General features: G+C 43.7%; 3 protein-coding genes, 2 long non-coding RNA genes and 1 pseudogene across 7 annotated transcripts; 3 read left to right on the top strand and 3 right to left on the bottom strand.

Moving 5' to 3' along the window:
• Positions 1–316: 316 nt before the first annotated feature.
• S100A10 (S100 calcium binding protein A10) lies at positions 317–12,106 on the bottom strand. 2 transcript variants are annotated; one of them, XM_033200415.1, is made up of 3 exons: positions 11,507–11,855; positions 3,537–3,689; positions 317–727 (listed from the first exon to the last, which is right to left on the bottom strand). In XM_033200415.1, the coding sequence occupies exons 2-3, from the start codon at positions 3,666–3,668 to the stop codon at positions 566–568; spliced, it is 294 nt and encodes a 97-aa protein (XP_033056306.1). In that variant the 5' UTR covers positions 3,669–3,689; positions 11,507–11,855; the 3' UTR covers positions 317–565. The 2 variants fall into 2 exon arrangements, with proteins under 2 accessions (XP_033056306.1, XP_033056307.1); XM_033200416.1 differs by lacking the exon at positions 11,507–11,855 and adding an exon at positions 11,971–12,106 and having other exon boundaries at positions 320–727.
• Positions 10,883–30,188, top strand: LOC117076654. Its single transcript, XR_004434436.1, has 5 exons — positions 10,883–10,996; positions 16,371–16,488; positions 25,310–25,373; positions 28,586–28,695; positions 30,021–30,188. It is a non-coding gene; the product is annotated as an uncharacterized LOC117076654 (long non-coding RNA).
• Positions 27,559–39,333, bottom strand: LOC117076653. The gene is made up of 3 exons (XR_004434435.1): positions 39,059–39,333; positions 36,919–37,107; positions 27,559–27,569 (listed from the first exon to the last, which is right to left on the bottom strand). It is a non-coding gene; the product is annotated as an uncharacterized LOC117076653 (long non-coding RNA).
• On the top strand, positions 33,559–53,334 carry LOC117076650 (putative neuroblastoma breakpoint family member 7). 2 transcript variants are annotated; one of them, XM_033200413.1, is made up of 12 exons: positions 33,559–33,809; positions 34,690–34,719; positions 35,195–35,322; positions 37,022–37,231; positions 38,631–38,733; positions 39,557–39,771; positions 40,836–40,908; positions 42,338–42,549; positions 43,778–43,829; positions 44,590–44,762; positions 49,591–49,827; positions 51,777–51,994. In XM_033200413.1, exons 3-12 carry the CDS (start codon positions 35,229–35,231, stop codon positions 51,977–51,979), a joined length of 1,572 nt encoding a protein of 523 aa, XP_033056304.1. In that variant the 5' UTR covers positions 33,559–33,809; positions 34,690–34,719; positions 35,195–35,228; the 3' UTR covers positions 51,980–51,994. The 2 variants fall into 2 exon arrangements, with proteins under 2 accessions (XP_033056304.1, XP_033056305.1); XM_033200414.1 differs by lacking the exons at positions 33,559–33,809; positions 34,690–34,719; positions 35,195–35,322 and adding an exon at positions 53,215–53,334 and having other exon boundaries at positions 36,948–37,231; positions 51,777–51,988.
• A 1,496-nt stretch (positions 53,335–54,830) lies between these two features.
• On the top strand, positions 54,831–55,273 carry LOC117076651 (annotated as a pseudogene).
• A 30,080-nt stretch (positions 55,274–85,353) lies between these two features.
• S100A11 (S100 calcium binding protein A11) lies at positions 85,354–89,935 on the bottom strand. Its single transcript, XM_033195851.1, has 3 exons — positions 89,774–89,935; positions 86,501–86,653; positions 85,354–85,676 (listed from the first exon to the last, which is right to left on the bottom strand). Exons 1-3 carry the CDS (start codon positions 89,774–89,776, stop codon positions 85,515–85,517), a joined length of 318 nt encoding a protein of 105 aa, XP_033051742.1. The 5' UTR covers positions 89,777–89,935; the 3' UTR covers positions 85,354–85,514.
• Between the last annotated feature and the right edge of the window lie 31,961 nt (positions 89,936–121,896).

The raw sequence follows: 121,896 nt of genomic DNA, 5'->3' as shown, positions 1-121,896 counted from the left end.
TGCTGACACTCTGCTATGAAAAATGGATTCAGACATTGCAGGCATGCAAAGCCCTGGCTAGAAAAGCACTGATTTAACTGGGCAAAACTGTGCCCAGTAATTATAAACTTAGAATATATTCCTGTAGAGCCTTCTCCCAATCCTTCAAATAGACACAGCTACAAGGGCAGAACAATTAGAGAAGCCAGACTCCAAGCCTGAATGAAGAGTGTTTTCTCATTTTGCCAGTTCTGTGAGGAAAGCTCTGCTGTGTGCTGGCAAGCTGCCTCTTGGGGAACAAGCATTTCTGAGGGAGCAACAAACATTCTGTCTCAAATTCGGAACTAAAAAAGAACTTTATTTATTGAGGGCAAGGGGATGCAAACAATACAAAAATCAAAAGCTTATCTGGTATTTAACTTTCCTTTCTCAGCTTGTCAAATGGGAGTTTAGATTTTATTTTTACATTTGCTAAGGGTCCTGATCTGCTCATGAAATCCTTCTATGGGGGAAGCTGTGGGGCAGATTCCTTAAGCGACCCTTTGGGACAACTCTTATCAGGGAGGAGGGAATTGCTCGTTTCTGCCTACTTCTTTCCCTTCTGCTTCATGTGTACTACAAAATAGTCATTGCATGCAATGGTGAGGCCCGCAATTAGGGAAAAGAAACTCTGGAAGCCCACTTTGCCATCTCTGCACTGGTCCAGGTCCTTCATTATTTTGTCCACGGCCAGAGGGTCTTTTTGATTCTGAAAAACAAAGAACAAAGGCAAGAAATATGGAAGGTTGCAATGATGGGCTTATTTGATTTGTACTGCTGAGAACTGTGTACATACCTCCCAATTACTTGAGCTCTTGTTTTAGGTCATAAGCAACCTTTGGAGGTCATCTAAATGTATTTTGCTTTTTTTGCCTTGAGGAAGCATTTCAGAAATTTCATATTTAGATTCTGCCTAAGAACCACCCTAAGTTCCTCATTTTGTGGTTTAAACTTACATTCTCTTATTAAAATTTTATTCCCAATAGCATGGTCAAATCCCTTACAAAGGAAACTCCCTATGAAAAGATATTTTGGATTTAGGGAATAAGTTTTAGATCACTGTCCTATGGATTTTAAAGAAGTGCTACTGATGCCATGGATTGTTTTAGGTTTGGAGAAGACAGCTCTCATTCTTCTTGGCACAGCTGAGGCCAAGCTAGTGTGGCTTCATATTGTATTAGCCACGTGATGCTGAGTGAACCACTTGGTGGGCCTTTGTGTATCAACGATGAATTGAGGAGGTTGGACTATGATGTTTCTAGAATCCTTCCATTCTTTGAGTTGGTAAGTCTATGCCATCCTATACTCTTCACTGGATGTTGTACATTGGACCAGTTTCAAAAGGAGTATGTGTGATGGAGTCTCAAACTCCCCACGACTCTCAGTGCCTGGTAAGAATGTGTGGGACAGAGATGGGAAGGCAAGATCCCCTTTGATTTTATCTTGCTTCCATGGTGATTGGCTTCATCACTCGTTTTTGTAGTGATGCTGGTCAGAAGTGGTAAGCTGTGGTTTTTCCTGTAGGGTCCATGCCATCAACCAGAGAGAGAAATATGGCCTGTTTAGGTTGTTAAAGGGCTCAGGTAAAGTATTTATGAATTCTGATGACTATATTCATGAGTGAGGAAAATGATACACAGTGTTTCAAGAGTGCACTAGATGCTTCTAAATAGCACTCAGAAATTCCTAGAAGTATAGCAGCAGCATTTCCCACATAAGCACTGCAAACTCCTACTCTAGCTAAACCTGTTCTATGCAGCTCTTGGTGGGTTTCAGCTAATTCTGGCCTCACCCTCAGCTTCCTGGCTGTGGTCAGAATGAGTGCAATCTGGATGACAGAAGGGGTCTACTTTAGAAACAAAATGCTCTGTTAATGCAGTGAGTGTAGGTGTTTCCGGAATTATGACTGTGTGCCTGGAATAAATTACCCTGCCATGTTTAGTGCTCCACACTACATATACCCTTTATGTGTCTCATGCCACAAAACCTTTAGGAAGAAAGGGTCTGTGTCTTATGTGATACTCACTTGGGCTTCTAACAACACTCTTAACAAATGTTTAGTATACTGAGAATGCCTTTGTCCATAGGACGGGCATTCAATGAGCACATTTTGTCCTTACAATGAGCACAATGAGGCTTACAATGAGCACATTTTGTCCTTGCATCTTAATGCTTGTCTTGAATGGTCACAGAAAGTGAAAGTGACCTTGCAGATAATTATGTCCAGCCCTCTCCAATTTTACAGGGGAGGAAACTGAAGACTAGAGAGATGAAGCAACCTGCCCGTTGTTAGTTAAGGCAGAGCCATATCTTCTAACTCCTGGTCTGGGGCTACATCACAGGACTCTACAAAAGCAGAGGACCTGCATATTCCAGCTCATTCTGGGATCGCATTAGGTAATAACTCTCTGAGAGAGTAGTTAGGCTATTTATGTCTGCTTATTTAACTGATATTGATGATATGTGAATTATAGTAAACTGAAAAGTCTCATATTTATTGATTGCAGGAGTTAGGGGCTTGACTAATGTGCTATTTACGAGGCAGATGACAAGAGGCAGGACCCAACCTTTTACCGTATCTCCTCTCACCCTTTAGAGGTTAATGCATTACTCAACACCAAGCACAGAAACAATCTTTTCAGATGACTACAATTTTGGTAGGGAAAGAAGGGCTTGCATTTCAGCCTACTGTTTTGTCATGCAGTGTTTCACCTTTAATTGAATTCAACAGCCATCTCTCAAGAACCTGGAACATAAAAGGACAACTGTGCCTTGTGGCCCCATGTCCTGAGTCATGTATCTGAGCTAATGGCAGAGTCCTCTTCTCGGTCTTCATGCATCTCTCAGTCTGTCAAAGGTGAGACATAAACTCAAACTGCTCCTGTGCTGTCAGGGCATTATTACGTGAAAAGCAGTTATTTCTGGAGTGATATGTGCCTCTTATTCAGTAGATGACTGACACTGCTCCTTTCAGTATTAGAAAAAGAAAAAACAATCCCTTTATCTGAAGAGATTTAAGAAGGGAGATTCGAGTTGCTCAAAATGGAATGTGACCAGGATGTGGCATCTCCACCACCAGGTTTTTGGACCTGAAGATAGCCATTTTCTGGTTGACTACTCTTTTGTGAAAAGCTTCCTTTCTCCCAACTCTGTCCCCAACATCGTCACAACAGACACAGATAACCAGATGGGATTTTCCAACAAACAGCTCACATTGTAGTTATTTGTATGTAGTCTTATTTCACCTGCAGACTGTAAGCTCCTTGAAGGTTGGTGCTGTGTCTTCGTTACTTTCTGTTTCCTCAATAGTATCTTACAAATAGCAGGTACTCAATATTATTTAATAAATGAATGAATGACCTCATTCCTTCCTTCCTTCCTTCAGGTGACTACATTCATTCATTCATTCACTAGTGGTGACCTCCACCGGGAAGGGATGGAAACAAGAAGGAAAAGGAACTAAGGCCTAGAAGCACTGACTTTTATGTCTGGTTCTTTGTAAGCCTTTCAACACTTACTTCCAAAAATCCAGGGAACTCCTTTTCCATGAGTACTCTCAGGTCCTCCTTTGTTAAGTAGCCTTTATCCCCTGCGAATTTGTGAAATGTAAACATCATGGTTTCCATGGCGTGCTCCATTTGAGACGGCATTTTGGTGTGGTCTGTTGAAGCCTATTAAAGGATGTAAAGAAACAGGGTCTACATTAACTTCTTTTGGCAGACTTTACGAATGAATTTTTTTTTTTTAATTGAAAGATAAAATTGTATGTATTTAACGTGTACAACATGATGTTTTGAGGTATATATACATTGTGGGATGACTGAATCTAGCTAATTAACATATGCATTACCTCACATAGTTAGCACTTTTGTGGTGAGAACACTTAGCCACTCTTAACTATTTGTCAATAATACAATACATTGTTATTAACTACAGTCACATTGTTGTACAGTAGATCTCTTAAACTTATTCCTCCTAACTGAAATTTTGTATCTTTTGACTAACATTGCCTCAACATCACTCCAGTGCAATCACCCCAGCCCATTCTATTCTTCAGTTCTGTGAAATTCAGTGTTTACGATTCCACATGAGTGAGATCATCTGGTAACTGTCTTTCTGTGCTTGGCTTATTTCACTAAACATAATGTCCTCCAGGTTCATCTAGGTGGGTTTACATTAACTTTTAAGCCATATGTATTGCCAGCCTTTTTAGGATAATTGGAATGATGGAGATGAGATCATTCATCTGATCCTCTCCAGCTTTAAAATTCAGTGAATGAATCTAAGAACCAGACCACCCCAGTTTGGGTCTCTTGTTGGTAGAAATAGACACCTCAGGTACTGGTGCTGTAAATAAAGGGGTTTATCTAACTCCAGCTAATTTGCATAAATAACCTAATAAAGAACAGAAACTCTAATCATTTAGAAAAGCAAGATCAGTGTTCCTCTTTTTTTTTTTTTTTTTGAGATGGAGTTTCGCTCTTGTTCCCAGGCTGGAGTGCAGTGGTGTGATCTCGGCTCACTGCAACCTCCGCCTCCCAGGTTCAAGCGATTCTCCTGCCTCAGCCTCCCAGGTAGCTGGGATTACAGGTGCTGCCACTACGCCGGGCTAATTTTTTGTATTTTTGGTAGAGATGGGGTTTTGCCATGTTGGGCAGGCTGGTCTCAAACTCTGACCTCAGGTGATCCGCCCACCTCAGCCTCCCAAAGTGCTGGGATTACAGGCGTGAGCCACTGCGCCCAGCCCAGTGTTCCTCTTTTTAATTGACAAAGCACCTACTGAAAGAACAGATAGTTTATAATTTCTCTTGGCACTAGTAAATGAGATTCTTAGATATGGCTGATACTAACAATACACACAGTCAAGCCTGGTGAATATGAAAACTTCAACCTTCTAAGCTTAACGTGGTAACTTGGTTCAGTCTGATTCTAGGGTATAGAAATCTGCTTACAAATGAATTTATCTGCTGGGTATATGTGTATTCTTTACTAAAGTTCTGAACTTGTTATTTATTGCAGTAAAGACAGTTGCATCTCTGGCAGTAAAATGCAGTTGCTCTACCCAAATAAAAAACTACTCAAAGTCCATTGTCTAGTTCACTTGAGAAGCAACAAGTAATACTATAACCTAACTCATTTGAGGGTCTTCTATATTTTTAGTGACACTATACAGATGAGCTGCTCTCACAGTCTGGGGTACACTGGGAGAGCAAGAGCTTTCATCAGGAAGCATTTATAAGAAAGGAAACATGTCAGATCATTACATTCAGGTATAATGAACTAGGGGTATATGTCTCATCAAGACCCAGTATGTGGTACTTAATAGAATCTCAGTGAATTTTGGCTTAATTGGAAGGAATCATTTGGCCAGAACAGATAAGCTTTGGCTAATATCATCTAAAATCACTACTGGATAGGAAACAGGTGAACACAAATGGAGACTGTAATACAGCACTAAAAAATAAAAACAAATAAATCACAAGAATATGCTTTGAGTTTAGATTGAAGGGCTGGCAGATTCCTCTGCTGAAGAGCTCTAACAGGAACCTGAGACATAATTTGGTCTGGTTCCTGTCTCTGAGAGATGCCTATTCAACACTGATTCTCAAATGCTTTCTTTTACAGAGGAGAAGGTGGAGTTGGTAAACATGAGGATTGAGCAATTAACACTTAAGAATTGTAAATTCTACCCATTAATCTCCAGAAAAGTATGGGAACCAGCAGGCCAAAGAATGCTATAAATCAGAATCTGGCATGAGTCATCTGAAAGGCAGTTAGTTATCTTGGAGAGAGCTGCAAATTAATGCTTCAAGGTCTGTTGTGAGATGAATTCCAGGGGAACCACACCCTTTTCCTTCTCTTCTGACACAGCTCAGATCTGGCTCATCCCCCATCCCTCATATGGGTTTCAGATGGCAGTGGGCTTACAGAGAGTCTGCCTTGCCTGTATTGGTACTGCAAGTCCAGCAATTTAAGAGAACTGAACTGGGCGAGTCACCTCTGGGAGAAGGACATGGGATCTCACCCCAGTTCTTAAATAACTCAGGAAGGAGTCAGACACCACAGAGGTTTAAAAATAACTGTGCTCAAGTTCAGAGCAGCAGAGCACTTCAGGATCAATTCCCAAAGATCCCAGAAATTGGATCTGGGTGGGGTACCTAGTTTACCTTTTTCAGATGACAGGGCAGAAGGAAACTGCAGAATTAAGAAAGGGAATGCAGCAGGGTAAGGACCTCTAAATTTTAAAAAGGCGAATTTAGGAGCTCCTAAGAAATATAAGTTGTCAGTTGAGGCAATCCTGGCCACCCTTGAGTATCTTCTTCAAGAGAGCAAGTGAGTGCTCAGGTCTGAAGTCACTCAGTCCCATGTCTCTCTTGCCCACAGCCATTACGAAGTGATGGAGCTTCCCTCTCTGAAGTTACATCCTTCTTCCACTGGGTCCTCCCCTCCCCTCCTCCCCCAGCAGTTTTATTCAGTGGATGGATTGTGAATACTGCAGCCAGCTGACTCCCTATGTGTCCAGTAGACCTTCTGCAATAAGGATGCAGAGCAGGGTCTAGCCAGGAGGTGAAAATAGCATTGAAAATTAGGGGAGAAGCCTTTGTCTCCTCAGTAACCAGTGCCCCAAAGGGCACTGACCAGGGCCACAGCAAGGAACTCTGTTTTGAAGGAGCTGCACACTGGCTTTAAAATAAGACAAAGGAAAGGGGGAAATGTTGTGAATAAAACTGTTCTCTTGGCTAGAGGATGAATCATGACTGCAGCCAACAGTTACCCGATTGAGTCAGCCCTGCCTAGCCCTCCGTTCTTGGGTAGGGCTTGCCTGGGCAGGGCTGTCTGCAACACTGACTGTTAGCCGCTAAAACTGAAGCTCTTCAGGGACTTCAATCTGGCATTTCCACCCTCGCCTAGCCACCCTGCAAGCTCTTTTCCTGGGTAGATGTGGGCTTCCTGCATCCTGATTAGACACACTTTGACAGGAGGGCTCCGGGCTGGGGTTGAGAGGCAGCAGTGTCCTTTCTATTCCCAATAACTTACTCTTGTACCTGAAACATTCAATTCCATTTAATTGTTTACTCGTCTGAGATTTAAGCTTCTCTTGATCAAGAACTACAAATTATTCTGCTTTTATTCATGGAGCACTACATAACATGGTTTATTATGCATAAATGAACCACACAATCCCTTGGGCAGTAGCTGAGGTACAGGTGTCATGACCCAGGACTAGGCTGAAAGCCTTGTAGCTCAGAGCTCAGAAGGACAAGGTGAGAGCTGGGAAGGGCCAGGGAAAGGGGCCCCAAAAGTGTTCAACTATGAACGGAACAGCAGAGTACACAGGAGTGCACATTCCATATGCAAAAGGAAAAATACGTGTCCTGCTAAACAGGTCTAGTCAGAATGACATGACTGTGCCCCTTCTCTTCTAACACTTGCTGTTTTCTCATGTTTCATTCATCCTGTCTTCTACTTTATGCTTTTCTAGTGCTGGTATCTCTCACTGCTGAGCTCCACAGGATATAATAGCCTTGCTGTCCACTCACCTTTTATTGAATTATTCTATTCTGATGCCTATACATGCCCTCTACGCATTTGCCTGAGCAACAAGTCTTAAGAAGGGAGGCTGAGACATCTTTCTCTGCATAGTTTTCTCTACAGAAAACAATTCTGGACTCCACAAATGTAGTTACCATAGGAGGAATTCAATTTTCCATTTTTGGTTCTCCTACCCTGAGCACCTACTTTGAATGTCCCAGACATGGTGTTAGGCATGAGGGTGTTCACACACACATGCACCCACGCACACACACAAAGCTCTCCATGGTGCTTGCCTTTGAGGAGTTCACCAGCTAACGGAATACTATTAAAGCATTTGGCCTGAATTCTAGTTATCTATGTTTCTGTTTCTTTCCTCACTAGGTTGCAGGTTTTCTGAGCAGGGTCCGAGTAGCCAGTGCCCCAGCCCTCATAGAGCCTGCTCAATGAATTGTTAAGAAATTGATAATAATGTATTTTGGTTTTCCTGGGAGTAGCAGGGAAGCAGGAGTCCTCCTCAGAAAAGTATCTGCTCCTGACTCAAATGTTTGCTTTGGACCTATGCCCAGATCCTGGCTGCAGTTTCAAAGAGGACACTTCTGAAGAGTGAGTGGGACTCACTCTTTGCTCCTCTGTATCTTGTCCATCCCCTAGTTTTCTTACAGCCCACCCAGAAAATAAACAGCAGGGCATCAGTAAAAACAAACATCTGTTATTTAAAGTGTTTGAGGTTTCTTTCCTTTTGCTTTAGAAATTTTGGATTTTTAAAAATTGAACCCAGAAGGCATTCCCGAATTTGATCTCTGAAGGAAATTCAGAAAAAATGAGTTGAAGCAATGAATCTGGATCCAATCTATCTCTCTCACCTCTCACCAAATAAAACTTGCCCACTAAAGAATTGGGCAGCAAAGGAAAGTGTCAGATGCAATTCAATAGGAAGAAAGATCTTGGAAGAAACCTCCTCCAATCTAACTGAGTACATCAATTTTTCCTTAAAGAATGCTTAGGCATCTGCCAGGCACGGTGGCTCAAGCCTGTAATCCCAGCACTTTGGGAGGCCGAGGCGGGTGGATCACGAGGTCAGGAGATCGAGACCATCCTGGCTAACACCGTGAAACCCCGTCTCTACTAAAAAATACAAAAAACTAGCAGGGCGAGGTGGCGGGTGCCTGTAGTCCCAGCTACTCGGGAGGCTGAGGCAGGAGAATGGTGTAAACCCGGGAGGCGGAGCTTGCAGTGAGCTGAGATCCGGTCACTGCACTGCAGCCTGGGCCACAGAGCGAGACTCCGTCTCAAAAAAAAAAAAAAAAAAAAAAAAAAAAAAGAATGCTTAGGCAAGGCATCATCTTCATCAGCCAACATAGCTATTGTCACAACTGCTGTTAAATCCTTTGGTAGGATGGGTGGTACATATTTAGCAAAGGGATAGAAAGTGCTGAAAATTGTGTAAAAGAAGTAAATTCTCTTCTTGCTTTTGATGTGAGATTCCTAAATTTGTTGAGTCCCCAGAAAAATGAGAAACTTTTTTTTTTTTTGAGAGGGAGTCTTGCTCTGTCGCCAGGGCTGGAGTGCAGTGGCCGGATCTCAGCTCACTGCAAGCTCCGCCTCCCGGGTTCACGCCATTCTCCTGCCTCAGCCTCCCGAGTAGCTGGGACTACAGACGCCCGCCACCTCGCCCGGCTAGTTTTTTGTATTTTTTAGTAGAGACGGGGTTTCACAGTGTTCGCCAGGATGGTCTCGATCTCCTGACCTCGTGATCCGCCCGTCTCGGCCTCCCAAAGTGCTGGGATTACAGGCTTGAGCCACCGCGCCCGGCCGAGAAACTTAAGATGTTAAAATTTTAGTCCAGCACTTTGAGTGCTAATTTATACATTATAACCCTGAAAGAATTCCATTGTTTCTCTCAACTTTACGCTTTAAAAGACTGGACTGTGTCCAAGGGTATACCAAGTGGGTTGTGCTCTACAAAAGTCACATTTTTTGAACTGTCAGTAGAAAGCAGGGAGGCACGCAGTCTCAGCTCCACCCAGCTCAGGCCTAACCTCACTGGAGTGGCTGCTTAGGAGGCTGGCCAGAGGCCAGCACACTAGAGGAAAGGGGCCTTTCTGATATGTCTGAGAAAAGCTAGGAAGAGCATCACCTAGAAAGCAGAGTGAGACCCAAAAATTGCTTCATACCCAGTAGACCAAAAAAACCGGAAGAACCGAAATAAGAAACTCTAAATGGTGGATCAAGGGCCACAGTGAAGAAACTACCCTCTGGCCGTGAAGGAACAAATACACCATTTGCACGGGATGATTAAACAGAAACTGGATAGGAATCTGTGGGGGCAGGGCCGATTAAGAAACTTCCAATAAGTTATATCAACTCATTCCCATTCCAACCCCTGGCATTATCTTTTGCAATTTGCTGCAACATGTTGGAGGCAAAGATCACTGACTGGGTGTTTCCATGAGCCTGGCCTCACCTAAAACACACAACATAAAACTCCACTCCTGGAGACTGAAACTCAAGCTTCTGGGGAAAAATATCCGCAACAACTGCAAACCTCTTAACGGGAAAGGCTACCTTCCAAGTAAGGCTGAGGCAGGCTGCCAGGCGCATACTGGCCGATAACGAAAAGCGGTCTCGCCAAGGCCCTACAGATCTAATTATCTGCCCTCACCCGAAATTCAGTCAAGAAACCTCTCCTGCAGACTGGCGGCCAGTCCAGGTGTGACTCACTTCCTCTTGGAAAATGCCCTCTGAGATGGCACAGTTCTCCTTTTCCTTCAGGGAGTGTTCTGTCCAAATCATCCACCGAGAGTATCTGCAACCGGCCACACCCACATGGTCTCACAGCTGAGTCACAGGCCTCAGACCACTAGGAGAATCCTGGAGCCCTTTGTGCTAACCACGCCCTGCAGAAGCTCTCGCAGGGACAGAACCGGGTGGGGGCGGAAGGCGGGGTGGGCTTAATGCATCCCAGAATCTGGCTTAGGGCTCCCCTGTGCTGGCCTGGCTTGGAGCGCTCTGCATTCCACCCCCAGCCAACAAGGCAGAACTCCTGGTTTCACTTAGGCAGAGCTGGACTAAGGCTGGACAGGGCAGCAGTGTCCACGGCTAGGGGCAGCGCCATTCCTTCGGCCAAAGCACAGGTGGTGAACCAAGTACCAATGGCACGTCTGTCTGTCTCACTGCGCCGGGCCAAATTAATCTATGATTGGAAGATCCTTCATCAAGCCTGCTCTTCCACCATCTCTTTCTGGTTCCACTTATTAAGATAGCAGGGGAACCCTTTCAGTAGAGAAACCACGTCACACAGGGCCCTCTCCCACACATCCCAGCCAAACTGCTTTAGAAAGAAAACAAGTGGACCTCCCTCCCTCGGCAGGAAGACCCTTCCTGTCGAGCAGACAACAGGAAGCCCCAACCTGAAACGCCTGTTTGGCCGAGGGACTAAGGGGTACGGAAGGGACGCCCCCAGCTGCCTACTTTTCCTACCCGCGCCTGGTTGGGCCGTCCAGCTGGGACGAGGTACTAACATGCAGACCCAGCCTGCGGGCGGAACCCACCAAGAAACACACCAGCCAGGGCAGGGGCGTGCAGGAGGGGTTCGGTAACCCGAGAGACAAATGGGAAAGCAGGAAAGGTGGGAGTAAAGCAAGGCAAACATAAAGGGAGGAGGGAAGAGGTTCAGGGGCTCCAACACCACGGTCCCCTCCTAAAGAGCAAGTGTCCCCTCCTCCGGTACGCGCGGGTCTGGGGGTGGCCGCGCCCGGGCCGGGAAGGGGCGCTGCTGGCCTCGTCTGGGTGTGGCCCAAAGCACTAAGCAGTGGATTCCCCACCAGCCGCTCCCCACCCAGCCCCGCGGTGCCCGGGACGCCCCGTGAAGCCGGATGCGGGGGTTTCCCCGGGCAGCAGGTCCGGGGCTGGGGACTACTCAGGAGGGGCGTGTGGGCCACGCGGAACTCACCTTGGCCGAGGCGCGGCGGACGCTGGGCGAGCTGTACGCGGGGCGGCGAGGCGAGCGCGGCGGGCTGTGCGCCTTCCTTAGTACGTGCGGCGGGTGGGGAGAGGGAGGTGGCGCGGAGCGGGTGGAGCCTGGCGGGCGCTCGACAGGGCGCTCCCCAGCCCTGTCTCCTCCCCCTCTTCCTGCCCCCTACTCCCCCAACCCTGGGCGCGCGGCCCACGCCCTGCCCTCGCTACCGGACCAGCCTAGCTGAGGCCTCGCCCGCCCCAGACAGAGCGTTCTTGTAAACTTCTCTTCAGTAGGAACGGTCCTGCTCTCGAATATTTCAGGGCATCCCCACCCTGCGCCTGCCCTTCCTCTCGGGTTTGGTTTTAGAAAGTGTAGAAATCAAAGAACCCGGCCGTCCTGCGGGTGGGGCACGCTGGCGCAGAACCAAAGGTAACCGGCTCTGTGAGTCTAGGACTTACTTGCTGGATGACCCTGCAGGGAGTGGCACGTGGAGACCTATCAACCTCAGAGGCATTATCAGATTAGCCCTAGGAGGTCCGTCCGGGGGTCTCGGCGGCCTGCACCCGTGGAGGGGCGGCACCTCCCCAAAAGCCGGGCTCCCCGCCGGCCCGCGAGGTGCCGCAGGGAGGGTGCGGTTTGGCTTGTCAGCACCCAGAGCGTCACAAACCCTTTGTTGAACAGGGGATTTTCCCCTCTTTATGTGGCTTCACTTGATCAATAGTTCAGTTTCAGTGTGGCTAATAGTGTTAAAAACTGGCCGGGCGCGGTGGCTCATGCCTGTAATCCCAGCACTTTGGGAGGCCGAGGCGGGCGGATCACCTCAGGTCGGGAGTTCAAGACCAGCCTGGCCAACATGGTGAAACCTTGTCTCTACTGATAAAAAAATTAGCCGAGAGTGGTGGTGCGCGCCACCAGGAGACTGAGGCATGAGAATCGCTTGAACCCGTGAGGCAGAGGTTGCTGTGAGCCGAGATCGCACCACTGCACTCCAGCTTGGGTGACAGAGTGAGACTCTGTCTCAAAAAAAAAGTTAAAAACTAAGTTTCCAAGTCATTATGCTGTGGTCCTTAAAAGTCCTTTAGAATAATTTTCTGGAATAAATTTAGAGAAAACCTAAGTGTTTCCTAGGGGATGCTTACCAACTGCTCGCCCCTCTCCCTCGCCCCCTTTTATTTTAATTGTGACTTAGGGTTAAATACAAACTACTAGCAGCTGTTGGTGGAAAGGAGCCCAATGCCAAACTCTGGGGTTTTCCTTTGTTCCCACGGGAGGCCTTGGGAGGAATGAGTGATCCCAAAGGAATGAGCAGACTTGGGGAATCCTCCAAGTGCCACCTCTGACTAATCTTGGCTGTTGCCAGGAAAACCCAACTTGGATTTCAGCTATTACTTTCCCTGCGATCCTGGTGCTGACTATTCAAGGGGACAGCTCTTCGAGATTTTCCTGTATACAGTACTTCCCAGTCCCCAGGTCACAGTCACCAGTGGAGGAAATCTTGAATCCCTTTTGTTGCAGGGATTGCAGTGCGACTGGGTTTAGAACGTGAATGCATGGGTTTGCATTTCTTCATCTGGTCCACAGACCTTAGGAGTGCTTTAGTGTATGTGGTAGGCCTGGGAATTCAGGGATCTCTTCCTTTGAAGAGTTCCAAGTATTGGGACTTAGATAAGCAAACAATTAAAATCCAGTGTGCTCAGTGAATGGTAGAGGATACTATGGATACTAGGAGAACACTGAGGAGGGGCTTCCAAGTCCTCTTGGAGTGGTCACAGGATAATTTCTGCAGGAAGCAACATTGGGTAGAAATTTGAAAACAACAATAACACTTATTGTAACTTTTTAATCTGTACAAAGATTTCATTCTTAGAAGGCTTGGAAAATATATAATGTATAAAAAATGATTTATAAATACATGAGCCAAAGATAAACATTTTCATATTTCTTTCTAGTCTTTTTATGCATACGTAACAAATATTTGCATAATTGTGATCATACTGATTATAAAATTAAGTACAGTCATTCACTGCATAACAATGTTTGAGCCAGTGATGGATCATGCATTCAACAGTGGTCCCATAAGATTATAATAGAGCTAAAAAATTCCATTTGCCTAGTGACCTTGTAGCTGTCTAGCGCAATACTTTACTCATGTGTTGTGGTGATGCTGGTGTAAACAAACTACTGTGCTGCCAGTTGTATAAAAATATATAGCACATACCAATTATATGTAGTATGCAATACTTGATAATGGTAATAAATGACTATGTTACTGCTTTATGTATTCACTACATTATACTTTTCATCATTATTTTAGAGTGTACTCCTGCTACTTATTAAAAAACAGTAAAACTTCAAAAAAAAAGTTTTAAAAAGAGCCTCAGGCAGGTCTTTCAGGAGGTATTCCAGAAGAAGGCGTTGTTATCATAGCAGATGTGTGTTGCCCTGAAGACCTTTCAGGGGACAAGATGTGGAAGTGAAAGACAGTGATATTGATGATCCTGACCCTGTGCAGGCATAGGCTAATACATGTGTTTGTGTCTTAGTTTTGTGTGTGTGTGTGTGTGTGTGTGTGTGTCTTAGTTTTTAACAAAAAACTTAAAAAATAAAAAAATAAAAATTTTAAAAATAGAAAAAACTTACAGAAGAAGGATATAAAGAAAGAAAACATTTTCTACAGCTGTACAATGTGTGCTTTAAACTAAGTGTTATTACAAAAGAGTCAAATATTTAAAGAATTTACAGGTTAGGCTGGGTGCGGTGGCTCACACCTGTGATCTCAGCACTTTGGGAGGCCCAGGCGGGCGGATCATGAGGTCAAGAGGTCAAGACGATTCTGGCCAACATGGGGAAACCCCGTTTCTACGGAGAAAGAACTAGCCGGGCGTGGTGGCACGTGCCTGTAGTCCCAGCTACTTGGGAGGCTGAGGCAAGAGAATTGCTTGAACCCAGGAGGAGGAGGTTGCAGTGAGCCGAGGTTGCGCCAGTGCACTCCAGCCTGGAGACACAGTGAGACTCCATCTCAAAAAAAAAAAAAAGCAGAAAAAAGAATTTCCAAGTTTTTAACGTAAATTTATAGTAATCTAAAGTTAATTTATTATTATTATTATTTTGGTTTTTTGAGACAGGGGCTGCCTCTGTCGCCCAGGCTAGAGTGCAGCAGTATAATCTCGGTTCACTGCAACCTCCGCCTCCCTGGTTCAAGTGCTTCTTGTCCCTCAGCCACTCGAGTAGCTGGGATTACAGGCATATTCCACAGCACCTGGCTAATTTCTGTTTTTTTAGTAGAGATGGGGTTTCACCAAGTTGGCCGGGCTGGTCTCAAACTCTTGGCCTCATGTGATTCACCCATCTTGGCCTCCCAAAGTGCTGGGATTATAGGCATTAGCCACTGCATCTGACCAGGTTAATTTATTATTGATAAAAGAAAAACTGTTTTAAACATAGTGTAACCTTAAGTGTACAGTGTTTCTAAAGTCTACAGTAATGTACAGTAGTGTCCTAGGCCCTTACATTCACTCACTACTCACTCACTGACTCACCCAGAGCAACTTCCAGTCCTGCAAGTTCCATTCATGGTACGTGTCCTATCTGTACAGCATTTTAAATCTTTTATACCATATTTTTACTACACTTTTTCCATGTTTAGGTACACACATACTTACCATTGTGTTATAATTGCCTACAGTATGCTATTTAGGGTTGTAGTGTAGGAGCCCTCAACTGTACCATACAGCCTAGGTGTGTAGTAGACTACACCATCTAGGTTTGTACAAGTACATTCTGTGATGATTGCAGGATGCAATCGTGTAAGGGCACATTTCTCAGAATGTATCCTCATCATTAAGTGACATCTGACTGTTTCTATTTTTGTCCCATACTCTTTCCTTTTGTTCTTACTCTTTCCTATGTTACTAAGTATTTATCAAGAACATGTGTTTATTCATTTCCTGATTCTTTTCACCTTTTTATTTGACAAGTAACTGTTCAACTGTACTGTACTGTGGCTTCTCTTTTCTCTCTTCTCCAATCTGCCAGCAGGGCTCTGAGGCCTGAGTCATCTCCAGGAGGATGCTGCAGGGTTTCTAAGACATTGTGCTAAGTACTGGGAGTACAGTGGTAAAAATGGTCAGCACATCTTGCTCTTCCTGTCCTCATATGGTTTCTTAATGACTCTATGTACTGGCAGGTCCATAAAGCTTCAAGTATCAGCCATGCTTATAGTCTTTCTAGGAAAAGGGATCCTAGGCAGTTCTTTCTCCAGGAAGTAGTTATACCTTGTCAACCACATGCATACAGTGAAGCCAGCTCTGCTTCCCTAGTGACAGCTGATGGCACCAGGGACCAGTGCCTAAGCCCGAGCTGCCCAGCAAGGATAGTGTCCTAGCAGGAGGGTAGCCAACTGAATGGCCATTGGAGGAATGAGAGCAGAGGCCCCATCCATGTGATCTCTGAAATGATGAGAAGGCAATGTTCAAATCTTCTGCCAGGGCTGAGGTAGGTTCCAATGTACAAAATGCTGGGAGGTGGAGAGATTGATCCACTGGTTAGGCAGTATTGGGTATTTTACCACTTCTCCATGTGGCACAGCCACAAAATCCTGTTACCCTGTGGTTCTCAACTTTTTTGGGTTTGTGGCTATGGCACAGAAGGTGGGCTATCTACCAGAAATGTGTGTTCCTCTTTTCATGGTGTAGAGTTTTGGCCGCTCAGCTGGGGATTGTATTCCTACCACCTCATGCCCCTAGGTAGAACTATGTGACTAGCCACCAACACAATGGGACTGGAAGTGATATGTGTCACTTGCAGGCCAAGGCAGTAAAGAGGTGACTTTTCTGTATTCTTTCTCTCCACCTGCCAGAACTCCAAGGTTCTAAGGATGGAAGAGTCATAGTTGGAAAGAGCCTGGGTACCTGAATCACTGCATGGAGGAAAATCACTTGCTGAACAGGAACATCCTCATTGGACTAGCTATGTGGGTGAGAAAGAACCTTGCAATTTGAGTGTTTATTTGCTACAGCATAACCTTAACAAAGTGCTAGTATTGAGTGCTAGTATTTTTGGCAGCACATTTGAAAGGATTAATATGCATGTGTAGTAATTACACTATTAAACTGACGACACCTCAGCATAGTGTCATTGTTTGAGTAGAACTACTTGCTGCCCTGGTCACTCTCTTAGATACTCATGAAGCAAAGTTCTCACAGGTCTTAGCAAATGCATAGTGTTGTTGTTTCTTGATGTGTATCAGGCTGTGCCCTGTATCACATGGAAGCCTGTGAAAACCCCGCTCAACGTTCTGTCTGCCCAGATACCATGTCAACAGCATGAATCATAGTTGTAAAAACTTTACCTACCAATTGCAATGCCTTGGGAAGGAGTCTCAGCACTTCTTCCTGCCTCCTCAGTTGAGAATCACTGATTTGCAGTGATCTGGTCAAGACATTTTGCTGGCAATCCAAAAAGGAAGACAAATCAACCAACCCAGGTGTGGCTGTATTAGTAGCCCCCAAATAGGGAAATACTATAATTTGTTAAACGTTTCCCATATTTTTTGAACATTTAGGTTGTTTCTAACTTTTTACTGTCAAAACTAACTATATGTCAAAGACTACTTTTGAATAAATATATCTGCCCACATGTTTGTTTCCTTATGATGTGTTTCTATCAGGAGCTATCTTTATTCATTTATTTATGTGGATTTTAAGGGACAAGTAGGAATAAGCCCCATTCTGTGGGGGCAGACAGGAGGGAAAGGCATGTGCCCAATGGAGTTGTGAGGTACTACGTCTGTGCCAGGAACTGCCCACAATTCTGCATGAGGAGAGTGCAGCGTCCTTTAGAGCCTTGGATGAGGATGAGTCTTGAGAGAAGGTGTCTTTCCTGGGGTGCCTGAGATATTCTGCTAAGGAGTTTCCTAAGGTAATAGGAGCCGCTGAAGAATGTGAAAAAGGGCATTATTAGCGGCATGGCTCTGGGCAATTGATTTCACCACTATGAACCTGGGTCTCCACCTATCTTCTGGGATGGTGGAAAAGACTGAACCATCTAATGAACATGAAGCCATCCAGCTCAGCAAGCAGCAGTTTCTGGAAGGCAGATTCCCGCCTCCTCTGTGTGATCTCCCACTCTGTGGAGGGGCAGTTGTAAGGAAGCCAAGCAGGGCTCTTCTGTCACCCAGGGTTTCTAGTGTGTGTGATTCGTGAACGTCTTTGAGCAGACTTCCGTCTAGGGGACAGGGAGGACTCCACCGAGGCTGTGTTCGCTGTGCTCACATATCTCTTGGAGCTGCGGAAGCTGAAGGAGTGTAGCTTTTTTATTTTTTTTTAAAACATAGGAGAGCTCTTAGATTGGAGTTGAAAACCACCTGTCTTCTTCTACAGGTGAGCTGCAAATTCTCACAATTATAATCTATCAAATATTTACTGCATACCTGCTAATTTCTGGCATGTTATGGGTCCTGGAAATATGTCAATGACGAAGACAAATTTCTGCACTCACAGGCCTTACATTATAGTGGGAAATGATGCAGGCAACCCCCAAAGGGGAGCTTAGCCCACTGGGTTCCTGGCTTTGTCCAGGAAATTCAAGGGCAAGCCAGAGGTAGAAGAAAACAGCTTTAGTGAAGAGGCAGTGTTACAGCTCCATGACTACTCCTACAGAGCAGGGCTACCCAGTAGGCAGAGAGCAGCAGCTTAGGGCAGTTTTGCAGTCATATTTATATAACCCACTTTTAATTGCATGCAGATTAAGGGGTGGTTTATGCAGAAATTTCTAGGGAAGAGGTAGTAGCTTTTGGGTCATTGGGTCATTGCCATGAAAAGGGGTGGTAACTGCCTGGGTATTGCCATGGCACACTAATGGGCGTGTCTGATTGAAAGCTGCTTTTGCCCAAGCCCTGTTTTAGCTAGTCCTCAATCTGGTCTGGTGTCTGAGCTCCGCCTCTGGCGTCAAGTCCCACCTCCTACCTCAGGAAGGCGAATAAAATAGAAAGAGGGGGAAATGAAACTAATACAAAAAATTGGTAAGTTTGTAACAAGTGGCATCATGGGAAATCAAGAGTCTGAGTGAGAGAATTGAAGGGACCCATTTTAGGTAGGAAATCAGGAAAGGCTTCTCTGAGCAGGGGATACATACACCCAGACTTAGAGATGGAAGAGAAACTAGGATTGCAAATAAAGGAGGGATGAGAGGAAGTGTCCCAAAGGGAGGGAAAAGCCCATGCAAAGGCCCAGAGTTGAGGAGAAGCTGGGTCTGTTAGAGGAATTGAAAAACCACCAGTGTGTCTGAAGCAAGGTGGGTGTGACATGGGATGAGGCCGAGAGGGAGTACAGCTGAGCTGCAGGGATCTGGTCAACACTTTTTGTTGGTAATGGAAAAAATAAAACAACTATGTCATATAGTGGTTATAAGTGCAGGCTCTGGAGTTTCAGACAGGCTTGGGAGGAAATCACATTTTCTCTGCCCGTTAGCTGTGTGATCTTGGACATGTCATTTTCCAAGGAGGAGACGACTTACTCTGCACCTTCAGTGAAGTGATCTGGCACTGGGGGAGAACTCTGTAAGACATGACCTGCCCATCATGGGCTGTGGTCTGCCAGACTGATAAGGTGTATTTCTCCTTTCTTCATTAAAACTTGAGAGCAAGTGGTGTTCCAGGAAACTATTCAGATGCTGTGTCAAAGGGAAACAGTTACTGAAGCCACAGATACTCTTTGTTCATTGATGATACTGGAATGTGGCTGGGGAGGGCTCAGACCCACAGAAATTGGACTCTGTGGGGCCCGAGGGACTCAAACCCCTTGTGAAATGCTGGCTGCTTGGTATGAACTGATGCCTCAACAATGTTAGCAGCACCTAGCTCTGGGGTTTCTGGGCAGTCCTATTGGCTAGAAGCTGGGGAGGCTGCTGTGAGGCTTTCTGGAAATATTTAAAATGGACAATTTACTGGGAAAGGGTGTGTTCTTGCTTTGTAGCTAATGCTGTGGGACCCTCTAGTGGCCACAGTGGGAGTAGCTTGGCAGTGGGGTTTGCTTTCTCTTAAGTGGCCCAGTCAGGAAACCTTGGCTAGAAACCAGAGGATTGAATATGGGACTGGAAAGATTACCCAGTTGGCTTGAGATGGAGGCTGTGATTTAGGTTGACATCCTACCCCATTTTCTCTTGCTTTTGGCAGCATTTCTCTGGGCTTCAGCAGTGAGAAAAGTAATGCTCTGTGTACAATATATCCAAAAAAAAAAAAAAATAGGTGAAAATAAGATGTTAAGTTGAACTAGTGTCTGGTACCATATGGACCAAAACCTCAGTTTGGGCATGGGATTCCACCAGTTTTATTGGTTGACTTTTAAGTGAATTCATTCTAACAGCTTTGAGCACAGATATTCTGAAAGTCAAAGTGCTTAGCTGTTGGAGGATGTACTGGCTGGTAATTAGTGGGGCATCTGTGAGGTCTTATATCATGTGACCAATGTATGGTCATATGACCAACATGTGGTCATATGATATAAGAACACGAATGGGCCAGACACGGTGGCTCATGCCTGTAATCTCAGCACTTTTGGAGGCCAAGGCACGTGGATCACCTGAGGTCAGGAGTTCAAGACCAGCCCGACCAACATAGTGAAACCCTGTCTCTACTAAATATACAAGATTAGCTTAGTGTGGTGGTGCATGCCTATAGTCCCAGCTACTTGGGAGGCTGAGGCAGGAGAATCACTTGAACCCAGGAGGTGGAGGTTGCAGTGAGCCGAGATCACACCACTGCACTCCAACCTGGGTGACAGAGTGAGACTCCATCAAAAACAAAAAACAAAAAACAAAGAAAACAAATGTACTCCAAGTCTTCTAGTTAAAAATTAACACAGTAATTTTATATTCTACAAAGTTCTGTCTCATATGTTATCTTATTTGTTTCTTATTATCACTCTAAGAAATGTTTTAGGTGGATTAGTGCTATGATTATAGTAATAATTTATTGTGGTTGACGTATATTATCTGCAAAGCTGACAAAAGCCCTGTAAAATAGATACCCAGTCTGTTTTCAGATGTGGAAAGGAAGCTCAGAGAGGCTACATAACTTCCCTAAGGGCATTGATATAGTCCTATTGGAAACCAGACAAGCTTAGCCCCAAAGCCTCCCCTCTTGCCACCACCCCACTCTGCCTTACTCTTGGTAAAACCACAGCGATGACAGCTGCTTGGGAACATAACCACAATCTGGGCAGGAACATGAGAAGTGTTCACAGCCAGTGCTGAGGGGAGGTAGAGTGTGTGGCCAGTGCTGCACGGGGGACTTCAGAACAGCAGGCTCCCTCTTGCTGGACCCTTAAGAATAACTTCATGGGTGACATAGGATTTGAAGTGAGCTTTGCAGGTTGGGTCAGATTTAATAGGCTTGACTGAGCATATGGGACAGGAGCTGAGAGAAGAGCAGTCCTGAGGGAGGAGTAACACGAGGGAAGATGCCGCAGGGAGTATGCACAGGACACACTAGAGGAACAGCAAGAGTGGCTAGAAAGGGGGATTGGGTGAGGAATGAGGGCTAGATTATTGATGCTTTTGAATTCCAGGCTAAAAACTTAAATGGTAGACACAGTGAAATCATAGAGGGAGGAACCACAGCCAGCTGTGGAGGAGGGAGCAGCTGTGATGTGAGAATGGGGTGGAGCTGGGAGAAAATGAGGGCCAGGAGATGAAGGAGGCCTGCCCTGGAATGATGGTGGCAAGGGTGGATGAGAAGGTACAGATTTGAGAGAAAGAACAGGGAGAATCTGCAGGCTGCTGCTACTGAGCTCTCGGCCATAGGGAGAGGAAGGAGCAGAACTGCCTAGCAGTTTCTAGACCTGGACACCTTGTGCTCTGATGCCTGCCAAATGCAGGGAGGAGCACTGGTTTGGGAAGGAAGGTGCAGACTAAGCTGCCAAGCTGCCAAGCTGCCAAGCTGCTGGTGGGGTTTCTTAGGTGAAAACAACCTGCTTTGTGATTGGTCTTAAATTGTTTGCCCCACTCCTGACACGGTGACCTGCAAGGAAGAGTGTGTAGACACTGGTTCTCTCAGTTGTCAGTTCATAGACAACTCTTTCCTGGGCAACAATCTATGGCTCCCTGCACAACTTACAGTCAGGCTGGAACTCTGGCAGGATGCCTGGCTCCAGTGTAGTTTTCCCCAGCCAGGCTCAGCCATCTAGTGGTGGGGGCATTAGACTGGGAGTCTGTCATTTGGCTGTAGCTGCTGGGCTGAGTGCTGTGGGGAATGCACAGATGAAGGCAGCACGGTCTTTGTGTTTGAGGAATTCACACTCTAGGTGAGGAGGCAAGTAGTGATGGAAGGCAGTAAAAGGAGGCCAGAAGGTAGACGTACCGGCTGGGGACAGACTGTAGAACCAGACAGCTGCTAGGTTTTGGCCAGATGTGATTTCCACCATGAAGCTTCCCCAGCCTCACCTACACTGGGGTTGGGTGTTGCTCCCTTAGCCTCTTGTGGCCTTATCATAGAGTAGGGAAATTGCCTATCTGCTCATTTGTCTCCCTTGATGCCTGTTGGTTCCTTGGGGAGAGATTTCTCTTGGTGTGTTGTGTGTTCTGAGCAGAGTATGCTCTCAGTGGATTTTGGCAGGAACCATAAATCAGTAATCAACACAGGATGATAAGAGTGGTCCTGAGGCATCTGAGGAAGGGAAGAGTGCAATGATGGAAATATCCCTATAGCCCACGTCAGCTTGAGCATGCTCAGTTTCTCTTTTTTGAAAAACATAACTTAAAATTTATCATCTGCTCCAGCAAAGAAATGAGTTAAAATGTTTTAAAACACATTCAAATTTTTAGCTTAATCTGTTCTTCTTTTTTTTTTTTTTTTGAGACGAAGTTTCGCTCTGTGGCCCAGGCTGGAGTGCAGTGGCCGGATCTCAGCTCACTGCAAGCTCCGCCTCCCGGGTTTTTTACGCCATTCTCCTGCCTCAGTCTCCCGAGTAGCTGGGACTACAGGCGCCCGCCACCTCGCCCGGCTAGTTTTCTGTATTTTTTGGTAGAGACGGGGTTTCACCGTGTTAGCCAGGATGGTCTCGATCTCCTGACCTCGTGATCCGCCCGTCTCGGCCTCCCAAAGTGCTGGGATTACAGGCTTGAGCCACCGCGCCCGGCCGCTTAATCTGTTCTTAAACCATAACAGTAAATACATTATCCGTGCCGGTCGTAAAGGTCTATTCCTGATAGAAAAGCTTCCTGGTATGAGACGCCTGTCCATATTTTTTCTTGTTACTATTTCATGGTGGTAGCTATGGTGAAGTGGAAAGCAGATTAGAGAATTGATTTGAGCTCTGGTTCTGCCATTCATTAGCTTTGTGACCTAAGGCAAATCACCTAACCTCACTGCACCTATTTCTTCATATTCAAAGTGAATATGAATATATATATATATAAAATAACAACTATTTGAGAAACCCATTATATTTTACAAATCCATTTTTTTGTATGCAGATGTTCCACAGCTTATGATGGGGTTATGTCCAGGTAAACTCATCATAATTTCAAAGTATCGTAAATTGAAAATTCAGCCCAGAGACTTTTTGGTAAAAGAATCACCAATACTTAAAGTCTGAAACTTTGTGGTTGTGTATTGCTTTTGCAACATCAGAAAGTCAAAAAATCTTCATTAAGTTGAACCATTGTAGGTTAGGGATTGTCTGTATTTATTCAGGTACTTGCTGAGTGCCAACTGTATGCCTGGCACTACCTAAACACTGTGGATACAGAAATAAAGATACAGTCCCTGCCTTTGGGAATCTCAGTCTAACAGGGCAGGCAGACAAATAAAGCAACACTTACTTCTTATTATCATGGCCGGGACGACTCTGATTGTTGCTGGAGTGCAGAACAGAAAGCAGAGATATCTGGACCTGAGGGGGTGTTAGGGAGGCTTCCTGGATGAGGAGGTACTTAAAGATAATCTTGACGGATAAGTAAGAGCCAGTCAAGGAAGGTGAGGAAAATTAAGTAAGGGAAAAGCCCCTGGGGCAATATAGATGATTTGGAGGTTTGTAAGTGCATGGAGTGTGTGTTCGGAGGCTGCTGGAGATCAGGACATGGAAATCACAGAGGGCCAGATCACTAAGAGCCTCCGATGCCGAGTAAAGACATTTGAGCCTTTTTTTGAGTATGGTGAGGAGACGTCGAAAGTTTAACACTTATATATTTATATTTCTGATTATGAAGTTAATGAGTGCCCACTGAGAGAAAAGTGAAAAATACAGAAACATATAAAGAAAAAAAGGATATCCAGAGACAACCATTGTGCATATTTTGGTAAATACACTTGGTGACATATCTATAGCCCTGTAACTCCATAGCTATAGATATGGCTATATGTCTAGATCACCAAATATCTATCTATCTGTATATAGATGTAACTAGACATCCTGGCTACTTAAGGCGTAGTCTGAAGTGACATGGTTCACCTGCCAGTATAATGATTTAAAAGACTGGCCGCTTTTGAAAGCCCTTCAGGTCTCTCATTCCCATATCTTCTAGGATTAAAAATTTATAGGCCACAGTTGAATCATTCTTGGTTACCCAGGACCTTGTGGTGGATGCCTTCTTTCACTGAGCATCCATGGGGTGCCTAGAAGGTGCCAGGCCCTACTCTGTGATAGGGATCCCATTGTAAGCAAATTTCAGGTCACTGCCCCATGGAGCCCACCTCTGTAGGGATCGAAAGTGGGCAGAGAGATAGGGGCGCGGCCAGTTTGTGTCCTTCCCAGGTGCGTGCCTACTGCATCCTGGGAAACTGGAAGCGAGTGCAAGCAGTGAAATACTGTGAAGCGAGGCATTAGCTGGGCATGGTGGCACATGCCTGTGGCCCCAGCTCCTCGGGAGGCTGAGGTGGGAGGATCACCTGAGCTTGGGAAGTTGAGGCTGCAGTGAGCCAAGATAGTGCCACTGCACTCCAGCATGGGTGATATGGTGAGACCTTGTCTTAAAAAAAAAAAAAAAGGCAAATAGATGACTCCAGACCCAGGGCTGAGGCCCCCACCTGCAGCGGGGCAGCTTCTGAGGCAGATGAGGAGCAGCAGGGAAAGTCGTGGCCTGGTGTTCCCTGTCACAGTGCCCCAGCTCATTCCTGTGGATGTCCAAACTTGCCCAAAGGCAAAACTCAATGTCTCTGGCTCCAGCCGATTTTGAATGTGTTTCAGAGGAGTATAGCGGGGTTGGGGAGCCCCCTCTCAACCTATAGTAACAGTATATGGTTTAACATTATTGTGTCTCTGTACTATAATTGGTTAGCACGTGGTTATTTATGGAAAATTCTGGTGGTTTAATCCCACCCACAATGTTCTAGCCTTCACTCACGTTTGTTTTCCTTCCCTCCCTTCCCTTTATTCCCTTCCTTCCTTTCCTTTCTTTCCCTCCGTCTGTCCCTTCCTCTTTTCCCTAACCCTTCCTTTCTTCCCTACCTCCTTTTCTTTCCTTCCCCTTCCCCTTTTCCTTTCTTGACCACTCTGTAATGAAACCTAAGTTTTTTTTTTTTTTTTTTTCTGGCTTCTGATTCTCTCTCAAAATTTACCAGTCTCTGGAGCTGCTTGTGTCTTCAGGCAGGCAGGGAGCTCATCCTATAGCCCTCAGCTCCTCCCAGCCTCCTTCTTCTTTGATCTCTGGGCATCACTGGGGCAGCTGCTGAGTCTCAGGGGTTCCTAGTCTTCACCGAGTTCTGCCCTGAGATGGTTTATCCCTGTCCTTACCAGAAACCTGTGCTGTCTGGAGCACTGAGGCTGTCTCGAGCTAACTGATCTGCTCTCTGGATTCCAGGGACACCCACGGGGCCAGAGGTTGAAGGCACAGGCGTTGATATCTCCAACTGTTCTGACTCCAGGTGGGTACACTTCAACACTCAGTATTAACCACGCAATAACAGGATGCCACCAAAATTTCGATTTGGGGCTGTTGCATCCTAACTTTAATAAAATTTAATAGATATTATTTTTTAGAGTAGTTCTAGGTTTACAGATAAATTAAGCAGATAGTATAGGGAATTCCCCTATTCTCCCTTGTCCCCTAGCACACAATTTCCTCTATCATCAGCATCGTGCATTAGTGTGATACATTTTTACAATGACTAATCAATAGTGATACATTATTATTAACTAAACTCCATAGTTTATGTTAGGGTTCATTCTTTGAGTTTTACAGTTCTATGGGTTTTGACAATTACCTAATGTCATGAATCCCCAGTACAGTATCACACAGAGTAGTTTCACTGCTGAAAACCTCCTTGTATTGAACTCAATTCATCCCTCCTCCACGCTTGGCAATCACTAATCATTTTACTATCTCTACCATTTTGACTTTCCTGGAATGTCCTAGTGTTGGAATCATACAGTGTATAGAGTTTTTAGACTAGTTTCTTCCTAGCATTATGTATTTAAAGTTCCTCCATATTTTTCAAGGCTTGATAGTTCATTTCTTTTTATCACTGAATAATATTCTATTGTATAGATATACAACAGTTTGTTTAGTCATTCACTTAGTGAAGGACATTTTGGTTACTTCCAGTTTTTGACAAGTATGAGTAAAACTGTTGTAAATACTTGGATGCGAGTTTTTGAGTAAACAAACATGTTTTCACATGACTTTGGTAAACACCTAAAACTGCCCTTGCTGGATTGTATGGCAAGACTGTTTAGCTTTGTAAAAAAAAAAACCTGCCAAACTGTTTTCCAAAGTGACTACCATTTTGCATTTCCACTAGCAATGAATGAGAGTTCCTGTTGCTCTGCATCTTTGACAGCCTTTGGTATGGTCCCTTCTTTGGATTTTAGCCATTCTATTAGGTGTATATTAGTATCTCTGTTTTAATACTTAATATCCTAGTAACAAATGATTTTGAGCATCTTTTTCATATGCTTATTTGCCATTCATTTATCTTTTCCGGTGAAGTATCCAGATCTCTTGCCTATTTTTAAATTGGGTTGTTTACTTTTTTATTATTGAGTTTTAAGAGCTCTTTATCTATTTTGGACACCAGTCTTTCATCAAATCTGTATTTTGCAAATATTTTTCCCAGACGATAACTTGTTTATTCGTTCTCCTAACAGTGTCTTTCACAAAGCAGAAGCTTTTAATTTTAATGAAGTTCAACTTATCAATTTTTTGTTTCCCAGAGTGTGCTTTTGGCATTGTATCTAAGAAGTCATCACCAAACCCAAAGTCACCTAGATTTTCCCCTATGCTGTTGTCTAGGAGTTTTACAGTTTTTTTTCTTTTTTTTTTTGAGAAAGAGTCTTGCTCTGTCACCCAGGCTGGAGTGCATTGGTGAGATCTCGGCTCACTGCAACCTCTGCCTCCTGGGTTCAAGCAGTTTTCCTGCCTCAGCCTCCTGAGTAGCTAGGATTAACAGGCATGCACCAACATGCCCAGCTAATTTTTGTATTTTTAGTAGAGACGGGATTTCACCATGTTGGCCAGGCTAATCTTGAACTCCTGATCTCGTGATCTGCCCGCCTTGGACCCCCAAAGTGCTGGGATTACAGGCATTAGCCACCATGCCTGGCCAGAGTCTTACAGTTTTGCACCTTACATTCAGGTGTAAGATCCATTTTGTGAAAGGTGTAAAATCTGTGCCTAGATTTATTTATTTTTCGCATGTGGATGTCTAGTCATTCTAGCACCATTTGTTGAAAAGACTATCCCTGCCCTGTTAAATGGAGTTTGTGCCTTTCTCAAAGATCAGTTGACTATTTATATAGGTCTATTTCTGAACTTTGTATTCTTTTCCAGTGACCTATTTGTCTGTTTTTTCTTTCTTCACCAATTCCACACAGTTGTGGTTACTCTAGCTTTATAATTAGTACTGAAGTTGGCAGTGTCAGTTCTCTGGGGATTTTTCTGATCTTTACTATGAGAACCTGCTTGGGCTCCTGGTGGTAAAACTTAGAAAAGTGAAGTGTGAGATCCCCCTAAGTCTAGGACCCAAGGAGTTTTTAATGCTCAAGCCAGGCCACCCTCAGCTTCTAGTAATCTGTTAGTACCATTTATGTGCTCTTCCCAGTTGCTGGCTTCAGCATCTTCTCTTCCTGCTAACCTCTGATTCCCTGTATTTGCCTGTCTTTTTAGTTTTCAGGGTGGCAATTTGCCCTGTGACCTCTCCTCTAGTCCCTCTAGGAAGGGTTGATAATTTTCAGTTTGTTCAGCTTTTTTCTTATTGTGAGGACAAGTGGTGACTTCCTAACTCTTTACATGTTGAAGTAGAAACCGGAAATTTCATTTTAAAAAGTAACTTGTAATAAAAGTCACTAATTGTAAATGTAGAATTTAATCATTTAAGTAGATATATAGAATTTTGCAGCCATCACCTCAATCCCCTCTTAGAATACATTTCTTACCTTCCCAAATTCCCCAGAGCCTCTTCGCAGTCATTTTCTAATCCCTGGTCACCATGACTGAGCTTGAACAAAATAAAAATTTGGAAAACAGACAACATTAAATTTAAACTTTTATTAGATTGGAATTTTATATAATGGACCATTGTCTTACTTTGTGGCAACTAGAAGAGATACTATACTCTAAGGACTTTCTTTGGGGGAACTTAATAGTAGTCCTGTTTATTGCTCTCCTTGAATGGTTTCATTCGTGCTGGTGACTGATAGTTGCTATCATACCTTATCTGGTGAGCACAAGTGAAAGAGCTAAAAAAAAAATCTTCTATTAGAAATGTAGATGATGAATTTACAGATAATGTTATGTGGAGGTAAGTTTTTTTTTTTTTTTTGAGACAGAGTTTTGCTCTTGTTGCCCAGGCTAGAGTGCCATGGCATGATCTTGGCTCACCGCAACCTCCACCTCCCGGATTCAAGCAATTCTCCTGCTTCAGCCTCCAGAATAGCTGGGATTACAGGCATGCGCCACCATGACCTGCTAATTTTGTATTTTTAGTAGAGATGGGGTTTCTCCATGTTGGTCCGGCTGGTCTTGAACTCCCAACCTCAAGTGATTCACCTACCTCAGCCTTCCAAAGTGCTGGGATTACAGGCATAAGCCACCATGCCCGGCCAGGAATTAAGTATTTTACCATCTTTTTTCTTTCAGGAATTTGGTTGGTAACATTGAAGAGACACTACTCACCTGCTTGAAATGCCCTTCATTATCTTTTCAGGTTGCAAGGGCTCTGGAACAGCCCTTACAGTACTCACATAAAGGTGAGTATAACATTTCACTGTAGTCCTGTGCTTTTTTACCTTTTTGTGCTTACAGGGATTAGCATACGTGTATGTGAAAATATAAAATCAAGAGTAGAAGCCAGGCATGGTGGCTCACACCTGTAATCCCAGCACTTTGGGAGGCCGAAGCAGGTGGATCACGAGGTCAGGAGTTCAAGACCAGCCTGGCCAAGATGATAAAACCCCATCTCTACTAAAAATACAAAAAATTAGATGGGTGTGGTGGTAGATGCCTGTAATCTCAGCTACTCAGGAGAATGAGGCAGAGAATTGCTTGAGCCAGGGAGGCAGAGGTTGCAGTGAGCTGGGTTTGTGCCATTGCACTCCAGCCTGGGTGACAGAGTGATACTCTGTCTCAAAGAAAAAAGAATAGAGATATGCATCTGTAACTAGTTTTCTGTTGCTGCCTATTAACACATTATACAAGTTAGTGGTTTAAAACCACAGAAATCAGGAATGAAATGACTGGGTTCTCTGATCAGGGTCTTAGGAGACTGAAATCCAGTTATGGGCTGACTGTGCTGTCATCTAGAGCTCAGGCTACTCTTCCAAGTTCACTACAGATGTATTGGTAGAATTCATCTTCTTGTGGGTGGAGGACTGAGATCCCTTTTTCTGTGCTGGCTCTCAGCCAGGAGACACGGTGACTCCAGAGGCCACCTGCATTCTTTCTCACTTGGTCTTTCCCACCTTCCAACCAACAACAGCTCGTGGAATTCTTCTCAAGCTCCCGTCCTCTGACTTTATCTTCTCTTACCCACTAGAGAAAGCTCTGGCACTTATGGAGTGATGGGATTAGATCTGGCCTACTCAGGAAAGCTCAGTCTTTGTATTAGTATGTTCTTGCAATGCTATAATTAACTACCTGAGACTGGGTAATTTATAAAGAAAAGAGGTTTAATTGGCTCATGGTTCTCTGGACTGTACAGGCTTCTGCTTCTGGGGAGGCCTCAGGAAACTTACAGTTGTGGCGGAAGGGGAAGCAGGCACAGTCTTCACATGGCTGGCAGGAGAGAAAGAGAGAGAAGGAGGAAGTGCTACACACTTCAACAACCAGAACTCATGGAAACTCTATCATGAGACACCACTTGGGGGGTGGTGCTAAACCATTAGAAACCACCCTCATGATCCAGTAACCTCCTGCCAGGCCCCACCTCTAACAGTCAGGATCAAAATTCAACATGAGATTTGGGTGGGTACACGGAGTGGGTGGGTACACAGAGCCAAACCATATCACTCTTTAAAGTCATATCACTGCCATGTAACAACATACTCACAGGAATGATGTCTCATCACTGTAACAGGTTCCAGAGATAAGGGTACAGCATGTTTGGAGACCATTTCAGAAATTCTGCCTATCACAGTTCAACTTCTCGTCCCCAGACATTCACGTTTCTCCCAGATGCAAAATACGTTTACCCTCTCACCTAAGGTTCCCAAGTCTCATGTCATTAATGCATTAGTTCAAAGTGAGAAATGTCATGTAGATCTAATCTGATCAAAAGTTTAAAATCTCATCTAAGTCATCTACACTAAGCGTGAATGAGGCTTCTGTCCATTAAGTACATATTTTTTTTTTTTTTTGAGGGAGTTGTTGCCCATGCTGTGCAGCACTCTGTTGCCCATGCTGTGCGGTGGCACAGCCTTGGCTTACTGCAACCTCCACTTCCTGGGTTCAAGCAATTCTCCTGCTTTCGCCTCCCGAGAAGCTCGGATTACAGGCATGTGCCACCACACCCAGCTAATGTTTTTTTGTATTTTTATCAGACATGGGGTTTTGCCCTGTTGGCCAGGATGGTCTCGAACTCCTGACCTCAGGGGATCTGTCCGCCTTGGCCTTCCAAAGTGCTAGGATTACAGGTGTGAGCCACTGCACCTGGCCCAAGTACAAATCCTTGACATAATTCCCTTACCTCTGCTGACCTGTGAAACTGAACAAAGCTTATCTGCCCTCAACGTGCAATGGTGAGACAGTCATAGAATAACAATTCTAGTGATTCTTGTTCAAAAAGAGGGAAAGTGGAAGGAACAGTCACTAATCCAAAACCATTTTGAAATGGGGCTGAGCAAAATTCAGCAGGAATTTGTTGATTAGGATCCACAGCCTGGAACTAACCCTCTGTGTGACATGGGGCTTTGCATCTGGGCTCTGCATTTCTATCTTTATTCAAATCATTTTATTTTCCTTCTTCTGGCACTCCTTTGGTTATTCACCTTTCTCCTTATGGCAGCATCCTCCCCTTAATCCCTGGCACATCCTCCCTAGCAGAATTGGTCAGATATTGCCCATGTCATGGTCCTGACCATCTCCATGAGGGGCTGTCCTTGTGACCCCTTGCTCCTTTGGGACTCTCTTCGCTGACCTGACCTCTCTCAGTCACGATTGCTTTCAGCTGATCTGGCTGGCTTAGAAGAAAACCTAGGACTGTAGAGTCCCAGAACCAATCTCTGCCCTTCAAGAGAGGAAGAAAGTAACAGGGGTCTTCATCGAGAAATGACCCACATGAGGGCCTGGACTCTCCAGCAGTTACAGCAGAGGAAAGTCTCTGAAAAAGAATGGAGGGGCTGAGATCCAGGCTGGGAAAGCAGGTTGTGTCAAGCACTATTTAATCCTTATGTGCTCCCTGCCCCAGTCTACCAGCCAGCGAATGACAACTGACCGAGTGTAAGTACTAGGACTACAGAATCGTGATAAAGGGTTTGTCCAAGGAAATGCCCTTTTACTATTTTGTTTTCACAGTGGAAATTGCTATTTTTGATCCAAAGTTTTCTGAAACGCAGCAGTGAGTTCCTGGAGGGTGAGTTAGGTGCTTTGGACAGGGAGGCTGAGGCCAAGGCTTGTGTGGTCGATCTGCTGCCACCATGTGGTGAGGGAGCCTGGGAGAGGCTTAGTCTTTCTTGGCTTCACTTTCCTTGTCAGTAAGGTAGGGGCTTATTGTTCCTCTCTGAGGTCCCTTCCTGCTGTGTTTTCTCTGAGTTTCTGAGGAGCAGAGATGGTTTTTAATGCTGCCCAGGACCTGAAGCTGAGACCTGATTCTGTGTGTCTCCTGCAGGAGCCTGAGCTGAGTCCACACCCTGGAAGCCCAGAACTGAGGGAACAGATGCAAGAAAGAAAGTCAGCAGGTTTAGGGGAAGAGAATAACCACAAGCCATTGGTAAATGAAAACCAAAGAAGGGGAGAATAAGGACAAATTGGGTCAGAGGCTTCAGGGGAAATGGGCAATGCGCACCATCATCCAGGCTCTCAGGGAGCAGCGTGAGCTGAGCAGTGGGGACTGAGAGAGAAACTTACTCTCTTGACTCAGAGCTGGTTTGTAGTGAGAAGCAGCAACTTCAAGACGGGATGCCACTGTGAGCCCCCGCCCCAGACCCAGGAGCCTTGAGCCTGGGGCTGCCGTAGCAGTGGATGCGCTTCAGGTCAGTGTGGGTTAGAGGGAATAACCATGCTGGGAGAAGGGTTGGAGACATCCATTCTTACATTAAACAGCTCTGCCCTGGGTCAAGTGCCAGAGTAAGTGTCCTTTGCTTTTATATGAAGCAGTGATACTAATAATATTCTTCTGTCCTTACAGCTGAGGGAGGTTTCTCATAAATATTTACTGGGTATTTAATTTTCTTTGTACTGTGCTAGGTACTTGGGAGTCAGATATTTAAGATCTCTCCAAAGGAACTCAAGTCAGTGAGTGGGAAAACACAAGCAGATCATTTCAACAAAATATGGTAGTTCTACCAAACTGAGGTGTTGTAGCAGCCCAGAGGATGGGAGGGTATGCCAAAGGGCGTTGCTCCTAATGACAGGGGGAACCATAAGAGAAAATTTTCAGGACAGACCAGTCTTCCTCTAAGCTTCCACAGGGGATGATCCTGGGGCATGGATGGTGTAAAGCAGGTGCCTCTCCAGGGAAGGGGATTTGCAGCATCCTGAGAGAAAGAGCATCCCTTACAAGACATTTGGGACAGAAAATGTAGGTGAGAGGATTGGAGGTTTGCAATCACTTTTATTCAATCATTGATGAACACTGCTGAGAGGCCCCTCCATGCTGGGCCCTTAGCTAAGAACCATGAATATAGAGATGAGTAAAATAGGATCCCAGCTTTCATAGAATTCTCAGTCTAGTGACCGGTGAGTCACGAGAAGTGTAGTGATGGTGGGTTCATTGGAACCAGTGGCCCATGCCACATGAGATGACCTCAGTGGATGGCCTGGTTCCCCTTCTGGTTGTTTCCAACAGCTGGATGACCTGTCCTGGGCCAGTGAGCCTGGACTTCAGCCATATTTCAGCATCTCAAGGTATAGTATGCCAACACCTCAGCTGCATGTTGAGTCAAAGCAGTTAACACAGCCAAGGTATTCAGAGGACACTAATGATATCAGTAGCTACTGACTATTTCCTGGCCAGGTGGGGAAATAAAGAAGTAAGTTTAATAAGTCTTCTAAATTTGTCCTTGCCATTATGATAAACAACTGTATCTTGATAATTAATTATATTATGGCAATTAATTATAACTTGCCATAATGATAAATAACTTTATCCTGAGTACAGCAGAGACACAAGCCCTTCAGGACACATGCCTGAGGCAGTGACAGTCTGACTTTGAAACAGTGGAAGACCTAGTTTCAAATTCAAGTATGCTTTGAGTAGAAATTAACTTTACCTCCTTCTGCATGGCAATGGGGCCAATCTTCCTTAAGCTGATCCTTACAAGAAAAGGAATCATACTGCTAAGAATTCAGACTTCAGCAGACATGGGTAAGTAAGGAAGTCTTATAAATCTATTCTAGCCTCCTAGCAAGAAACCAGAAATTTAGCAAGTTCATTCATGTTCAGGACAGTTGTGTTCACTAGATGAGAGGCACTGAGACATGAAGAACAGACTGCCTATTAAAAGAGAAAGCATTCCTTCCTGTCCTAGGACATCACTGCCAACTTCAGGAAGTGGGAACACAGCTGCTTGCTCTACAGTATGGGTTGCGTTTGTGTCTGGAATGTGTCTGACGTCCTGATCCCTGTGTCCATTTCAGGGAGCCTTGGGAGGAGCCTGAGTCACTGATGGAATTGGACAGTGCATGGAGATGCTTCAGCAGGACAAGGGTAAGTGCAGGGGCAAGTCCAGGTCATACTGAGAGAGAATGAGTGGCACTGATGAGGACAAACAAAGATAAAATCAAAAGTTTGTGCTTCGACTTCAAAAACTCAAACCAATAACTAATTTGCTCTTATAAATAATAACAAGTATTTTTCTATTTACATGAGAATTTAATCTCAAAACAGAAATCACAAAAATATTAAGTCCAGGGCATAAAACCTAAACCATTGCTCATATTTATTCTTTCTAAATAGAGCAAAGTGTAAAATCATCTCCATAAAACATACACTGTGGTTATAAAAAGGCAAAAGTCTTAGTGAGAATCATTGGTATTCCATAGAAGAGTGAATTAAACACAGCCAAGGGAAGACCCAAGTCTCATACTTCTCTTGTATATTCCAAAGTTTCAGGGAAATTCCAGGTGATAGAGGTTATTTCCCATAATGTTAAAGCAAGGTTTCAGACACTTGAGAATTTTGGTCCCAGTACTCTAGGAGGGCACATCTCTGACCTGGAAAATAATACAGGAATGTATATTCTTCCCGTGACTCATTCTGGTCATTCTTCCAGCATCACAAAAACCAAAAAAATGGAAATATGGCCAAATACATGATTTGCTATCCCTCTTCTTCAGGCTTCTTGGCTGATTCTTATGGATAATAGCATTACCTTAAGGATTATGATGAAGATGTGATGTCCAAATATGTGCAGTTTTGAGCAAAATGCCTGGTACGAATTGGTCAATGAATAATTACTGAATAATTATATGAATATTTACTGAATTTATGTATCCCATGAATAATTACTGAATGCTTATATGAATATTTACTGAATTTATGTATCCCATGAATAATTACTGAATGCTGTGATTGCTTTTATTGGCAGTGCTCAAAATTCATCCCTGTGTGACGTCAAGTAAGCCATGTAACTTTGTGAACCTGCAGTTTCATTGTTTTTTTTTTTTTTTTTTTTTTTTTGAGACAGAGTCTTGCTCTGTCACCCAGGCTGGAGTGCAGTGGCACAATCTCGGCTCACTGCAAGCTCCGCCTCCCGGGTTCCCGCCATTCTCCTGCCTCAGCCTCCGAGTAGCTGGGACTACAGGCGCCCGCAACCACGCCCGGCTAGTTTTTCGTATTTTTAGTAGAGACGGGGTTTCACCGTGTTAGCCAGGAGGGTCTCTATCTCCTGACCTCGTGATCCACCCGCCTCGGCCTCCCAAAGTGCTGGGATTACAGGCTTGAGCCACCGCGCCCGGCCTCAGTTTCATTGTTTTTTAAATGAAAAAACTTGACAGATTTTCATTCTGCCACAGAATGTCAGGTCTCCCAGACACCAGAAAATACATTGACTTAAAGCCTTTGATAGATCTCAAAGCAGTATCCTTACACAGTGTAGTTGGAGGATGGTGGGGGCTGCAGAGAGGGATGCTTTCAAATGGGATTGATCCAGTCCTCCTTCCTTCACTTCCACATGAATGCTGGGCAGCCCAGGGTCACACCCACTGCACCCTCAACTCAGGCTAGTCCAGCAGCCAAACTGAGGGAGACCCAGGCTACAGAACAGTCTCCCCAGTTCCAGGGTCACAAAACCTAGGTGGGGATGAAAGCTGAGAAAGTGGTTCAGGGGACCACTCTTTCCTACTCGTTCCTCTCACCTCAAACTCACCTACTGCACAGCAACACTGAGGATCATCAACTACCAACTACTATCACCAAGTCCATGACCTTGATGTTGCCATGTTCTGTTAGTGGAATGCAACCACACATCAGTGGTGTTAGTCCAACTCAGAAAAATATACATCAAGCAGTATTCCATAAGAACTGCTCATGGCCCTGTTCTTTTCAATATATGGGAAAACTGAATGAAAACAACAAAATAGCATCAGGTTTATAAGACTTCCCAAGATAGATGGTCACATGTGTTTTCAGGAGATCCCTATATAAATGATTTTGATCACTTGATACCTTGAAAAGAGCTCTCATGGGCCCAGAATGGCATCCATAAGTGACAAGTATGAAATGTAGTGTTCAGTCACATTAAAAAACACATCATCCCACACAGAGGAAGAGCTTTGGACATAGGAATGTCAAACTGGTCTTAAATGTAATGAAAAGCCAAGATGGTGCCCCAGTAAGGAAAAAGAAATCAACAATGGGATGCAGCAAGAAGAATACTGAGAGAGGAAATAAAACATTTTTTTTTTTTTTTTTTTTTTTTTTGAGACGGAGTCTCGCTCTGTCACCCAGGCTGGAGTGCAGTGGCCAGATCTGGCTCACTGCAAGCTCCGCCTCCCGGGTTCACGCCATTCTCCTGCCTCAGCCTCCCGAGTAGCTGGACTACAGGCGCCGCCACTCGCCCGGCTAGTGTTTTGTATTTTTTAGTAGAGACGGGGTTTCACCGTGTTAGCCGGATGGTCTCGATCTCCTGACCTTGTGATCCGCCCGTCTCGGCCTCCCAAAGTGCTGGGATTACAGGCTTGAGCCACCGCGCCCGGCCGGAAATAAAACATTTTTAAAAAATGAATTATTCATTCACTTTCTAGTGGATACAGAAAAAACTGCAGAAGACCCACAGGATATCACGGCAGTCTAAAAGTTTGATATCTTACACTGTGGAAAAGCCTTAAATTCTATTTTAACATAAGAGAAGGTGGTGTGACTGACTTCATGACTACCATGTAGAAAACATAACCTGTTGGGAAACTATTTCTGCCTTGATGATTTTATACACGCAAGAGATGAACAATGAGGAATATGCTTAGATGTATCGGGAAAGAGATGGGTCTGTGGCATTGTCACAAGGGTACACATATACTTAGAGTGAATGCTGAAGGATTGATCCCCATCGGTGGTGACCTCAGGTGAGACCATGGCGCTGGTGTTTCAGCAAAGCCTGAGCAATTGGAACACAGGGCTCCTAAGATTCCATGACACCCCCACGTTCTAATTCTGTTATTGCAACTGCAGACCGTTACCTGGCACGCTGGCTGCTACCTACCTCGCTCTTGTCAGAGTCTGAGCTACAGGCAGTACCTTCAATTCTGAGCTCTTCAAACCTTGTTTTTGCAGTTAAGGACTGTAAAGTGCTGTGGGGAGTGATCACGTTTTTCTCAACAGTAAGTTAAGAAGTTCAGTTACTGACATCCCTCAGTCCTGATTATACCTATTGGATTTCACCAGTTTTTAACCCATCATGTGTTTGGGTTTCTTCTCCCCAGTCCCTGGCTCCACCTCTTCTGCCACAAACGTCAGCATGGTGGTATCTGCTGGCCCTTGGTCCAGTGAGAAGGCAGAGATGAACATTCTAGAAATCAACAAGAAATTGTGCCCCCAGCTGGCAGAGAAGAAACAGCAGTTCAGAAACAGCAAAGAGAGATTTCTTGTAACTCAAGTGGCCTGCTTCCTGGCCAGCCGGCAGAACAAATACAGTAAGATCTATAGGCTCACCATCGTGAAAGTGATGAATGACGTCCTGTCTTCTCTCTGAGAAACTAAATGCTCTCTCCATCAAAAATAATTTCTTCCTTCCCATACTTCTAGGAAAACAGAAATGGGTATTTTAACATTTTGTTAAGGTTGGAAGACAGAGGTACCAAAGTATTTAGCAACTTTCCATGTTTGCAGTCAGGTGGCGGTGAGACTAGAGTTCAAATCCCAGTTATTGATTTCTGACACAGGTACAGCACCACCTGTTTTCTCAGCAAGAGGCTAAATCATGTTACTAGAATCCTCTCTGTACCATAAAAGATTATGCAGACAAGTAGCATCTAGTCTGTTGGTCTAAATGTCTGGGACTCATGAACTTCCATTCAGTTCAAGTCTCTGTTGAGGCCCAATAGGCAAAGCTCTGTTCTGGGGACCCTGGGGGAAACGTGGTGTTAGTACACAGTACCCCTGCTGAGGAGCTTAAAGAGAACTCTGCTCCTAATAGAACCTGTAGTATCTATAAGTGACAGCATCAAGAGCAGGGAGTACGCTGGTGAGAGGGAAGTCCTGCTTCCTGGGGCACTGGCTCTTGCTCCTAAAGAGGAAGAAAGATGGCACCCAAGACTTTGTGAAGGTAGCAGTGTGTAGAGCAGGGACCCTGGGCCAGTGTCCTGGGCTCCATCCAAGTTGCTTGTCTTCTCTGTTCCTCAGCTTCTTCATCCATCCATAGGGTACTATAATAATACCTACCTCTATAAGTTGCTGCAATGAATTACATGACCTATTTCTTGTAAACCTCCTGGAACAGTTGTTGGCACAGAGTAAGCACTATTAGTTCTTCATTCTACTGTTTCTAACTTAACAGAAACTTGATTAGTATTTGGGCATATTTCCTTCATGGCTTTATGGTCTTATGCCTTATATTTTATGCAATTTATCCAGATAGTATTTTTAAAATCTTTGACATAGTTGTGCTTGAAATTCCCAGTAAAAGGGAAACCATCAGTCCCATAGTCCTAGGGGCCTTCCCGACTCTACGGAAAATCACTTCATGGCCCAGTGCAGTGTTTACAGGAGAGGCTGCAAGGCTTGGGAAAGTGGCCCAGGATTCAGAGTCAGACCTCAGGGGCTGTGAATTCTGACTCCACTTCATTGTGGTTGAATCATCTTGTCAACTTGGTTGGTTTGCCCTTGAGTTTCTCTTTCTTCATCTCTAAATTTTGGAGGATCAGATGCCAGAAAGTTGGGAGACCGAAGAGTAAAGATGTGGAAATCCCTGCCTAGAGCCTGGTACTGGGGACAGTTATGTCCTTGGGATGGACCTGGCTCCTGCCCTGTAGGCAGTGACCACCGCTGTGTGTCCAGCTTTTCACTGAGGCCGGTGTGTCTGTCTTTTCTCAGACTATGAAGAATGCAAAGACCTCCTAAAATCTATGCTGCGGGATGAGCTTCAGTTCAAGGAGGAGAAGCTTGCAGAGCAGCTCGGGCAAGCTGAGGAGCTCAGGTGAGGGGGCCCTATGCAGGCAGGTGGGCAGGTGTGTAAATCTCTGAAGTACAGCAGCTCGGCGGGGCGAAGTAAGAGCTAAGCTGGGTCTGGGGAAGGGCAGGAATTGCCATGGCAGGCTCACGACACACAAATATTTATGAAACAGAGAACAGGATAATAATAAGTTATGGGTTGCAGTTTTTTCTCAGAACCTTGTTTTCTCTTTTTCAAACAAGTAACTGTTGAAGTGAAACTTGCATAACACGAAATTAACCAAAGAAGTGGGAACAACCCAGCAGCATTCAGTGTACTCAAAATGGTGCGCCATCACCACCCCACTTACCCTTAGTCAGAATCACCTCCTGACTGACTGCGGCTTCTCATCCTTTCACTCAATCAATGTTGCCTTCTGGAGCCTGTCATTCTTTTCTTCTTTCGTCTTTTCAATTGGCCCCATCTGCACCTGGCCTCATTTCTGTCCATGGCTTTGTATCTAGTGACTGCAAGATGCACTATGTGTATTTTCACATGGAAATGTCCATGGCCAGAGTGAGGAACTGAAAGGATGTCTTTTTGAAACTGATTTAGAAAGACCTACTTTTGTTTACAAAAGAGAAAGATGAATGCAACATTGTCGAGGATCTTTCAGTTGCACTCTCTGATATAGAGGAAGCCTGTAAAAAATTTTTTTTCTCTTGGCCACAGGCATTTCCCCAAACATGTGTTGACCTTCTGCTTGGAGGTCTCCTTGAGGACATTGTCTCAGAAATCTCTGTTGCAGTATTAGAACTGATCACTCATCTCTTTCCACTACTAAATTTTCTCTACTGTGTCACCTTAGGCAATATAAAGTCCTGGTTCACTCTCAGTCACGAGAGCTGGCCCGGTTAAGGGAGAAGTTACGGGAAGGGAGAGATGCCTCCCGCTCATTGAATCAGCATCTCCAGGCCCTCCTCCCTCCGGATGAGCCTGACAACTCCCAGGGGCAGTATCTCCGACAGCAGCTGGCTGAGGGCTGCAGGCTAACAGAGAACCTCATCCACAAACTCAGCCCAGGTAAGGTGGTCACAGGCCCTGATGACCCAAAACCCCAGGCTTATTAGAGACTCCAGACCTCCATACCTCCGCAATGACAGTTGTATCGGTGGTGTTTTTTTCCACTAAACATATGTGGCCATGACATGACCAGGACTTCCTGGGTGAGAACAGAGATGGGAAACCCTGCAACCCATGGGGTTGGAGGTCACAGTATTGCGAATGTCCCTCCTTCCTTGATGGAAGATGGTATTTGGAGCCAGAGGCAACATCTCTCTAGTTGTAAAGGAGAGGAAGGAGGCTGTGACAGGAGGGTGCTTGTTAGAGTGAAAAGAGCTCTGGACTAAGAATGAAGGTTCCCAGGCTGTGTCTTTGGCAATGTTCTTAGTAACTGTCGGTGACTGAGTGATTTTTCCCTCGTGAGATTCTCTCTCTCCATCTGCAAAGGCAGGCAAATTGTCTCTTGCAAGGGTCTGAAGCATCCAAATGTGGGAACACTTACGACTGCTTTTGAAAATGAGATAAAGCCCCTCGCCGTGTGGTGTTGGAGAAGGCACTTGACGTGGGGGCATTTGGTGGTAGGAAGTGCTTCAGACTGGAGCACTCCCCATGCAGAGGATGTCCCTGAATAACACAGCAGAAGCCACTTGGAGGGCCTGTGAAGTCCCCTGATGTATAGAAGATTGTGGGACAAGTTTGTTTGTCCTCTCCTAAGAGAAAGAATTAGGTTCGAAATGTGAACTGTGACAGGACACCAAGCCTGTGCCTGGGAATCAGATCTGTGGTGGGATGAGGGAGACAGCTGCCAAAGTCCAGAGAGAGGCTGCACAAGTCCCCAGTGATATGGGGAGCAAAAGGTCTTTTCAATATTTGGCCACATCTTGATGGTGGCCCTCCAGATCAGAAATGCATTGCCTGATGGATCAGGAAACCATGCCAGGGCATTTTGTTAAAGATAAAACATGAGAGCTTTCAGTTGAATGGTGACCCATGCCTAGATGTCCATGTCTCTGTGCACATTGGGCTGACTGTGCTTGCAGAGTGTGAAGTGGGAAATATCTGAACGAACACTTCTGTATTTACAGAAAATGATGAAGATGAGGATGAAGATGTTAACGTTGAGGAGGCTGAGAAAGTACAGGAATCATGTGCCCCCAGGTAACACTGAATAATCAGGAGCAATAATTGTTGCGGGAAGTCAGGGACCCTGGACGGAGGGACTGGCTGAAGCCGCGGCAGAAGAACATAAATTGTGACAATTTCATGGACGTTATCCCTTCCCCAGTCAATACTCTTGTGATTTCCTATGCCTGTCTTTACTTTAATCTCTTAATCCCACCATCTTCGTAAGCTCAGGACCCTGTGATGATTGCATTAACTGCACAGATTGTTTGTAGACCATATGTATTTGAACAATATGAAATCTGGACACCTTAAGAACAGGATAACAGCGATTTTTAGGGAACAAGGGAGATAACTTCAAAGTTTGACTGTCTGTGGGCCAGGTGGAACAGAGCCATATTTCTCTTATTACCAAAAACAGGTAAGATAAATATTGCTGAATTCTTTCCCCAGTAAGGAATATTAATAATTAACAGCCCTGGGAAAAGAATGCATTCCCAGAGGAGGCCTCTGAATGGCTGCTCTGCGAGTGTCTGCCTTTATGCAGATGTAGATAGGGATGAAACACGCCCTAGTCTCCTGCAGTGCCCTCAGGCTTGCTAGGATTAGGAAATTCCAGCCCGGCAAATTCCAGTCAGACAGGTTCTCTGCTCTTGAACCTTGTTTATCGATGACAATGCATGCACGGCTGGACATGGAAGTTCATTAGTGATTCTAGTTTCGCCCTGACCTTGTGATCTCGCCCTGACCTCCTGCCTTGTGATCTTTTGTCACCCTTGAAGCATGTGATCTCTGTGACCCACACCCTATTAATCACTCCGTCCCTTTTGAAAATTGCAAATAAAAACTTGCTGGTTTTACAGCTCTTGGGGCATCACGGAACCTGCCGACATCTGATGTCTCCCTCGGACACCCAGCTTTAAAATTTCTCTCTTTTGTACTCTTTCCTTTTATTTCTCAGACCAGCCTATGCTTAGGGAAATAGAAAAGAACCCACGTTGACTATCGGGGGTGGGTTCCCCCGATAAATAATGGATGGTAAAATATGAAAAAGGTCTAGGAGGCACACCCTCTCTGGCATCTACAATGGGCCAAAAGCCTGCATTCCCTTGGCCACAGTATGTGAAATTCAACCCAACTTAGACACAGGGTGTGGCAGCTGTTGTGTTTCTCTGTGTGTGGTGAGTGTCATGTCTGTACCGTACAGGGATAATTGAGTCTTCATCCTCCTCAGCTCCTATCTGCCCAGTACAATGAACACCAACTGCTCTTCCTCTTTGGCTCCCATAGCAGCCATGCTCTGTTGCAGAGAGAAGAGGATTGCCTGTTCCCTCTTAAAGGGAACCTCCTGTTTGCTTTCTGTGACCACTCTCTTATGCCTCCTGTCAAAACTGGCTAGGACTCCCTGGGGTCCAATCCCTCTGTGTTTAATCTTCTGTCATGTCTCTGTCACCTGGCTCATCAGGGAGGTGCAGAAGGCTGAAGAGAAGGAATTCCCGGAGGACTTACTGGAGGAATGTGCTCTCGCTTGTTCAGATAGCCACGGTCCTTCTGACTCCAGCCAGCCTCACAGGAAAACCAAAATCACATTTGAGGAAGACCAAGTTGACTCTGCGCTGGTTGTAGACAGTGAACTTTCTCATGATGAAGGGGAGGAAGCTCTAAACATTCTCCCAGGTAGCCTCTATATTCTTTGTCCCTGGTACCTCTGTCTAGGCTGAGGAAGATCAACTCTGAAAATAGGCTCTATACACACAAATTGGTTTGAATCAAAAACTAGGATGGGATACTAAACACATTTATCAGGGAGTTTTCCTCTCCTCCTCCACCCATGTCATGCCTCTGTCTCCCTGGGCCCAGTATCAAGTTACTGGACCCCAGGCAAGTGTGACAAACTCATACTCACCTGAGTGCAGGAGGTGTAAAGGAAGTACCTGTCAGGCCTCCCAGTTTTGGTTCAGTATCTCTCATCACGTGTAATTATTCATCTGTCCCTAAACAATGTCCATGGAGTTTCTATGCCTTTTGAAGGAGACTGGCAGCCTTGCCTTTGTATTTGGATATATTGTTCCCCAGGCTTCACTACTCTCAGCTTTAATCTTGATCTCTTTTAAGTCAACTTGCTTAGCTGCTTAGTCGCTTTGAAACCTGGACGGAGGTTTCAAAGGTTTCTTTACCTTGCTGATATGTTTCCATAAAGTAAGGCTGGGCCCTGGTTCTCCACCCCATCAATGGCTGATGTGATGTTTCTTTGTAGCATCGCAGATTCTTGTTTTTTCTTTTTCTTTGAGACGGAGTCTCACTGTGTCACCCAGCCTGGAGCAGAGTGGCATGATCTTGGCTTACTGCAACCTCAGCCTGCTGCATTCAAGTGATTCTCCTGCCTCAGCCTCCTGAGTAGCTGGGACCACAGGTGTTCACCACCACACCTGTGCGCACTCTCAAGACATTGGACCCAGGCAGATGTGACAAATTCACAGAACTATGATTTTGACTCAAGGGTTTGTAGATTTCCTCCTTCATTCTAATTTCAGTGTCTAAAATCCTTGCGACCATGAACAAGCTGGGTATTTGATGAGACAGGGCTGAATACTGCAGTTTTTCTCCTAGAAATCGTTTGGGGCATTTGCTTTAAATTGATTGGAAAAATAAGGCATAACCATTTGCACAAACTTGGGACACGTGATGTTGGGATAATGATGTACCAGAATAGGAATACTTCACCCATAGGCTCAGGGATGAAAACAAAGGAATCTCTATCATGGCAGACCCTCAGGCCTCATAAAGTATATCTGTCACAGTGTCCTGTTCTCATGCCAAGGAGACTGATATTCCTGTTTTAGGATTGGGCAGTGGATTGTTACGTGAATAGGGGAATCATCTTAATGTGTCTGACTAATTGCAGAAATTGAAAAGGAGCAAGAAGAGGAAGAAGATCAAGACTCACCGTGCCCCAGGTAACTTTGAGTAATTGTGGACATTTAACTTATTGTTGACATCTGGAGATGCCAGATGCAGGGAAAACAGAACATACCTGTTCATTCATTCAGCCAATCATGAAATAGCCATATTAGCAATGTTAAGATTATCAATGTGAAATAATTATTAAGCAGGATTATTAGTTAATATTAATATTACTGGTCAACATTAATGAAGTTGCCTCTTTTCATTTTACACCTATATTTGTTTCTCTTGTTAATTCCTTCAAAATTGTACTAATCTTTATTCGGTTGACTTGGTTGAACCAATCAATCACATTTTCTGCAGTTTCCTTTTCACTTTAAGTCTTTTTGGCTTAAAGTGAACTTGAGATGCTCATCTGATATCTGCCTCTTTCCCTTTATATTTGCAAATATTTGGGAGCAGGAATGTAAATACAAGTAATTTATATCATGCTAAAAATTTGAGAACAAGAGATGTTGAGGTCACGGTAACTCCATCAGTCTATGAAGACACAGGGGCCTGTTGCGTGTGCCATGTCACAGCTCTTTGGTACAGGAATCGTTCCGTCTCCTTCCTTTCCAGCTCACTGTCTACCCAGGACACTGAGCACCTGCTGCTCTCTCTCCTGCTGGAGATAGAGAAGGATTGTTCTCTCTCTGAGGGGACTATCCTTTGCTTCCTCTGGCCCCTCCTGTTGGCCTCTCTGTAGAACTAGCTGGGCACTGTGGTTTCTGTTCCCTCTGGTGTTTATCTTCTGTATTCTTCACCCACCAGGCTGAGCCCGGAGCTGCCAGAGGTGGAGGAGCAGGACGTCCCGCAGGACTCTCTGGATGAAGTTTACTTGACTCCTTCACTTCCCCATGACCTGTCTGACTGCCAGCAGCCTTACAGCAGCACGTTGTGCTCATTGGAGGATCAGCTCGCCTGCTCTGCTCTCGATGTAGCCTGTGAGTACTCCAGCCTGAAGGTCACAAAGCTCCACTGTTCTCCCAGGCAGCCTCTATATATTGTTTCCTGTAACTTGTGCAGGTGAGATGGATCATCTCTGCAACCAGGCCCTGTAAATTCAGAGTGTTTTGAATCTGGTTCTTGGATCCAGTTTTAAGCTCAGACATTCATGGGTAGAACCCCTTCTCTTGTGCCAGGTGATTCCTCTGTCACCCGACCCCTTCTCACAAGAGCAGGGGGTAGGTATCAAAATAGACCAGAGAGGGGAATGATGAGGGATCACTGCATACTCTCGGCCACAACAGCTCACCTGGAGAATTTTATGTAACAGACTTCATTCCTTAAGATAGGGCATCTCTCTTTTCAGACATTATGTTGAACAGTGCCCTTCTCATCACATATCCCGAACAGCGCCCTTCACTATTCTCTGGTCATCCACTTGTGCTGGCAGTTTTGCCCAATTATTTTGGAGGTCTGTTTTCATGATTCCTATGTCCCAGGCCAGATTCTCAACTTCTTCTGAGGTGGCTTCCCTCCAGCTGAAGCAGTTAGCGTCCCTTCCCCCATGCATGGCCATGGCTTGCATCCTCTGTAGGGCCCCGTGGTTTCTTTCATGTGTGGGTTTGTGGTTTCAATCATGTGTTGTCTCAGTGCTATGTTCTCATGTAAACCATCAACAACTAGTGTCCCTGGTCAGGTGCTGGCCTAGCTGATGAGCAAAGCGCAGTGGTTCTCATCCCCATGATCTCCGGCAAACTCCTCCTGTGAGCAAGTGCCCCTTGAGGTTGCAGTTTCATAGGGTGTGTAAGGAAAAAAACAATTTTCTTTTCTTCTCATTCATTCTGTTTTTTTTTTTTTTTTGTACCATTATTCTGGGAATTTCATGTGGATTGTTAGTTTTACCCATCAAAACTCTTGTAGAAAGAGCAAGTAAAGGCTGGGCGCGGTGGCTCAAGCCTGTAATCCCAGCACTTTGGGAGGCCGAGGCAGGCGGATCACGAGGTCAGGAGATTAAGACCATCCTGGTGAACACGGTGAAACCCCATCTCTACTAAAATACAAAAAAATTAGCTGGGCATGGTGGCGGGTGCCTGTAGTCCCAGCTTCTAGGGAGGCTGAGGCAGGAGAATCGCTTGAACCCGGGAGGCGGAGCTTGCAGTGAGCCAAGATCACACCACTGCACTCCAGCCTGGGTGACAGAGCGAGACTCTGTCTCAAAAAAAAAAAAAAAAAAAAAAAAAAAGAAAGAGCATGTAACTCTGTAGTGTCCCCCCTCTGAATATTTTGTCATGAGAGTAGTGACTGAAACTTTTGTCCTCCATTCTATTTTGGTCAGTAAACACCTTTCCTGCTGGAACCATCCTCTTTCCTGTTTTTCATTTCTCCTTGAGTTTCAAATAAGCAAAGGCTTTTGTAGGATCGCAGCAATTTATTTATTTATTTGAGATGGGGTTTCACTTTTTTTTTTAATTATGCTTTAAGTTTTAGGGTACATGTGCACAATGTGTGGGTTTGTTACATATGTATACATGTGCCATGTTGGAGTGCTGTACCTGTTAATTCATCATTTACATTAGGTATATCTCCTAATGCTATCCCTCCCCTGTCTCCCCACCCCACGACAGGGGGGTTTCACTCTTGTTGCCCAGGCTGGAGTGCAGTGGCGCAATCTCGGCTAACTGCAACCTCCGCCTCCTGGGTTCAAGCGATTCTCCTGCCTCAGCCCCCCTAGAAGCTGGGACTACAGGCACCCGCCACCATGCCCAGCTAATTTTTTTGTATTTTTAGTAGAGACGGGGTTTCACCGTGTTCACCAGGATGGTCTTGATCTCCTGACCTCGTGATCCGCCTGCCTCGGCCTCCCAAAGTGCTGGGATTACAGGTGTGAGCCACCGCAGCCGGCCCACAGCAATTCGTAAAATGAAATAAAATACACATTGCCCTTGCACCTGTTATATGCTTTGCCCCTGGCCAAGCAAGCTCTGTCCTTGCTATAACCCATTCAGTGCTCATGGGGCACTCGGAAGTGGGCGGTGGCATCTCCATGTTAGAGGTGAGGATGCTGAGGCTCAGCAAGTTCTCTTTGCTCACCAAGGATGCACCAGCTAGTCACAGTGAGAACATGGGCCCCGTGTCTGCCTGACTCCACGGTGCAATTGCTGTCATTTCTCTATAGTAGGATCTCTCAGAGACTCAGCTAGGGTGAGTGCTTAAGCATTTTCCCTTTGTAGCAAATTTGTTGGAAATAATTTCAAGCTGAAACACAAAATTTGCTGATCTGGTACAAAGAACTTCTGTAGCCCCTCGTGTGTGTAACCCAGTGATAAATACCTTGGTGCACTTTGTCTGTGAGCAGAACCGGTGGCTCCTCCAGTCCCTCCAGGGGGACCTACAGCTCCAGAAGGCTCTCAGGGAAGGAAAGGTGCTGGTCTCTTCCTACCCTGTATCATGTGGGTTTCTGCTCTTAACATGGCAGTCTTGGAGCCCTTGTAAAGTTACTGGGCTCTGTCTCAGACCCCAACCAGGACCAGGCTCCCATGAGGAGGAAGAGAAATGCTCAGACACATGTCTCAGAAGTGAGATGCCTGTGATATGGGCCAGCTCTGCCAGGGCATCATGAAACGTGGGCCAGGAGAGGCCACATTCATCCATGCAGACAGGCTGAGATGCATGAATGCACTGTCTCAATTATACCAGGAGGCATCTCTGTGTGGGTTCCGATGATAACCTGTGAAGAGTCTGTACTGTTCACAGCTGTGACCCCAGCAGTGGTGCTGGAGTTGATGTGCTCCACCCATCCTCTCGCTTCAGGGAAAGTCACAGTAGAATCAGCGAGAATACAACCTAAATCATAACTTGATCACTTATTAGGACTTTTCCCCACCCGCTCAACTAATATGTACAGTGTTTCAGAAGTTTGAGAACATGTTTTTCATTTTCTCCTGAAAATGCAAACAATATTCAAAGTATAATTTTAAGAAGACTTAGTATTCTGAAAAAGAGAGATAAGAGCACCTAACGAAATTAAGTGTTTAGAATTAAAAACATTCCTAGACATTGATTCTAAATCACACATGCAGAGGACAAGAATGGGAAGCCTGGCTTTGACCAGCCTTCCCCAACCAGATTTGTCCTTTTGAGATGTTTCCCCGTCTGCCCGATATGAACTACCATGAAGTCGCATTGAGTCCTGAGTGATGGTTAATGATCAGTAAACTGTGCCCTGAGCAGCTAAGGAAGCCACATGAGGCGAAGTGAAGGGCTCAGGGGCACCAAGTCCTAGAAGCTGGAAGGGACACCGTGCAGGGCTGTGCGGGGGAGGAGCCAGCCTGACTCCAGGGAAGAGTCTGTATGAGGGAGTGGTGAGAGGTGATGCTGGATAGGAACATGGGACAGAAGTTAGAAGGAGCACAAAGGCAGGGCAAGAGGGGAGAGTTGCACAGTGGGCAGTGGAGAGTTTTCAGAAGCAGAGTAGGGACGTGGAAAGAATGGGACTTCTGGGCAATAAAATCGCTGAGACAATTGCTGAAGGGGTGGCCTGCCCCTCCACACCTGTGGGTGCTTCTCATTAGGTGGAACGAGAGACTTGAGAAAAGAAATAATACACAGAGACAAAGTATAGAGAAAGAAAAGCGGGGCCCAGGGGACCGGTGCGCAGCTTACAGAGGACCCACACCGGCACCGGTCTCTGAGTTCCCTCAGTATTTATTGCTCAAAAGATAAGGGAGTAAATCAGCAGTAAGACATACAGATACACGGAGATGTTCCATTTCCCAGGGACGGGCAGGAGACAGATGTTTTTCTTTTACTGAGATTTAAGAGAATGGTGATGGCCTTTAACCACAAGCAGCCTTTAGGCATTTGTTTAACAAAGCACATTCCTTACAGCCCAAAATCCTTTAAACCTTAAATCACCACAGCACATGTCTCTTGCAAGGACAAGATTGGGGGTAGGGTCACAGATTAACAGCATCTCAAATACAGAGCCAAACAGAGTCTCTTAAACTTACTTCTTACTTACAGTAACAGGCTGACCTCTCTTTTCCCCACAAATTGCTAGTGTGGAGATGGCAGAATCAGAGATAGCAGCTGGGGGCATGTATGAAGCCAGGCATCAGTGATGAGTCTGATACACTCTGCTCTCAGGAAGATGAAGGAGAACAGATACACAGAAGGCATTTTTAAGAAAGCCTAGAGAAACCTTGATGAGAATGAGGATGTGCAGAGGGGAGAGAGAGGAGCCCTGCAGCAACGTGGATCAAGCCCTGCAGGCCCCGTCCCTCTTCTGAGGCAGATCTGGACTGGTGTGAGGCCACTGGAAGTCTTTCCTTAGTCCATTTTCTGAGAGTGTGATCTCCTCTTCCTGTGGAAATAGCGATAATTTTTATGAGGGGTGCTGCCCGGACCCCACTGGAGGAGTGGGTAAGATGAGGACTGTGCTCGGTGTTATCTCCCTACAGAACCACACAGGCTGATCGGTAATACCTGTGGCCCCTCTGAAGGCTCTCCAGAACATTCTTTCTAGGTTACAGGATAGAGATTAATAATAACAGAATAATCGGCATGGCCTTATTAGCCAGTCCAAAGCCCTCTGGGCTGAAGTGGGGGTTTTTCACTTCAGGGACATCCAGCCTGGGTACCTTCCATCTCAGCATCCCCAGGCACAGACAGGAAGTGACATCACCCCATTTACATGATGTCTGTCTTTGTGGCCTGGGCCACTGGGTGGCTCACCTCAGAGGCAGGGACACCAGAGATGGGTGTTCTGGGCATGATTAACAAAGGGAAAACTGAGAGCGTTCCTACTGAAGCCCCTTCTCCTTTCAGCTCCCACCCAGGCGGACTGTCCTTACGGACCTTGGAGCGGAGACTTGAACCACCACCTGTCAGAGGTGCCGGCTTCACAGGCACAGCCAGAGCCGAGAACCCTGGTGCCCAATTGTCTGCGACTGCAGCTGGATCAAGGGTTTGACTGTGGCTATGGCGTAGCCAGGCAGGGCGTTTCCTCCACCACCTGCAGCTTCACAGCCAATGCTGATCCTGGGAAGCAATGGCCCTCCCAAGGTAGGGAAGGAAAGGGAACCACGAAGCTCTAATCCGGGTGTTGGTGATCATGGTGCTGTGAGGGGAGGAGGCAATGTGGTCTCTTCGTGCTTCCTCAGAGTCAAGTAGAAATCCACAATGTTCCAACCCAGTGAGGTGAGCAAGAGCCTGGGGTTTAGGATCAAATCTGCTCTCAGGTCCTGGGTTTAACCCTTACTCATTATTCACCTCGGCCAAGTCATTTGTGGTGCTGGCATTTACATCTCAGTTCTGTCATCCGAAAGACCTGAAAAATAATATCTACATTCAATCATTGTTGATAGCATTAATTATGATAATTTCCAAAGGGCTAATTCAATAAAAATTGCTCAATAAATCTATGAATATATGTTATCTAATTCTGTTATCTTTCTGGTAAATTAGCATTTAGGACATGACTTCACATGCAGTTTCATCTGAGGAAGAGTAACTGTTAGGATCTCTACTTTCTAGGGATCCCTCTTCCTGTGTTTTCTTAGAAAGTCTCTTTTGCCAGTTTTCTTCCTCTCTGTCAGCATCCCTTTTTAAGTCAATTTTTCCCTATCGAGCACTTTCAGTAACAACATATTAGGCACATTCAGTAACAGTGCAAACCCTGGGCCCGCAAGTCAGTCGCCTGACATATCCAGCTTCTTGCTCTGTTTCTTCCCCTCATTTTGAAATAAAGGAATAAAAGGGCAACCTTCTCATGGAAAGTGTACAAATCTGTGTCTTTTCTGAAACTCCATTTAGTTCGTCATCTCCACTCACGTCCACGGTCATATCCTCAGTTTCATTCTCAGAGGGATCCACTTCTGCTCAGATTTCCTTAAAACCCTGGGTCACGTTCATCCTACTCTCTGTCCTACTCAATATCTCTTCCTGGAGCCTCCGAGGCTGCCTGTTGTTCATCTGTCGGGCAATGCCCTCAACTGAGGAATAAGGAGACCCAAGTCCTCAGGAGGAGGGAGGGTCACGTCAGGTAATGAGCACCATCTGGGTCCCTGCAGAGGACACACGGAAGATGCTCAGTGAGTGTCGGGGGATGTGTAGTCCCTGACATGTGCCCTGATAACTTCTAGTATTTAAACTGATTTCTTCCCACTGATGTCTCTTTTTCTTCTCTGTGGATTCCCAGTCAGGACTCACCCCGCTGGCTCCACACTCTAACTTGCTGGCTTTCCCAGGAGTCCAGACCACAAACCAGGCTGCAGGCAAGAGGACAGAGTGAAAGCCTTTTGTTTCATTCTCCTTTACCTGGTGACTTCTCACTGCTGTCTAATAGGGCATTTGTTTCTCACCATGTCTTCTCTCTCTCGTTCGTCTTATTTTTCCAAAATTTTTTCGAATTTCAATGGACCAGATTATAATGTTAGTGAATATAATGTTAATTCAACATCTTCCACATCCCTGTGTAATTTCTTCCAATAGATTTTTATATATAAATATATGCATTTATGTCATTTGTCATATACATTATGCATATTTGGCATGTGTTTTTAATAAAATGTGTATATATGCAATATACGTATGATCATTTCATCAATATCCCAAGTTTTCCCAATTCTTTTCTCTCATATATTCATGTAACGTTGATTTTGCTTGATTTTTAGAATCTTCTCCCTCCCAAAACACAGCCTGTTTCCAGTGTGATTTCCTTGCCTTTGCCTTATCTACCTGGAAGCTATTTGTGTTTATTAATCCTAAGTTTCTTGAATACGTTTGTCAATTGGGATCACCTTTTCCTCCTGGCAATCTTGTCATTACTGGGTGATGCATGAAAAATCAACAATATAGAAAATACCAAAATGTATTCCTTGGCTTCCCTTTACCCCTTGGACTTTCTTGCCCAAGGCCACTTTCCTTCTCTGATGTTCCTCTTGGGTAGAAGAGAAAGTCACAGTAAGATCGTGGATAACAGTGAACGCTGTTGGGTGTGGTTTTATTTTCAGAGCTGGGTTTGGAGCCTTCCCTTGGAATGAAGAACCCTCCCCAACTGGAGGGTGATGATCTCGAAGGTCCAGCTGACAACATGCATGGGTGTCAAGTCATTGGCCATGTCCATGCCTCAAGTGTCCTGAAACAGATTATCAAAAGAAAACTGCTGTTGAGCAAGTTCAGACTGGCATGCAGATTCCCTTGCCTTCAAGCTTAAGGTACAGAGGTAATCACATCAATGGCTCTTTGATGCACTCATTCCTTATTTATCTGTCTATGATGACAGCTCATTCTCCCGTTGCTTTTCTCTTCCCTATTTGTTCTCTCCAGCAGCTGCTATCACGTCTGACTGTTCTTACCTCTGTGTCTCATGGGCTGCCACCCTGCCAAGACCTTCCATTCCCATCTCCATCTGCTCTTTGCTCTCTGAACTCTGCTCTGTTCCCACTGCTACTGTCTTGGGAGTCCCTCTCGCTTCAGAGTTTTGTTGGTCTAGATATTGAGAATATTGCTAAAATGCCTTAAGGTGTAACCAGGTGTGGAATCAACTTCAGGGAATTGGGAAAATAAGTTGGACCATGGTTACAATCCCCGCTCTCTCTTTGCTAACTTCCTGTAGACTCTCTTGTTTTTCTTTTCTTTCCTGAGCCCCTTGGAAAGAATACTTAAGATTATATTTCTCCTTTTTCATGTTTTATTTGTAACCAACCAAACAAGCAGCAATGAAATCATATTTCTTTGTAAAACTTTATTCCTGTCCTAGGCAAGGTGACCCAACAGCCTCTCATGACTGTTGAGACCTCCAGACTGGAGCTTTTTTCTCCCTCCTTCCAAATGCTATTGAAAGGGCCTGAGGCTGGGCTGTAGTTCCCAGGTAGTTAATAGCAACCCATATGGCCTTAGTTTAATCTTAGCCCTGTGGCATCGCTGATCCTGTGTTGTGAAAGGCAGAACTGGATGTGGATGTGGTCTGAGGTCCCTGCTAATTCTCACATCCAGGATTCTTTCTGTGGCCCTCCCACTCCTCCCTTAAAAGACTGGGACATGGTGTTGTAAGGGGGTGGGTTTCTCTGCAAAGGGTCCTCTCCTTCCTGCAGTGCTCTGTTTCTGAGCATGCATGGTTGATGCTGAGCACATCCTCACTGGAAAGTGTGAAAAGCAATCACTTTGCTCCAAACAGAGCTAATCAGGAAGGAAGGTACTGATGTTACCAGTTGCTGGTGGGGTCCCTACATTCTGCACCCCAGGCTGACTGGAAGTTCTGGGGTGTTTCTTCTCACTTGTGGATGGCACCTGCCACTTCAGCCAGCCTGAGGCTCGGCTTTCAGCTGGTCCTCCCAGCAGGAGCTCAGTTTGCCCCTGGATTATTACCACTTAGCAGTCCCTCCAGACTCAGCCAGACAGGATGAGACAAAGATGCTCATTTGATTTTTTTCTCCCTCTCCCCTACAGATACCAAATACTACTGAAAGGATGAAAAGGATGAAAAGATGTCATCAAAGTAGTTTTTTCACTTGTTGAAAAAGACTAAAACAGCAAAGCAAGTTCAAGATCAAACACAACACTGCAGGGATGCTTTGCCGAGGAGTGAACTTAAGACCATGAAATGCTGTTGATGATTTTAACCCACTGGGCCCCTTTGATTTGAGAAGCCACAGCCCTTCCCCATCCAATTGTGATCAATTGTGATCAGTATCTAAGGAGACCAATGCCCCGATGGACAAACAGCATTGAGAGGCTGTAACCCTGCTTCTCTCAATTCCTATCCTGTAGAGAACAGGACTCAGGAGTTGCTGGCAGGAGACAGCGTGTCACCTAGGACTCTGCCAGTGCAGAGTATGAACAATACCGTGTTCTTTCTGAAAATGCTTAGCTTGAGTTTCTTAGGAGGTAATCACCAGACAACTGCAGAATGTAGAACACTGAACAGGACAACTGACCTGTCTCCCACAGTCCATGTCACCACGAATCACACAACAAAAAGGAGAAGAGACATTTTGGGTTTGAAAAGAGTAGAAAGATAGGCCGGGCGCGGTGGCTCAAGCCTGTAATCCCAGCACTTTGGGAGGCCGAGACGGGCGGATCACGAGGTCAGGAGATCGAGACCATCCTGGCTAACACCGTGAAACCCTGTCTCTACTAAAAAATACAAAAAAAAAAACTAGCAGGGCGAGGTGGCAGGCGCCTGTAGTCCCAGCTACTCGGGAGGCTGAGGCAGGAGAATGGCGTAAACCTGGGAGGCGGAGATTGCAGTGAGCTGAGATCCGGCCACTGCACTCCAGCCTGGGCGACAGAGCCAGACTCCATCTCAAAAAAAAAAAAAAGAAAAGAAAAGAGTAGAAAGATAATGTAGCTACACTTCTGTAGTTATTTTGAACCCAAAGTATCTCCTCATCTTGTTGTTGTTGTCATTGATTGTGGTGACATGGACTTGTTTGTAGAGGACAGGTCAGCTGTCTGGCTCAATGATCTACATTCTGAAGTTGTCTGAAAATGTCTTCATGATTCAATTCAGCCTAAACGTTTTGCCAGGAACACTGCAGAGTCAATACTGTGAGTTTCCAACCTCAGCCTATCTACCTGCGGGCATAGAAGGTCTAGTTTGTCCACCACCATTATCGTGACATCAGGACTGGTTACTTGGTTAAGGAGGGGTCTAGGAGATCTGTCGCTTGTAAAGGCACCTTATTTATAATTAATTTGGAAAGTGGCATGAAAAAGTATAAATATTGTGTATTCTAATGATCTTCCTCTGAACAGTTTATCATCAATCACCCCTGCCTGTGTCAGTTATTATATTTATGTTTGCACATTGGAAATTTTCTATCTCAATGATTAGTATATACTTGTTTTTGCTGGCATTCTGTCATAAAAAGAATATTCCCTGCACAAATTTTAACTCATCCCAAATTAATTTTAGTCTATTAATGTTAGAATGTTTAAGTTTTGCTCTTTGAGGAAGACGCGGTCATAGGTGTTGCGGATCCCTGATCTGCACGCTCCTGCTCCTGGCTCACTGCTGTTTGCTGTCACCCAGGAACAAGTCGGTAAGGAACCGTGCAGCAGCCATGGCTTTTAAAGATACCGGAAAAACACTCATGGAGCTGGAGGTGGAATTCACCAAATTCGAATTACTCTAATCAGCTGCAATGTAAAATCCCTGGAGAAGGTGTGTGCTAATTTGATCAGAGGAGCAAAGGCAAAGAATCTCAAAGTGAAATGACCAGTTCGAATGCCTACCAAGACTTTGAGAATCATTACAAGAAAAACTCCTTGTGGTAAAAGTTCTAAGACATGGGATCATTTCCAGATGAAAATCCACAATCAACTCCTTGACTTGCAGAGTCCTTCTGAGATTGTTAAGCAGATTACTTCCATCAGTATTGAGCCAGAAGTTGAGGCAGAAGTCACCATTACAGATGCTTAAGTCAACTATTTTAATAAATTGATTACCAGCTGTTAAAAAAAAAAATGTTTAAGTTTTAAATCTGTTTAATTAAAAGGTTTTTGTCTATCACTCTGGCCTAGTGGATTTTTTACATATAATATTTTAAGCTTTTGCTATAATGTTTGGTTTTGGTGGATAAGAATATGGATTAATAAAAACATTCTTATTTCCCTGTTTATATCTAAACTCTTCCATATTTTTGTCTATATTTACCGTATGTTGTAGAGTGTATTTACTGTATTTCCTTGTTGATGTGATTTGTTTTCTTTGTGTGTGTGTTTGTGTGTCTGTGTGTGTGCCTTTTGTTTATTTAGGAAGGGTTTGTTTATTTAGCTCATGCTTAACAGTGCACTAAAAACATTTTAACATCACTAGTCCCATTTTAACTTGACACACTTCCAATATATTGTTTATAAATGTTAAATTGTATCTTTCATCTTCAAATCTTTGTCACTATGACAATCAAAGACATTATTTTCCTCTTCTCTGACCTCTTTACCTGCCATTTCTTATAGTGTTAGTTCAACCCAAGCATATACCAGTGACAGCCTGTGTTTCCTACCTTGTCTCTACCTTGGCTTTTGGTTTAGATCCACAATGAAATAGATGCTCACGAGCTATGCAAAAGCGCATGTCCTAGGCATCACTTGTTGAGAGGAATTCATCCTTAATAGAGTCCTCATCAGGGAATCAGGTCTCACTGAGTTTTGCTTAATCACCTTTTCCCACTACCTTGGTACATGGATCACATCACTGGATTTAAGGTATTTGCCAAAAATGATTTTTCTTGAGGTTTTAGGAAATATTGTCTTGCTTTGGGTACAGGCATGAGGTGTGTTCTCATTCTGGGATTCTTCTTTGTTCTACCAGGACCTCTAATTTCTGCCAGTTACTTCATTCATTCTCTTCACCATGAGTCTCCAGAGGATGATTCCTTTGTCCAGGCCTCTCCCTCCCTCTCCCTGCAATTCTGCCTTTCTGAGGTTGGCACCTGTGGTCCTCTGCACTTGTTACTTTCAATTAGGAAACCCCTAATTGGTTAAGTTTTAAGAGTTAGTTTGAAATTCAGCTATTAACCTATCCTAATTCTTCAAAGGCAGAACTTCAATAGTATAAAAAAGGAGACAGAATTACATAATAGAGCACCCCCATAATCACTGGCCAGCTTCAACAATTATCATTGAATAGCTGAACTTTTAAAACTACACCCCTAATTGATTGACATTTCCCCTTCCTTTTCCCTTCCTTCAGTTCCTCAGCAGCAGGTCTCTAATCTACCAGGTCTCAGGCATGGTCTGTGTTTCTCCACACTCACTTTCTGTGGATGACTTTTCCTGTGTTCTGTCATGAACAGGCCCTCCCTGCTGTCCTGGCCTCTATTTGAATAGTGTTTCCTGCTCCCTCTGCTGTTGTGTGGCTCCCAGACCTGGCTAACTAAAATCATCTGAGGGCTGCAGTGTTCCCTAGCCCTGGTTGTTGGGGGACAGGGTTATGGGTGGGATTTCTGACTCTGTGTTAATCTCTAGGGCTTTGAAATGTATGTGGAGAAATTCAGCTATTATCCTATCCTAATTCTTCAAAGGCAGAACTTCAATAGTATAAAAAAGGAGACAGAATTATGTAATGGAGCATCCCTATAATCACTGGCCAGCTTCAACAATGGTCATTGAATAGCTAAAGTTTTAAAACTACAAAACTTCCTACTTAACCTATGTAACGTGTATGTACATATATGTTAATATACATGTGTGTATATATATATGGCACGTATGTGTGTGTGTATATATAAATTTGGACATGAGATTATGGAGGCGGAAATTCCTAAGATGAAAAGGTGGATACCCAGGAAAGCATTTCCTTCTTATTAGGCCTTTTCCTCCTCTGGCCTTTGGTTGATTGGATGAGGCCCACCCACCACAGGGAGGGCAATCTGCTTCACTTAGTCTGCCTGTTCTGGTGTTAATGGCATCCAGAAACACCCTCCAGCACACACCCAGAATAACGATGAACCAAATGTCCTGGCACCCTGGGGCTCAGTCACAGTGATCCACACAATTTTTAACCGTCACACAACTCCTTTGTAATGTGTGTGCTTTTCACATTTTTCTGCCAATCTGTAGCTTATCTTTTTATTCTAATAACAGTGTCTGGTGCTGACCACAAATTTTTAATTTGGATGAAGCTGAATTTATCAATGTTTTCTTTAATAGTTTGTGTTGATGTGATAACTAAGAATACTTTGCCTAAATCCACATTATGAAGATTTTCTCTCATGTTTTCTACTGTAAGTTTTCTTGTTTTGCAGTTTACATTTAGTTCTGTAATCAACTTTGAGTTACTTTTAGTGCAAGTATGGAGGTTTAAGTGGATTTTTAAATTTTTTGTTGTTTTTTTCTTCAATTTTTATTTTAATTTCAAAGGTACATGTGCAGGATGTACATGTAAACGTGTGCCATGGTGGTTTGCTGTGCAGATCATCCAATCGCTTAGCTATTAAGCCCAGCATCCACTAGCTAGTCTTCCTGATGCTCTCTTTCCCCCCAGCCCTGACTCCCAGCAGGCCCCATTATGTGTTTTTCCCCACCATGTGTCCATGTGTTCTCATCATTCAGTTCCCACTTGTAAGTGAGAACATGCGGTGTTCTTTTTCTGTTCCTGTGTTAGTTTGCTGAGGATAATGGCTTCCAGCTCCATCCATGTCCCTGCAAAGAACATGATCTCATTCCTTTTTATGGCTGCTTAGTATTCTATAGTGCATATGTACCACGTTTTCTTTATCCAGTCTATCATTGATGGGCATTTAGGATCATTCCATGTCTTTGCTATTTTGAATAGTGCTGCAATGGACATATGCCAGCATATATCTTTATAACCGAATGACTTATATTCCTTTGGGTATATATCTGGTAGTGGGATCACTGGTCAAATTGTATTTCTGCCTGTAGGTCTTTGAGGAATAGCCACACTGTCTTTCCCAATGGTAACTTACACTCCCACCAACAGTGTAAAAGCATTCCTTTTTCTATGCAACCTTGCTAGCATCTGTTGTAGATTTTTTCCTATTTTTGCCTATGGATGTCCAGTTTTTTTTTTTTTTTTTTTAGCAGAATTTGTTAACAAGACAATGCTTTCTCCCCTGAATTGTTTTGAACCATTTTCCGTCCGTTGGAGGGGATGAGACTGGAGAGAGGACTGTCCTATCATTGGAGGGACAGGGCTTGAAATAGGGCAGGTCTTATGGAAAAGAAAAGGAACACATATTTTTTCAATGAGGCAGAAGAAAGCCCCAAGCACAAGTGGGGTACTCCCTACCCCCATGTGTGGCACACTCACCTCTGCTCTCTCTGCCTCTCCTGCTGCACAAGCTTTGGTGTGAATAGACACTGAGGCCGAGTTGTGTCACTAGACCCATTTGGGCAGTGACATCAAATGTCTGGCATCAAATCCCAGAATCTCAAACAGGCAAAGTGGCAGGAAAACATGAGACATAATGAAGAATAAAATAATTCAGTTGAAAATGACTCACATGTTAGAAATAGCAGACCAGGACATTAGGGCAGTTATTATAATTTTGATTAAGTGAAGATGTGGGAGATATTTTTAATATCAAATTCCATAAGTGAAAACTACAATTTACAGTCTGAAGTTAAAAAAATACACTTGACTACAATTTACAGTCTGAAGTTTAAAAAAATACACTTGATTAAACATTGCAGAAGAAAAGATTAATGAACTAGAAGGAGTAGTAGTAGAAACTAACACAAATGAAACACACAGAGAAAAATGAATTGAAAACATAAAAAGCCCATCAGTGGGAAAACTTTAAGCACCCTACTATAGGAGTAAATGGTATCCCTGAGGGGAATGGAGTGGGTAAGATGGCTAGAAAAACATTTAAAACATTCTGGATGGAAGCTTTCTAAGCTTCATAAAAACCGTAAGCCACAAATATCCCAGAAACATAATGTATCCTAAGGACAAGAAACATGAAGAAAACTACACCAAGGAACACCACACTCAAATTTATCAAAACCAGTGATGAAGAGAAAATCCTAAGAGGAGTAAAAGGGGAACAAACATGTTAAATCCTGAGGACTAAATGTAAGGATGGCATCCGACTTCTCATCAGAAACATTACAAACAAGAAGTTTGCAATAGCTTTAAAGTACTGAAAAAAAGTCAACCTAGAATTTCTATACCCACTATAAATATCTTTCAAAAATGAAGGTGAGCAAAAATGGTTTGGAAAGAAAAAACAATTATCTCAATTTGACGATGACATGATCCTATATAGAGAAAATACCAAATAACACACACAAACACACACACCACTGGAGTTAATAAACTAATCTGGCAAACTTGGAGCATACAAAATAAACGAACAAAAACCAGTTTCCTTAGCAATGAAAAAATCTTAAAGGAAAATTAATACATTTAATTTACAATAGCACCCATAAGAATAACATACCTAGGAATAAATTTAAGAAGGTGAAATACTTGTACACTGAAAACTACCTAACATTGCTTAAAGAGACTTAAGAAGAACTAAATAAATGGAAAGACATCCTGTGTCCATGGTTGGAAGATTTAATAGAGTTAAGATGGAAATACAGCTCAAAACAACCTACAGATTCAATGTAATCTTATTCAAATTCCAGTGGCCTGCTTTTTCAGAAATAAAAAAAACCCCAGAACTTTTTATTCAGAAGAAATTGCAAGTATCCCCAAATAGCAAAAAGAGTCTTGAATAATAAGAATAAATAACTCCTATTCCAAATATCTTTTTTATTTTAATTTTTAAAATTTGTATTTGAAACGGAGTCTTACTCTGTTACCCAGGCTGGAGTGCAGTGGAATGGCATGATCTCTGCTCACTGTAACCTCCATCTCCCGGGTTCAAATGATTCCCTTGCTTCAGACTCCTGAGTTGCTGGTATTACAGGCACCCACCACCACTCCCAGCTAATTCTTTGCATTTTTAGTGGAGATGGGGTTTCACCACATTTGCCAGTCTGGTCTCAAACTCCTGACCTCAAGTGATCCACCTGCCCTGGCCTCCTAGAAGGGATTATAGGCATAAGCCACCACACCTGGCCTCCAAAGATCTTGTATTGCTCTCAGCAATATTTTGTAGTCTTCAGTATACAGGTGTTCACATCTTTTGCTATGTAGTTCATATTTTTTAATGGTATTGTTAATGTTTGTTGAAAGAAATATTTTATTAAAGTGGTATATTATTAAAGTCTACAACATAATGCTTTGATATACATATACATAATGAACTAATGGCTCCACTCCCTTCAGGGCTTCCATTTACCCCTATAGTAGGGTGTTTACAATCAGGCTCATTAGCATACTCACCTTCTCACATAGTGCCTTTTTCAGTGTAGTGAGAATACAAATGATCTCTTTTAACAAACTTCAAGTATATAATGCAGCATTAACAATAGTCCTCATGCTGTACATCAGATCTCTAAAACTCATTCTGTAACCAAAAGCAGGTTAATCGCTCACCGCATGTAGAGTCCAATTAAGCCCGAGGCCTGCTACAAAAAAGTCAATTTATTTCCAAAGGTAGCTTGGGGGAAGAAGCACAAAACATCCCGCTTTAAATGTATCACTTCACCATTGGAGCAAAAAGTGGATATTTTTATTAGGTAAATGGGGAAGTGAGCAAGCACAGGGGTCTCCCTGCTCCCAGGTAGTTATCCACTGGGCAGTTGAGGTGGTGCCTTTCTGATCAGAAGAAAGTTGTAAAAGTGGCCAAGTGGGCATGCTTTCAACATGCCCTCCTAGTGGGTGTAAGTTCTGAGGTGACCCTTCAGTCACCATTGGCAGACACTTAGGCTGTTTTCATGTCCTGGCTACTGTGAAGAATGCTGTGATAAACATAGGGTTGCAAATAGCTCTTTGAGATACTGACTTAATTTCCTTTGATTATATACCCAGAAGTTGGATTGCTGGGTTGTTTGGTAGTTCTGTTTGTAATGTTTTGAGGAGCCTCCACAGTGTTTTCCATAATGGATGCACCAATTTACATTCCCACCAACAACATACAAGAGTTCCCGATTCTCCAGGCCCTTGCTAACATTTACTTGTTTTTCTGGTAATAACCACCCTGATGGTTATATCATCAGGGTGATTTTGATCTGCATTTCCCTGAGGATTACTGATGTCGAGCACCTTTTCATATACCTGTTGGCTATTTTGTATGTGTTCCTTGGAAAAATGTCTATTCAGATCCCTTGTCCATATTTTAATCAGGTTGTTTGTTGTTTTGGCTATTGAATTGTGTGAGTTTCATATATATTTTGGATATTAACCCCTTACCCAGTTCCCAAAGAATGAGACATACCTTGGAGTAAGGGACCCACACATCCCATTCATCTCTCCTCTCCCAAGGCACTTAGCCAGTCACTAACAGGTGCAGGGGTATGAAATCTGTTTCCCTGGGCTGGGAGAGGATAACTCTTCAACTTCACTTACCACCAAGTTCCCCTGCCAACATCTGGACAAAACTCCCCAAGGGGACTTTGGGGACTAAATTCACACATACACAGCAATCAACTCAAAATGGATCACAGCCCTAAATGATAGACGTAACATATAAAATTTCAAGAGGAATCCATAGGAGAAAATCTTTGTGACTTTGGGTTAAGCGAAGTGTCCTAAGACGCTACACAAAAAACATAAGGCATAAGAGAAAAAAATTATTGGATTTTATTACAATTAAAAAATTTTGCGCTTCAAAAGATACTATTAAGAAAAAATAGGCCGGGCGCTGTGGCTCAAGCCTGTAATCCCAGCACTTTGGGAGGCCGAGACGGGCGGATCACGAGGTCAGGAGATCGAGACCATCCTGGCTAACACGGTGAAACCCCGTCTCTACTAAAAAATACAAAAAACTAGCCGGGCGAGGTGGCGGGCTCCTGTAGTCCCAGCTACTCGGGAGGCTGAGGCTGGAGAATGGCGTAAACCCGGGAGGCGGAGCTTGCAGTGAGCTGAGATCCGGCCACTGCACTCCAGCCTGGGTGACAGAGCGAGACTCCGTCTCAAAAAAAAAAAAAAAAAAAAGAAAAGAAAAAAATAGATAAGCCAAAGACTAGGAGCAAATGTTTGCAATTAAATATTTAATAAAATGACTTCTATCACAATACCTAAAGATATAAATCAACACAACTGACTAGGTGTGGTGGCTCATGCCTGTAATGCCAGCACTTTGAGAGGCTGTAGCTGGTGGATCATCTGAGCTCAGGAGTTGAAGACCACCCTGGGCAACCTGGCGAAACTCCGTTTCTTCCAAAAATACAAAAAATTAGATGAGCATGGTGGCAGGCGTCTGTAGTCTCAGCTACTAGGGAAGCTGAGGTGGGAGGATCACTTGAGCCTGGGAGGCGGAAGTTGGAGTGAACTGAGATCATGCCACTGCACTCCAGCCTGGGTGTCCATGTGATACCCTGTCTCAAAAAAAAAAAAGAAAAAAAAAGAAAACCCACAATTTTAAAAGTCAGCAAAAGACTTGAACTGGCCTGTTACAAAAGAGACAAATAAATGGTTGATTACCATATGAAAAGGTGTTCAATGTCATTAGTTAATAGGAAAATGCAAACTTTATTATTATTATTATATTTTGAGACAGAGTCTTGCTCTGTTTCCCAGGCTGGAGTGCAGTGGCATGATCTTGGCTGATTGTAACCTGCGCCTCCCAGGTTAGAGAGATTCTCCTGCCTCAGCCTCCCAAGTAGCTGGGATTACAGGCACTCGTCACTACACCTGGCTAATTTTTGAATTTTTAGTAGAGACGGAGTTTCACCATGTTGACCAGGCTGGTCTTGAACTCCTGACCTCAGGTGATCCGCCCTCCTCGGCCTCCCAACGTGCTGAGATTACAGGTGTGAGCCATTGCCCCCAGCTGATTTGTGAGTTTTTGATGCACCTATCTCTTGAGTAGTATACACTGAATGCAAATTTTAGATTTTTTTCCCTCACTCCCTTTACAATCTTTCCTCCTGAGTCCCCCAAGTTCATTGTGTCATTCTTACGTCTTTGCATCCTCATAGCTTAGCTTCCACTTATAAGTGAGAACATACGATGTTTGGCTTTCCATTCCTGAGTTACTTCACTTAGAATAATAGTCTCCAGTCCCCTCCAGGTTGCTGCAAATGCCATTAATTCATTTTTTTATGGCTGAGTAGTATTCCATCATTCATATATATAGGATGTATATATGTAATTTATATGTATATATGTTATATATAAAACTGTGATTATATATCATATTTATATATGATATTTATATACACATAAAACTGTGATATATATACAGGTGTATGTGTGTATATATATATATCTCTCACAGTTTATCCACTCGTTGATTGATGGGCGTTTGGATTGGTTCCACATTTTTGCAGTTGTGAATTGTGCTGCTATAAACATGCATGAGCAAGTATCTTTTTCTTTTTCTTTTTTTTTTTTTTTTTTGAGACGGAGTCTCGCTCTGTCGCCCAGGCTGGAGTGCAGTGGCCGGATCTCAGCTCACTGCAAGCTCCGCCTCCTGGGTTCCCGCCATTCTCCTGCCTCAGCCTCCCGAGTAGCTGGGGCTACAGGCGCCCGCCACCTCGCCCGGCTAGTTTTTTGTATTTTTTAGTAGAGACGGGGTTTCACCGTATTAGCCAGGATGGTCTCGATCTCCTGACCTCGTGATCCGCCCGTCTCGGCCTCCCAAAGTGCTGGGATTACAGGCTTGAGCCACCGCGCCGGGCAGCAAGTATCTTTTTCATAGAATGATTTATTTTCCTCTGGGTAGATACCCAGTAGTGGAATTGCTGGATCAAATGGTAGTTCCACTTTTAGTTCTATAAGGAATCTCCACACTGTTTTCCATAGTGGTTGTACTAGTTTACATTCCCACCAGCAGTGTAGAAGTGTTTTCTTTTCACTGCATCCACACCAACGTCTATTATTTTTTTATTATGACCATTCTTGCAGAAGTAAAGTGGTATCACATTGTGGTTTTGATTTGCATGGGAAATGCAAATCAAAACAACAATAAGATACCACTTTATACCCACTAATGTGGCTATGTTAAAAAAAATACAGGGAACACCAAGTGTTACTGAGAATGTGGAGAAAATGGAACCCTCATATATTGCTGGGAAGACTGCAAAATGATAAAACCACTTTGGAACCTAGTTCAACAGTATCTTAAAAAGTTAAACCTTAGCTTGCCATACAACTCAGCTATTCCATCCCTAGAATGGGATATAGCAGACATGAACAACACCATTAACCAACTTGTCCTGAATAATGTCTGTAGAACACAGCATCCAAAAATAGCATAAGACACATGTTACTCAAGTGCACATGCACCACTGATCAAGACAGACTATATTTTGGGCCACAAAACAAGCCTCAAAAGATTTAAAAGAATTCAAATCATTTTAACTGGTGTGTTCAGATTTAAAAGAATTCGTTTCTATCCAAGAGAAATGAAAACACAGGTCCACAGAAAACTCCTTCGAAAATGTTCATGGCAGTATTATTCATGATAGCAAAAACTAGCTCCAACTCAAATGTCCATCACTGGTAGATGGATAAATAAAATGTGGTATTATCTATACAATGGAATTCTATTTAGCAATAAGAAGCACAAAAATCTGACACCTGCTACAGTATGGATGAATCTTAAAACATTGTGCTAAGTAAAATAAGCTAGTCACAAAAGACTGCATATTGTTTGATGCCATTTATATGAAATATCTAGAAAAAGATACATTTATAGACAAAATAGAAAAATTGTTGGCTGAGCCTAGAGGAGGGAGTGGGATTTGCTACAGCGGCAGTGGAGAAATTTGGGAAGGTAAAGGACATGTTCTAAAAGTGGACTGTAGTACAGGTGAGAAACTCCATATAATTGAATCATTTATTTACAATGAGTCAATTTTATTGTATGTAAATTTAATTGAAAAGAAGAAGGTAAGGACAAGACAGCCCTAAATCAAAGGGTTGTGGTGTACTGTGATCCTGTGATGAACACTGCGTATTGAGATGCAACAACCTGGAGTGAGAGCAAATGGTGACTTAGAAGGTGACTTCTGATGTCACATGCTTGAGGAAGGGATTCCGTGCCTGTGCCTTCAGCCTCTGACCCTGGCAGTTTCCCTGGAATCTGGAGGGTAGATGGGGTGAGTGAAGGTAGCCTTTGCCTTCTAGGGAGTGCAAGGAGAGCAGTGGCACCGTGTAAAGATCTGGGGAAACGAGTTTGCAGGGAGAAGCTTCATGAACACCCTGGGTAATGAAAGGAGGAAATCATGAGGAGGAAGTGAGGGCTGCAGGATGAAGTGGCTGCTTGAAACATAAAAGCTGCTCAAAACTCTTTGATAGGTTATGAGTTGGTTCTGCTCCTAGGTGAGCTCAAACCGGCAACCTTTTGGTTAACAGAAGGCACCACAGAGAAGAACTACTGTGAACTTGTATGCTAACAGTATGGAATGACAACATAGTCCCTACCCTCAAAACTATGTCATTGATTTTCACTTTTACCTTTGTTTTACTTTCTTCTGAGTTGAAAGTTAATTTGCTCTTTTCTGGTTTCTTAAAGTAGAAGCTGAGGTCACTGACTTGAAAGCTTTTCTTTTTCATTTTTGATATAGACCTTAAATGCTATAAATCCTCCTTCCTCATTTTGATTTGTTGTGTTTTCGCTTTTATTCTTTTCAAAAAAATTCTAATTTCCCTATTGATTTATTCTTTGATCAATGGGTAATTTATAAGTGTTTTACCCATTTTCCAAATATTTGGAGGAATTTTCCAAAAGTCTTTCTTCCACTGATTTCTAACTAAATTGCATTGGTATTATAGAACACATCTTTATGACTTGAATTTTTAAAAATCTTTTGAGGCTTGTTTTGTGGCCCAAAATATAGTCTGTCTTGATTAGTGGTGCATGTGCACTTGAGTAACATGTGTCTTATGCTATTTTTGGGTGCTGTGCTCTACAGATATTATTCAGGACAAGTTGGTTAATGGTGGTGTTGATGTCTGCTATAACCTTGTCAATTTTCTGTCCACCTGTGGTATCAATTAATAAGAGAGGGGCTTTGGAATCTCTGACAGTATGGTGAATTATCTATTTCTCCTTCAGTTCTATCAGTTTTTGCATTATATGTTTTCAAGTTCTGTCATGGGGAGTGGTAATTATATCTTCTTGAGAATTAATTCCTTTATTATTATGAAATCACCCTCTTTATCCCTGGAAATATGGTTTGCCCTGAAATCTACTTCACCTGGTATCATATAGCTGCTTCTCTTCCCTTTTGACTATGCTTAGCATAGAATATTTTTTCCCATCTTTTTACTTTTATATATTTGTAGCTTCATTTTTACAGTGCATTTCTGGCAAGCAGCATATAGTTAGTCTTGTTTTTATCCAGTGTGACAATCTCAGCTTTTTAATTGGTGTGTTTAGATCCTCTACATTTAGTATAATTATTGAAAGGGCTAGGTTTCAGTTTTAGCTTGCTCTTAATTTTCAAGTTGTCCTTTCTCTTCCTTCTTTTTCTACCATTGTTTGCTTTAAACTAGTATTTTTTATTATTCCATTTCAACTCATTATTACCCATCACTGTTTTGCCATTGTAGTGATTGCTTTAGGGATTATATGATATATTTTTTAGTTAACACTGTCTAACATGTAGTGATATTATGCCACTTCAAATATAGAGTAGGGCTGGGCACAGTGGCTCACACCTGTAATCCCACCACTTTGGGAGTTGAGGCAGGAGGATTGTTAGAACCTAAGAGTTCAAGAGCAGCCTGGGCAACATGGTGAGACCCTATTGCTACAAAAAGCTTAAAAATTACCGAGGTGTGGTAGTGCATGCCTGCAATCCCAGATACTTGGGAGGCTGAGCTGGGAGGATCATCTGAGCCCAAGAGGTGACAGCTGCAGTGAGCCACTTTCATGTCACTGCATTCCAGCCTGGGAAACAGAGCAAGACCTTGTTTTAAAAAAACAAAGAAACAAATATGGAGTAAGAGCCTTATAATATTATATCTCCATATGTCCCTTCTTGGCCATTGTTCTATTGTTACAAGAATTTTCTTTTCTTTTCTTTTATTATTTTTTTGAGACAGAGTCTCACTTTGCCACCTAGGCTGGAGTGCAGTGGAGTGATCTTGGCTTACTGCAACCTCTGTCTCCTGGGTTTAAGGAGTTCTTGTTCCTCAGTCTCCTGAGTAGCTGGGATTAGAGGTGTGTGTCACCATGCCTGGCTAGTTTTTATATTTTTTGCAGAGACAGGGTTTCACCATGTTGGCCAGGCTTGTCTTGAACTTCTGGCCTCAAGTGATCCACCTGCCTTGGCTTCTCAATTTGCTGGGATTACAGGCATGAGCCACTGCACTGGGCCAAGAATTTTATTTTTATGTCATAAATTCCACAGTCCTTTGTTGGATGCATAGTTTGCGAAGATTTTCTGCCATTCTGTGGGTTGTCTGTTTACTCTGCTGATTATTTTTTTTACTGTGCGGAAGCTTTTTAATGTAATTAAGTCTCATCTATTTATCTTTGTTTTTGTTGCATTTGCCTTGGGGTTCTTGGTCATGAAGTCTTTGCCTAAGCAAATGTCTAGTAGGGTTTTTCCATGTTATCTTCTAGAGTTTTTATGGGTTCAGGTTTTAGACTTAAGTCTTTGATCCATTTTGAGTTGATTTTTATACAAAGTAAGAGATGAAGATCCAGTTTCATTCTTCTACATGTGACTTGCCAATTTTCTCAGCACCATTTGTTGAATAGGGTGTCTTTCCCTCACTTTATGTTTTTGTTTGCTTTGTCAAAGATCAGTTGCTGTAAGTACTTGGCTTTATTTCTGGGTTCTCTATTCTGTTTCATTGGTTTATGTGCCTATATTTATGCCAGTACCATGCTGTTTTGGCCACCATGGCCTTACAGTGTAGTTTGAAGTGAGATAATGTGATGCCTCCAAATTTGATCTTTTTGCTTAGTCTTGCTTTGGAATGTGAGCTCTGTTTTGGTTCCACATGAATTTTAGGAATCTACTTGCTCTGCTGCCAGGGCTGGAGTGCAGTGGCACAATCTTGGCCCACTGCATCCTCCACCTCCTGGGTTCAAGTGGTTCTCGTGCCTCAGCCTTCTGAGTAGCTGGGATTGCAGGAGTGCACCACCATGTCTGTGTAATTTTTGTATTTTTAGAAGAGATAGGGTTTCATCATGTTGCCCAGGCTGGTCTCTAACTCCTGGCCTCAAGAAATCCACCTGCTCCAGTCTTTCAAAGTACTGGGATTACAGGTGTGACCCACCAGGCATGGCCTCAATTTCCTTTTAAAGAGTTTTAACTAATAAGGAAAAGAAATGTATATATTTGTTCATGTGTTACCATTTCTAGTGCTTGACATTCTTTTGTAGACACCCAGATTTCCGTCTCATACCTGTTTCCTTCTGTAGGAAAGATGTCCTTCAACATTTTTTGGAGCACAGGTCTGCTGGTAATAAATTCTTTCCCTTGTTTTTGTTTTGTTTTGTTTTTTTGTTTTTTTTTTGAGACGGAGTCTCTCTCTGTTGCTCAGGTTGGAGTGCAATAGTGCGATCTTGTCTCACTGCATCCTCTGCCTCCAGGGTTCAAGCCATTCTCCTGCCTTAGCCTCCTGAATAGCTGGGATTACAGGTGCACACCACCACACTCGATTAATTTTTGTATTTTTAGTAGAGATGGGGTCTCACCATGTTGGTCAGGCTGGTCTTGAACTCCTGACCTCAAGTGATCCCCTCCCCTTGGCCTCCCAAAGTGCTGGGATTACAGGTGTGAACCTCCATGCCCAGCCCAAATTCTTATTTCACCTTTGTTTTTTGAAAGCTAATTTTGCGGGGTATAAATTTCTATGTGGACAATTTCAGTCTCTGAGTGTTTAAAGATGTGGCTCCACTGTATTCTTGTGTGCATTGTGGCTGGTGAAAAATCTGATGTCATCCTTATATTATCTTTGTTTCAATGTAATCACGTGTGTTTTTTCTCTGACTGCTTTTAAGATTTTCTTTATTATCATTGAGAAATTTATGATATGCCTTGGTGTCATTTCTTCATGTTTTTAGTGCTTGATTATGGTGAGCTTTCTGGATCTGTGGATTTATAGTTTTATTACATTTGATAAGATTAGTTTTTTGTTCTTTGGAGGTGGCTTTTTTTCCCCCTTGAGACAAGGTCTTGCTATGTTGCCCAGGCTGGTCTCAAACTCCTGGGCTTAAATGATCCTCCTGCCTCAGCCTTTGAATAACTGGGATCACAGGCACATACCACCACACCTGGCTTGGTAAGCATTAGATTAATATTTCTTCCAAGAGTTTTTCTGCTGCCACTGTGTTTGCCTTTGATGAACTCTAGTCACCCATATCTGAGGTCAGCTGAATTGTTCCACAGCTCATTGATGCTTATTCCTTTATTATGTTTTTCTCAGCATTCCTTTTTGGCTATTTTTCTTTGCTATGCATTAACATTTCCAATTTTTTTCTTCTATATTTTCTAGTTTGCTGTTAATGCGTTGCAGTTCATTTCCTCTCAGATATCATAGTTTTTACTTCTTTCTATTTTTTGTAGATATGGTGTCTTACTATGTTCCCAGATTGGTCTTAACTCCTGGGTTCAAGCAATCCTCCTGTCTTGGCCTCCATAAATGCTGGAATTACAGGCATGAGCCACTGTACCCAGCCCTAGTTTTTATTTCTTAATGCTAGCTTGGATTTTTTTATATCTTCCTTTTGTCTCCTTAATTTTTGGGACTTATGAAATACAGTTATAATGCCTGGTTTAATATTCTTCTCTGGTAATTTTAACACCCGTGTCAGCTCTGAGTCAGTTTAACATGATTGATTTGTCTCCTCATTATGGTCATTTCCCTGTTTTAATATGGCTAAACATTTTGGTAGAATGCCAGACATTGTGAATTTTACCTTGTTGGTTGCTGCATATTTTTGTGTCCCTATAAATTTTGAGTTTTCTTCAGGGATGCAGTCAAGTTGCTGGCAAACAGTTTGATCATTTCCAGTCTTGCTTTTATGATTTGTTAAGAGGTCTACAGCAGTACTCTGTCCAGGAGTATTCTGTTCTTACTACTGAGACAAAACCTTCCTGAATTCTCTACCCTGTGCCTTGTGAATTTTAAGGCCCTTTTGTTTTTTCAGTCTGCCTTTTGGAAACAGGCATGATTCTAGCTCTGTATGAGCTCCAGGCACTGTTCCCTCTAATCTTTTCAAAAGCGTTTTCCTCTGAACCTGATTGCCTCCCTCATATGGACCCTCACTGTGCTGCATGCTGGGTCATGTTCTGCAGTTACTCCGATTTACTCTCTGTAGCTCTCTCCTCCCTAGTGCTCTTCCTGTGAACTCTATGATTCTGTAACTTCCCTGGACTCTCAGCTCAGGGTCCTCAACTCAAAAGGTTCACTGAGCTTCTCTTCACTTTCCCCTTCCTGTGCCTAACTTGGAAACCCTCTCAAGGCAGTAAGTTAGAACAATTTAGGGCTCACCTGATAGGTGCCCATGTCTCAGGGTTTATGTCCAGGATCTTGAACATATTCTTTTCGTATAGTTTGTCTGTTTTATTTTTTTCTTTATTGTTCCTTGAGGAAGGTAGGAGGGTAAAATCTAATTCCTCCTACTTCATAGAGGTTGCAGCACTCCTATTTCTAAAAATCAAAGCACGAAAAAGTCAATCTAGATGCCGAATAGGAACTTTTAGAGAATTCAGAATATATTCTGTACTGTGTGAAACCATGAACTAAGAAAACCCTTCATTCTTGTATTTAAAAGGCACTTTACTGGTTATAAAAACAGTTTCTGCTTGACCCTATGTGGGGGAGTGCAGGAGGCCCATCACCCTTGGCCCCAGGAGCTGAGCAGATGCTCCTGTGAGGTCTGTGATGAAAACCTGTCCTTCGGGAGATGTGTCTCTCTATGAGATGTCAGCCTTAATCTTGGTCACTCTTCCAAAGGTCCTCCACAGTAAGGATGGGCAATGACATCAAAGTAGCCAGGTGGGAAGTCTCAGCTTTCTGTTAGCTCTAGTGGGGCCTGATGGGTAACACTGTGCCCAAGTTGACTTCTCCCTGGGTAGCAAGGGAGTGACACCATCTTTGCTAGATCTGTGGCTGCAACCCAGGCCCTGAAGCAGGGCCAAAGACTTCCAGAGCCTCTCCCAGGTCCTTCTTGCTCCACAAGAAGCCTCAGAAAGGGAAAGTGTTCCATTCAGAGGATGTTTCTTTCTCTGTTGTCAGAAAAAAAAAAAGTGAGTATAAAGCAGCAAAAACAGCACTAGGTACTGCCTGTAAGTTAGTGGTACTGCTGTGCCCAGGATAGAAGATGAGAAGGAAGAGGAACAGGAGGAAGAAGAGGGCAAGAGAGATATGTGAAAAACCTGGCTGCAGTTAGCAAAGGTTTGCAAGCCACCAGTCAGCGAGACAGAATCTGCAGGAGCTAAAGTATGTTCACAGGAGGGTAGCACAGATGTGTATGTGTGTTAGAGTAGGGTACGGAAAGTGGTTATAGAAACCTTGAAAGCAACCACAACAAACAAAAGTTGAGCAGATCATATCCATGAGATGTTTCAAGGTGGATTGAAAGAAATGCGTGCCATGTGAAAAAAGTGATTGTTAGGGGAGAGAAATAATTCAACCCCCCAAACCCCAAATATAAGTCCTTCAGTTGCATTTCCTACGTTGTGGAAACCCAAGGTGTCAAGAAAGTGGATTTGTAATAGATAAATCTTAAACTGGAAAAATCATTTCACTGACCATAGTATCTCCCCCACCAAGAAAATGTGGGGTTACTTTTTGCCACAGCACATCTTCAAACTCCTGTCATGGTACACACTTGGTCACTTTGCCTGACTCTCCGCAGAGGTCTCCCTCTTTCCAAGCCTCACCACAAATCCTATTCCACACAATTTTTCTTAACAGCACTGGGCCTTACATTGCCTTTAGGTGGCCAGCTAAATGGTAACCCCTGCGCTGCCTCATCAACATAACACACACCCCTTTGATGACGTCGAGGGCTTCTGCTTTCCCTGTAACCCATCCTGCGCCCCCACCCGCATCTCAGTCTCACTCAGCCCACACGGCCAACCCGCAGCCGGTGATGTCATGATCCTTTTCACTTGTGCCCAGGTATCTTAGGCAGGATAATAATGCATCTTTCTCTTCTTCTTGTGTTCCTAACCTTTCTCCCAGGTTACTCACCATGGAGAGGGATTCTAGGATTGTCTGTTGCACCAATCCAAAACTTTAAAGAAAAAAGATGTAAAACAATGTATGCAAAGTATACCATTTATATGAACAAAATAAAAGTATAAGCATGTGTGATGCATATAGATACATAGCTTCGGGGCCGCTTCTCAGGGCTGCTGCTCAGAGTACCAGTTGCTGTGTATTCTGTGTACATCCTTCCTTCTGCATTCTCATAGTATCCAAAGGGCCGTTTTTTAATTTTCCTTGCCACACAGAATACAAGAAAAGAAAATTCAGGAGAAGTTGCTGACTAAAGTACAATAGAAAGATGAGGTGTTTGATTTAAGACTGAGGCTTTGGGTTTTTTTTTTCTCTCTCTCTAACCTCAGGACTGGGTTAGAACGGGGCGCTGGGAGGATGAAGGCTGGATGAGAAAGCCAACTTATATTTTCAGAATGGAGAGTGGAGTAACTTGATCCTTGAAGAGACTGGGTAGAAGTGGAAGGTGACTCTCTTCAAAAGAATCAGGCGGGTGCCTCGAGGTGAACTCAGCGCCCAGTGACTTTAGGGAGAGTCATCTACATACCTCCCTTCCCGCTTTCATTTCTCCATCCCCTCATTCCTCCTTTCTTTTCATCTCTCACCTCTCTCCTTCCTTCTCACTCCCCTTCTCTCTGTGTCTGCAGCCCTGGACACTGTTATTAAAGATCTTGGGATGTGGAGATTATTAGGTTGCAGGGGCCCAAATGAATTTCCCCAGCACTGATGCCTTTAATCTCTCAATTCACATCAAAAGTTGGAGTAGCTGTTTCAATTTACCTTAGTAATCTACCCACATCTCAGGCCCCAGGGAAGCTGAGAAAGCAAGTATGTGATCCTAATAGTTTTGGAATATGGGAAATTCCTCATGCATAGAAAGAGACATCAGAAACAAGATGGCCTAGATGACAAAGAACACTCATCTTCCTAACACTCTGCAGCCATCCTTGTGGGGAACATGATAAATCCAGTGACTGAGCTCCCCTAACCCTGCCCCCAAACATCACCCATGCAAAACCTATCCTCACACACTACCAGACATTGTGATGCCTTGAGCAGAGGGTAAGGGCTTAGACTCCTTGTACAAGGACAGTTGGGACAATCTCCAGTGTCATCTTAATTACTTATTATGACAGTTAAAAAATTTTGAAGTTTACATGCCTGGAAAAAGGGTAATTATTCTGAAGCCATGGTTACAAATAGCCACCAGAACTGGTTTTAAATCTTTAAATCATCTTAATTCATCTGTGCCCACTGCATAAGTTTCTTTTCTTTTCTTTTTTTTTTTTTTTGAGATGGAGTTTTGCTCTTGTTGCCTAGGCTGGAGTGCAATGGCGCAATCTTGCTCACTGCAACCTCTGTCTCCCATGTTCAAACAATTCTCCTGACTCAGCCTCCTGAGTAGCTGAGATTACAAGCATGTGCCACCATGTCCGGCTAATTTTTTGTATTTTTAGTAGAAATGGGGTTTCTCCATATTGGTCAGGCTGGTCTTGAACTCCTGACCTCAGGTGATCCGCCCGCCTCAGCCTCCCAAAGTGCTGGGGATTACAGGCATGAATCGCCGTGCCTGCCCTGCATGAATTTCTTATTGCTGCTGTAATAAATGACCACAAACAACTTCTTCAAATAACCCATATTTATGATCTTAGGGTTCTGATGATCTGAAGTCCAAAAGAAGTCTCACTGCACTACAGTGAATGTGCTGTTGGCAGGTTTGCGTTCCTTGCTGGAGGCTGTGAGGAGACTGTGTCATTGCCTTTTCCAGCATGTGGGGTTTGTCCACATTCCTTGGCTGGTAGCCCTCCCACCTTCAACAGCAGCCATGGACACTCAAGTTATTGTCACATGGCATCCTTCTGACATGGACTGTCCTTCCTCCCTCTCTCATTTCTATGCACCCTTGTGATGGCACTGGGCTCTCCAGGGTAATCTGCCTGTTACAACATCCTTAACTTAATCACCTCTCCAAAGTCTCTTTGACATGTAAAGTAACACATTCACAGGTTACAGGGAATAGGATTGGACACCTGTAGTGGAGTTTATTTTTCCTAATGCAGCCACTCACTTCGGTGAACAAATTTCTGCAAGCCCCTCAGTCAGTGCTAGCCCCTCACTTCTGAAAGTCAGTGAGTTGAAAGCAACTCAATCCAATGAGCAGCTTTGAGTGCCAACCAATCAACACCAGCTCACTTATGTCTGAGCCCTTCACCAGTCTCTGAATCCCACACTTTCCACAAATTCTATATAAATCAGCAGTCCAGTCTGCTCAGAGAGACTTTACACCAGTAGGAGAAGCATAATTGTATTTCTATGTGATTAGGATCTGTTTTTGAGGAGACCAAATAAGATGGCTCCAGCTGTAGGATGGAACCTCCACAGCCAATCCTGGAGGCCAGGGCAGCACGAGCCTTAGGCCAAGCTCGGATATGGGGTGACCAAAAGTCAGGAACCACCAGTCTCCCCTGGCTAACAATTGGCCCCCAGTCTCCCAGGAAACTGAATATTCCAGGTGCCCCCCTTCTCTATAGGGGAGTTCCATGGGGAAGGACCATGCTGTTTTCTTGTGGCCCTGAGGGCGGTGCACAAGGATTCCCATGGTCCCAGGAGCTGGGAGCAGCAGCAAGACCAGGCCAGGACAGATCCAAAGAAAACCACTCAATTCCCCCATTTAGCTGAAGGTTCAGAGCCAAAGGTTTGTGGGACCCCAGGTGCATCCACTCTGCTGCTGCCTTTCCCTCCTTACCATGTGGTCTTTGCTTCCTGTGAGATTTCTGCAACTAGAAGTCAGCCTATTGGGAAGTAAAAGCCACACCTAAAAACACTAGAGAGACTAGCATTAGTATTGGTGCAATCCTATGGTCTGCAATGGATTACCTAGGATGCAGCTGGCACCTGGGACACCTGGCTAGGGCCTGTCCATAGAAAAGCTACCCCTATGCCCATTTAGACCTAGATGAAGGTTGCAGGGACCTAGCTGCTCACCAAGAGATTGACTCTTACCTGAGTGTCTGGAGCCTCAGTGCTGCAAGTTCTTGGCCTACACCATGGGGGCGTTGCTCACACCCAGGGTCCAGGGCTTTCAGTGGAGTCTCCATAGCTCTAACACTGATTCCTCCTGGTTTGGTGCACCAAGGACCACCTCCCACAAAGTGGGCAGACATGGAAAGTTACCAGATCCAAAAGGTAAAAACTGCAAGGCATTGCCAGCTCAATGAGGACAGAGAGTCCTCTCTCTATTATGATTTGGATTTGAAGGGAAGATGTCATAGGTACTAAACATTGCAGCATGGCCAGCGTGTGCTGCCCAGGACCTGCAGTGCCGTGGTCAGGTGGAAGTTATTTTACTTCAATAGAGGACAGTGTTCTCTTCTGGCCTTTTCCTCAGTGGCTAGATCTGTATCTCTCTCTCTCTCTTTCTCCCCTCTGCCCTCCTGTTCCCTGGTCCCCTTTGTTTTCTCTCTCTGTTCCCACCCTGCTGCCCCCTTCCACCTGCTTTCTCTTCTTCAGCTTTCATCGTTCATCCCCCTCTGCCCACCCATATGCCCCAGGCTAAGGCCCCTGCACTGTCCTGGGTGTGGAGATGTGTATGATTTTAGGCGGTGCCCTCTAGACGTGTCCATGATGGGGAAACATGGCTCAGCTGCCAGTATCATGGTTTAAAAGAGTGGCCCTTTTGAAGGCTTTTTACATCTCCCATTCTAGGATCCCCTAGGACTTAAAATGTATGGGCCACAGTGGAATTCTTGGTTCCCCAGGACCCTGCGGTGGACGCCTTCTTTCACTGAGCATTCATAGGGTGGCTATTAGGTGCCAGGCCCTGCTCTGGGCTAGGGTCCCCATTGTGAGCAATCTTCAGTTCACTGCTGCATGGAACCTACCTCTGCAGGCATCAAGGTGGGGCTGTGAACCACGTCTACCAGTGCTGAACATCAAGGACAATGACGGCTGAGAACAGCCTGCTGGATTTGGCTATAAGGTAGGTAAGGACTTGTTTGATTCTGGGGAAAGCCATTTTAGCAATGGGAGGAGAAAGCATTGCTACAGGGAGCGGAGGATGCTTAGTAGTGAGGAAATGAGGAGAACGGTGAGCTAGCATTTATGAAGCAACCTTCGCTTCCTACATGATATTTATACTTTCCCCAACTTTCACATTTGTGTTTCTTCCCTTGCCAGAAGATAGTCTCTTTATGGACTGGACTTGCAACGTTCCTGAGTCATTGTCTTTGTTTGCATTCCTACCAGAATCCCTAGTGACTCTGCAGATCATGTTTAATGATAATGCTGACAGTAAGTCATGTGAGGGTAAAATATGAATCTGCTAACAGAAATGTTTCTCTCGGTGGAGAGAGGTGGGGCCGGGAACTAGGACTACTGCAGCTTCTCTCCACCCTCACTGTCTAACCTTACAGGCAGCTCAAATCACTCAGAATCCAGTTTGCAGCCAGTGCAGACTTGCCTTTCCCTCCCAGTCTTCTTTCTTGGTGGTGACTGGGAGAGATTTAGGAGATTAGGGAGGACCAAGAAACAAAGCATGAATTATCACGGTTGCTGCACAGGTGTGGTCCTCTCAGTCTCTCTGCCTGAATTCCCAACACATCCCTCACCAGGTTGCTGGATGGTACAATAGGGTCATTGTAAGGTGGGTGGGTGCAGTGAGTCACCGAGGTCTTCCTGAGGTGCAGTGGGGCAGGGAGAGATCCTCTTCCCTATCGCTGGAGCTGGGCCAGACACTGGTGGTGGAATGCCCAGCTTCGGGGTCCATTTGCATGGCTGTATATTTCAATTATAGAGTCTCTACTAGGTTCTTTCTTTTTTTCATATACTTTTGTTCTTGTTTTATGCATTCGATCTATTGCTTTATTTATTTGACCATTTTAAACACACTTATGCTGACATCCTTCCAGATTGCTCTCCCTTTTGTTACCTGGTGCGAAATCTTTAGTCTGTTGTATGTACTTGTCATCCCTCGTGTGCCTGTGAGCCTATTCTAAGTGTATTTATCTCCTGTGGACATCCTCCAAATGTCTGGAGGTGTCTCCACAAGGTGGCTTTGCATTTGTCTAGGGTTTTATGGCCCTTACAACTCTGGGGTAGTTTTTGGTTAATTTCTTTAATAGTGTGTATTTGTACCCCATGCTTTCTGGGAACACAGGTGCAGTGCTCTGATTTCTCTCAGATGACTTTGTCTCGCTCCAGGGCTCATTCTGTGTCTTGAGAGGTGGTGGACTGAGCTTTCCAGTCTCCATCAGTGACAGGGCAGCTCTTTAGCAGCTCTCTCCTTTCACTAGGAGTTCAGTTCTAATTCTCCACCACGGCCTGGGCCACGTGGCCTCCACTCTGGGGCACTGTGACAGCTATCAGTTCCCTTTGTGCTTCTGGCATGTGAATAATTCTCTTTCTGCCTTTTGATTGACCAAGTATTTTAACTTTTTGAGGGGAAGGGGAAGATTCTATGTTATCCAGCATTATTTGTGGTAGGAAAGGGGCTTTCTATAGCTGCTCCATACTAAATCTTGGCAGAAGTCCTACCACCGTGGCCCAAATCGCCATCAAAAGAGATAGATATTTGCTTGATTTTTTTCTTCTTGTTTTTCTTCATTAAAATAATGTACGTTGGATTTGGCTATGATTTTTTGGACATGACACCAGAGGCACAGGCAATGTAAGAAAAAACATGTAAATTGGACTTCATCAAAACTAAAAACTTTTGTGCATCAAAGGACACTATGAATAGAGTGAAAAGGCAACCTACAGAATGGTAGAAAATATTTGCAATCACATATCTAATAAGGGCTTAATACCCAGAATATAAAAAGAACTCCTACAACTCAACAAAAAACAGACAACCCAATACAAAATGGGCAAAAGACTCAAATAGACATTTTTCCAAAGAAGATATACAAATGGCCAATAAGCACATTGAAAAATGCTTAACATCACCAATCATTAGGGAAATGTGAAAGGAAACCAAAATGAGATACTATTTCACATTCATTAGGATGGCTATTATTTAAAAAAGCAGAAAAATAGCAAGTGTTAGCGCGTATGTGGAGACTCTGGAAACCTTATAAGCATTGCTGGTGGGAATATAAAGTGGTGCTGCCACTGTGGAAAGATGTACGGTGGTTCCTCAAAAACTAAAAATAGAATTACCATGTGATCCAGCAATTCTATTTCTGGGTTGTATGACCAGAGACTTAAACCATGAATTGTACACCTGCGTTCATCATAGCACTATGCACAATAACAAAAGGTGGAAGCAACCCAAGTATCCATCAATAGATGAATGAATAAGCAAAATGTGGCACACGCATGCGTGCACGCACACATACACACACGCAAATACATATGTGCAATGGACTATTATTCAGCCCTGAAATGGAAGGAAATTTTGACATATGCTACAACATAAATGAATCTTGAAGACACTATGCTAAGTGAAATAAGCCAGACACAAAAAGACAAATACTGTATAATTCCACTGACAGAAGGTACCTAGAGTAGTCAGATGAACAGAGATAGACAGCAGAATGATGGTGACCAGGAGGTCAGGGAGGGGAGAAAGGGGAGTTATTGTTTAATGGATGTGGACTTTCAGTCTGGGAAGATGGGAATGTCATAGAAGTATTGGTGGTGATGTTTGTACAATGTGAATACACTTAATGCCACTAAAATGTACACTTAAAAATGGTAACAATGTTAAATTTTTATGTTCTGTATATTTAACCATAATAAGAAAATTTAAAACTTTCAATAACTTAAGAAAATACACCAAAAAAAAAAGTCTCCTTGAATTAGTGTTGGCACTTTACTCTCTGGTGGCGGGAGTAACCATGTGGTAGAAGAATACCAATCTCAGTTTTCTGCAGTGTGCTGGATATTCTGTTTGCTCCTCCAGCTCCACTTTTGGTGCTTCTCTGCCCAGCTCAGCCTTCCAGTTGGGTGGGCCAACAGGAGGCATTTGCAGGCGATCAGAAGGTGGGAAGAGAAAGAAATCACTATTTATTCCCCTGGGTCTCTCCTGCCAGGCTGTGGTTTGACAGTGGTTGTATTTCTACATCTAAGGCCACAGCATCTGTGAGTGGCCCCTCTTCCTGGGCGATGGCTCTTGAATTCCAGTGACTTCTCCCTTGCCAGTCAGGCTGAGGTGGGAACAGCATCCTAACTTTGCTAGTCCTGGTGCTTTGCCATCTCTTGTTGTTTATCTTATCTCTACCCTTGGCCGTCTCTTGTTATCTATCTTATCTCTTACATCTTTGTAAACAGTGCACTCATTAAATTCTCTTCAGTGACCCCTCTGAGTATGCATGTGTTTCCTGTGGGAACCCAGACCGATACACACAGCATGTCCCACATCTGGTATAGCATTCTCTTATCACTTATTCATGTATCATATATTTTTTTCACTCAACAAATTTGTTTTTGCTACCATATACTGGATACCACATTAAGTACTAGCAATACAAAGATGCCTTAAATTAGGTCTCTGTTCTTGAACTCAAAGTCAAGACAGAAAAGACAGACAAGCAAAAACACTGTAAGTAGAGTGGCAAGTGCTATGATAGAGGCAAGAATGGAGTGTTCTGGAGCATAGAATAAGAGCATTAAAATCAGCTTTGGATAGGGGTCTTAGGAAAGGCCTTCTTGGGGAGATGATAGTTACACTGCTCTACAGGACAAGTAGAAACAGGTGGAAAGGGGACCAAGGGCTTTCAGGGCAGCAAGAAGAGCATGTGTCAAAGCACAGAGGCACATCACTGTGACATCAGTTCTAGCCTTGGTTGGCAAGGTGGGCAGGGAGCAGACCACAAAGGCTCTTGAGGGCTCTAGGGGATCCTGTATATTTAGAAGATCCAATGCCTGGTTTTACACATGGGAGCAATACCAGAACATTTGCCTTTAAAAACTTTCTTTGATCACAGAGTGGAGAAAGGAGTGGAAGAGGCTGAACTGGACAGGGAGAAGCTTAAGATAGTTTATTGCAAAATGGTAGAGGTCCTCTTTTCTAAAGGGTAGGGACCTGTAGTTGGTTTGGTTAAGTTAAAAAAATTGGTGAAAATGGATATTTATAAAAAGGATATTTAAAATATTTACTTTAACTTAAAACATGTATATTTATCAAAATTTTGCTATATTATCTTTCTTGCATAAATCACACTCACAGTAGATTTTAGTACACTTATTGCTACGGTTTGGATGTGTTCCTTAATTCGTTAGCAGCACAAGAAGGAAAAAATCAGTAGTCATTAAGTCTCCATATTATTCCTTTAGCAGGTGCACCCTGTATTAAAAAAAAAAAGTATCACTATCACCAAAAAACAGTGAGCTAGGGAAGAGACGGAAAAATATCAGGTACCCTACTGATCTGTTTGCTAGTTTACCAAGAAATTGGGCCATGCACGGTGGCTCATGCCTGTAATTTCAGCACTCTGGGAGGCCGAGGGGGGTGGATCACGAGGTCAAGAGTTTGAGACCAGCCTGGCCAACATGGTGAAACCCTGTCTCTACGAAGAATGCAAAAATTAGTTGGGCATGGTGGCACATGCCTGTAATCCCAGCTACTCGGGAGGCTGAGGCAGGAGAATCGCTTGAACCCGGGAGGCAGAGGTTGCAGTGAGCTGAGATCACACCACTGCACTCCAGCCTAGGTGACAGAGCAAGACTCCATCTCGGAAAAAAAAAAAAAAAGAAATCACTGGCCATGGCTTTAAGATACCAGGCTAAAAGGGAACTAACCAGAAATCCTTTACTTGGGCCCTCAAGATTTGATAAGGAAGATCTAATTGGTATTAAGCTTCTAATTCAAGATTCAGATCAACAAACCCGTATGGAGTACCTCCTATAAGCAAAGTGAGTGGTAGAGAGAGACACCAGCAGGAAGGGTTGGTTTGGGGAGGAGATAATGAGCCCAGTGAGGGCACATTGTGTTGGTCCTGTTAGTAATGCCCAGTGGGCATTCACAGTTTGAGTTTGGAGAGAAGATCTAGCTTGAGAAGCAGAGGGAGAGAGAGAGAGAAAGAGAGAGATGAGGGCCTGGGAATGTGCCCACATTAGAGAGATGAGGTAGTGTGATGGTTAATATTAGGTGTCAACTTGATTGGATTGAAGGATGCCTAGATAGCTGGTAAAGTATTGCTTCCGGGTGTTATCATGAGGGTGTTGCCAGAGGACATTCACATTTGAGTCAGTCGCCTGGGAGAGGAAGACCCACCCTCAATGTGGGTTGGCATCATCCAATCGGCTGCCAGCATGGCTAGAACAAAGCAGGACGAAGAAACTGGCTTGCTGAGTCTTCTGGCTTTCATCTTTTTCCCATGCTAGATGCTTCCTTCCTTTCCTCCTGGCCTTGGACATCAGACTCTTTTCTCTCATGCCTCACATCCAACCAAATCCCCAAGCCCATGTGATGCTTCACCCAAATATCCTTTGAATCCATCCCCAGCCACCCACTCTCCTGGCCACCACCACCTCTGATCTGGATACTGCAGCAGCTTCCTAATGCTCATACTCGTTTTGCTTTGCCCTGGCACAGTGTCTGGAACATTACAGAGACTCAAATATCCATTGCATGATGCAATGGTCAGGAAGGATGAACAAAGGCTGCTGGGCCAGTGACTAGTAGGGGAAAAGTTTCAGTAGAATGCTGAGGGCAAGTGTTAGAACTCAAGGGATTCAGGACTGAGTGGTAATAAAGGAAATAGAAGCCTTTGGTGTAGACACATACAAAAGCGCAGTAATTTTGACCAAAGGGAAATATTTAAGGCAGCAAATCGAGGGTGTGGAAGTGTTGAGGAGTCTTTTGTTTTATTTTTTTGGTTGCAGAGAGCAGATAATCCTTTAAGGAAGAGTATACATTTAAGATGATTTAAAATGTAAAGGAATATAACATTCATTACAGGAATTGTTAGGGGATCATCGGGAATGTATTTTAAGAATGACAAGTGTGTGTTAGCTATCTATTATTGTGTAACAAATTACCACAAACTTAATTACTCAACACAATTTCGCTGTCTCACAGTTTCTGTGGGTCAAGGGTCTGGGCATGCCTTAACTGGGCTTACAGCCCAGGGTATCCTAGAAAGCTGCAGTCAAGGTGTTGTCCAGGGCTGGGTCTCACCTGAGGCTCAACTGGGAAAGAATCACTCCCAAACTCACATGGTTGTTGGCAGGATTCAGTTCCTTGAGGGCTATTAGCCTGGGAACATTAGCTTCTAATTGGCTGTTGCTCAGGGGCATCCTCAGTTCTTTGCCATGTCAGCCTCTCCAGACTTGCTTCATTAAAACGTACAAGCTGAGAAGGGAATAGAGACCCTGCTGGCAAGATGGAAGACAGTCCTATGTAACCACATTGTGGAAGTGACATACCATCACTTTTGCTGTATTCTAATGGTTAGAAGCGTGTCATAGGTCCTGCTCACACTCAGGGGGAGGAGATTGCACAAGAATGTAAATATGAGAATGGGGGATTATTGGGGGTTATCTTAGCATTCGCTCACCACAAGCTGTATTGCAAGAATTTAAGAGTAAAGATAGCTCTTAGAATAGGAACATTGACATAATGGGAACCGGAAGAAATGTACAAAGATACCTTTCCACCCCTACATCCTACCTTCTTCTTTCTCATCACTTCACAACCTTTTCAAAGGAGTAGACTACCTTGTACTGCCTTTACTTCCTAATCTGCCCTTTAAAACACCCTCCCCCCAAACGATTTTGATGCAGGTGGATTAGAGACCATGTTTTGGGAAGTTCTTCTCTGCTCATTTTCCCTGGGTAACCTCCAAACTCATGACTTTGGTCTATGTGCAGATGACATACTATTCTGTATCTCCAGCTCGGCTCTCTCTTTCTCAAATTCCCAGCTCATCTGTTTAACCTAATATCCCATAGCTAGGATTTTTATTGTTTCAAGTGATAGAAAATTCAATTTAAATTATTTTAAGCAAAAGCAGGGACATATTGACTCATATAGCTGCACAGTCAAGGCACAGCTTTAGCTTTAGCACAGCTTAAGAATTACAACTGTGTGTTAGCTATCTGTTATTGTGTAACAAATTACCACAAACTTAATTACTCAACACAATTTCACTGTCTCACAGTTTCTGTGGGTCAAGGGTCTTAGCGTAGCACTAGGAATTGGCATCTTTTTAACATTTTCTTGGCTCTGTTTCTCCAATGTTGGCTCCACTCTCAGATCCCTTCCCTGTTGTCTTGAGATGGCTATTGGCATGTCTAAGGCTACAAACTCTCAGATTACAATCCACCGAGAAGGAGGAATAAGCAATTGCCTTTATCCCAGAATTTTCAGCAAAGGTACTGGGATTCCCTTTATTTTGACCAGCTTAGATCACAAGACCACCCTCGGCCAATTGCTGTGTCCAAAGGAATGCAGGGCACTCATTAGTTTCGGCAGAGGTGTGTCCTTGACTCTTAGAACTGGGGAAGAACCCTACCCAAACTAAGAACACCAAGAGATGGGGAGTGCAGAGCAGGGCTTGATTCAGGAAGAAGGGGAGATGGATGCTGCAAAAACAAGGAGCAGGCACACACAAGGAACACATCTCAAATATAACATGGTTTGTTTATTTATCTATTTATTTATTTATTTGAGACAGTCTCATTGTGATGCCCAGGCTGGAGTGCAGTGGCACGATCTTGGCTCACTGCAACCTCCGCCTCCCGGGTTCAAGTGATTCTCCTGCCTCAGCCTCCCAAGTAGCTGGGATTACCAGCGTGAGCCACCGTGCCCGGTCTGTTTTTCTTGTAAGGTATAATTTAATTATCCCATAAACCAATAAAATATGGGTGTGAAGAGATAGTTTTTATCTTTATGAAAGTCAAATTGAATTCTTTTCGAAGACTTGATGATTCAAATGTGCTGAATTGCAGTTGCTGCAGGTATAGCTGAGACAACTGTAAACGGCTGAGGCAGTGGCTCACCCTAAGGTGCTGGCCTTCATTTTGGAATGTCAGAGCCAAAAATGACCTCAGATGTGGTCTAATCCATTTCACTAAATTTATGAAGGAATAAACCATCATCTAGAGAAATTTTTGCCAATTAGTTAAAACTCATATAAATGGGTAAGGAATCAGAGGTTTTCTGGAAACACATCACTTTTTCCCTGTGCTTCTTAGGAATAATTGCACATTGCAGAAACCTGCCCCTCTTTCTCTCTCCTCTAATCTGTCATCTTTAACCCTGGGTCAGTCTTCTCACCTTCTTTCTAGGCTCTCTTTCCCTGCTGCTTTATCAGAAGGTTTAGAAAATTAAAACTAGTGTTAACATTAGCTTAAGCCAAACATGAAGACCTTGGCAACACGAGCCTCCTTTCTATTCCACAAACATCCCAGATGCTTCTCATCTTTGGAGGACCTCTGCCCTTCCCGTTCCTTCTCTTTAAATGCCTTCTCCTTCATTTCAAACGTTTGCTCTTTCTAGTTCTTCATATCTCAGCACAAATGGCATGTCCTCAGAATAGTGCCCTCTCATAGTCCCCATGAATCTGTAACATAACTGTAATCTGCCCTTCCTAGGATTTATTATACTCTGATAGACCTTTGTTTATTTAGTCACTGTTCTCTCCCACTAGAAGTTATACTCAGTGAAGGCAGGACCTTGTCTGTCTTGCTGGTTGTATTCTCAGGATCTGTGACAGTGCCAACAGGGGTAGCAGTGAGTAAACAATGACAATAAGTGACAACTCTCCATCAGTCAACAATTTAGAGATGAATCTGGCTGTACTATTAGTCATGATTATGTGTACACCCAAGATGCATTTTTCTTATTTACTATGCAGCTTCTATCAATCTAATTTATACTCCTCCCACTTTCCACCCTCCCATGCACAAATTCACCAACTCTCCAGTTCGTGTTTTAAAAAAGTGACATTGTTTTATTACTATTGGCAGGTGGGGCCTGCATGAGGTGGTTGGTATGCTGGGCTCAGGGGATGTGTGGGCTATGGAGATGATGACAGAAAGGCTGGAAGGAAAGGGGATGGGTTTGAAGGCCAGGCCCAAGGGGTCCTCAGATCCGCTTCTGGGAAGGGACAGCCTTGAGGAAGGAGTCATGGCAAGCCATAGCTAGGCCACCAATCAGATTAAGAAATTCTGAGAAATCTAGCTGTCCATCACTGTTGGTATCCAGTCTCTTCATCATGCGGTCAAGGACACCGGGGTCCTTCTGGTTCTGCAGAGATAATAATAATTATACCTTTATATTGCATCTTCTAAGGTGCTTTCAAATATGCTGCCACATTTTATTCTCACAGGAGTATAAGATACAGGATAGGGATTATTAATATTCCCATTTTCCAGATGCAGAAACAGATTAAAAGAGGTGAAGTGACCTGCCTAAGGGGCAGACCTGGGGCTTAGACCAAAGGTTTTCCCACTCCTTGTCCAGGGCTCTTTCTATGACATTAGGGGCTATTCAGTTTTGTAAAGCCAGCGGAACACTTCTTTCAAGTGTTGCATGCAACTCCAATAGATAAACTGTATAAAAGTGCAACGGGTCCAGGTGGAAAAAGGCCGCGGGCCCTGCCTAATCACTCTCATCCTCCACTTGCCCAAGCTGCCAATGCAGATACACACTTAGAGCCACTGGTTACATATGGCTATTTACATTTACATTTAAATTAACTAATTTAGAAAGTCAGTCTGTTAGTCACACTAGTCACATTTCAAGTGCTCAGTGGGCACATGTGGCTGGTGGCTACCATATTGGATAGAGCAGATATAGAATGTATTTCCACCACTGCAGAAAGTTCTATTGGACAGGGCTGCCCTAGAACCTTTGGGGTGGAAGAATAAAATTTGAAAACGATTCCATGATGTCATATACCATTTCATATATCTCTCTTCCCAAATGGAAAAATTCCTGGCTTGGAGTGAGTTAAAACGAAGCAAGAGCGTGGGACGTCAGTTGCTGGTCCTTCATTCCTGGCCATTCTGTCAGGGTCTTGTTTCATGTTGTGGGTATTTTGGGGAAGTGGGGGAGACAGGGACCAGTACCTTTGTGAAGGCAGCCAGTTCTGTATTCATGAAGCTTAGGAACTCCGTCTTGGAGAGAGTGTAGTTATAACCATCCTTTCCAGCATACTTCTGGAAAACAGCAATCAGGGACTCGATGCACCGCTCAGTTTCTGTAGGGCTGGAGACTTTCGCCTTTGGAGAAAAAAAATGCAGGGCTCAGACAAGGGAAGATGGCAAGGGCTGGATACTGGAGAAAACTCCACGGAATCTTATTTCAGGTCAAAGCAGTTTCCTAAAAGAGTGAGTCATTTTTTCAGGGGGCTGAGGGGTTCAAGACAACCACAAAAAGTCACACTCTGTGACGTTCCGTCCTACCCCTCTCCACATGTTTATTCCAGGTGAAATATATGGAGGGTAAATGTGGGGCATTGTGGGCATGTTTACAAGCAGTAGACTGCCTAGATGAGAGTGAGGGTGACAAGGTTTACTCATACTTTTAGAATGTGTGGATAAATACATGTGTAACTCTATATCCACAAATCCATATGCACACCAAGCACTGTCTATAGGTTAATAATTTCCAATTTTCCAAGAGTGTATGGAGGCTTTTGTGATTAATGAAATGTCAATTCTTTTTAAAGCAACACCAAATACCTGGGACTCACACATTTCCTTAGAGAAAACTAAAAGCATAGCTATCATTGTGTATGCAGTGGGAGAGAGAACTTTTTAGACGTTTGAAAATGGCTTTCATATTTAAGAGTTAGGAATCATTAATCTTAGACGCGAGGAAACGGACAGGAGAAGGGAATGGATATGGCAGAGCCAGCCCTGGAATCTGGGCCTCCCAGTCCCGTTCTGCAGTCCTTAGCCTTGCAGGCTTCCACTTCCTGGTGAGAAATAGTGACAGAGAAGGTGGAGCTTCTCTGGAGGTCACTCCAAACCAGGAAGCTCTCAGGTTGTTGCTTACACAGCATCTACAATGTAAGAGATTTAAATCTTGTACTGGGCTCATCTTTCCTCACAGCAGAATTTTTCAAGGAAATCTATAGGGCCCAGTCATCCGGTCATACCAGCAGGGACTTAGGGTCCCAAAAGTGAGGAGCTGTTGGGCTCCCTCTGGTGGATAGAAGCCGCAATTACAGACCTCCTGGGAAACTGGCCTGACCACACCCTTCCTCTGAGACTTCACCTCCCAGCATTAACAATGATTTATGTTTGGATGGTGACATTTGCAACTTAGCATTTAGCCTTTCGTTTGTTCTTAGGATGGACTTCCTGGAACTCAGAGCTAGACGCTTTCTCACTCCGTAATTAACACGTGCTAAGAACTGATCTGAGCCCTTAGCTACACAGCTGCAGATTGGTCCCTCCTTCCTGTACAGCCTTTACGCTACAGAGATCCTAGCTGAGATCCTGCCTCCCATTGCATCTTACAGCATTAGAACCCCTGAACCCTAACAGTGGTGGACTTTTACCCAAGAATCACATGGTTGGAGGATGACTATTTTTGTTTTGCCCTAAACTGAACTTTTCCTTAAGAAAAAAGAAAAGTGTTGGTAGGTTCAGGGGCCTTTAGGGGAGAAACAAAATACCACAGCCTAGAAACAGATGTGTTTGTTCTGTTACAACATGCCCTTTATATCAGGCCTAAAATCTCCCTGTCTTAGTGAGGTATCAGATGACAGGAAGGAGGCTGGCTGGCAGGCCACACCAGGATGAGGAGCGTGGGCTTTGTCACCTTTCTCTGGAACTACAGATTCTCCCCCTGCCCCTTTTCCTTCCAGAATGCAGACAGTTTTGCCTTTCCAGTTTCACAGTGCCTTTCTGTTACACATTTTTCTCTCAACATCAGTCTTGATGTAATTTAGAGATTATCTTCTTTTGAAAACTGTTGCTGTTGCTATCAGCCACAAGAAAATTAAAACCTCTTTGCATTTCCTCCCAGAGGTAATTCTCCAAAGTGAAAGAAGGAGACACAATTATCAAATTACTAAAATGGAATGGCATAATCTGTAGAGCTCCAGGGCACTTTGGAGATGGGTCCTGAGGACGCCCAGAGACGGAAAAGCTCTGCCCAGGGTGGAGCCGTGGCTGAAGGAGAGGAGAAACGGTTCTCTCCACACCTCATGGCACTCTTGGAGTTTTATTTGGTGGGGATGGCGATAGCAAGGAGCAAACATTATGATAAACGATACTGTGAAATAATTTTTAAAATGCATGCTGAGCGCTCAACATTTGAGGAAAGAATAAAAAAATACAATGAAAAGGAAGTAGCAATTTTAAAAACCTCAACTATTGTCTTCTCATTCTTAACCAACACCCTCCGGAGCTTTCTGTCCCTGCTGTAGCAGGACTGCAACCCCAGACAGTATGGAAGGGAATGGGCGTGGCTGTGTTCCAATACTTCATTTATAGACGCTGAAGTTTGATTTCCACATAATTTTCACATGTCAGAAAGTATTTTTCTTCTTTTGATTTCTTTCAACCGTTTACAAACGTAAATTTTATTCTTAGCTTGTGGGCAGAACAGAAAACCCGACTTGGCCCGCGGGCCAAAGTTTGCTGGCTCTCTTCACTAAGGAGAGGTAAAGAAAGAGATTTTGGAGGTGGAATTATGGAAAATATGAGTTCAACCGGGAGATGAAAGGAGATAAGAAGAGAAAAATAAGTTAAGGAGTGAGTCCCTAAAAAGATGGTGGGGTAAAAGGAAGAGGAAGGAGAGGGCTCAGCTGGGACCGGGTTCCTCCCACATTCTTGGCCGCAGTGCTGCCGGCGGCGACCGGCTCAAGTTTCAGTCCCGTTGGGTCTTGACCGTCTGCTGGCTGCTTACTGAAACTTTGATTTTCCCTGGGGCTAGACGACCAAGTTCTAAAATGTCCCTTCTCTGGTCTACAGAAATAACTAGTGACCCTTCGCAGCTTTCCAGCCCCCTGCCTTCAACTTGCTCCTAGGCGTCCCTGGACTCCCGGGAGAGCATGGGCGAGGGGCTGCAGGCACGGACTCGGGGCTGGTCCCCGCCCCCGCGCGGTGAGCTGCCAGCACTTCCTATTTCCCAGCCCCGGGCCTTGTCGGGACTGGGAAGGCTAAGGAACTTCCGCTGCTATCCTAGGCTGTCACCACAGGGATTTTAGGGCTTCTTCCTTCCATCCCTTCTTCCCTTAGTTCCTTCCCACGAGGCTGATTTTTCCTGCTGTTTCCTGCCACGTCCACACATAAGTCAAAGATAAAGTCGGCTGGGAAGTATGTGTGTGATTTTTAAAATTCTTTTTCTGTTCATGTACGAAGAAGAAGAAGAAAAGCGAGGCTTACCATGTTGGAGCTGAGCGAGGCGCGGGAGGCTGTGGCTGGGAACGGCGCTGAGAGCTCTGTGCGCGCGGCGTGGGGGTCTGGAACCTCTCCCCGACCCACGCCCTTCCCGGCCCAGCCTTGCCCAAGCCTTACTCAGACAGCCTCCGCGCCCGCCCCGCCCCGCCCCGCCCCTCCTCCCGGGCTGGGCCTGGGACGGCGGCCTGCGCTAACCACAGAACTGCGCTCTAAGAATCAAACCCACCGTCCTCTCGAGAGATTTAAGCAGTCTCACTCTCCCTCCTTTCCATCTTTTCTCTCCTCTTTCCCCCGGGCCCCCTCCACCCCGTCCTGTGAATCTTGAAGATTTTTGACTCTGTAGAATTACAAGTTTTGCACAGCAGTCTTCAGGAAGTCTGTCCATGTCCGTGGGTCTTTCATGAGCTCATTCTGGGCATTTAGGTTAGATAGGCAGAAAGGTCTCTTTTAAAAACAACAGTGGGCCAGGCGAGGTGGCTCAGGCCTGTAATCCCAGCACTTTGGGAGGCCGAGGTGGGCGGATCACGAGGTCAGGAGATCGAGACCATCCTGGCTAACACGGTGAAACCCTGTCTCTACTAAAAATACAAAAAATTAGCCGGGCGTGGTGGCAGGCGCCTGTACTCCCAGCTACTCGGGAGGCTGAGGCAAGAGAATGGCGTGAACCCGGGAGGCGGAGCTTGCAGTGAGCTGGGGCTTGCAGTGAGCCGAGATAGCGTTCCTGCACTCCAGCCTGGGCGGCGGAGCGAGACTCCGTCTCAACAAACAAACAACAAAAAACAAAAGCAAGAGTATTAGGAGAGTGTGGGTCAGAATTGTAGACAAGTTCCTAGGAGTTGGGGCTATTGCTCCACAGGGAAGATATTTAAGAAGATATTTAACAGTAAACAGTGGTGAGTATTGCCAAATCAATTGCCATGGGATTATTGTCAAGGGACGATTGCCACCCCTCTCTCTCAAACTTTTCTGTAAACTGAGGACAGCCACAAAGACAAAATCCAAAAACCAAACTACTGTACTTAAAAATTGATACGTGCTAGTAAGGCATTTATCTGTGTGCAGTTTGCAACTAAATTGGGAGTTGTATTAATAATCAAAAGCCCTGCGTTCCAGTCTTGTGTCTGTTACTTCATTGCAATACTTTTGACAAGACTTGTCACTCCTTTGAGCTTCCATTTCCTTATTTGTAATAGGTCTTGAGATAGGCCTTTCCTGTTTCATAAGATTGTTAGGACTGTCAAGTAAAGTGAGGGCTTAGGAAGGTCTCCAAAAACTGCAGAGTAGATGCGAATGAAAGATAATGGGCTGTAGGCATTGTCTGAACTGCTTCCCCGCACCTGCTCTCACAGGTGCCCTGAACACCTGAGACAAATCTCCATCTCAGTTCTCAGCTACTCCAGACCCACATTTTCAGTTACTTGTTTATAAATCCACTTGAGTCCCACCTGCACTTCAGACTCAACAATTCAAGAATAACTAATTTTCCCCAAACCTGTTTTTCTCTTCTTCTTTGCTAAGGGTACTATCACTCTACCATTTTCCCTGCTTGAGAGCATTGGAGCCACTGAGTCTAAATGCCTTTTGACTCACAATTTTTTTCAAGTGCCAGGTAATAGACTTCAAACCTTTGGTGGTGGTGGGTGTTACATGAACGGCTGCTGGGGTTCCTTAATACCTTAAAGTTATATGTAGATTTTCTACATAAGAGAAATTTTTCTAGTGAAGAATCCGTATCTTTCATCTGATTCTCAGAAACATTTATGATCCCAAAATATTAAGGAATCATTTGTCTAAATTACTCCATCACTCAATCATGGGGCCTTCCACACCACAGTTCTTTTCTTTTTTTTCTTTTTTGAGATGTTGTTTCGCTCTTGTTGCCCAGGTGGGTGGCTGGAGTGCAATGGTGTGATCTCAGCTCAATGCAACTTCTGCCTCCCGGGTTCAAGCAATTCTCCTGCCTCAGCCTCCTAAGTGGCTGGAATTACAGGTGTGTGCCACCACACCCTGCTAATTTTTTGTGTATTTTTAGTAGAGACAGGGTTTTATCATGTTGGTCATGCTGGTCTGGAACTCCTGACCTCGTGATCTGCCCGCCTCGGCCTCCCAAAGTGCTGGGATTACAGGCGAGAGCCACCACGCCCAGCCACTACAGTTCTTTTTAAGAGAAAATGCCTCACTTACAGCCTCTGCTCAAGGGGCAGCCCAGGTGGCCACGTTTTGCATGATTTGACACACTGTGATCCTGTTAGAGTGGATTGGGTTGAGGTTAGCTCTGGACACCAGCACTGCCCATCTATAGGATGGCCACTAGTAGATGTTTCATGACATAACACGGAAAGATGAACTAGGACCAAAAAGCTTCTTGTTCTTGGGAAGCTGAAATTAGAAGCACACAGAGAATTAGGCATTTAGAAGAGCCGAAGCTGAATATTTGCATAGACAGAACATGAAGTCATGGCAAATAAAAATTATGGAGAAGACATCATGAGTAAGTGGAAGCTATGAAATTTGGAAGAAATACACAGAGAGAAATATAAGCCAATTGCTAACTGTAAATTAAAGAAAAAGCTACTTGGGTGTTCCCTGAGTTGTGAAAACGGTGAACCACTGGGAGTGAAGAGCCTGCAGTCTGACTTCATTAGCGTTTTTGTTCTTCCTAAACCTAGTTGTTAGTTTTTCTTATTTTCTCTATGACATTTGTTCTTTCAATAACTCTTCAGCCCCATGAAGTAGCTTGAATGAAACCAAAGAAAAAAGCTAGGCCAGGTGCGATGGCTCATTGCTTGTAATCCCAGCACTTTGGGAGGCTGAGGCGGGAGGATCACGAGGTCAGGAGATCGAGACCATCCTGGCTAACAGGGTGAAAACCCGTCTCTACTAAAAAATACAAAAAATTAGCTGGGCATGGTGGTGGGCGCCTATAGTCCCAGCTAATCGGGAGGCTGAGGCAGCAGAATGGCGTGAACCCGGGAGGCAGAACTTGCAGTGAGCCGAGATGGCGCCACTGCACTCCAGCCTGGGCGACAGAGAGAGACTCCGTTTCAAAAAAAAAAAAGAAAAGAAAAATGCGAAACCAAGTAAGTATGACTTGTCCAGAGCCAGGTTGGGGGATCAGCCCCACCCAGTTAGGGCTGCCTGCCTGACAGCTGCTCCCCAGGGTCATGCTGAAAGGGATTCATTCTAGGTTACCAGTCAAAGGAGGGAGAGTTCAGGAAAGGTAGCAGGCAAGGTAGATTTGACAAAGTAGGCAAACAATGAATCGAACTGAAGGGCTGGAGCCAGCAAGGAGCTGAGGATGAGTGAGAGCTGGTAAACTGACAGCAAGAGACAAAAATGATATACAGATGAGTAAAAGGGCTGCTCAGGAAATTAAGGTAGGAACTTCCATGCCTCAAGGTAATTCTTATGTGCAATTTGATCTCTGTGTAGCGTTGGGTTCATTCTGAAATGGACACAGTACAATGTGACAAACCCAATAGCAAGGGTGTGACAAAGATACAATGACAATGCCAGGAAAGAAATGACAGGTTAACTCCGGGAGTGCAAGGAAAGTGTCCTGGAAAAGTGCTGCTTGAGGTGGGTATTGAAGGGTAAATAAGGATTCACCAGGTGGATGAACATGGTAGTGAAAATAGGTGAACTCAGGCAGGATAGCACAGTATTTACAGCCACAGACTGCCACAAGACTGGGGTTCAAATTCCGCTGTCACAACATATTAGTGATATGAAATCTAGCAAGTTATATGTTGGCTCTGTGTCTTAGTTTCCTCATCTGTAAAATGGAGAGAATAGTAGTTGTTGTGAGGATTAAGAGTTAATTCATGTAAAATGCTTAGGACTTACAGCAGTGTCTTCAGAGGAAGTTTTACATAGTGGCTTGCGTAGAATTAAGGTTCGGGATGAAACATTGTTCGTGTTCTCAGTACTTGCAGGTGGTTCAGTAGAACCAGACTTTAGGGTGTGGGGTGATGCTAAATGTGAGGCAGAAGCTGTGGGATGTGAGATGGGAGAGACAAGGGTCAGCTCATTAGGAGATATACTTCGAAGTTTGGATTGTAACCTGAGGGTTATGTATCAAGGAACACTGAAGATTTTTAAGCAGGACAGTGATGTGATCCCCTTCACTTTTGGAAGTGTGGAAAACATGTTCTAGAAAGAAGAAAGACTAGAGGCAAAGAATATTAGAATATTGTTGCAATAACCAAGGTGAGATGGCCATGGAGATGGGGAGAAGGAATTGCCAAATACTGAAAAGGCAAAACCAACCTAACTTGGCCACTGTTGAGCTGTGGAGCATTAGAGAGAAGGAGGCATCAAGGGTGAATCCTAGGACTCTAGCTTGATAGCCCTGTGGTAGTGGTACCATGCCCAAGATAGAGAACATAAACTGAATAACATTTTGGGGGGTTTAAGGGAAGATGATGGTTTGATATTGATCAAATTGAGTCTGAGGTAAGTGGGACAATTTGATGCTAGAGGAATTAAGCATGTCCAGTGTCTATCTTATATTCTCCCATAGCTCCTTGTATCATAATTCGTATCATACTCTACTGTTATTTTATGTTTACTTAATCATCTTCCTCACTGGACTCCAAGTTGCTTGAGGGCAGAGATGGTGCCCTGTTCACTCCAGTATTTCCAACATTCACTCATTCGTTCAGCAGATATGTAAGAAGAATCTTCATGCGTGCAGAGCTATCTAAGCATGGAGGCTGTAGTGGTTAACAAGACAGATGAAGTCTCTGTTCAGATGCTGCTCGACCAGCTCAACCTAGGTGAATAAACAAGTGGGGGGAAATGATCCAACATAGAAGAAAGAGGAGAGATGATCAGGGAAGCAGGAGGAGGCTTCTCTGGTGTCATCAAAGTCCATAAAGAGAGACTTCCAATATACAGGGAGTGGTCAATAAGGTGAAAGACTTCAGCGAGGCAGAGTATGGAGGAGGCTGAGATATGTTCACCTGATTGGCAATCATATCCTCGGAGACCTTTGCCAGAGCAGTTTTAGAGAGGTGGTAGGAAGAAAGACAGATAGCAGTGGACTGAGGAAGAGAGATAAAGAGGAGACATGGGGGTATGGATTACTCATTTGATCAAATTGAATATGAAGAAAAAGAGAAAGTGGCAGCCAGAGGGGCTCTAGGATTAAGGGTAGATTTAAAAGTATATAGGTTTACAAACTGTGGAGAAGGAGTTATCAGAATGAGAAGTCAAAGATTCCAGATTGAAAGAATGTGAACAATAAAGCAAGACCCCAGAGGAGCCGTGGGTGACTGGAATTACTGCACAGAGGTGGAGAAGGAGAAGAGTGCGAGGGAGGCTGTAGATAGCTTGTAGGTTTGGGCTGCACAGGGGTGTCCTTTCCCATGCCCTTTTTGATGCTATGAGGCAGAAAGTAAGGCATCTGTGAGCATAGGCATTGGGTAGAGGGCACGGAAGGCATAGGCATTGAGTAGGGGACTGGAGGAGGTCCTGTGGTCTCAGAGGAAATGGAAAGAGGAGCTGACCCAAAATGGCTGAGTGGTGTGAAAGCTTAGGGAGCTATCACTTTGTGGTGACTTCGATCCACATGGTTGTGTGATTGTGTGGCTGTATGGCTTCTTCCAGGTGTGCTTCGAAGTTTAGTCATCAGATTGAAGAGAATGGGCTGTGGAATGAATTTAGGATTAGGCGTGTGCGTATGGGTGTAAACAAAGGATAAAGGGGTGAAGGAGGTGAGGGCATGGGTGAGAAAGGAATTCACTTGATTGGCACTGCATGCAGGACAAAGAAGGAAGGAGCAAAGACACAGAAGGTGGGTGGTGGGAAGGCTCCACAAAATCAAGGAGCAAGGTAAGTGGAAAAGAGGGATGGAGAGAGCTGGGATGTGAGAAATTATTGGTATAATCTAATTTTTCAGTGAGTTTAACATGTTGTAGGCAGAGCCCTTATAAATGATGACAAAATCTAAGCATGATGAGTGCTAAACTGACTCCAGTTTAAGTGGAGTGGACGTGAAGGAGGTTAACAAGATGTGAGGAGCTGGGTATGGTGGCTCATGCCTGTAATCCCAGCACTTTGGGAGGCTGAGGTGGACAGATCACTTGAGCCCAGTAGTTCAAGACCAGCCTGGGCAACACGGCAAGACCTCATCTCCACAAAAATTAAAAAATTAGCCAGATGTGGTGGAGTGTGCCTGCAGTCCCAGCTCCTCCGGAGGCTGAGGTGGGAGGATCACTTGAGCAGTGGAGGTCGATGCTGCAGTGAGCTTTGATTGTGCCACCGCACCCGGGCAACAGAGGGAAACCCTGTCTGGAAAAATGAAACAAAATAAAAACTTATAACTTAATATTAAATAACTTGTTGCTTCAAGAATTGTTTGGCTCTTTGTATTGTTTTTCTTTTTCTGGGCAGAGGGGGAATCTCAAGATATTTCTAAGGGTATTATATGTATATTCACTTATATATTCATTTTTATTCAACAAATATTTGTTAAGTACCATAAACTGGTCTGAGGATATGAAGATTTCAAAAAGTCGTGATTCTTGCCTTTAAGGATTCCCAGATCTAATTTGATGAACAAAACAGGGATGGGATGGGATCCTTCCAGAAACTGCTTGAGCCTCTGCACCAGGAGGTGTGCACCCGGTCTCTAGGGTGAGCCTCTTTCTATTCAGGTCCTGGGATAGAAGGTTTACCCCTTGGAGAACTGTAAGGGGAGATACTTAGGTTTCTCTTACAACCTACAGCTGCTGCCTGAAGCACTGAGGCCACATTTGTAAGATTAAGTCCCCAGAGTCCCTGAGGCCACACTAGCGTAAATGGAAATGCTGGACAAGGAATCTAAAGACCTGAGTTTGAGTTCCAGTTTTCTAATGGCTTCAGTTTTCTCAGGTGTAAGATGGGGAGAATTAAGGAAATAATGAATATAAAAGGGCTCTTTCAATGGTTTAGTGTTATACAAATGTTAATTACTACTCACAGTATTGCCCTGTGGATTAAAAGGAAGTGTCCTTGTAAACTGCACTTTGCAAATGTGGAGGGTCATTACTGTTATTCCTTCAAGCGCCTCTCCCTTCCTGCTGCCTCTGCTCTAATTCCTGGCCCTCTGCTCTCTCAGGTGTTCTGTGGGATGGCGTCTTGGAGCAGCCCAGTCCCTGTGATTGCTGGTGGGAGTCAACCATTTGCTTTCTGCCACTGTCTGCACACATTTACATTTCTCTTCATTTTCTTCTAGATATCTTTCATGCTGATGGTTGGAAGTCATTAAAGTATTCCCTTACAGTTTTTTTAGGTCTTCACTGTAGTTAGGGAGACCTGAGAAATTTTCTCTTTCACAACGACCCACAGCAAATTGTCACATATATGCTAAATTTCTACTCTGAGGAAGCCACACCATGTCAGATCCACATTCAATCCATTCCGATCTGAATGTGTCATCAAAATATTCTCAGTGGATCTGTATTGCTTAATTTTTTTGTCCAAATTCTTCATCTTGGAATTCAAACTCCTTTGTGGCCTAATTCCAGCTATTTTTTCATTATTTCCCTTCATTCAGTGTGAACTCTAGTGAAGTGGAACTTTTCACTGTTTCCTGTAGGCAGGGTTGATTTTCTAGCCGGTTCTCACTAGGAAGAACTGGTGCCACACACTGGTTGTTAAAATATTGAAATTCTTCTCTATCACTTGCTAAACAGCCTCTTGCTTGGACCCCTGAGTGCTACCCACCTGAAGCCCCAGCTACCCCAGTCCCTCTCCTGGTCCACCCAATTCCCATAACCAAGTAACATTAAGGGTTAATACATGGTTTGACAGAGGGTCTCTAGGACTTTCTTCAGCCCTGCAGACTGGTCACTGTTCTAATTGGCCAGTGCTGAGTCACATTTTGAATATCTTCCAGCCTTTAGGAATCTCAGTTTCCCATATATTGATTTTTATTCTTGTGATTCCTTCCTTCCATCAGGAATGTTCTCCCCATCTTCTTATATCCAAATCCTAGCCATATGAAGACTCAACTCAAAAAGCACCTTATCTTGGGGCTTTCTTCTTTTCCAACTAAAAAAATCTGTCTCTTCATTGATATCTTTCATTGATATATAGCACTGTATCTGCACTTTTCTTGTGATGTGAATCTTGAATTATACAGCGAATCTTGAATTACAGCCTTTTTTTTTTTTTTTTCTGTTAAACTGTCAGCTCCTTAACAACAGGCTCCAGCATCTCCATCCTACCTTTTGTTAGTGGCACCACCCACCTTCTAGAGGGCATTCAAAGACCTTCTTATTCATACTTCAGGTGTAGGGCAAGGACATGATCGGTTAGTACCAGGCATGAGGACTTTTATGTGACAAATGAAGAATTGAAAGGTTCTTGTGGTCTTTTTTTTTTTTTTTTGAGACGGAGTCTCGCTCTGTCGCCCGGGCTGGAGTGCAGTGGCCGGTTCTCAGCTCACTGCAAGCTCCGCCTCCCGGGTTTATGCCATTCTCCTGCCTCAGCCTCCGAGTAGCTGGGACTACAGGCGCCCGCCACCTCGCCCGGCTAGTTTTTTGTATTTTTTAGTAGAGACGGGGTTTCACCGTGTTAGCCAGGAGGGTCTCGATCTCCTGACCTCGTGATCCGCCCGTCTCGGCCTCCCAAAGTGCTGGGATTACAGGCTTGAGCCACCGCGCCCGGCTGGTTCTTGTGGTCTTTTTAGATGGTTTATCATTTTTGTGCAATAAGACTTCCTCTAGTTTCACCTTTCCCTAGCTCCCATATCTCACCTCTTGTTCTTGGAAGGCCTGGGGATGGGCAGGTTAGCTCAGCAATGTTCAGAATGTTAGGAAGAAACTGGGTAAGTTAAGGAGATTTTGGATAAAAGGGATAGAAACTTGACTCAAATAGGGTTAAGTATTCATAAAATTATTATTTATTTTCTCCACAAAAGTAGGTCCCAGGGCAGAGCAGTCACCAGGGCTGATTGATTCAGCAACTTAGTGATGTCATCAGGGACAAGGCTCGTCAGTCTTTTTATCCTGTGATCCACATTTCCCTCGTAATCATAGGATGGCTACCAGAAGCAGGCGGCACGTAAGGAGCATGTATTTCCTTGTTCAAGTGGGAGAAACTTACTTCTTTTTCTCAAAAACCCTAAGCAAGTTTCTCTTGAGTCTCACTGTCCAAAACTGTTCAGTCCTGCGTAGCCCTGAACCAATTGTTGGCCAAAGGGATGAAATTACCTTAATTAGCTAAGGTGAATTGTTTGGGGTGGAATTAATGTTGAGGAGCTTGGTAGATTGAATTTTCGCCAAATGGGCAAAACAATATCTGCCTCCCACATGCTCTTACAAAGTGAACTTCACACTCTTTCCATCAAGAGGTAGGTTCTATGTTTTTTCCCCTTGAACCTAAGTAGGCTTGTGACTGTTTCAGAAATAATGCTACATGATTTCTCAGACTTGATGTTAAAAGGTGAGATGATGCGTCCCTGGTTCTCCCTTGGGACACTCACTTATGGAACCCATCCACCATGCTGTGAGGAAGCTCAAGTAGAGGGGAATCAAGAGCCAGTACCAAAGTGACAGCCACATGAGTGAGCTGTCTTGGAAGTGGATCCTCTAGCCTCAGTAGAGCTAGTCCAGCTGATGCCATGTGATGCCAGGTGTAGCATTTTAAATATTTTATACCATATTTTTACTGTACCTTTCTATGTTTAGATACACAAATACCCACCATTGTGTTATAATTGCCTACAGTATTCAGTACAGTCACATGGTGCTCAGGTTTGCAGCCTAGGAGCCACAGACTATACTATATAGCCTGGGTGTGTAGTAGGCTATACCATTTAAGTTTGTGTAAGTACACTCTATGATGTTTGCACAATGACAAAATTTCTCAGAAAGTGTCTCTGTTGTTAAGAGATTGTTGTTTTGTTTGATTTACATGTATGGAGTCACACTGTATACATTCATCTGCCACTTGCTTTGTATTCACGGAATGATCTGTACACCATATCTTTCCTCCTCCTCCTCCCCTTCCTCCTCCTCCCCTTCCTCCTCCTCCTCTTTCTTCTTCTTTTTGAGATGGAGTATCACTCTGGAGTATTGCACTGGAGTGTAGTGGCGTGATCTCGGCTCACTGCAACCTCCACCTCCTGGGTTCAAGTGATTCTCCTGTCTCAGCCTCCTGAGTAGCTTGGATTACAGGCGTGTGCCACCATGCCCAGCTTATTTTCTTTGTATTTTTAATAGACACAGGGTTTCAACATGTTGGCCAGGATGGTCTCGATCTCTTGGCCTTGCGATCTGTCCACCTCGGCCTCCCAAAGTGCTGGGATTACAGGCATGAGCCACCGTGCCCAGCCTCTACCTTCTTAACGACTACATAATATTCTATAATACAGATGGAATATCAAATATCTAACAGTGGGTTCTTTTTTTTTTTGAGGTGGAGTCTCACTCTGCCACCTAGGCTGGAGTGCAGTGGCACAATCTTGGCTCACTGCAACCTCTGCCTCCTAGGCTCAAGTGATCCTCCCATCTCAGCCTAGGAGTAGCTGAGACCACAGGTGTGTGCCACAATACCTGGCTAATTTTTTGTATTTTTAGTAGAGACAGGGTTTCCCCATGTTGCCCAGGCTGGTCTCAAATTCCTGAGCTCAAGTGATCTGCCCGCCTTGGCCTCTTAAAGTGCTGGGATTACAGGTGTGAGCCACTGCACCCAGCCAAATAGTGGGTTCTTGATGAAAGACAATTAGATGGTATAATTTTTTTTCCTCTAATTAATGTTCCAGAAATCATGTGTATGTCTGGGCATATCTGAGGAAAAACCCCTGAAAGTAGGCAGAATCAATCGTGTCCAGATTATGAACATTGAAAATGTTGACAGCTATTGCGAAATTGCTCCTCAAGGGTTAGTACTTTTTTTAAAAAAAAGAATAAATTTTATTTATTTATTTATTTTTCTTTTTTATTAATGAGAACACTTGGACACAGGGTTAGTACTTTTTGATAGGGAAAGCAAGTTACCTCCCAAGTTTGTGAGTCAGCAAGTCCGCTGAGACACAAAACATCAAAGCCAGGGCATTGAATGTTGTGGCAAGAGGCGGTTCTGGAGCCGTCACCTCTGGAGGGGTCTCTGTTCCAGGGCTGGCTCCTTATGCCTCATTTCCCAGCTGAGCCCATGGAGATCTCTCGCTCCAATCTGAGTCTCTGGGGCCTGGTAAAATTCCCCTCTGTGTTTAGTCACCTCTTGATTGGGAGCCAAAGCACAAAACCAGTCAGCCCCATGAGCAGGAATTACCTGTTTCTCATCAACTCCGCTTGCCAGAACGGTCTGTGACTTTCCAGTTACTTTTCAGGGCCTCTCCTTGTGGTTTGGTGGGCGCTGTCTAGAGGAAGAGAGGCAAATAAATGCCCTTCTAGAGCAAGTTGCGTTTTAAACAGCAAGCTTGAAACAAAACAGGTTGAAGATCACAGTATGTGCTGCTGGGCCTGAGGGGGCGCTGGGCAGCAGAAAGGCACACTCTCCCTGCAGCCTCGGGATCTGGTCGCCTGTGCGGGGAGTAGGGAGGAGTCCTGAAGTACGCTCTCTAAGCAAGGCTGGTTGCTCTGCACCTCCCTCCAAGCCAGGCTGGCCAGTAAAGAAATCTAACCGTGGACAGGAAACGAGTGGTTTTTGTGATCTGAGCTGAAAAGGGGTTTTAGGCCTGGAGCAGAGTGGAGGCCCTGAGCCACAGCCCAGGAAGTGACTCACCCACCCTGATGTCTGAGTTGCTGCTTCCTTTATCTTGCAGGAGGGCATGGGGGTGGGTCCCTGGGCTGTGCCTGCCAGTGAAGTGGCTAGAGGCTGCTGGCTTCGGGGTCTCAGTCCCGCTACATCAGCAGCCAGAACTCTGATTTAGGGATATGAACACCGCCTGTTACAGATATTTGGGGGCGATAGAAATACCAGAAAACCCAGTCTCAGAAGCTGCTGGAGGGAAATACTGTTGTGGTGCCTCATTCCCTCCACCCACTTTCATTGCCCCACAATGCCAGAGGGTGGCAGTTCTGGTGACTTCACCAGCTGGGGGCAGGGGAAGGGAGGAGGTGGCTGGAGTTGCTTTGGAGCCGCAGAGCCTAGTGGGCAGGGTGGGGCAGTGCCTCACAAAGGCCCCCGAATTCTTAATCTCTTTCAGGTTTACTCAACTAATAAGTAACTTGTAGAGTTACAGGAATCATGTGAGGCCTTAACCCTCAGAATACCAGGAAAAATAATCACCTTTTACCATTTAGGTCCAATGGATGCTTTTAACTATCTATCTGTTATCTGTCTATTTATCTATCATCTATCTTTTGATTCATCTTATAAATAACTTATAGAAGTAAGAATAGTAAAAAACCAAACAAACAAAACTGTATTAGAAATAACAGGCCGGGTGTGGTGGCTCACGCCTGTAATCCCAGCACTTTGGGAGGCTGAAGTGGGTGTATCACTTGAGGTCAGGAGTTCAAGACCAGCCTGGTGGTCAACATGGTGAAACCCCATCTCTACTAAAAATACAACAATTAGCTAGGCGTGGTGGTGCATATCTGTAATCCCAGCTACTCGGGAGGCAGAGGCAGGAGAATCGCTTGAATTTGGAAGAAGGAGGTTGCAGTGAGCTGAAGGTGTGCCACTGCATTCCAGCCTCAGAGACAGAGTAAGACTCTGTCTCAAAAAAAAAAAAAAAAAGGAAAGAAAAAAAAGAAATAAGAATTTAGATATAGCAAACCCCAATTTTTACTCTATATTTCCTAGATTTGAAGCTACACACATATTTGCTTATTTTGTGTGTGTGTGTGTGTGTGTGTGTGTGTATTTTGATGCAGTTAACTGCTCATCACCTGTCATGCATGAACCTGGCACATATCCATTTTGTAAATAGCTGACTCCAGATTTCAAATACATCTGTAATAGGTTCTAGTTTAGCATTGCTTCTGGTTCTTCTTACATCTGTGTTGTTAAAATGCAATGCTTTAAAAAATTTTGATGTTTTATAATTTTGTTAAAGAGATGATGACCACCTTCTTTGTTCCATAATTGCAAAATATTTCATTTGTGGATTTACAAACATTAATTACAGTGGCCAATCCAGTGAATGCTTTTATGTCTGTGTCATCTATTTTTTTCTAATCACCCTGTTACACACACCTGTCTTTAGCATTAGTCAACTTATAAACTGTATCAAGTAAATTTTGGTGCATAAACATTATAAGAGATGAAGAATAATGTCATATCTTTTTAGCCAGATGGGATGATTCAGGTTCTTGCAAAATATTATGTGATGCAGTTCTTCCTGTTGCACAACTAAACATGAGAACAGATTTTGGTTTTTACTGTTATGCGAGATCATGAAGCCTTAGCAACACGTTGTAATATAAGGAAAAATAAAGTGCTGCAGTAAACTGAAAACAACAACAACAACAGCAGTGTAACAATAATAATAGCAGTACAAAGTCTCGCTCCCACGGACATTACAACATGCACATGTACTTGTGTACATTTTGCAAAATGTAGAAAATGTAGGTAGAAAAAAAAATAAAGCACTCACGATTTTATTATGCAGGTTAATTTTCCAGGGTATGTTCTTCCTGACTTGTGTTCTATGTGCATATAAACATTCATATTTAACTCTAAAGTGGGATAAGACTTGATTATTTTAACATAACTATTTGTTATAAATACCTTTTCATGTCATTAAATATTCTTCTACCTTGTCATTTTTAATGGTTTCATGGTGTAATTGGAATCTATTTTATCAGAGTGTTAAATTGACCAAGAGCATCCCGTACCTCACTGTGCAAGTGTCAACACTGAAAAACATCATGCTTGTTTAGGATAGTGGTTGTCAAACTTCAGTGTGCACAAGTCTCACCTTGAGAGCTTGTTAACAATTCAGGTCCTTGGACACCACACTCAGATTCTGATTCAGGAGGTCAAGAGTCTGCATGTTAATAATTCTCACTCACCAACAGGGGATTATGAGGGAGGTGGTCACCAGAGCCCATGGTGAGGCTCTTTGGTATGACTGATAGAATAGCACTTTATAGGGTCACAACTCCCTGCTCCACTTTGTGGGGGCTTTGGGAGTTAGAGCCCCCTCAGGGTAAGGTGGTTTCAGCTACACTAGACCTTTACAGAATGGGTCAGAGGGTTGAGCTTAAGTTGGTATAGGGGACTGCTGGAGTCAGAGCTGGGGAAAATACCACACCAAATCGAAGAGGCAGGAATGTGTTTGGAACAAGGAGATCAAACTGAAGGCCAACAGACAGGAGGAACTGGAATAGGATCGAAGTGGGGAGGAAGGTCCCACCTATATCTGTCAATTAGTGTCAGCAGTGCTGTTGAGTGCTTGATCAATGGGCAGGTCAGTTTGGCTTAAAGGCGTCAAGTCAAAGAGTTTGCAAAAGCCCATACTGTATATTACCCAAGTATGATCCAGAGATTCTCTGATTCTCAAGAGTAAATAAAATTAATATGAATCATCCCCACACTAAATCCATGCCAGTAGAAGTTCCAAGTCCTTCTGGGAGCTCAGTGGGTCCCCAGGGTTCACATTCTCATGGCTGTCTCCTCCCAATGTGGGCTATCTCCCTGCTTGACATGGATAATTAAGCCTCTTCTCTTAGATTTCCACCAAAAAAACAAACAAACAAACAAACAAAAAACATGCAAATATGTGTATATGTGTGTGTGTTAAAGACTTGGGAGTCTTGGGCGGGGTCATATCACACCTCACACAGCCTTCCACCAGCTGTGGACTCCTCCTTATTTTTTTTCTCCCTTGTCCACCAACCTAGATTCCTCTCTTCCCATGACTAGCAGTTTCTCGGTCATATTTCACTGCTTGTATGAGTCCTCCAGGTGTCACCCTCCACCTTGAACTCATGTCAAGACATTTTTCTGGGCAGTCCTACTCTGTAAGAAGAGACATTTTGTTATTTTAATAACATTTTCTCCTTTCTTAAGCACATGCCTGAGTCTGTGCCTGTGGCAGGGATGGGGTGGAGAGGGGCATTCATTCTTGGCTCGTGGGTTCCTGCTCAGCAAACTGCAGGCTGGAGATGGTAGCCCATTCTCAGTCTGCAATCCTGGTCCCTAGCAAATGAACTGCCAGCTGTCAGCTCTGCACAACTCCATTAATGGAAGGTCAAGTTATTTTTACGGCTTTTTTGAGATGGGAGTCTCACTTTGTTTCTCAGCCTGAAGTGCAGTGGCATGATAATGGCTCACTGCAAACTTGACCTCCTGGACTCAAGTGATTCCACTGCCTCCTGAGTAGCTGAGACTACAGGTGTGCACCACCATGCTCGGCTAATTTATTATTATTATTATTTGTAGAGACGAGGTCTTGCTATGTTGCCCAAGCTGATCTTGAATTCCTGGGCTCAAGTAATCCTCCCACTTCAACCTCTCAAAGTGTTGGGATTACAAATGTAAGGCACCATGCCCAGCCTGTTTTTACAGTTTCTATCTTGGTCTTTTTGTTTTTTTCAGCAGGATGGCTGGCAGGACTCCTCTGGGTAGGGATTTTTGAAATAGTTGCCTACCAGAGCTAGCTGTAATATAGAATCATTGATGCTGAAATAAACTTGTAGTAGACACTGCACTTCTATCCAGATTTCACAGATGAAAGCCATATTCTAATACCGATTTATTCCTATGTTTTAACATTTCTGAAATCCAGGCCTGTCTTAAAATTGAAGTGCTCATTTAATGTAATAGTCACCCCCTGCCCTCAATCGCTCCTTTTTTTTTTTTTTTTTTTTGAGACGGAGTCTCGCTGTGTCCCCCAGGCTGGAGTACAGTGGCGCCATCTCGGCTCACTGCGAGCTTCGCTTCCCGGGTTCACGCCATTCTCCTGCCTCAGCCTCCTGAGTAGCTGGGACTACAGGCGCCCACTACCGCGCCCGGCTAATTTTTTGTATTTTTAGTAGAGACGGGGTTTCACCGTGGTCTCGATCTCCTGACCTTGTGATCCGCCCGCCTCGGCCTCCCAAAGTGCTGGGATTACAGGCGTGAGTCACCGCGCCCGGCCCAATCGCTCCTTTTTAATTGATGATGCCTCTTACAATTTTACGATCTAACAATGCAGTAGGAACACCACCCGGTATCCCCAAAGGAACTGAGTTTAGGGCTTGTGCAGCACTCTTTGCTTTAAAATCTAAGTTACAGATGAGCATGAGAAGGAGAGAATCTGCTGTCTCTTTGAAATTCCAAGAAGGGGCTAGGTGTGGTGGCTCACGTCTGTAATCCCAACATTTTAGGAGGCCAAAGCAAGAGGATCGCCTGAGCCTAGGAGCTCAAGACCAGTCTGGCCAATGCAGTGGGACCCTGCTTCAATTAAAAAAAATAAATTCCAAGAAGGAACACAAGGTTTAACCCCTCACCATCAGCCCAGGCCAGGGCAGTGAAGTGAGGTTTCTTCTCCACTCTCTATTGCCTAAAGCTGGGTCTACATGAGACATTGCAGGCAGTCACCACCAGGTGGCGCACAAGCCATGGACAAGAAGTTCGGAGGGCAGCACATCTCCAAGACCGGGTTTTTTCCGCATGGCCGCTAATGGGGAATTGAGTGGCTACTTACATTGCAGGTCAGCTAGCTGGGCCTGGTGAAGATAGATTTCGTGGAGCAGTTGGGAAAATGTTTGCATAGCACGGACAGGGACAGAAGTTAGGATTCATTCACTAGAGTAACGATATCTACGGAACGAATGCTTGCAACTCTCCTGCAATGCAGGAGAGAACAAGATCGCACCTGGAGGGTGTTTTAGAAACTCCTGGCCAGGGGTGGTGGTGGGTGACTGTGGTCCCACCTACTCGAGATGCTGAGGTGTGAGAATCGCTTGAGCCCTGGTGGAGGCTGCAGTGAGCCTAGATAGCATCACTACACTCCAGCCTGGGCGACATAGCAAGACCCTGTCTCAAAAACCAAACTAAACCAACCCCAAACCCCCAGAAACTCCTTCAACGAGTTGAGGTTTAATGTCATTCCCTCGGCTTCTACAGAAAATTATTGCAATGACGGACATAGAATAGATTCGTATTCTTGGGTTTTGTTCAATGCAGGTCGATATATTTTACGCCGTTGTCACACATGTAACTTGGAGGGGACTCAAAAAGTCTGAAGCTGGTCTCATCCTCAGGTGGAGGCATGAGAGGGCTGGGTGAGGAGGGAATAAAGCTGCCACCCAGTGTGGTTTCAAGTCTCAGGGCTACTCGGGTGTTTTTCTCCTCAGGATTCAGCATGTTCCTCACTGCTGCGTCTCTCTCAGCAGATGGCCTTGTTTGCTCTACCACAGGGAAGACAGACCTGTTAGGCGCCGACTCCTCCAGCTCTTCCCTGCCTCTGTGCAGCACATTTATCCAGTCTTGTCTGCACCTTCGCCATTTGCACTCCCTTTCCCACTGCAGAGGGGACCTGCTCCTCCCCGGGGCCCTGGACCCCATGCCCTCCCACCTAACTCCTCAGTCTTCATTCATCAACGATCCCCTTTGTTTATCTTTCGCTTTCTGCTCTGTATTGCATTTTTCTCACCAAATAAACGGCCCTAAGCCAGCCTGCCATACTTCCCCTACCCTGACTCTGTTTAGCTATGTCGGGTCTCCCGCTTATTTTCCAGCCAAGCTTCTGCAAAGAGTGAGCCTCCAGATTTGGAAATATTTCCTTCATTAAATGCTAAATTCTCACAGCTGGACTTGGATATGTTTCTGGCCTTTTAATTGTTCCACTGACTTTTCCTCTCATTCCTATTACCACCGCTATCACAGTATGTTAATGACTTTAGCTTAGAATACTTTTAATATACAATAGAATAAGCCGTTTTATTGACACCTTTCCCCAAATTGTCCTGACTACTCTTGCCTGTATATTCTTCCTGATAAATTTTAGAATCATTTTTATACAGTTCCAAACACTTCATTTCTATACAGTTCCTGTTCAAGGTATAGACTAATGAGGGGATAACTGACATCCTTATAATGGCGAATTCTCCCATCCAGGAAGAAGATGGCTCTGTGAACAGAACAAGGAAACATAAATCGGAGTTTCCTTTATGTTCTTTAAGCCAGTTTGTATCAGAGGCATATTTCACATTAATTACTCCTAAGTGCATATTATATTGTTGTCGTTACTATTGTGACAAACAGAATCTTTCCCTGATATTAATTATTAGGTTTTTATGGATATATAAGAAAGTTACTTTTTTGAGGGAAGTTTGTTCTATAACTGCACGTTACTGAACTTTTTGGATCTCACACCTTTTCAGTCAATTCTCTTAGATGTCCTCAGTAGAAATACTAGTGTCTTAAACAATGACCATTTTGCCTCTTCCTTTCTAATTTGTGTACCTAATTTCTTTCTTTTCTGTTTTTTCAGCATTAGTGAAAAATCCTGTGGACACAGAACATATCCTTGCTCTTATGTTACATCCTCAGACAGGCTTTCTCTTATCCCCTTTTCCAGTCTGAATTTTGTTCTCCTTGTTTTTCTGTTTTATAGTGCCCACTCTTTTCCTGCGTAACTCTTATAGTTTATAATCTTAATTGCAATCCTCACTAGCCTGTCAGCTGCAAAGCTGTTTCTTTCATCATTGTGTATCCTGTGCCCTGCCATTGTCTGTCACATGGTAGGTGCTGCATAGATATTTTTGGAATGGAGGAAATTTCTTAATTTTAAAATTAGTGCTATGTTTTACCATTGTTGATTTTAAATAGAGTTCTCCTTTCACAATTTTATTTATTTATTTCTGAGACAGGGTCTCACTCTGTTGCCCAGGCTAGAGTGCAGTGGTGCAACCATGGCTCACTGCAGCCTTGACCTTCCCAGGCTCAGGTGATGTTCCCACCTCAGCCTCCTGAGTAGCTAGAACTACAGGTTCGTGCCACCATGCCCAGCTAAATTTTGTATTTTTTGTAGAGACGGGTTTTCACCATGTTGCCCAGGTTGTTCTCGAACTCCTGGGCTCAAGCCATCTGCCTGCTTTGACCTCCCAAAGTGTTAGGATTACAGGTGTGAGCAGCCACAACTGGTGCTTTCATAATTTTAAATTAAAACATATAACATGTATTTTTAAAATTCCATGTCTCCATAGAGCTAATTGCACAGGCTTTCTCCTCTGCTGAGTTCAGAATGAGTTGCATGAATGGGTTTCTCTTAGAGAACTGGGATCTTCCGAATTGAACCATATGTGGTAGCATGGAGCGTTTCCTCATGGAATCCAAGTGAAAAGAAAAACTGCTCTTGGGTATTTTTTCAGGGGTTTTCATCTATACTTACATGTAGGACTGATGTATAGTTTTGGGAAGCTTTGGAATTTTGATGTTAGGGGCTATGCTATCTTTGGAAAAAAACCGTAAATCTTTCCTGATATTTGTATTCTTTGATATGGTTTAAATAGTGTTCCGTGAATATTTGAAATGATTTGTTCCGTGAATATTTGAAAACATTCACCTGTGAAACTGTCTTGCCTAAAGGGTAAGAGGGTAGTTATTTGACAACTTTTTAAAATTGGTTATGATTACACTTCTTTTGAATTAATTTTTCTAAAAAAACATCCATTTCCCCCCAGACTTTTTCCTTTCCTTGTGTTCTATCTTTCTAAGAATAATTGTTACAAGTCTATTCTTCTGTACCTGTAACTAGACGTTTTCGGTATCTATGTGTCTATCTGTAGATATATAGACATCTATGTATCTATGTATCTTTCTATCATCTATCTATCTATCTGTCTGTCTATCTATCTATCTGTCTGTCTGTCTGTCTGTCTGTCTATCTATCTATCTATCTATCTACTTATCTAACTAGCTAGTTTTTTCCTCTTTGTTAATTATTTTAATTGTTTATTAAATGTCTTGAGTTCTTTGGCCTGTTCATCGATTCCATGGCTTTTTTTTTTTTTTTTTTTTTTTTGAGGCGGAGTCTCGCTCTGTCGCCCGGGCTGGAGTGCAGTGGCCGGATCTCAGCTCACTGCAAGCTCCGCCTCCCGGGTTTTTACGCTATTCTCCTGCTTCAGCCTCCCGAGTAGCTGGGACTACAGACGCCCGCCACCTCGCCCGGCTAGTTTTTGTATTTTTTAGTAGAGACGGGGTTTCACTGTGTTAGCCAGGATGGTCTCGATCTCCTGACCACGTGATCCGCCCGTCTCGGCCTCCCAAAGTGCTGGGATTACAGGCTTGAGCCACCGCGCCCGGCCTCCATGGCTATTTTTTAGTCCATTGCCTTAACCACTTGGCCACAATATCTTGCTTTCTAGTTCTTGAATTTCTACTTAAAAAAAAACCCTTCTTTTTCCTGCTTTTCTTTTAAACAAATTTTATTGAAGTATAGTTGGTATATTAAAAAACACACATATTTAATGTATACATCTTGATGAGTTTGGACATATGCATACACCGTGATTACCATCACCACAACCACACTGAACATATCCATCACCTCCAAAAATTTCCTTGTGTTCTTTTGTGGTTTATTTTTGGTAAGAGCACTTAACATGAGATACGTGCTTTTAATGTATTTTAAAGTGTACAATACCGTATTGTTCATTATAAGTATTATATTGTACCTAGATCCCTATAACTTATTCATCTTGCATAAAAGAGACTTTATAACCATTGAAAATAATTCCTCATTGTTTCCTCTTCCCAGCCCTTGGCAACCATCATTCTGTTCTCTGCCTCTATGAGTTTGATTATTTTAGATACTTCAGATAGGTGGAATCATACAGTATTTGTAATGTTCTCTAACTTTATCCATATTGTCACAAATGGCAGGATTTCCTTCTTTTCTTATTTATTTATATGAAGACAGGGTCTTGCCATGTTGCCCAGGCTGGTCTCAGACTCTTGGCCTCAAGTGATCCTCCTGCCTCAGCCTCCCAAAGTGCTGGGATTACAGGTGTGAGCCACTGAGCCCAGCCAGATTTTCTTCTTTTAAAAAGCTGACTAATTTCTTGCTTTTCTTAGGTCTGTTTTGTGTCTTAGTTTTCTAACTTATTGAATTGAATACTTAGTTTATTCCTTATTTACTCCCTCTTGTTTAGTAAATGACGTGTTTAAGGCTGCAGCTATAGACTTTAATATTTAGTGACTTTTAATTGTTATTTTAAAAATGTAGTCTTTTTTGCAGTTTTGCTTTTTTAACTTGAGTTATTTAGGAGTGTTTTAAAAATTTCAAGTATTTTTGATATATTCATCTATTATTAATTTCTAGTTTTATTGCATTATTATCAAACATGTTAACTGCATTATGTATGCTTTTGGAATTAAAAAAAATTGTTATTGTTTGTTTTTGAGATGAAGTCTTGCTCCATCACTTAGGCTGGAGTACAGTGGTGTGATCTTGGCTAATTTTTGTATTTCTAATAGGGACAGGGTTTCACCATGTTGGCCAGGCTGGTCTCAAACTCCTGGCCTCAAGTGATCTGCCTGCCTCAGCCTCCCAAAGTGCTGGGATTACAGGCGTGTGCCACCATGCCTGGCACGCTTTTTGGAATTTGTTGAAGTTTTAATTGTGTTATGATCAGTTTTTAGAATCTTTCATGCTACTTAAAATGTGTGTTTTGTAAAGTGGATAGAGTTCATACATATTACACAAAAATATTTAAAAAGATGCTAACATATATTGATAGTAATCTTTATGGTAGGCATTGCATGAAGCATTTAATGTATTATTTTAGAAGGTAATATTATTTTTATCACTTCCATTTTCCAGATGAGAAAACTAGCATTTAAAATGATTTCATGCCCAACCTAAATAAAAGGAGTGTGATGGAGCCACAAATGCAAGTTGGGTTGGTTTGCCCATAAAGCCCATGTTCTTCACAACAATTTTCAACAAATTTTCTATGAACTTATTTATTTTCTATGTTCCTGCTAAAGTTGGAGACATATGTCCCCTCTTCTATTGTTTTTTTTTTTCTGTGAGTCTCTCCTTGTATTTCTAGCTTGATTTTCTTTTCATTTGGATCCCGTATTGTTGGGCATGTTTGACATATTACTGTTCCCCTAACTGTAAACTCCGTGGCGGGAAGGCTTTGTCCTGTTCGTAGCTTATCCTCAACACCTAGGATAGTGCCCGACACATAATAGTTGCTCAATAAATAGCTGTAGAATGATTGAATGACAGTTTTATCTTTCTGGTGGATTGTACTGTTTGACAATAAGAATGGATTCACTTATTGCTTTTATGTTGAATTTTATTGGTTAGATCTTAATATTGCAACCTCTGCTGTATTTGTTTGCTCATATTTGTGCAATCTATTTTGTCCCTCCTTTGACTTTTAACTGGAGAGATTTTGTTTTAGAGGTATCTTTCACAGAAGCACAAAGCAGGACTTGTTTTGTGCTTTTTGTGGGCTCCAATAGGTAAATGTGAGTATGAATATTATTGAAGAATGGATAAAAATATGTTTTATGAGTGAAAGATAAGCCCTGTTTAGAGGCCATGACAATGATGCTTTATCTCTGTTTTCAATCTGAGACTAGAAGAAGACCAAGGGGAAATTAATGCTTAGTAACCATTTCTTGTACTTTTTATAAGGTTTATAATTTGGCTTTACAATCTGAAATGTCTTTCAGAAGAGCCTGGAGAGAGTTATAATTTATTGATGTTAAACTCACAGGTTACTGAAGAATATTATACAACATTTAATTTTTCTTTTTACCATAAGCCATTCCTAAAAACTGTTAGAGTCCCAGAAACCAAAAGTTGAAGAATTGGACCTATGATAGATAGAGTCTGAGGTTTATGGAGGAAGAAAAAGCCAAGAATGCCTAAGACAATCTGCTCAGCCAACTGGGGAAGTGAGATTTTTTTGCAGCATCTGGATGTGACTTTAGAACTCATCCTCAGAGGATCTAGTGTGCTTTTCAGATTTCCAAATATGATAGACATCATCCTGCTGGTCATCAGGATAATCTTCCCATCTTCCTTCCTCATCCTGGTATATATATTCTTCTTCTGGATCCCAGATTAGGTAGCAGCAATAACTTGCCCCATTCTTGTGATTCTTACACATCTCCAAACCTGTATAATGGATCCTGTTTCCTGTATTTGTTGTTTCAGATGGGTCGTGAAGACAATAGCATAACCAGTTACCTTTCTTCTTGGGAAAAAAGTATACCTTACAAGTTATTGGCCCAATTTTTCTGGTGGATGCTAATTCCAAAGGATCTAAAGCTCTAAGCTCAGCTTCCTCCTGCTTGGGAAAATACTTTTGATCTTGTTCTCTCCCTAGCTGCTCTTTTGTTTCATAGTCAAATTCTCTCACAGATATGCCTTTTCCAGAGTTTCTCTCATTTTTGCCCCTAAGATGACCCTCATCCTTTTTAGAAGGTGGTTTTTGCTCTCTAACCTCTTGTCTTTTCATCATTCCCGGGTTCTGGTCTCATGTCTGTTACCTGGTGTCTTCCATAATTCCTAGAGCCTAGACTCAGATCTCTCTCTTGGTTTCTTTCATCATGCCTGGGTTCTGGTCTCATGTCTCTCACTTGATATCTCCGATCATTCCTGGACTCAAGGCTCAGATCTCCCACTTGTCTTCTCTCATCATCTCTTAGTGCAAAGATCTGGTCTCTATGTTAGAATCCTTCATATTCTCCTGTAGTTGTTCTCTGCTGTCTAACTTGGTGTCCTCCATCATTCCTGAGTCCAGGGCTCAGATCTCTCACTTGTTTTCTCCCATCATTCTTTAGTGCTGAGATTTGAGATCTCACTTGGCATTGCTGATTTTCTGTTGGAGCTGGTGTTTGATTTTGAATGTGGTGTTTCCCATCATCATCAAGTTCTAGGCTCAGGTCTGTCATATGGCATCTCCTATCAATCTCAGGTTCAGGACTCAGGTCTCTCACTTGGCTTCTCTTATCATCCCTTGGTGTGGAGATCTGGTCTCTGTGTTGGAATCTTTCATTTTGCCTTCGAGCTGATCTCTGTTCTCTAACCCGACTTCTCCCATCATACCTGGGATTTGGTCTCTGCACTTTAATTTGGTGTTCCCCATTCATTGCTGGGATCAGGATTCAGGTCTCTCACTTGGCTTCTCTCATCATCCCTTGGTGTGAGCTGCTGGACCCTATGTTGGGATCTCTCATATTGTCTTGCAGCTGGTCTCTGCTCCCTAACAGGACTTCTGTCATCACTTCTGGGTTCTGGTCTCATGTCTCTCAGTTGGTATCTCACGCCGTTCCTGGGATCAGGACTTAGGTCTCTCATTTGGCATCTCTCCTTTTCCCTTGGTGAGGGGATGCGGTCTCTGTGCTGGAATCCTCGATATTCTCCTGCAGCTGGTCTCTGTTCCCTAACCTGGTGTCTGTTTCCATCATTCCTGGGTTCAGGACTCAGGTCTCTCATCTGACTTCTCCCATCATTCCTTGGTGCTGGGGTTCTGTCTCTCACTTGGTGTCTCTGATTTTGTGTTGGACCTTGTTTCTGTTGAACGTAGTATTCCCCATCATTATTGAGTTCTTGGTCCAGGTCTCTCACATGACATCTCCCATCATGCTCAGGTTCAGGGCTTAGGTCTCCCTCTTGACTTCTCTCATCACCCCTTTGTGTGGAGATCTTGTCTCTATGGTGGAACATTTCATATTGCCTTGAAGTTAGTTTCTGCTCTCTAACTTAACTTCTCTCATCACATCTTGGATCTGGTCTCTGCTTTCTACCTTGACTCCTCCTGTCATACCTGGGTTCTGGTCTCTCCTCCCTAATTTGGTGTTCCCCATTATTTCTGGGCTCAGGGCTCAGGTCTCTCACTTGTCTTCTTTCATCCCTTGATCTGGAGATCTGGTCTGTATGTTGGAATCTTTCATATGGCCTTGGAACTGGTCTCTGCTCTCTAACTTGACTTTTCTTGTTATCCCTTGATTCTAGGCTTTCATCAGTCACTTGATGTCTCTCACTTTCAGTTAGAGCTAATCTTTGTTGCCTAAAATAAAATCTCCCTTCATTCCTGGGTTCTGGGCTCAGATGTCTGACTTGGTGTCTCCCATCATTTCTGGGTTCTGGTGTCTGCTTCCTAACTTGATGTCTCTCATAATTCATGGGCTCTGGGCTCAGGTCTCTCACTTGGCATTTCTCATTATTCTTTGTCACTATGGTCTGAATCCTTATCTTGTATTTCCCATTTTCCTGTAGTATTGGTGTCTGATCACTGACTCCCAGTCTTTCATCTTCTCTTGGAGATAGTCTCTGCTCTCTAATTTGCTGTCTTCCACTATTTTGAGTGTATGAGTTCAGTTCTCTCACTAGATGTCTCTCTTCATCCATTGGTGCTGAGGTCTGAGCACTCATCTGTTGTCTCTCACCATCCTTCACTTCTGGTCTTTATTTTCTAATTTATTGTGCTTCATTACCTTATTGTGGACTCAGTTCTCTCATTGGGTATCTTCTTTTTTCATTTCTTGGTGCTGTGGTCTAATAACAAACTTGCTGTATCTCATTATTTCTTGATTTTAGAGCTTGCTTTTGTTGCCCTGACTGATCTTGTGGTTCCTGTCTGTGGTCTTGTACTGGATGTTTTCCATAATTACTTGGAACTGGATCCTGGTTTCTCACTTGTTTGCTGTCAACATCCTGAGATACTGGAATCTTGTCTTCTCTCACTTGATGCATCCCAGTATCCCTTGGTGTTGGGTTCTGGATTCCTACTTGGCGATGCTCATCAACTCTTGGTTCTAAGATCTGCTCCCTACCAGATTGTCTTAGATAACCTTGGAGTTCTAGCCTCCTGTCTCTCACTTGAACACTTCTGTAATCACTTTGTGTTGACATATGACCTCTCTTGGTATCTCCCAGAGTCCTGGGATTCTAGGCTTGGGTCCCTCACTTGTCGTTGCCCATCACTATTTGCTGTTGGGATTTGGTTTCTCACTTGGTGTCTCTGTACATCCTGGGAATCTTGCCTCTGATCTCTCACTTGAAGACCGCCATCATACCTTAGTGGTGGGACCTGGTTTTTTACTTGATTTCTTCTAACATCACAGATCTTAGAATTTAGGTCTCTCACTTGGTGTTACCCCAAATCCTGAGGTTTAGGGCTTATGTCTCTTATTTGAAGTCTGTCAACATTCTGGGGTTCTGCACTCTGGTCTCTCACTTGACGCCGTCTGCCATGCCTTGGTATTGGGACCAAATCTCTCATTTGGAGTCTTTTACCATCCTGGGTTTCAGGGCCCAGGTGTTTTGCCTCACATTGTGGAACATCCTGCAACTCCTGCCTATGGTCTCTAACTCTGTGACTCCCCTCAGGTCCCAGTGTTGTAATCTTCTCTCTGACTTGGTGTCTTCCAACATTCTGACATTCTAAGGTCTGATTTCTCATTCCATGAGTCCCATTACCTCTCAGTGTTGGGATCTGGTTTCTCATGTGGTGTCTTTGAACATCCTGGGATGCTGGGTTCCAGTCTCATTTGATGCCTTCTGTCATGCCTTGGTGTTGGCATCTGGTCTCTCATTTGGTATCTCCCAACACCCTGGTATCTTAGGCTCTGGTTTCTCCCTTGGCCCCCTCCTATCATTGCTTGGTATTTGGGCTTGGACTGTCACCTCGTGTCTTCCAATATTTTGTGGTTCAGGGCTCAGGTCTGAAACTTGATGTCTTCTAACATGCTGTGATTCTTGGTTATGAGCTCTGACTCCATGACTCTCATCATCACTGGGTGTTAGGATTTGGTCTCTCACTTTGTGTCTCCAAACATTCTGGGACTCTGGGCTCTGATCTGTCCCTTGACATTTTTCTTTGTTTAGTTGTCTGCCTTTGAGTCCTTTTGCTTGTTGTCCTTGCATTTCAGATCTTCTCTCCATTTCCTTTGATTCAGGACAGAGAAGAGGTTTTTTTTTTTTTTTTTAATTGCATGCATAATAGGCTTTTATCACTGTAAACACCAGCAAAATGAATTCACTGAAATCAACTGTTTCGTGACCATCTTGATCCAGCTGTTGGAGGACTTTTTCTGTTGTCTCAGAATTATTTGTTTTCTGTGGGAAAAAAATCAGAAAGTAGTTTATTAATCATTTGTTATTTTTTCCTTCTCTTATATTTTCTTTGTTACCAAGAAAATTCCTTAGGGGACATTTAAGAGGTCTGTTTTCTAGTTCTTTTTATAGCTATTTCACTGGATATTATTTTCTATGGCAATATTATATATATTTTTATATTTTGAGACCAGAGTAACTGAAATGTATATTCCTAGTATGAATAAAATATAGCACTGTTTTATTACGTATTTATTAACCACTAACACATCCTTTTTCCCCCCAATTCTCAATGATGACTCTGGTTTATAATGAAATCCAAGTCACCAAACTAGAACTCTCTCATTTATCCAAGCAAAGGAACAAACTTTCTTTAATACGTACTCTTTCCTGAAACAGTAGAGGAAATTTTTCTCTTTCTATCCAAAGCAAATCCATCTGTTTGTGCCCTGGAGTTCATGCCATTTACTTTATAAAGACTGAGTTACTTCTTATAATTTCTCTTTCTCTTAACTTTTTGATGCTTTAGTCTCCACTGGATCATTCTGGACAGAGAAGCAATATGCTTTATTAGCTATCATACTTTAAAAAATTTCCTGTGGGAAAATTTCCTGTGGGCCAGGAGCAGTGGTTCATGCCTGTAATCCTAGCACTTTGGGAGGCTGAGGAGGCAGGCAGATCACCTGAGGTCAGGGGTTTGAGACCAGCCTGGCCGACATGGTGAAACCCCATATCTCCTAAAAATTAAAAAATTAGCCAGGCATGGCCGCAGGCGCCTGTAATTCCAGCTACTCAGGAGGCTGAGGCAGGAGAATTGCTTGAACCCGGGAGGCAGAAGTTGCAGTGAACAGAGATCATGCCACTACACTCCAGCCTGGGTGACAGAGCAAGACCCCATCTCAAAAAAAAAACAACAAAAAAAATTTCCTGTGCACCACATTCTCACATCTCACATCTCTTTCTTTCTACCACCCAATATCTCTTCTCACCATTTATTGCCAAGCTTCTTGAAAGAGTTATCTGTAAATGTCTCCACTTCTTTACTCTTTATTCTCCACTTCTTTACCCTTTATTATCTTCTTTACTCTTTATTACTCTTTACTCTTTATGTGCCATTCTGGCATCCATATTCACCACTATACCAAGTGGTTTCCGTTGTACCAAATACAGTGGACACAATCTTTACTTGACCTCTAAGCCTCAGTTGACACAACTGACGAATCCTTCCTTTGGAAACATTTTCTTATCTTGTATTTCATGATATCCCACTCTCCTGGTTTTCATTCTATATCTTTGGCCCCATGTTTCCATTTTCTATCCTTGTTTCTCCTTTTCTACTTAGCCTCTAAATGTTGGAGTTACTCAGGGTTTAGTATAGGACACTCTTCCTATCCTATGTTTTTACATTCTCATCTATTCCCATAGCTTCATACCATCAATTAGCAGATGATAATCAGATTTTTGTCTTTGTGCAAGCCAGATCTCTCTTCTGAGTTCCAGACATGTATGTCTAACTGCTTTGGTCACTTTTCTGTGATATATCACAGGTAGAATAAATGCAACATGTCCAACTCTTGATTTTCTTCTTATGTCTATTTCTCATCAAGTCCACCCCATCTCAGTAAATGGCACCACCATCCTTCCAGTTTGTCAAGCCAGAAGCTTGGTAGCTGTATTTGATTCTTTCCTCTCATTTACCCCTACAGTCCAGTCCATAATAAAGCCTTTTGTTTCTACCTCCAGAATATATTATCAACCCATCTACTTCTTTCCTTCTCCATTGTTTGGACTCTCTCAATCCAAGCTACCATCATCTTTTGCCAATACTGTTGCAGTAGCCCTTTTTTTTTTTTTTTTTTTGAGTCAGGGTCTTACTCTGTCACCCAGACTGGAGTGCAGTGGCATGATCATAGCTCACTATAGTCTCAAACTTCTGGGCTCAAGTGATCCTTTTGCCCCAGCTTCCCAAGTAGCTGGAATTACAGGTGCAAGCCACTGTGCCTGGCTCTGCAGTAGTGTTTTAAGTGGTTTCTTTGTTTCTTCTTTTACCCATCCAAATACCAAGTGAATTTAAAAATTTGCCCATCCAAACACCAAGTGATTTTAAAAATTTGTGATTTAGATTTAGTTATTCCTCTGCTCAGAACTCTTTAATGCCTTCCTATTGCATTTCAGGAAAGTATCTAAATTACTTAACATGGTTGAAAAAGCTCTGTCTGATTTAGTCCCTGCCTGGCTCTCCACTTTCATCTCCTGCCATTCTTTCTGCCCAGCCACACTGAACTTCTAGTTCCTTGAGCACAAAAGCTATTTCCTTACTCAAGGACTTTATTCGTATTCCTTTTTTTCCTGGAACACTTCCTATTCATCTAGTCAACTCCTACACGTCCTTCAAGTCTTGACTTAAATGTAATTTCCTTAAAGAATCTCTTCTGACTTCCCAACAGAACATAACTCTTATTATTGGTTTTGTTTTTTTTTTCTGTTTTTTATTTTTTGAGATGGAGTCTTGCTCTGTTGCCCAGGCTGGAATGCAGTGGTGTAATCTTGGCTCACTGCAACCTCCATCTCCCAGGTTCAGGCGATTCTCCTACCTCAGCCTCCAGAGTAACTGGGACTACAGGTATATGTCACCACTCCTGGCTGATTTTTGTATTTTTAGTAGAGATGGGGTTTCACCATGTTGGCCAGGCTGGTCTCCAAATCCTGACCTCAAGTGATCTGCCCGCTTTGGCCTCCCAAAGTGCTGGGATTACAGGCATGAGCCACCATGCCCAGCCATAGTATTTTTAACTATACATTGTTATGTTTATTTGGTTTATTGTCTATAAGTTTTTTGAAGGCAGGAACCATGTCTATTTTGCTGGCTACTCTTCCCAGAGCCTACAAAGATATCTGGCATGTATGTGATGCTAAGTAAATATCAGTTGAATAAATGAATTAATAAACATATAACAGGAATGATTCCAGATGCCAGAGAAACAAATAAAAGCACAAAAGGACATGGTCTCTGCCTTCATAGACAAGTAAACAGGTAATTATAACACACTATGATAAGTGCCACAGGGGTGAAATGGGAGCCTGTATGACAAACACCTAAATAGGGTCACTTTGGCTGCATGTAGGTAATAGATTGTGGATAGTGTTGATAGGGAAGGACAAGAATAGAGGGGGAAGAGACCAATTAGGAGGTTATTGCAATAATTCGAGTCAGAGATACTGGTGGCCTAGAACACTTCAGGGGCAGTGGTTGAGGAAAGAAGTGGCCAGGTCTGAGAGATATTTATTTAGAAGTCAGAATCAGGAGGGCTTGGTGATGTAATTAGATGTGAGAGGTAAAATAGATGGAGCTGTCAAGGCTAGAACCCAAGTTCTTGGCTTGGACAAATGAATGGGTAGTGCTGCTGTATTTGTTTATATATAGGATGTAAAAGGAAGATGAGGCTTGCACAGGTTGAATTTGAAATGCTTGTGCCATATCTAATGGAGATGCTCCATGGGTCTGAAGCACAGGAGAGAGATATGGTTGATGAGGTGACTGAAAGTTTCAGCATATAGAGAGTGGTTTCAGCATACAGTGGTTGAAGCAGTGAGAGTCTATGAAATCCCCAGGAGACATGCATAGAGTGAGAAGAGAATTCCAGAGCATATCAACCCTTAAGTGATGGGCAGAGGAAGAGGAACTTGAAATGACTGAGAGGAGACAGCTGGAGACATAAGAGGAAACCCAGGAGAGGGTAGTGTCACTGGAGCTAAGAAGACAGTTCCAAGTAACAGAGTAAATGTGCAAGGAGTGAGTCCCTGTCCTTTTTGCCTCCAAAGCCATTCCAAACTCTTGCCTAAGAAGTGTCTTGAATTTTGTCTTGTTCAGCCTCTAGCAGTCTCCATCACTGTCTGCGTGCTTGTGGAAAACATCGATGATACTGATGCTGCTCCTCAGAAGATAGGGAGGCATCTTGTTTTGCCAACTGGAGTGCACCTGGAATGCACCAAGGAATACCCAACTTATTTAATTTTTCTGAATTTCTATCATCCCTTCTTTCTTCATCTCTTGGAGGTAAATTACAGTGTAAAGATCTGACTTAATTGGATTGTTTCTTATCTGACTCCTTTAGAGATTGTTTTTTGAGGGCCAGGACTGTGTCTTATCTATTTTTTATTTATCCTAGTGCTTCAGATATAGTAGAAGTTCAATAAACACCTGATGAATGGGTGCAGAAACAAATGAGTGAACCCTGATTTGAGTGATATGTTGGATTAGGTCTGTGGTTCCCAAACTTCGCTGTACTGTAGAGTTACTAGGGGGATCTTTAAAGAAATAAAGACTCCAGGCCCCACCTCCAGAGAGAGTGACCCAATAGGTCTGGGGTAGAGTCCTAGACTCTGCATTTAAAAAGCTCCCCATTGATTTCTTTGCAGCCGCAAGAACTACTGGCCACCTGACCTCTGGGATCCTTTGCAGCTAGAAAGTTTTGCAATGGCAATAATAATGAATTAACTGACTCAGCAAGCATTTCTTAATTTCCTTTGTGCCAATGCTGTGTTGTGTTCTGGAAGATGAATAAGAAATAGCTCCTTTCCTCAAGGAATTCAAAGCTTGGAGGAGGAGATGCAGTTATCTCAGTACAGTCTTATAATTTACACATAGCGGTGGCTAGGGACTAAGACAGGAGCTCTTCTTAGATGATGCCGTTTTTGAAGATGATAGAGCAGTATTTTTAAAACATGGGCAAAGTCCACTAGGATATTGCTCCTGTCATTCTAATTACAACTTGTCAGTGTTAGAAATTTCATAGAATTTTCCAGAAAGCCAAAGCTATATCTGTGCAATCTAATTGTCTACATAAGAATACTAAGAAAGGAAAACATTTATAAAAACACAAACAGAATTTTTTTGAAGAACTTACCTAGATTGCCAAGAGAAACGGAGGACTCAGGCCTGAGAGCTTATGGAATACTGGGCTTGGGGATCCTGGTGCTTATATAGGGGTTTTAATAACAGCCTTTAACCTGCCATCTTTTGCAGACAACACCCTTGGTGTATAATGGACTGACTGATTGCCAACCAAACCTCATTCCACCTGTTTCCCCTCTCAGCGGGGCTTTTAAACTCAGCATTTCCTTGAATGCCACCCCTATTTTGCATTTGTTCTGT

This window comes from Trachypithecus francoisi, unplaced genomic scaffold, assembly GCF_009764315.1.
Source record: "Trachypithecus francoisi isolate TF-2019V2 unplaced genomic scaffold, Tfra_2.0 Lachesis_group5, whole genome shotgun sequence".
Taxonomy (NCBI): domain Eukaryota; kingdom Metazoa; phylum Chordata; class Mammalia; order Primates; family Cercopithecidae; genus Trachypithecus; species Trachypithecus francoisi.
Note: the sequence above shows the minus strand (reverse complement) of the source record. Positions and strands in the feature narration are given on the sequence as shown.

Coding starts and splice junctions, on each gene's coding strand:
- S100A10 (XM_033200416.1), bottom strand. CDS start 3,668: ATGCCGTCTCAAATGGAGCACGCCATGGAAACCATGATGTTTACATTT. Junction 728..3,536: donor AGTTCCCTGGATTTTTGGAA/GTAAGTGTTGAA, acceptor TTTGTTTTTCAG/AATCAAAAAGACCCTCTGGC.
- LOC117076650 (XM_033200413.1), top strand. CDS start 35,229: ATGCTTTCAAATGGGATTGATCCAGTCCTCCTTCCTTCACTTCCACAT. Junction 37,232..38,630: donor CAGCCGGCAGAACAAATACA/GTAAGATCTATA, acceptor GTCTTTTCTCAG/ACTATGAAGAATGCAAAGAC. Junction 40,909..42,337: donor CAGGAATCATGTGCCCCCAG/GTAACACTGAAT, acceptor CTGGCTCATCAG/GGAGGTGCAGAAGGCTGAAG.
- S100A11 (XM_033195851.1), bottom strand. Junction 85,677..86,500: donor AACTGGCTGCCTTCACAAAG/GTACTGGTCCCT, acceptor TTATCTCTGCAG/AACCAGAAGGACCCCGGTGT.